General features: G+C 40.2%; 4 protein-coding genes and 1 long non-coding RNA gene across 6 annotated transcripts; 2 read left to right on the forward strand and 3 right to left on the reverse strand.

The window, feature by feature from the left end:
- Positions 1-3,881: 3,881 nt before the first annotated feature.
- On the reverse strand, positions 3,882-17,939 carry LOC124863732 (N-alpha-acetyltransferase 60). 2 transcript variants are annotated; one of them, XM_047358190.1, is made up of 8 exons: positions 17,717-17,939; positions 14,362-14,477; positions 11,830-11,959; positions 10,677-10,773; positions 7,217-7,451; positions 4,894-5,046; positions 4,684-4,792; positions 3,882-4,461 (listed from the first exon to the last, which is right to left on the reverse strand). In XM_047358190.1, the coding sequence occupies exons 2-7, from the start codon at positions 14,469-14,471 to the stop codon at positions 4,729-4,731; spliced, it is 789 nt and encodes a 262-aa protein (XP_047214146.1). In that variant the 5' UTR covers positions 14,472-14,477; positions 17,717-17,939; the 3' UTR covers positions 3,882-4,461; positions 4,684-4,728. The 2 variants fall into 2 exon arrangements, with proteins under 2 accessions (XP_047214146.1, XP_047214147.1); XM_047358191.1 differs by having other exon boundaries at positions 3,882-5,046.
- Positions 17,940-23,194: 5,255 nt separating this feature from the next.
- Positions 23,195-40,029, forward strand: dnase1 (deoxyribonuclease I). Its single transcript, XM_047359532.1, has 9 exons — positions 23,195-23,321; positions 24,783-24,921; positions 26,811-26,899; positions 27,028-27,108; positions 37,197-37,312; positions 38,472-38,584; positions 38,686-38,840; positions 38,929-39,022; positions 39,880-40,029. The coding sequence occupies exons 2-9, from the start codon at positions 24,784-24,786 to the stop codon at positions 39,928-39,930; spliced, it is 837 nt and encodes a 278-aa protein (XP_047215488.1). The 5' UTR covers positions 23,195-23,321; position 24,783; the 3' UTR covers positions 39,931-40,029.
- Positions 33,449-34,480, reverse strand: LOC124864668. The gene is made up of 5 exons (XR_007037339.1): positions 34,272-34,480; positions 34,082-34,183; positions 33,844-33,984; positions 33,694-33,771; positions 33,449-33,584 (listed from the first exon to the last, which is right to left on the reverse strand). It is a non-coding gene; the product is annotated as an uncharacterized LOC124864668 (long non-coding RNA).
- A 2,004-nt stretch (positions 40,030-42,033) lies between the features above and the next one.
- On the reverse strand, positions 42,034-49,882 carry LOC124863715 (enoyl-CoA delta isomerase 1, mitochondrial-like). Its single transcript, XM_047358166.1, has 7 exons — positions 49,757-49,882; positions 49,158-49,268; positions 46,169-46,296; positions 45,933-46,079; positions 44,840-44,961; positions 44,587-44,765; positions 42,034-42,674 (listed from the first exon to the last, which is right to left on the reverse strand). The coding sequence occupies exons 1-7, from the start codon at positions 49,797-49,799 to the stop codon at positions 42,508-42,510; spliced, it is 897 nt and encodes a 298-aa protein (XP_047214122.1). The 5' UTR covers positions 49,800-49,882; the 3' UTR covers positions 42,034-42,507.
- Positions 49,883-55,545: 5,663 nt separating this feature from the next.
- Positions 55,546-92,401, forward strand: LOC124864899 (growth hormone secretagogue receptor type 1-like). The gene is made up of 6 exons (XM_047359859.1): positions 55,546-55,666; positions 57,743-57,918; positions 67,504-67,993; positions 68,042-68,362; positions 74,590-74,813; positions 92,306-92,401. The coding sequence occupies exons 1-6, from the start codon at positions 55,546-55,548 to the stop codon at positions 92,399-92,401; spliced, it is 1,428 nt and encodes a 475-aa protein (XP_047215815.1).
- Positions 92,402-127,010: the final 34,609 nt, after the last annotated feature.

Below are 127,010 nucleotides of genomic sequence, written 5' to 3' on the forward strand. Positions count from 1 at the left end.
TTTTCGTCAATGGAAACATATACAATGGTCAACATTTTATTTGGTGCTATGTTAATTCAATGAAGTCAGATCAAATTTCTGTGTGAAGTTTTTGTTTTGAGTATTGAGGGATTTTTATTCAAATGCTTTTGCTGCTGCCTTTACAAGTACTGTCAATTCAGATGAGTCCTCTGAACAGCACGTCTGATTAGCTACTAAAACTGAAATCTGAAACTTACTCAATTATAGAGTGACTTTTATTGTTAAAATGTTATTATAATACAGTCTAATTATTGCATAAATTTAAATGACCAAAAATCCCCAAAGGAAATAGAAATTTGTGAATATGGATTACATTTGGTGCTTTAAAAAAAAACCTTTCCTTAACAATACACTAAATACATAACCTGTGGCATGCTATTCACGACCCTGGCACATTTAGATTGAAAGGTATTTCTACAAGACTTTCTCTGCTAATTGAATTAGTTTCCAGATGGTTTCCAGACAATTTCAAACACATTTATAATGCAGCAAGCTAAAATGTAGATAAAAATTTTAGGAATAAAGCAAGTTACAGCCATTATCATGTAGAATGCCGTGCAAAAGTATTCACACCACTTTTCACATTATTCAATTTATTTAATTGGAATTTTATGAGATGGACGAACACAAAGTAGTGAAAAATTAAAGTTGAATGGAACATGAAACATGGTTTTCACAGTTATTTAGAAAGAAAATCTAAAAAACATGGTTTATATTTAGACCCCAAAGTTAGTTTGTAGAATCGGCTCTGTTTGCAGCTTCGAGTCAGGTATGTCTCTACCAGCTTTGTATATCAGGACCATTGCATTTTACCATCTGTCTATGAAAACACAGATTCTCAGCGGGATTTTGGTCTGGACTTTGACTGGACCATTCTGACATGAATATGCAAGATCTAAACCATTTGTAAACTACAAAACTAAGAGTTGTCAAATCAAAAGATTGTCCCACCTGAGCTGTGGATCTCTGCAGCTCCTCCAGTTACTATGGGCTCCGTGGCTGCATCTCTCTGCCTGCCCAGCCGATGGACAGCCATGTCTCTGTAGGTTTTCTGTTGTATTATACTTATTATTCAGATGTTGGTTTTAACAGTCCTCTGTAAGAGGTTCACAATTCTAAAGCAATGCTGAAACTATTGAATATTATAAAAATCAAATAATATATAGAATTCCTTGCACAAAATAAATGTATCATTCCTTGCTGCTACCTGTTCATCAGAACTGAGTTTTCTCACATGCACAGGCATATCCCAACCTACCATTTACATTTAGTTCAATAATCTGTAAACGTATTTACCTGTTTTTAGCATTTTAAAATGCTCTGATAGGCACCTTGTTTCAGCCTTTCTTTTAGTTCAGCTACATGCTTCTAATTATTCCATCTGCTCAGTTTGATGCCTGTTGTTTTGAAGAGTTGAGTTCTATCATAAATTATATTTTATATTGCGGAGCCTGTTAGATTGCATTTGAGACGTCAAAACGTAGATGGCGCTGAACTGTTTGAGCTTTAATGAAAGCAAAACAGAGGTTATTTTATTGGGGCACAACAGTGCCTAATGCAGCCCGCCTATTAAATTTGGTTCCCTTGAGTCGTTTTTTAGACAGAACATAACAAACTTGGGAATCATTATGGACTCCGATTTTAAATTTGATTAACAAATCAGATCTGTTTTGCAAAATCCTTTTTTTCAATTAGGCAAGTAGCAAAGTTCAAGCCAGTTTCGTCAAGGAATGACCTGAAGAAAATTATACATGATTTTATTTTAACTCATCTTGACTACTGTAATGCACTTCATGCTGGTGCCACTCAAGCATCTCTATCACATCTTCAGCTTGTTCAAAATGCTGTTGCCCATCTTCTTACTGGCATGCAGAGATATTAACACATCTCACCTGTCCTGGCCTCTCTTCATTGGCTCCCTGTGCATTACAGAAACAGAATATAAAATTTTGTTAGCCTATAAATATCTGAATGGTCTTGCTTGTCTGTACCTCTCAGATCTACTCCAGCCTCATCTTCCTTCGCCGGCACTTATTCAGCTTTCCAGCTGCTTTTAGTTTTCCCAGAAACTAGGCAGAAATTTAGAGGATGGTAAATGGCCTGAACTTGTATAGCGCTTTATCAAGTCCCCAGAGACCCCAAAGCGATTTACGCTACATTCAGTCATCCACCCCTTCATACACACATTCACAAACTGACAATGGATAGCTAGTGTAGCCACAGCTGTCCTGGGGCAGACTGACAGAAGAGAGGCTGCCATACAATCGGTGCCACCGAGCCCTCTGACCATCATCAGCAATGGAGATCAAGCCTTTTCGGTTATGGCTCGCAAACTTTGGAACGCACCGCCTTTCAACATCAGACATCTTCACTTCCTATTTTTAAGTTGCTTTTAAAAACGCTTCATTTCTTAATAGCATTTGACTATTTGATTGTATTTTAAGTGTTTTAGATTTCTGTTGGATGTCTTGCTTAATCTTTCATGTATTTATTTTAGCAAGAACAGCACTTTTAGAGCTGGATTTAGAGCTGGTGATACGGGCAAAAAACGTTTTTTTCTGTATTGATCGCATTCAATACTTTTCATTATACATTCTGAAATTAAGTCTATTTTATAAGAATGTTTTTCTTTAATACAAACTAAAAAAAAAAACTTAAAACAGATTTGACAGATTTTGTTTTTTCAAAAATTGCTATAAGCTAAACAATAAGCTCTTTTAAGAACAGGACCTAATGGACTACTAATGGCACTTTCTAAACTAGCAATATGTTGATGTACCATCCCATCTGCAGTACAAGCAGAAAATAATGCAAATCAAGTTCAAAGTACTGTTTGCAAACTAAATGGTGACCCCTTATACTACATGTATTGTCTGTCTTGTCCAATGTTAAAGCTTACCTTGATCATTGTTGTTGACATGTTCTGTTTCTCAATAAAATATTTAAACTTTTTTTATTGCCCAGCATTATTATATTGTATGATGGTTTAAACAGGTCACTCTTTAAAATGAGAACATGTGTTTAACTGGGTCTAACCTGTATTAGAAAATTTATAAATGAAGTAATAAAATGTAATATTTATATATCATATGAAGGAAGAATAATCCTGTCAATATGCAACGTGTTCAATTATAATCCCAAACCTTTTATGTGTTCTTAAAAAAATATTTTTGACAATAAAACCATTACAGACAAGCTCCTAGAAATTCTAAGCTCATAGTTTCAATTTATTTTCCTCTCCAAGGTGGTTTAAAAACTGTGCTTAAATACACGCCAACTGTTCCTTCTGAGGAGCTCAACATTACAGCTCATCATGTTAAGCTTTTCTTACTCACATCTGAACTCGAGTTTGTCCATGATCCTTCAGGATGATCTGGCGGCCTGTGGCTCCAACAATGTCAGGGTAAAAAAAATAAAAAAACATCGCCCAACAAAGTCTCTCTCAGAAATTCTTTTGACATTTGAAGACAGGAGTTGATTTACCTGAGAGATTTCTACAGCATATGACCTGCTTATCACCTTTTAATAGAACCATAGGGTCAGATATTATAACACATCTCTTAAAATTTTAGCCACATTGATCCAAGATCCAAATTCTGACTTCTGGGACAAATGGAAGGCAGCATAATAACAAATCCAGCGCTCATAAATGAACACGCACAAAAACACACACTTGCATGTGTGCAGGCAGATGAAGTGGATGTTTTTTGGTTTTGAAAATCTAAACTGGTTTTGAAAATCTGCACAAATAGAAACATCTTCATATTAGCAGCAATGTTAGAACAATAGAGAGCAAAGAAAAAAAAACAGACTGCACTCAGTTAGCTTCTAAAATAAGGACTCCTTGTGGACGACTGGGGTTAAAATGGAAACAGCTTAGAGACTTTATTGTTATATGGAGTTATGAGCATTTTCCTTAACAGCACTGCATTCCCACTAAGTGGACAGAATGTCCAGTAAAATAATACGGTTTCTCTATGCTAATAAAAACCGATTTCAATGAGTGTTTGTAGGGAAGAATTACAGATAAGATTAAATGACTAGCCCGCTTAAAATCTTTCAAGAAACTACTTTCTTTAATCAAATTCATTTCAACCAAGTTACCTATAACCTCATTAATAAAATCTGCTTTGTTTATTTTCAGTGTCAATTTTATAAAACTGCAATTGATTCAGACTTAAATCTACACTAAAAAAAAGGGACAAGGATGGGTCATCGTCCAACTAAACCCATTAATAACATACAGTAGAATCCACATACATATTAAGATAAATTTATATATTAGCTAAATATAATATATACAAATAGAATACATAGTATCTGACAGTAGTTGACAAGATGAAAGGAGATATGATGTGCAGCTCTCTATGGTTCCTGGTGGGTGCGCCATCCTTGAACTCCTACTGTACAATCTCTGCTGGCCATTCTGGATTGGCTGGACTGTGGAATAACGTAGTAAACGCAGGTTACAGGTAGGATAACCTAAGGAACCCAGTGTTATAGGTATCTATATCCAAGTACAAGAACTAGTAAAGCTGTGGGTTTTTCTCCAAAACCACCTGCAACCACTGTACAAATACACATCTTTATCTGAAGGTTTAGGACCAAATATGTTTTAAATCAATGTTAAGAATCTGGCACAGGAATGAAGAAATGTTTAACCTGAGTCCTTTGTCATGCAGACAGGAAGAGGGAAGCCATAAGAAATTAAGAATGTTGTGAACTTGGTCTGCACAAGGGAAGACTGACGGGGATCGAGACAGCTGAGCTCCTAAAAAAATACCAGATAAAAAGGGAGATGATGAGATCCGGTAGATGCTGCAAAGACGGTGAAGGTGTAGCTCCCGTTGTGAATGGCCTCCACTACGTCACATGGTTCTGCTGTACTGTATGCCGGTTTTTGAGGCGATGTTGGACCAGGGGAGCAGAGAGCGCAGCAGCGACTGGGCCTGGCGGTACAACCTCTGAGGGATAGAGCAGGGGCTCAAGCTGGCCAGAGTTGAACCGATGTGCTGGATATAGTCAGTGGAGCAGGTGGTTAAGAAAAATCTAACTATTACAAGGAGCTTTATTTATATACAGTGCCTTTAAAATGTAATCAAACATCTTGAACATTTTTGCCACATTACAAAGAGAAACTTTAATGTATTTTATGGATTTTATGTGATAGATCAATGCTAAGTAGTGCCTAACTATGAAGTAGAAAGAACGTAATGTTTTTTTTTAAACACTTTTTTTATGTTCCTACCAGCTTTGCACATCTAGAGAGTAAAACAAAAGTTACGTATGTAACTATGGTTCTATGAATCCCAGATGATCGCCAGAGATTCTCTGTCACTCAGAATCCTTGCTTCCCTGAGAAGATCCTGTGGGAACAGAGCCTGGGATGACGTAGGCATATATAGCCTCTGTGGTCATTGGGTGAGTCACAGGTGTGTCTCTGTTGGTACAATTACTCGAACTGCGCATGCGCCAAGAGAACATTCAGTGCTTTCAGCACCGCCCTCTGGTGGTCATTAGGGAGGAAATAGAACTTTTACCGTTCTTTACAAAACAAGCTGAAGATCGGTGAAAGTTAATGGAGAGCATCTGTGAACAGTAATTTTCAAGTCCTTCCACACATTCTCAATTGGATATAGGTTTACACACTGACCGTAACATTCTGACAGATTCATTTTCTTTGATCTAAAACATTTTATGGTAGCTCTGGCTCTATGTTGACAGCTGTTGTCCTGGAAGATGAACATCGGCTCCAGTCTAAAAAAACCAGCTCTCTAACTGGTTTCCTTCCAGGACTGCCTGACCCTCAGCTGTGTCCATCTTCTCACCACCTCTGATCAATTACTATCTGTCTGTGAAGATAAGCATCGCCGTAGCATGATGGTGCCACTACAATGTTGGGATGGTGTGTTTGGGGCTATGGGCCATGTAAGTTTCCCCATCACACAGCCATAAAAGCCAGGCTTGTGGAGAACACGAATAATAGTTGTCCTGTTGACAGATTCTAACCACCTGAGCTGTGAAACTCTGCAGCGCCTCCAGAGTAACCTTCTCTGATTAATACTCTCCTTGCCCAGCCTGTCAGTTTAGGTGGATGGCCATGGCTTGGTAGGTTTGCAGTCAGACCATTTCTATTATTTAAAGATGGATTTAAAATGAACTTTTATAGACAGGATTTCTAGCTGCAGCCAATGGCCGGAGGGGGCCTGGTTTAGGGACCAGTGAATGTCGTCTCTCCTTTTTGCAGAAGACGGGTTTCCGCTGGGTCCCTCTAGCCAAGACCTACAGAATGCACTTGGGCGGTTCGCACCCCAGGGCGAAGCGGCATGGATGAGGATCAGCTCCTCCAGGGCCAACCTGAAAAAGGGTGGCTTGCTCTCTCCAGGTTGGAGAAGATCTCCTGCCTCAAGTGGAGGAGTTCTCACGGTCTTGATCACGGGTGAGGGGAGAAAGAAGTGGGAGATTAACATATGGATCGGTGTGGCTGGCGCAGTACTGAGGAAGCTGTGCTGGTACTTTGTGGTGAAGAGAGAACTGAGCAAAAAGGCGAAGATCTTGATTTACCAGTGGGTCTATGTTCCTATCCTCACCTATGAGCATGAACTTTCATGAATTAAAAGCAAGAGATCCCGGATACAAGCAGCTGAAATGAGGTTCCTCCGCAGGGTGGCCTGGCACTCCCTTAGAGATGGGGTGAGGAGCTCAGCCATCGGGGAGGAGCTCAGTGGGAAGTCAATTGAAGTGGCTCGGGCATCTGTATCGGACACCTCCTCAACGCCTCCCTCAGGAGGTGTTCCTGGAACGTCCCACTGGGACAAGGTCCAAGGCACGCTGGAGGACTATGTCTCTTGAGTAGCCTGGAAATGCTTAAGGTTTCCCCCAGAGGAGCAGGAGGAGATATCCGGGGAAGTCTGGGACTGCTTCCCCCGTGACCCGGTCCTGGATGACGAGTAAAATTATGTATTTTTTCCTTCCACTTCACAATTGACAGAAGTTTTTTTTGTGTGACCTAAAATCCAAATAAAATACATTTAATTTGTGATTTTAATGTGACTGAATGTAAAAAGAAAAAAGTACAAGGGGTATGAATACTTTTGCATGGTACTGTAACCAATGAGATTAGCCAACTCATGTTATAACCAAAATGTTATAAAATGCACTATGCCTCTTTTTTTTTGCTATAACAAAAGGATATAATATTGTCCAGGGTGGATGGCCCCCATTAATGTAGAGCACATAGGTGAATCCGTCTTTTAGGACGCCACGTATGGAGTAGTAGTAGGGAAGGTAGTGGTGCTGCCTGAAGTCCCTGTTCTCATAGAAGTGGATGGCAGTGTTGTTGGTGGTGAGGACGTGCAGGTAGATGGCCTTGCAGTGGTCCTGAGCGGTCGTTGAGATGTGCTCCTTCAGACTGTCCAGCAGCAAGGAGCCTGGATGGTTAGAAGGGGACAAGGAAGCCACAGAGTTCCATCAATGAAATGACCGCCCTATAGGAAGTGTGCTGGGTGATCAGAATTTCTCAGGAAATGTTTAATCTGAACTTAAGAATGAAAAAAACACAATGAAAATCATCCCAATATGATTCACTGTAGGTTTATAAACACATACAAAAAAAGTGGGTTACAATTTTCATTGTGAAGGCAAATAAATAAGAGATATTTTAAGCATATTATATTAAATAGTCAGCAGCTACAGTCACGTTGCCATGGATGAGTTCAACTTCACAACAAACACCCAACAACCATGGACCCATACCTGCACTTTTACCTGGGGTTTGGCATTCTGACCATATTAGATCGAGAAGGAGAAGAACATGAGGCCAAAGCAGAGATATCATCTATAAGCCACATTCTGTCCATTGTGGTTCTATGCTCCTGACTTCTTTGTTGTATTTACCTCCTTTTATGTAGCAATAGTTCACTTTACTCGTGGGGCTTCGTCACAGTTCACGTCACATTAAATAATGTTTGAGTCAAAGCCTGTAGATACTTAACCAGAACTGAGAAACCTGGTCTTTAACTTGAGGTGGCACGAACATGAACAACATTCTTTTTGGCCAGGATGTTTTATTTTTCATTGGAACTCAAGAGCAAAACTGGAAAGTCCTTATAGGTCCCTCCGACTGCAGCATTTGTCAGAGTAGTAACGATGCCCACTTCCAATGTCTGATTAATCATACAATATGTGTCAGACACCACACAAGAAAAAAGTTCTGCCCCAAATATATATAAGAACATTCAAAACAGGACTGCAAGAACAGAAGACTTGGGACTCTGGGGACTTGATAAATCGCTATACAAGAGCAGATAATTTACTATTTGCTAACATTACATTCAGGCTTAAATATTGTAGCTGTTTATGATAAACTACAAACTCTTCAAACATATACTCTCAAAACAAAAGAACACTGCGAATCTCTGAAAAGAATTAAAATATCAAGGGAGGCAAACCTTGTAATAAATTATTTGACAGACATGTTTGTCTTTTTTATGGTTAATATTTATTGGCCAATTTCTAACCTGCAATCGTTGCAAGTTATGTCGAGCAACACAACTAAAAAGCTATGTGTGATCCTATGGTGCAGATGCAGCACCGACCAGCTGCCCCATGTGTACACCGATGGCGGATGGTGTGGGCTACTCTGGACATAGCTCTGCCCTCCTGCACAATGGCAGTTATACATCATTCTGATTAAAGGCGACGAAGCAGGATGTTTGCCTCACTGGGTCCGTCCAAACCCCAAACATAGAGCATCTGCTTGCAGAACAACTTCAAACTCAGCCTTCTGCATGCGTAATTACATACTCAGAAGCGCCCAGGCTGAGATGAGAAACCTGCTGCTGTGAATAACAAGAAAGGTTAACACACGCAATTTCCTCATTTAAATTGGGCGGTCTGCACCTCTTTTGCACCACTTGTTGCACGTGAAATTGTTTTTGCGCAAGCAATTTAGCGCTCCCTATTTGAGATCTTTGAAGACCAGGGTCTAAGTCTTATGTATTAAACACTGATAGTGCATGACACAAGCCAGTCAAATAATAAGGATAATTCAGCTAATAATGTGACTACTATAAGGAACGCAGAGTGCATTTTAAGCCCAGGATGGTCAGGTCATTTAATGTGGCAAGGAATTCAATTCAATTCAAATTCAAAAATACTTTATTAATCCCAAAGGGAAATTAAATGAAGAATTCATTCATGAATGAAATTCATGAAGAATGAAGAAGTGGATGTTTTAAGATGCCATAAAGCTGTTCAGGTAAAGGCTCTGGATTAAGATTGTTTGTGGACAGTTATTTCTTTTTCACATCACAACAAATGCAGCATGAAGCTCCCTTTAATAACTGCAGGTGAATGCCATGGAAAATGTAGCTACAACATCACAGGTAAGAGTTAATCAGCGCAGCAAGGTTCTGAATTCTGTATCAACCCAAAACCAAACACGGTGTCTTTTACAGAGCAGACAGATATGTCAACATACATGTCAGACTGAAACACCACAGGACTGTAGCCTTATTCTGATAATAAAACAGGGCAGATCCTGTTGCAGCTTTATGTAAAGTAAAAGCAAAGATTTGAACCCTTCCTAAAACTGAGGTAAAACGCCACCTATCACTCTTAAGGCAACTCTGTTTTTAGTAAGCGAAATGATGTATGGGAAGAAACCCGTGCCATCAGAAACTGAATTTGAATTGCTCAGACTGAATCTGTATTTGTGTATTTTGAAATCAAGTGCATTGGTTTGAAAATGAATTTCGCTTAACCGAAACTGAATTTAATGATTTAAAACTGAACCTTTTTGCTTTGAAAACTGCTTTGTTTTGTATTGAAAATTAAGTTTGATTACTTTCACTTTTGGGTCTGTAATTCAATTTCAGTTCCAAAATTCATTTTTTTGTGTCCTACATCCGGGTTCTTGAAGCCAGAGATTCATCAAACACAGATTTACTGATACACGGATGTCATTCACTATCGCTGTGTCCAAATTCAGGACGGCATCCTTTGAAGGACGCATTTGTAGGCCGATAACGTCCTGGATGAGGCGACGAATGCTGTCAAAAGGTGGGAGACTTGTCTTGAAAGCTAATACTGTCCATCTTTCGTTTGGCCATTTTTGTGGAAGGTGTCATTAACTTGCCCGATGTGACTGTAGCGTGGTTGTTAATGACTGTCAACAGAGAATGAGTTTCACATATGTGTAATAGTTGGCATCTATAATAAACAATAACGAGCTGGCGCCCAAATTGGAAAACTTTATAGTATACAGTTTCATTACATAGAAATAGATTATAAATGACATTAGGAGAGCATGCAACTGCAACATTATTTCTGAATATTGTGATGATGATGTTAGTTATAATTAACCCACACCTTCCTCTACCTTTACCATCCTCATGGTGTCCCTCACATATCTTTGAGCTTTAACATATTAGTCATTAAAAGCCTTATCTGCAGTGGACATGAAGGCAAGTTCATTTGATAAAATCCTGTCAAATACTACATCCAAAAATTTGGATTATGAATTTGAACACATTGATATTGCAATGATATTGTCTACTATAGATAATACAAGAGTCTAACCTCAGCTAATATGTGCAATAAAACATCCAGAAACTGCTACTTTCATTTGAAAACATTTGTGGAAGCAGTTTTACCAATGCCATGTTTCCTGAACTCTTTGACCACTCCTAGGCTGAGGATGTAAGCGACCTGCGTGTCCACAGGAAAACTGGAGGCCAGGATGTCTCCATCCTAACAAGAGCAGAAGACAGAAAAGGCCATAAAAATTAAACATTCTCCCTGAGCATAAAACAGATTTTATTGTTCAGCATTTGTGTCTTAGCACGTTCTGAGTTTTCTCCATGATTATTACACGGGTCGTATCTGTGGCTATGCAAACTAGCTACAGGGAAGGCAAATTTTAAAAATGCAAATAGCTCCAAATGGAAATTAGACGGCCTGCATTTTGGAGCAAAGCACTTGCCCTAAGTGAGTGTAACAGATTTCCAAAACAGCAGAAATAATTTGATTCCAGGATATCACAGATGTACATCTGGCAGTAATTTTGTTAGTGTTCTTTGCAAAACGTTGGCGGTATATTCTGACACTTTTTGTTTTTAGGTCTGTACCTGAGTCAGTTTTATTCTCATCATGCAACTCCATTTCAGGCTAAAGACTCTGACTCTCAGTCAGAGGGATTGGGTTGGTCTAATCAACGCACTAAAAACAAGCCTTACTTAAGGGCAGAACCTAGTTGGGCATATTTGGCTCTGTGGACGTACGAGAGACATATCCGCGCAAAGCTCAATTTTCAAGGCTGCATACGTGGTGTCACACAATAAACTGCTCAGCAGGAAAAGGTCTCCACACCGAACTGTTTATATGTGACACTCTGCACTGAGCAGCACGTCGCAATCCACTCAGTGTCACTGCCACTCTGCACACCACTCTGACAGGTTTATTCCACTACTACGTCCCTAGTCTGGTTTAATGGCGTTATAAACCACCTTCTTTTCTTTATGTTTTTCCAAAGCAACATGGTAAATTAGCTCTTCCTCCTTGTCAAATGACGTCATGGCAGTGTGGGAAATGTAAAAAGATATGCCCGACTATGAAACCTCAAACGTCGGCAGACAGTGCGCACGGAGTCCGCGCTGCTCACAGTACACCCGACTATGTTCTGGCCATGGCTGACTTTTCAAACTGGCAGCCAACAGAGTGACACCTGTTCACAAAATTACCACAAAGAACAAGTTCTAACTGTTCATTTCAGCCTCGTGTCCCTCCGTGCAATGCTGCACAACTGACCTCCTTGTGTACTTTGGTCCGGCTTTTGATCTCGGCCACGATCATTCCCACGATGTTTCCTCTGAAGGTGGCAGCGAGGGAGAAGAATTTCTTGTTGGAGGTGATATCTTGATACCATGAGTCTGGGTACCTAGAGTCAAATGTTGGACAGAACGTCAGTTGAGAGAAAGAAAAACTAGAGTTTTGAAGCCTTTTCCCAATTTGGGATTTTATGTAATAGACCAACACAAAACGGTGCTTAATTGTGAAATAGAAGAAACAGAATGTATGGGATACACTGCACCAAAAGGCAGGTAGGGGACACCAGAAACATGGAAGAACATTAGGGTTGTCAAAATGATCGATATTTCGATATATTTAATAATAAAAAAATGTATTATTCAAAGAAGGCCATTTGCATCAAAATTGATTGCGTCAAAACTGACCAAATTTGCCCAAATTGTTGCACTTCTGGCAGCAGTCCATCCCTCTCTGCAGCCTCACCTGATAAAACCAATGACCTGCTGCTGGAAGTTTTAAACTCTGCTAACATGACAAATACAGCCACAAAGCAACACTTATCAGCTGACAAGGCAAACACACAACAGTTGTTTGGAGCTACTAGATGGACTAAGAAAAAAAAAACTAAATGCTGAAGGATACCACATGCTAGCTGCGCTAACCCTACAAGCTAATACCACGACACTGATGTTTGAGAAAAACTTTAAAAAGTTGGTAAAGTTCCCGTGTCCTAAACAGTTAAATATAAACCTCCTGGATTAGTGATGTGTCAGTTGCAAACCAAACGGGTCTCTTTGAAGCGATGGGTCCTGATTGGGTGCCATTTTTCCTACGTTGCTCTTTTTCACCTGTTTTCCCTTTAAACCGCACATAACTGGTCAATATTTGTATTGTTTTCTCTGTCTGCACGGTGGTGGCAGGTGTATACAATGGCCGACTATGAAGCAATGAAACCAACCAGGATACCCCTTCCATTACTTCTCCATTTAGTTGTAAAGGCACTCAATAATAATGCGGCTGATAATGACAGTTATTTTGGAGCCAGACTGAAGATGGCAATTAGGGCAGAAAAAAGCGGAAACCCAGAGCTACCTACCCTGCTGTAGATGATTACTGAAGAAAATATTCAGAAAAATTAGCAGAAAGACAGAAACTGTACAGGGCTGCTGCTGAACACATTTGCATTGACCAGGTCCTTGTTTATACTAATTAAGAAAGTTTAAATATTTTCATATTGTAATTAATCATTTGTTTTGCTCTTAACTTTAAAGATCTCTTGGCCTTCAAAACATGTTGCCACAGTTGCCACCTCCTATTCACTATCTACATGCTCCCCCTAACTCAGATTTGAATAAACAGCAACATAAGTTATCATAACTATGCAGACGACACACAGCTATACGTTATGATGTCACCAGGTGACCATGAACCCATTCAAGCGCTGGGTAAATGCTTAGAAGAAATCAATGCATGGATGTGTCAAAAGTTTCCTCAATCAAAACAAAAGTGAAGCAACAATATTTGGACCAAAGGAAGAGCGTTTAAAAGTTAGCACACAGCTTCGTTTAATACAGCTGGAAACCACCAATCAGGGCTAAAATCTGGGTGTAGTGATGGACTCAGACCTGAACCTTCAGAGGCACATAAAGACAATAACAAGGTCGGCCTTCTATCACCTGAAGAACATCTCCAGGATTAAAGGACTAATGTTTCAGCAGGACCTTGAAAAACTAATTCATCTTTAATGGAATTGATTACTGCAACGGTGTCTTCACAGGTCTGCCTAAAAAGTCGATCAGACAGCTACTATAATCAAGATTAAAAACTTATTTGTTTAGAGTGGCCTTTGACTGTGTTATCTAAACATTATTAGTTAAGTTTTCAGTCCAATTTTCCTTTCGTTTTCTTATCCATCATTCTATTCTCTTTATTTTTTAAATTACCTCTGTTGTTTGATTTTCTGTATCATTGTAATGTTTTTTCTTATGTAAAGCGCCTTGAGGATCTTGTTGCCAAAATCCGCTATATAAATAAACTTGACTTGACTGTATCAGAAATGATATTGAGTATTGAGGGTTTTTGGTATCAGAATCGAGTTTGAAATTTTGGCATCTTGACAACCCAACTGCACGTCATTAAACTCTGCGAACGTCATGTGACATAATGTGATAATGATCAAGGGGTATAAATCCTTTTGCAAGACACTACACTAATGATCACAAGAAAGTCTACAGAATAACATATTCGACAGATAGATATTACTAAATGAATAAAATCACACATATGCAACATCCCTGTTTAACATAACACGAAATGAAGGAAAAAGCTGAGAAAATCGTGTTTATAGATAAGCCTTTAGCCATGTTGTCTTTCTTATCACCAATGCAACACTTCAGAATACTAAGCAAACAACTCCTTACATGCAAGGCAAAAGGTAAAATATCTCTGCATACATTCAGATCAAGGTAAAAATACCAGATTCAATGTTTCTTCGGTGTGATATTAGAGATTTTAGAACTTAAGAAAGCTTACTCAATAGGGAACCAGTCACCACAGAGCAGTTTGACATTCTCTATGTCATCGTGACAAAGGAAGCGGAGCTGGACTTCACTGAGAGCTGTGGGAGGCACCACGTCACTCATTCACACCTGCAGAGATCAACACAAATCAAAGGAAGGTTTAGTCTGTCTGCAAACATACCAGTGGGTTACAGGTTAAACATCCATCAGTTTTAAGTCTAGGTCATTTTGAAATATTAACTTTTTGAATTTGGAAACATGTGGGACAGAGTGAGTATTTTGTAGACCAGGACCAACCCGAAGGAGAAGGACCCTAAAACACACACATCAGTGTTGTGTTTTAAAAGTGCTCTGTGTGAACAGGTGAGTAAAACACTATTCTAGACAAATGTCATGAACTTTTAAGGATATTCCTATGATTGAATGAGTCTGCAACCTAACCAAAAGGAAGCATAATATGTGGATCAAATCTGTAATTACAAAAAGTTTTTTTTTATTTAATATTAAAGATAACAGGAACTTACTTCCATTTTCACCCACCTGTGTAACCAGAAATATTGTCAGCATAGCTCAGAGATCATCCCACAAGTCTACGTCATGCAGTGAGTTTCTTATATTATTTTGCAACTGATCCCATGAATGGAGAGCTTCATAATCGCAGTCATGCTAAAATAGGCAAATCCTTAGTCAAATCTTAAAGCAAATTGAAACAAAAACCAGACATGCGATGGTTCAGCTAAATATTCATACCCCGGGAACTTTTTCACATTTTATTAACAAGGAAAATGATATGTAGTTACTAAAGATTCTTTTGCAAATATAAGTTTGAAAAGTATGACTTACATTTGCAATTAGACTCCTTGAGTTATTACGATGTAGATCTCTCTTTAACTGCAATTACAGCAGCAGGTCTTTTGAGGTACTGTATATATTTACCAGCTTTGCACATCTAGAGACTGAGTTTTGCCTCATTATTCAATAGCTAACGCTCACTCAGTTTTTGTCCTTGCCATATATTCTTTTGTGTATATGGATCTCGTCTTTGACTGGATCATTCTAATGTATTAATATTCTTAGATCTTAACATTTCCATTGTAAATACAGTAGTAGATACAGGTGTTGGACAATGAAACTGAAACACCTGGTTTTAGACCACAATAATTTATTAGTATGGTGTAGGGCCTCCTTTTGCGGCCAATACAGCATCAATTTGTTTTGGGAATGACATATACAAGTCCTGCACAGTGGTCAGAGGGATTTTAAGCCATTCTTCTTGCAGGATAGTGGCCAGGTCACTACGTGATACTGGTGGAGGAAAACGTTTCCTGACTCGCTCCTCCAAAACACCCCAAAGTGGCTCAATAATATTTAGATCTGGTGACTGTGCAGGCCATGGGAGATGTTCAACTTCACTTTCATGGTCATCAAACCAATCTTTCACCAGTCTTGCTGTGTGTATTGGTGCATTGTCATCCTGATACATGGCACCACCACCGACTCATCAGAGAACAATACATGTTTCACATTGTCCACAGCCCAAGATTTGCGCTCCTTGCACCATTGAAACCGACGTTTGGCATTGGCATGAGTGACCAAAGGTTTGGCTATAGCAGCCCGGCCGTGTATATTGACCCTGTGGAGCTCCCGACGGACAGTTCTGGTGGAAACAGGAGAGTTGAGGTGCACATTTAATTCTGCAGTGATTTGGGCAGCCGTGGTTTTATGTTTTTTGGATACAATCCGGGTTAGAACCCGAACATCCCTTTCAGACAGCTTCCTCTTGCGTCCACAGTTAATCCTGTTGGATGTGGTTCGTCCTTCTTGGTGGTATGCTGACATTATCCTGGATACCGTGGCTCTCGATACATCACAAAGACTTGCTGTCTTGGTCACAGATGCGCCAGCAAGACGTGCACCAACAATTTGTCCTCTTTTGAACTCTGGTATGTCACCCATAATGTTGTGTGCATTTCAATATTTTGAGCAAAACTGTGCTCTTACCCTGCAAATTAAACCTTCACACTCTGCTCTTACTGGTGCAATGTGCAATCAATGAAGACTGGCTACCAGGCTGGTCCAATTTAGCCATGAAACCTCCCACACTAAAATGACAGGTGTTTCAGTTTCATTGTCCAACCCCTGTATAGTGTCATTGCCCTGCTGGAAGGTAAATCTCCAGTCCAGTCCGCAAAATATATTTTTGCAGATTATAACAAGTATTTTACCAGAATGGCCATGTATCTAGCTCCATCCATTTACTCATCAGCTGTGACAAATGTCCTTGTTCCTGCTGAAGAAAGGTATCCCAACAGCATGAGGCTACATGGATGATGTGTTCAGGCCATGTGCAGAGTTAGTTTTGTGTCTCATTTTGTGTTTCTCCTGTTGATCAAAATGCTAAATGTTGGTCTCATCTGGCCTGAGCACCTTTTGTTTGTTTGTTGTGTCGCCTTCATTGCTTGTGGTTAAATGCAAACAATGGCTTTATTTATACCAGTCTTCCACAAAGACCACAACTTTCTTGCCATTTTAGGATGATGCATTGCCCAGTTGTCTGTAAGATGTTAAAATCTGGGGATATTGTTTTATAACCTAACCTTGCTTTAACCCTGACCTGTCTGCTGTGCTCCTTGGTCATCATGATGCTGTTTGTTTAATAATACTCTTATAAACCTCTAAGGCCTTCACAGAACAAGCTGGATTTATAAAAGAGATTAAATCATACAGCTTATAAACTGATACTGACTACTCACTATTTTACTAATATAAACAATGTAAAAATGCTAGAATGTATGTTTGTCTCTAGCATACATTTAGATTTGTATTGTAAAAAAGAAATGAAAACCAAGCATCCATTTCCTTTTATTTCTCAAAATTTGAAAAAGTCCAAGTGGTATGAATACTTCTACAAAGCCCTGGATCTCCTGATGGCTGTTTAAAGAGTATATATATATATATATACACACAAAGTAGCAGCGGATAGACGGAGTGGGAAACAACGTTTCCTTTTCTCTTCTGAACCACAAATATAACTTACAGATTTAAAGTGCTACACTTTGTGGACAGACCGGGTCAAACAATCATCAACCTCCAACTAAAGTCAAGCAATGGTGTGTTTGTTAATAACCCTCAGACTGTACCCTTGATGGATTTATATGAAGAGAGAGGCTCATACTGAGCCATGGACAGGTGGTACATGAAAGGCTGAAGAGTTTTAATGTGGCAGGAAAATAAATCATTAGATAAAATTACAAAATGCATATAAGCTAAAAGACAATGTGACGACTCGTTACTAGTGAAGCCAAAATCTCTGCCTGGTACCACACAGGCTAACCCCAAGCTAACGCTCCGTTGCTAAGCTAACTTACCTCGTTTCAACAGTCGGACCGGAGGAAAGTGGATCAGCACTGAATTCTTGTGCTAATAGTCGGTTCTGTCTCTACTCCGGACAAACCATGATAACTCCACGGCTGGTTCCGATTCTCAAAGCCGCCTCATTACTGAGCTACTCCAACGCAGGCTGCTACACCAGTCCCTGACTCGGATAACAACTGGATGTTTTCTTCCTGTTTCTAACCTGACAGTAAATGTTTCTTCTTCTACTGCTCATTTAGAATGGGTCACTAAGCTGTTGGCGCTTCACTGCCACACATGGCCTGAAGTGTAGTCCTGTGCATTTTACTGTACTTTTTAATAAATACAGTGCTTGCTACATTGTTCATTCCCCTTGAACCTCTTTCACAATTAGTAACGTTGCCATATCTCTTTGTTTCCTCAACATAAAGATAGTCCTGGACCAGTGCTTCTGTCTCCTTTCTGTCCTCTCATCCACCAGTCCATGATTGCAGGTGGCCCCTCATCTTGAGCCTGGCTCTGGTTCTGCAGGAGGTGTCTTTAGCAACCCGCAGATTAATCTCTGAATGAAATTCTATGATTATATGGCTTATTTGAAAATAATGCATCATTACACATGGTGTCCTTGTGCTTTATATTCCTCATGTGCCTACAACTGTCAGCTTTCACCATAGAAAGACCAAATCAACAAAGTACAACTATTTTATAGGTTCTCCATGTGCTTTTGGCATGAAATGAGGTGGGTGAGTGGGCAGTAGCCATTAGGCACCTATCACAATTTATTTAGAAAATGTCTAGTTGGTACCATCCTACCAAGACCACAGATAATGACAACCTGGGCAAAGAGAGCGTTAATAAGAGAAGAAACCAAGAGGTCCATTTTAACTCCCAAGGAACTTTAGAGAACCACAGCTCAGATGGGGAAGTCTGTCAACAGGACAACTATTATTTGTGCACTCCACAAACCTGATCTTTAATGAAATGTGGAAAGGAGAAAGCCATTGATGAGGGTAAGCCATAAAATGGTCATGTTCACAGTTTACAGTAAACCATTTGGGGGACACAGCACGCAGGTGAAAGATGGTGCTCTGGTCATAGGAGACCTACAGCTGGGAGAACAGGTTTTTGATTCATTGTAGGTTTTCCTACTTGCAAAGCATGTCTTAAATTTCTATCATAGGTGCTCTTCAACTGTGAGTGACGGAATCCAAATCATAAATCCAGAAAATCCCATTGTGTGATTTTTAAGTAATTAATTAGCATTTTATTGCATGACATAAGTATTTGATCACCTAACAACCAGTAAGAATCCTGGCTCTCACAGGCCTGTTAGTTCTTCTTCTTTTAGAAGACCTCCTGTTCTCCACTCATCACCTGTATTAACTGCCCCTGTTTGAACTCGTTATCTGTATAAAAAACAACCGTCCGCACAGTCAGCCAAACAAACTCCAACCTCTCCACACTGGCCAAGACCAGAGAGCTGTGGAAGGACATCAAGGACAAAATAGTAAACCTGCACAAGGCTGTGATGGGCTACAGGAAAATAGCCAAGCAGCTTGGTGAGAAGGCAACAAGTGTTGGTGCAATTATAAGAAAATGGAGGAAGTTCAAGATGATGGTCAATCTCCCTCGGTCTGAGGCTCCATGCAAGATCTCACCTCATGGAGTTTCAATGATCATGAGGAAGGTGAGGGATCAGCTAAGAACTACATGGCAGGAAGGACTTAGTCAATGACCTGAAGACAGCTGGGACCACAGTCTCAAAGACGACCATTAGTAACACACAACGCCGCCATGGTTTAAATCCTAGAGCACACACAAGGTCCCCTGCTGAAGCCAGCGTGTGTCCAGGCCTGTCTGAAGTTGCCAATGACCATCTAGATGATCCAGAGGAGGAATTGGAGAAGGTCATGTGGTCTAATGAGACAAAAATCAAGCTTTCTGGTCTAAACTCCACTCGCTGTGTTTGGAGGAAGAATGATGAGTACAACCCCAAGAACACCATCCCTACCGTGACACATGGATGTGGAAACATCATTCTTTGGGGATGCTTTTCTGCAAAGGGGACAGGACGACTGCTCTGTATTGAGGGGAGGATGGATGAGACCATGTATCAGGAGATCTTAGCCAACAACATCCTTCCCTCAGTAAGGGTATTGAAGATGGGTCGTGGCTGGGTCTTCCAGCATGACAACGACCTGAAGCACACAGCCGGGGCAACTGAGGAGTGGTTCTGTAAGGAAGCATCTCAAGGTCCTGGAGGGGCCTAGCCAGTCTCCAGACCTGAACCCAATCAAAAATCTTTAGAGGGAGCTGAAAGTCCTTATTGCCCAGCGACAGCCCTGAAACCTGAAGGATCTGGAGAAGATCTATATGGAGGAGTGGTCCAAAATCCAAGCTGCAGTGTGTGTAAACTTCGTGAAGAACTACAGGAAACGTCTGAGATCTGTAATTGCAAACAAAGGTTTCTATACCAAATGCTAAATTTTGTTTTTCTGTTGTATCAAATACTTATGTCATGCAATAAGATGCATTTTATTACTTAAATCACACTATTTGATTTTTGGGAGTTTTGTTTTAGATTCTGTCACTCACAGTTAAAGTGTACCTATGATAAAAATTAAGGACTTCTACATGCTTTGCCAGTGGTAAAACCTGCAAAATCGGCAGTGTATCAAATACTTGTTCTCCCCATTGAACATGCAAAATCCCGGAAATCACCCCTGTACATCACCCTTAACAAACCATCCCCTTGGTGAAGCATAGCTGTGACAGCATCATGCTGTGGGGATGCCTTTCAACTGCAGGGGCAGAGAACCTGATTTATTCAGAAGATGGATGAAGCTCATTAAAGGCTAAAAATACTTGAGACTGGGGTGGGGGCTTCATTCAATCCGACTGAGTAAAGTATTTTGCCCTGAAGAATAGGCAAAATCTTTACTCTCTAGATGCTCAAAGTTATTGAGACACAGCTGTAAATGCTGCAAAATTTGATTCTGCAAAGTATTGACTCATGGGGACTGAACATAAATACATGTAACACTTTAAAGATGTTTTGTTAAAATGTTTAAGACAAAGTTCAAAGGTCATCAATGTTTTTGCAAAACAAAATGCAGCTTAAAATCTTATAAGTATGTGAGACAGTTTAATCATGCAGCTTGTTTCCCCCTCCTTTCCAAAACGTAAAATAAAGTTTTGCAAAGAAAATACTTTTGTTTATGTGAACATTGTGTCTACTATTATGTTCTTTGAGCTAGAAATAATTTAACTGTAACTCTGCAAAACCAAACTGTTAAATGGGAGGAGTGTTGATTTTGGCAGGAAAATTATGAAACTGTGAGGGAAGGTAACAGAAACTTTCCATCATACACAACCCCAACTAAACTCTGTTTATCACATACGGGCACCATCTGCTGTTTTCCCAATTTCCACTTTGAACCAAAGACATATTTACACATGGACATATTTAGAATATATAAAATGATAGGAAATTTTAAACACATTCAAATATTTCATCAAAGCTACTGAAAGTGTTGCAAAAATATTCTTTTAAACAAAAGTTTAAAATGCCAATTTCCAGGTCAATGACTGGATGAATACTGTAGATGTTAAAGCTGATGTAAAAACCCAAAAGTAATTGAATACATTAACAATTGCCTTAATAATGTATTTGGTCCCTTTATGTCACAGTTGCTATAGTAGATTTAAAGTTTGGTGACAGCAGTATAACTTTTATACTACTGTGTGGTTCTATAACCCAAAAGAAATTTGATCATTTTAAAGTTTTGCTCCTGGAAAACAAATAAAGCAAAAATAAGCCAGGTTTATTTGAAATAAATAGGTTGCAAATGGTTTTAAAGACATCTTAATTTGTTATTATTGTAATATATTGGAGACTGGTGGCTAAAATCATTCGTCTCATTAATCTATAACTAGTTTAGCAGTCAATGCAAAATATAAGAGTACACCAAAAAGGGAAAGAAGTGTTGGATTCCTTTTCTTCAGCAGGGATCAAAAAGCTGCACAGAGGTGATGGGAAGATGCATGGAGCCAAATTTCAGGCCAATTCTGGAAGAAAACCTGGTTGATGTTGCAGAAGACTAGACACTAGAGTGGAGGTTCACCTTCCAGCAGGACAATGACACATACAGTCAGCGCTACAAAGTGGTTTAGATCAACGCAAATAGATCGAAGGGAATGTGTGTTAGAATGGCCGAGTCAAAGTCCAGACCTCAATTCAAATGAAAGTTTTTGACAAGGATGCTCTTCATGCAATCTAATTGGGCTTATGCTATTTAGCAAACAACAATGGCCAAAAGGTTTTGTCTCTAGATGCTCAAAGCCAGTAAAGAGATACCCCACAATGCTTTCCCTGGATTTTATTAATGGAATCAAAGCAAATGGGTTTAATACAAACGTACCCCACAATTTTCAGATTTTTATTTGCAAAGAATTTAGGAAACCCTAAATCTCTTTATTTGCACTTCACAAATATGTGTTACTTTGTGTTGGACTATACTTAACACATTTAAAACACAGTGATGTCTGCTGATATTGTGAAACGTAAAAAAGGTTCAAGGGAGAGAAATACTTTTGCAAGGCACTATTGTTGGTACCCACAGCCATTGAGAAATGGTCATCCAGAAGGTTGATTTCATTCAGCCGATCATTATTTAAAACATTATTTTATTAAAATAATATTTTATCTGATCTTGCATGGTGAAGGGTTGTCTAAGTTAGTTCAAGACTAATTTAATTTCACTTCCAGATTATTCAAGATAATCCTTGGTTCTCAAACATAAACATTGCATGGTAATGTTGCATCACTCTTTTTGGTCATGATTTCCAATCATCATTAACTTGTTTATATTGTACATAGCCTATTAGTCTTCGTTATTCTTTAATTCTGCTTGGTAGTTTAGTTGGATTGTTTTAGCAAAGTAAAGAGTTTGTTGATTGAAATATGTTTGACTTTAGTTGACTTACTTTTGTTAATAAATTCTTGTATTTTAAGAAATTGTGTGAATTCATTTCATATATATGCAGAGTTTATGCTGTTCAATAATGTCAGAGCTCGTCTCACACCTTTCTATTTTGTCCTAATACCATCGCCTTACTGGGCTGGTATTCACAGGACAACCCTTAACAGACCGTAATATTATTTGATAAAATATTAATATTAAATATTAAATAACATTTTCAGATTAATAATCACAACACTATAAAGTAGATGCATTTCTAATGCTGCTGTTATGGCCAGTCTAAGGCTGTGAAAATATTACTATTAAAACAGAACTAGCATGCTTGGATTATGAGCTTAGTTGTTTTAGAACCAAATCAATCCAAGGCCATGTTATACAGTGATGTGTTTGTAGTAATCCTCTGTGGCAGTTTAGCCAGAATACGTAAAAAAAAAAAAAAAGAGCTGTAATGCATTCATAACAAACCTTTCAGCTCTCCTCCCAGCATGCTGTCATCACATGGGGCTGCAGGTAAATAAAAACCCTAAAACGGGATGTTATCAGTGGCTCGGCTCTGAGTTTTTATAAAAGCTCTGGGGACGGATACAAGCAAGGCTTTGTGTTAACAGAAGGCTTTACTCTTCCCTCTGCTGCACAGGTATGCACGTCTTGGCTCTTTTCTATTTACAATTTGACTTGTGTTATATTGTTGCTCTTCATGAGGTTATCTGAAAATCTTTTGTCCACGGTCACTTGCTGCAGTTGGTATATGTAATCAGGGTGACAAGAAAACATATTATCCTACTGGCTTAATATGTTTACTTTTTAAATGACAAAAGGCAGCATAATAGATACAATGTTCCAGTCTCACAGTCATTTAGACGCAGAGAAACAGGCAGCATGCTATGCCGTGAGTGGTGGAGCAGGTGTTCTGTCTGTTTCAGACTCCCACACTGAGGCAGGAGATGATAGACTGGTCCAACAACTGTATAGACTCAGTGATCTGTAACACCAGTTCATTCACTGCAATATAATTGAGGGTGTAGATGAGAGCTGGTACCCTCATAATGTATAAATCTTTGTTGAAGCATAATCCCACCCTGGAAAATTTAGAAACCGATATTTACTTTGAGTACATTTATTCAGTGAGGAAAAACTTTTTCAACATTCCATCACTGTATATGGTTAACCTGTTCTGTGTTGATTTGTTTTTCTGAAAGCTCCATTGACAACCCATTTTCAGTTCACTGGTCCACCAGAGTTGTGTTTAAAATCTCCAGCAATTCAAAGAGGTTTTTTTGGATTGCTCTAGGTTCCCATTGCTTTAAAAAGAAAAACCCAAGCATCACAGATCCTCCAACCTTACTTTACAGTGGGCTGCTTTTCCAATACCCAAACCCACCTGGAGGGTTTGTTCCTAAAAGGTTCAACCACACTTCCCTATGACCAAACCCATGGTCCCAGTTATGGTAAATGGACTGAACTTATATAGTGCTTTTCCAGTCATACAGACCAGTCAAAGCACTTTACACAAGAGCCACAATCACCCAATAACACTCACTAAGTCATACACCAATACACAGATCAGTAGGCAAGTTGAGGTTAAGTGCCTTGCACAGGGTCACATCAACATATGGCAGAAGGAAACTGGAATCGAACCCACAACTACACTTCCTACTGAGCCACAAGGTTTAGCAACATCAACATGTCTACGTTGGTGATGGCAGGAAAGAAAAGACTCCTAAAATACCAGTCTTTGACTGGGACTGTGAGCTTTGGACTTATTAGACTAAGGTTGAGCTTTTCAGCAACAAATACTAAAGGTGGGTTTTAGGTAAAACAAGGGAAAAAGCACCTAATGTCCACTGTTGAGCACGGTGAAAGATCTATGATCCTGGCCCTTTAAACTTTTTCCAATGGTCATGATAGTCTCTGGACCTAAACCCTATATAAAATGTGTGATTTGCTGAGGAGAAGAGAACATAAAAGAAAACCAAAGATTTCGAGACTGTTCATCAAGCTTTCTCAATGTATCACTGCAGCTTTCAATCTGAGAACCAAACTGTTGATGATGTATTTTGAACAACTGGTGACTGAGTTCCATTTGCTTCAACCTAAGGATGCGCCTGCTGTGCTCTGTTGGGCTCTTTGTAGGCCTGTTGCATCTGTCCTCCTCGCTACTGCTGGGAGCTTTCAACATCAAGGCATTTGGGGACACAAAAGCCTCCAACACAACTCTGTTGGACATCATTGGCACGGTTTGGAACTCCATTGTTCTACAGTTTTTCTGTCTTTGAAATCGTTGATGCTGTTGTTCTTTCTTAAATGAAACCATTGAAGTAAAAATACAGTCCTGCAGAAAACAGACCCGAAAATGCTTCCAAAGTCAGAGTGCATTTTTGTTTTCTTATGATTATTTCAACTCTTCTAATAATTCGACTTTTTCCAATGAAAGTTGTGTGTGTATAATATTTGCACAAAAGTGTTCATACATTTTGAAACTTTTCATATTTTTTCAGATTACAACCTCAAACTTTCATGTGTTACATAGGGATTTTTGGCACACTATATAGCAAAAATAAGAAAATCGTGGTGTGCATTTGTCTTCAGCCAACCTGAGCCTATACTTTGTAGAACAACCTGTTGTGTTTTGTCTCTTCCATTTAATCACTTCTAGACTGGATTTTCTGCACCTTCTTCTTTGCAAAATAACTGAAGCTCAGCCAGATAGAGAGCATTGATAAACAGCAATTTTCAATTATTGCCAAATATTCTAAATTGGATTTAAGTTTAAATTTGATATGGGCCGTTCAAACACAAAACTATACATTGTTTTGGAACCTTTTTTTGTGCCTCTGGCTGTATGTCTAGGGTCTTTGTCCTGTTGGAAGGTGAACCTCTGCCCCAGCTTAAAGTGTCTTACAGTGTTTGACAGGTTTTCTTCCAGGTCTGTCCTTTATTTAGCTCCATCCATCTTTCATCCATCCTTATCATGTGCCCAAACTTACCTGAGTTCTTTCAATGCAGAGGAGCAGCAGATTTACTCCAAGCTACTCTTGGCTAACATAACTCCTCACTATGCAAAGGAAGGTCCTGTTAGCCGGCGCTTATATTTGGTAACTTGACATTTTGGTAATGATCCATATCTGAAGACCACAGGTAAGGACTGGAATGTAGACAGACCAGTAAATTAAGAGATTAGCTTTTTGGCTTAACCCTTTCTTCACGTTGACAGATTGGAGTAGCACTATTTTTTTCTGCAGCCATCTTTGCAAACATTTCCCGCTCAATCATTGCACCCATAATGACTAACAAGATAGTTGTACTCCTCCACCCATTACAGATACTGAGCCCGGACCTGAAGGGAGCAGTCCCTTTTTCCTGATCAATAACCAAGTTACCAAGTTCTCGGATTAGAAGTTTACCATCATCCCAGCCACTTCATGCTCGGGTGCAAATAACTCCAGTGCAAACAGGACTTCCTAAAGCTTTCTTTGAACAATAGATTTTTTTTTTCTTGCCATTCTTCCATTAAAAACAGATTTGTGGAAAATGACTGATAGTTGCCATGTCAACGGATTCTCCAACTTGAGCTTTAAATCCCTGCAGCTCCTCCCGTGTTCACCATAGCCCTCTTGGCTGCTTATGTGACAAATGCTCTCACAGCCTGGCCTAGCCGACCATGTTGGTTAGTTTTTGTATTTTTGGATGATTGATGTCCTCAGTAACTGCTGACTAAATGGCCATTTGTGGGGTAGTGGCATCCCAAACATTTAGTCTCAGGTGAGCCAAACCCAGTGCTTCTTTGTATCCTGCTCTAAAAATTATCTGAAAAGATCAGATTAAAGAGATCCTCTGTGCTGTATCTCTATGAGACTTTTACCATATGGCGTAGAAAGTGTTTTTTTAAACTCAATGCTTTGAAAAAATTGCACAAAATATTTCCCTTTTAGCTGTCTTGCACATCACATCATAACTAACCTAAATTGTCTAACTTAGATACATGAAACCAGCACAATGCTCTATCTCAATAAAACAGTGATAACAATATGCAATTTTAACTGCAAATAACCATCAAAGAAGGGCCAACGCATGTACAATGAAAAGTATAATGCTATAATTTGAGTTGTACTGTGTGTTTTCGAAGGTTGTCCATCGCTATGACATCATTCTGATCCAGGAGGTCAGAGACAGCGACCTGTCAGCAACCAAAAAACTCATGGACCATGTCAACAAGTTAGATTTACCTACTAAACTGAGCATACACTGCACTTCATGCTTGTTTGGTTGTATGTTTTCTAGAGCTACATGTAAAAGAGGAGCAACATATATTGGTTCCGATGTTTATCTGTTTGTTTCCCCAGAGGTTCCTCTACATACAGCTACATTGTCAGTGAGCCCCTGGGTCGCAGCACCTACACAGAGAGATACCTCTTCCTGTACAGGTACATAGGGGCAATTACATACAATTTATATGCTGAAAATAAAAGATATAGATTTAATGTTGCATTAGACAATTTGTTCCAAAGTTACTAAACTTTTTGCAAAGAAAGGTTGAAATGCTGCAAAGTCCGTATTCATGAAATGTTTCACCAGCAAAGACCAAGCCATGATAATGGGAGTTTTCTGGTTTAATTAAAGTGAAGGGAGAGAAAATGAGAGTGAAGATGGTTTAGAACAGTGGCATTCAAACCTTTTGCACCATGGGCCAAAATGGGCAAGATAAACTAAGGCCATTATTTTTTCTTTCCAATTAAAAGCATTTTTTAAATTGTGAATTATTTTCTTTTTACCTGCTCAGCAATTAATTAAACATGTGTTGTCCATATAGAATGTTCAAGTTATGTAATATTTATTTAAACAATATTCAGACTGTCAAGTATTGTCCTGGGAATACCAGCCCAATATGGAGGTGGAATTAGGACAATAGATAAACAGAAAACTCACTCACATGTGGAATAAATTCACAACAACTTCTCTCCAGAATGTAAGAATTCATTAACAAAATAATGCTGTCTTTCAAGAGCAGCAAATGGCCTACTATGTGTGCAGCACTTTGGACACCCCTGGTTCAGAAGGTCGAGAGAGACTAAAGTACACCCTTCAATCAAACTTTTTGACAAGTGACCTTTGACCTTAAGGGGGGTCATGGCGCCATGGGGGCGGGGAGGTCATGGGGTCAACAGGGGGTGTGTCCGAGGGGCGTAACCGTGGATGCTGATTGGTTGTCGTCATTAGGGGCGATACCTTAAATGAGCCAATTAAAAATAGAGGGGGTGTGTTTGTAAGCCTCGTTAAACCTTGAATAACCCAATGAAAACAATGGGGCGTGCTTTAGTGTTTACTTTAAATACAGAGATAAAACTCTGCACTTTACATGCATCATTCGTTGGAAAAGAACACCCGTTCAGCAATGGCTAGAGTTAAGAGAGTTAATCGTCAAGCGGAGGAGAAACGCAACGCGTGCCAAGATGATGATGAACAAGCAACTGCATCATATACTTCCTCAACTGAGATATCTATCGGAATTCCCGTCATGACATACTCTACCGATGATGAGGATCCAACATCAACTTCAACAACCACGGTTGAAAATCAGACCTCGGATCGGCCAAGAGGTATGTCAGTTCTGTGCGAAACCCCAGTGACCGTCTACCAGCATTCATCCGGTGAATTGAATGCTCCTAAGAAATCAACATACTACATGTGCAGGGTACAAAGACCTCCGTTCGACACTCTGCAGGAAGAATGGTTTTTGGAGCCATATGGCCTGGTTGGCAGCTGGGGTTATATTTTCATGTATGAAATAGGAGAGCTTTGCCTGTATCAATTGGATCAAGACAAGGTATTTAATGGATCACTGGCTCTGTGTACTCTCACCCACAGCGACTGGGCTGTGTTAAGGCTTGCAATCCCGCACCTTAATGATACCCCTGAAACAGTATCAATGCAGGAGAGGGAGGAAGAAGAAAATGAAGAAAATGAACTGTCTCCTCGACTTGCAAAACGAACAAGAATGTTTCATATACCATCCGATGTTGAAATAGCTGAGAGAGAACCTCTCTTTAGCGCAGTGTGGGGGTCAAAAACCACAGCAAATGGTCGCTGGTCTTTTCGGGCAAGCAGACGCAGGAACAACCGGACGAGTCCCTCAGATGTGTTTGTGTTGGAGGCTTTCAATCAGGACTGCGGCGTATTCAAGACAATGCTGGCTCTGCCGTTTGAAGCTTGGGCAGAGAAGATGAGTGAAATTGGACAGCATCTTTCCGACCTTTTCCACAACTCACGCAGTTGGATCGATGTCATGTCAGTGAAAAAAACGCTGACGTTTCCTGTTTTACGTCTAGAACAAACCCTCTTCTGAGGACCCTCCCCCTTCCTATGATATATATACGGGGAGATAACGGCAAGCTCACAGACACTGAGAATCGTATCATGAGAATGAGTGAGCCAACACCATACAGGGATCTCTACAACCACCGAGCAGAGATCCACTTCTCTCCTGAGCACGATGAAAGCTTCAACATTGGACCATATCATCCGCCTTCCCCGGACCTCTTCTCACCATCCACCTCAACGTCCTCATTCTCAGAGACCCACTTCAGTCCTGCATCACCTAAAGGATACAATATGAAAATGTATCAACCACTTTCTCCAGACCTCTGCTCACCATCGCCGCTATTTATGGCCGAGTCTGTAGACGCGAATGTCCTGCCTGAAGACATGAAGGTGGTCGTGGAGGAGGAGGTAGCCACCGGCTACTCACCCTCTACCGAAGCCCCTACACAAACCCTGGAACCGATGGAGGACCCTCAGCCTTCAGCGGAGGATGAGAGTAACCAGGGGGACGAAATTGACGGTTGGTTCTCAACCACCCTCATCAATACGGTGAAAACAGCGATACTTCATTTATTCAACATAACCTCTTTGAACTATCTCAGAGAAACCTGCTATGGATGTATAACGAACCACCCGAGCCAGCGTCAGCACCAATGCCTGGAGGTATTGGGGGAGGATTATTACCAAGTCAACTTTCAACGCATCGTACGACGACTCGTAACCCCCAAACTCGTTCCTGCTATTCAGAATCTTCTGGTACTTCGACGCATACGCAGCGGATGACTTCAGAGTGAAGACGATTGCCAAGACGGTTTTATATGAACTGAAATCGGTACAAGGCATCCACAGTGCAATAGCGCACGTTTATGATTGCATGGTCGATGAGAAACATCTCAAACAACTTAACTCTGTTTCAGAGTGCTATGGACTGACAAACTGATCTCACATGTTTGATGACTTGTTGTATCATTTTTAGTATTCCAGTACTTTAATTAATTTGCATTAAATGATTTTTCTTTTTACTATTAAATACAATTAAAGTAGGAACATATTAACCTTCCCAAAAGTGTTGTTTAAAACCTAGTAGTGTTTGAATTCATCTGCATTAATCTGCATTTTATCTGATTTTTGTTTACTATTACATACAAAAATAAAAAAAGGGATAAATCTACCCTCCGGTGTGTTTTTTTCTCATTATTTAACAAGTAATCGTCAGAGTGAGCATAAGGCAGAGATGGCAGGAAGACGGCTGATGAAGAAAGTATATTATAGCCCTTCAAATCCGGGAAGTTTTGGGGGTGTAGATAGGCTGAGGAGGGTTATGCAAGATGAAACGGGAAAGAAGGTTGCGGTTGAAAAAGTTAAAGATTTTTTTATCAGGAGAAGATACCTATACTCTACATAAACCTGCAAGAATAAAGTTCCCGAGAAACAGAGTTTTTGTCACCAGACCATTGAGGCAGTTCCAGGCTGATCTCTGTGACATGCAAGCTCTGGCCATGGAAAATGATGGTTATAATTATTTATTAACAGTCATTGACATCTTTTCAAAAAGGGCTTATGTACGAGTTTTGAAGAGGAAAACAGCCGCTGAGGTGGTAAAGGCATTTGAATCAGTTTTTAAAGAAAGTCAGATCCCCAAAAAATGTCAGACTGATGCCGGTAAATAATGTTTTAACAAGAAATTTAAGGTTTTAATGGAGAAACACGGTATTGAACATTTCGCGACAGCGAGTGAAGCAAAAGGTTCAGTGGTCGAGAGATTTAACCACACATTAAAAACAAGGATGTGGAGATATTTTACAGCTAACAACACCCGGCGGTACGTCGATGTACTGCAAAACCTAGCTAGAAGCTACAACCACAGCTACCACTCCAGCATTAAAATGAGCCCTATGGAAGTGACCTCAGAAAATGCCTTTCAAGTGTTTCAGAATCTGTATGATGTCAAGTCCAACAGATATTGCAAGGACTCAGTGACAACGTTTAAACAAGGGGATCTTGTCAGAATATCCAAGGTCCGTGGAGTGTTTGACAAAAAATACGAACAGAGTTTTACGGATGAAGTGTTTACAGTGTATGAGCGGATACCCCGTTCTCCTCCTGTATACAAACTCAAAGATTTGGATGGAGAACCTATCGAGGGTTCCTTTTACGCAGAGGAACTTCAAAAAGTAAAAATATTTAACGACAAGATGTATCAAATGGAAAAAATATTAAAACGACGTACGGTCAAGGGAGTCAAACAGGTTTTTGTAAGCTGGAAAAACTGGCCTGAGAAATTCAACAGTTGGATCAGGTTTGATGAACTACAAAACGTATAAAAAGGTTTGCCCTAAACCTCACAGTTGACACAGCATCATGAACCGTCAGGTAGAGGATGATGGCTTTTACGTTACCCTTCCCTCTAACGCTAGCATGGAAAAACCCTTGCTTTGATCGGTAAAGCCTAACGCTTTCGGCATGGCACTCAACTTCATACACATGAAGGACAGGCTATCAGTGTATTTTAACCTGTAATCAGGGTCGGTTAAACAGAGAACTTTACTTCCTAGCATGACGAGATGAGGTTTAATACCTAACTGCAGCATAGCTGTGAGAATCAGGTAGCTGTCATACCCACGCGCGTTATGAGCTATTAAAGTGAATCCTCTGTACATTGGCCTCCTGTAGAAGAAATGTTTGGGTGCAGTCTAACCCATAAGCGTACCATTCATCACCTTTCAACGTTTTAGCACAGACCAGAAAGGGCGTATGCACGCCGCTCTCATTGATGAGGCATTCAAAAGCATAAAAATCAGTTTATCATCAAGCTGATTAATTGCACTGCAAGGCAGAATGTAACACTTATGATTATCGCATGTCATGTCTAGGCTGGGAGGTACATTTTCACCGCAAATACTGCATTTTACATTACACACGTGTGGTTTATTCGGTTTACTGATTGGAATAACGTATATCCTTTTGCATACTTTACACAGTTTTACCAACTCACAGTCACTCATAGGCCTGTCAGCATTATTTCTGTTGCGTGGTTCCCTGTGTCTGCTGAAACATGAAGAATTACGACAGATTCTTTGACAGCCTGCACAGCTTACAGGATTGCTAATTTCTTGCATACATTTATATGTTTGACATATTGCACAGTAACCTTCACAATGATGTGTGTGTGTGTTATCATACCCGCTGTAACAGTATCCACAGATATATCTGCACCCTATAAAACCTTTGAGATTTTTTATTCCATAGTAATGACCTTGAAATAACAGCAAAAACAGAGGGTTTGAACGATCGGGGAAACTGGTCTCAAATTTACACAGAGCAGTAGAGCCCGTGGTTCTGTGAAACACTACAATTTTTCTCTTCAGAATGTTTTCAACTTTACCAATATCACTAAAAGTAACTGCTGTTTGCTCATCGAGGCCTGCCTGATGCTGCCATCTCCTCCCCAGTTCTACAGCACGGTGATCCGTGAGCTCAGGATCAGAGACGTGTGCGAGGCTGATTGCAAAACATAACTGATTACCGGTATTATCTACAACATACAGGTGACACATTTTCTTATTAATCAGTTCACAGTCTAACGTTCCTGTAGCCTTACGTTTAGACCCTCCTGCTGGGTCATTAACTACCTGAAGAACAAATTCCAGGTTATTATCTACACGTACATCAGCATTCGATTGTACTAAGTCGTCCAAAAAGTTCTCAAAAGCAGGCAGGATCATATTTCCATCATCTGTAACAGTAAATGTGACGTGACGATTGAGATTTTCACCCACTAACTCCAGCTGCACAACGTCGTTACGTCTGGTTAAAGATCTTGCGGCGTCGGCTAATTCAATGATAATACGCATGATGTTTGTATAGAATGCAGCTAAATCTGGAACGTTCCCCGGACAGGGCGGCAGGATGGTAAAAGGTCTCCTTATTTCATGGTTATTAAAACGTTCACGTTCAACAACCGCTGGAGGATCTCGCCCTATTTGATCAGAACTGACCGCTACCTCTGGATTGAAATTACCGCCATGCTGCCCAGTATGATCAGCGGCGTGTGACGTTGAAGGAATTTGTAAGTCAGCTGATTCATTTTGCTGAATGCTGGGTGGAGACGGTGCTCTATTTAAATCTTCAACAGCCTGTTCTAATGAGCTTAAAAAGTCATCGTGCAGATTTTGATTTATTACATTTTCACTGTTAGCAGGAGATGCATTTAACCCGATGTTATCTGCTACTTCAGCATTAACAGGAATTTCACTAAGTTGAGCAACAACATTCCTTATTTCATCCAGGGCAAGTCTGATCTGGCTATCTGTTTATATGAGCATAAGAAAAATCAGACAAACCTACAGAGAAAAAACCAACCGAAAAGAAAACAAAAAACAAAAAAACAAAACACAGTGATCAGTTCAGTTTAAAATCACCTTGATGTCACCAAACTGCTTCTGTAACAGAATCTGACATGCTGCCAGACGCGTTAAGGATGAGGCTTTATTTTGACGGTTCCGTGCTGCTTGCGAGGCCTTCTTTCTGCGACGTTGCTGTCCGGGTCTGGAACCAATCTGTCCAACCATTAACGTTACCTCTGTAAAAGAGAATGAACAACAAAACAAATATATATATTGAAATAAACAAATTAAAGCTGAAAAAAGGGGGAATTCAAATTAATTCAGTAGGTATGAATTAAAACGTACCGCTCATTAAATCTCTCACGAGGGTCGCCCTGGTATGCAGACCAGAGAGTCACTGTCTTTTGGCTGGGGTTAAATATTCTGTAAAAACAAAATAAAACAAAGTTACCTTACGCTTTTATACCTTACGAATTTTGAAATACTATAACTTACTCCGGGGACGGGTCTGTGCGATAAAACCTCCAGATTTCACTTCTTGTTGTACTGGACTGATGCGTTTCTGTTGAACGCTGTCTTGATCTTTGAAAACTGACCTTCTGGTAGGGGGCTTCAGTGTCGCATCTTTGGATGCATCTGTAAAGAGATTTATATGATATTTTATTGAACAATGCTTAAAATACATATATATATATATATATATATATTGTTGTTTTTATTTATTTTTACCCACCTTGCTGCTCCACCGCTGATGGCTGTATTCCAAGTTCGGCTTTAGTTTGATTGATCAAATCAGCTGGTGCTGCTGTGTCTTCCAGAGCGTTCTCTGTCAAATCTGTAAACAGTTTGTAACTGAGGATTAAAACAAGTCTCTAATAATACACATTCACTCTCAAAGAAAACAAATAGTTTTTAGGGCTTACTTTCTGGCCCGGGAGCAGCTGGTAACTTATCCGGTGTGTTTTCAGGGGAAATTATGATAATTTGCGGAGGCGTATTTAAAGATTCAGCTTTAATTTCTTTGTTAGAAGAAAGTTCAGATGTTGTTGTTGTTGGTATTTCTTTTTTGGAAATAATTTGCCTTCTCAACTTTGACTGTCGATTCCAGCCGCTGAATCCTCCAACTTGATCATTCGGGTTTACCTCTCTCATCAAATCTATAAATTGAAACATTGTCAAGGGTTAACTATAAAATATTGTTGCACTTAACATTTACTTACCATATTCTGATTGTGTCAAGATGAAATCCTCAAGGTCATCAGTGGTGGGTTCTATGACAAAGAAACAATATATATATATAAAACAATATTAGAGAACATTCACATGCATTTAATGATTTCTTAAAGATGAATACTTACTTACTTACTTTTAAAGATGTCATTGTTCTTCTGTGAATCATTAGAAGCAGATGCTACAATTTCTTTGTTTCCTGAAATATGTACCAACATATTTTTCTTGTCAGTACTGGTATTTTCAGTGTAACAAGTTTAAATCTTTCTTAGCTGTACCAGACTTGACGCTTGACGTTGTACACAGCTCTGATGTCTCTGCTCTGACTACTGTGAAACTAAACCTGTTTTTATTGCCAGCACACTGAAATGCAAAAAAGAGGTCCAATTACCATATTGGCTATTCATTGCACTGTTTCTTGTGGACATAAGTCAGTGATGTCTGACATGGGAAGCGGTCTCTATAAACTTTACCAAAATCAAAAAACAAAAATTTCCTTTCCTTTTAGAAGCACGTATTAGCAATGAGAAACCAGCAAACTTTGATATTCATCAGGCCCAGGGGGTCTCACCTGTTCATGAACCTATGTATTGACTCTTTTGGAGGGACTGAGAAAGTTCTAATTACTTTATTGCCCTGTGTCACACACTTGGTCAGGAAATTGAGTCAGAAGGCTGAGGTTGATGTTGACTGGGAGTTCAGTTACAGAATAACTGTTTCAGTAAGTCTCTCAATAACCTTTGCTCTAAGATGAATAAAAAAAATGTTTTAGAAAAGCTACAGGTAACTAAAACTATCATTCCTTTTTCCTAAAATGGAGTCTCTCATGATTCAAAACAAACACATCATCGCTAGAGTCAATTTATAACTTGGAAACAGTATACTGAGGGTTCGTAAAGTTTTTCTGTTAATTTCATTTTTTGTCTTACCTCTTTCTCCTGCTTTCCAGTCTGTTGACGCAGAAGTGGAAGGTTTGCTCGTTCTACCGATGTAGGGAAGCACAATCTTTATTTACTTTTAGGTCTTTTCTATTTTGAACTGATTTAGACTGACTCATATATTCAGCAAATAAGTCCTGCTGTAAAGCAAAATTAACTTACAATTCTGTCAGGTTACACAGTTTATTTATTAGGATTTCACGTGACAGGTCAACATTAAGTTTATTATACCTTTAAAATATAAAAGGATGCATGTCTTTTTTTTTTAGATGTATTAATGCCTGAAAAACATACAGATTATTAATAGCACCATTAAACACACCCCTGTGTTTTAATTGGCTCATTTAAGGTATCGCCCCTAATGACGACAACCAATCAGCATCCATGGTTACGCCCCTCGGACACACCCCCTGTTGACCCCATGACCTCCCCGCCCCCATGGCGCCGTGACCCACCTTAAGGTCAAAGGTCACCTGTCAAAACGTTTGATTGAAGGGTGTACTTTAGTCTCTCTGTCTAGCTTCATGACAAGTCACATTATTAGTAGTTAAAGAAGATGCTTCAAATTGGAGATTCAGTCTCAATGGCCAGCTTGAGACCTTCTAGATGATACTTTTGGTAAAAGGAAGATACATGTTTTTTGATATGAAACTCATCATTTACTAAAGGTGACTAAAGGTGACAACATGCATGCAGTTAGAGTACTCACGGTACACAGTGCATTAAACAGGTAGTCTTACTGTGAATTAATACACTATAATTAAGCTAAAACTGACCAGAATAAAGTTAAATAAATGTGAGGATGGAATTGTGAAGAGAGATCAGGGGCTTGAGTTGGACAAAGAGTTGGGGGCGAAGGGTGGCAACGGTGGTAGGGATTCGTCATGTAACCAGTGGGCAAGACGCTTCACCTGCCTTGCCTGCTGATGGTGGTCAGAGGGTTCGGTGGTGCTGATTGTATGGCAGCCCCACCTCTGTCAGTCTGCACCAGGGCAGCTGTGGCTACAATGTAGCTTACCTCTGTCAGTGTGTCAATAGGTGGATGGCTGATTGTAGTGTAAAATGCTCTGGGGGAAATGATAAAGTGCTATACAAGTGCAGGACATTTACCATTTACCAAAGAGGGGTGAAAATGTTACTTTGAATGAAGATGGTTAATGAAGAGGAGTTATTAGGATCAAAGTAAATTAATTAGACTGTTTGCACATTTAGTTACTTCTGCCAAGTCCTGTAGAGAAGGCCTTTGTCATGGCTATATTTTGAGCTAAAATCATCTTTTACTCCACATATTATGTGAGGGATTACATTTGAGGTAAATGTTATTGAGCGTTTTGGAACTTTCACTTTCTGAAATGTAACAACAGGGTTTAAAAAAAACGGTATACAACCCTATGATTTCTTCTTAAATGCTGTCTAATGGGAAGAGCTTTTCCAAATTCCTCTGTCTGATGAACAGCTTTTCTGCTGAACTCTCAGAGAGAAGCAGAACCAGAACAAGGAATGGAACCGAGTGAAAGGAAAGCCTGATCCAATGTACCCAATGTATTTATATGAATCTACCTATGTAGACCTTTAAATACTATATTATATGATAATATTAAGGAAATTCTGCATTGCAAGGTACTTTAACACATTAGCTCAGAAAAACAGATGTAATGCGTTTTAACTCTTTCTCTGCAGGCAGGCGAGTGTATCTGTGGTTGAAAGCTACCACTTTGACGATGGCTGTGAATCCTGTGGGACAGATACTTTTATGAGAGAACCTTTTGTCGTCATGTTCTCATCCAGATATACCGGTATGCTTTACAAAAGCTGTGGGAGGTTTCTACAGTTTTAGGGTATCTTTTGCTAAAGTATTAAACCATTGCAATGTCTTAGACTTTGTTATCCTCTTTTAAAGTGGTATCAATGTCTTATTATTATGGTTGCTTTTTTCCATACTTGATATTTTCCTACTTTAAAACAGTGTTTGCATCAGACTGTTTTTATTACACTTCTTAACTTGTTAAGCCAAGCCAAACAAACAGATAAACACTTATGAAACACTTGCAACAAAATATATATTTTTTCCCATGGCAAATGGCCAACAGGGCCTGGTTCTGCTGGAGGTTTCTTTCTGTTAAAGGGGAGTTTTCCTTTCCCCTGTCACTACATACATGCTCGGTATGAGGGTTTGCAGCAAGTCACTGACTCGATGAACTGAGTTGAATTATTTTGTCACCAACAAGCTGAGCTCCAAAAAGCTACAGATGCCAAACAAATTGGTGTATCTCAGCATGGCGTATGTGTCAGGAAAAAAAGAGGATGCAAAGATGCAAATCTAAAAGAAGTAACAAGCATCACTAAAAGACTACCTTGAAAGGTCGCGGTGCATGGTGTAGTGGTAGAGCATGCAACCCAAATACAGAGGCTTCAGTCCTTGATGCAGCTGTCTCAGGTTTGAGTCCCCGCAGGCCTGTGCTGTATGTCTTCCCCCTCTCTTTAAACCGCTTTCTGTCTGCCCACTTTCAGAAAAAAAACTTATTTGCACATTTGTTACAAAAATAACCATAGCAATCAATTTTTCACATTTTGTCAGGTTGCAATCAGCAACAATAATGTATTTATCTTGGATTGTGTTAAGTAGTTCATGCTATGGTCCCTACTATTCAATTGTAACTCTGGCTGTCTCTGTACCTGGCTGTTTAGGGTTGTTGTCATGCTGGAAAGTGATTCTCCTCCCCAGTCTCATCTTGTGGCAAGTAATTTTTCTAAGGTGTCAGGTATTTAGCTCCACCCAACCCTGACCAGCTGCCATGTCTCCGCAGAAAAAAGCATTCCCACAGCATGATGCTGACACCATGTTTCACCTTGGGAATGATTTTGATCAGGCTGAATTGCAGTGGCACCTGGCAGCATGTCTAATTATTGCTCTCTTTGCTCAGCTCTTTAACAAGCACTCTCTTTGTTTTACAGCCTTGAGCAGCTTCACTCTGATCCCCCAGCATACCTCTCCGGAACTCGCTGTGGAGGAGATAAATGCTCTTTACGACGTGGTGACCGATGTCCGCACTCGCTGGAACACCAATGTAAATAAACTATATGTGAAAACATGTTGTGAAAATGCATAAAAATATAAAGTGGGAGGGGGCAGCTGAGGCAAAGTTAACTCTTCACCCTCTCCGTGCAGAACATTGTGCTGCTGGGGGACTTTAACTCAGGCTGTAGTTACGTGACGGCCTCTGATTGGCAAAAGATCCGCCTCTTCACAGACAAGAGCTTCCACTGGTTGATCCCAGACTCGGCTGACACCACCGTCACTCCCACCAACTGCCCTTATGACAGGTAGCTCCACACTCACGAAGATACACAAACACATACACACACAGCCTCCAGGATCCACTCTTTCCACTCACCCTTGTGTTTCTTGCAGGGTTGTGGTCACAGCTGACATGTTGAAGGGAGTGGTGCACGGCAGCGCACAGGTTTTTGACTTCGTGGCTGACCTGAACCTCAGTCAGAGCATGGTAAAAGCTAGTCCACTTGAGGTCTCGAATAACAATGTAGCAAAATACAACCACAATTTTCTTGACCTTAACGTGTTGAGTTGGTCAAAAATGCAACATTGATATGATGAGTGGCTGCAGAGTGTTTGATGTATTTACAGATGAAATATTCCATTACCCCTATTACTCTACTGAACTACACACACTTATCCAATACACTTTTACAATATCCAAATTATTGCAGTTTAGTTTATAAATATCATAAAGAACCAACAAAAATGTTCACTTGTTAAGTGCCAGGTTTTTGTGATGTAAAACAATCTCACCATAGTAAACAATTTCACATTTTTGTCCCCTTTATTCTGCAAAGTTTTTTACCTTTAGCTAAGGCCACAGTTTGCAGAGAGGTTGCAAAGGATAAGGATAATGTCACTGTACAAAGGTATCAACCAGGAGAGAGGCAAAACAATTTCCACAGCATAATTTCAGAAATTACATAACAAGTAATGTCAAAAACTATACCTTTTTAACTACTGAAAATTCAAGTCGGAAATTGGTCAAAAAGACGGTCAAGAGGCCACAGTAACACTGAAGGAGTCATGAGAATACTGGTTGGGTTCTCTGCAATGGACTGGCATCCTGTCCAGGGTGTACGCAGTCTCTCGCCCGTCACATTAAAGGTGGTAAAAGTTATGAAATGATTCATCATGGTCTCATTTTTCTAAATCATTAAACCCCAGCATTTTAATCACACAACACTTCAGAGTCACTGCATCTGGATGGTTTTAGTTGACTTTTACACAGTTAAATGTTCTGTAAAAACATTTCTCCTGAAAATGATGTGGAACCTGGACCAATGTTTGCTCTGTCTCCTTCAGGGACTGGCCGTTAGTGACCATTTTCCGGTGGAGGTGAAGCTGACGAGCTAAATTGCTGCCTGAATCATGACTCTCCCAACTGAAAAGTCTCACCGATCAGGGATTCAGGAAATACAAGACCTTAATAAATCCAAATAATTCTTCATGAAATCACAGACTTTCCTGTTTCTGAAAAAATTTGAAGTGTTTAAATTGTCGTGTTTTCTGTTTTGCAAAGTAATGCTAAGGGATGGGAAATTTGAACTGAACCTCTGGTCATCCTAAAAGAAATCCCTTTGTATATTACTGTAGTTTTTCCATCAAGACCTGGAAATTAAATAATAGGGCCTAAACCTGGGAGCTTTAATAAGAAGCATGTTCACCATAATCTGGTAGCAACACACCTGGTACCTGTAGGGTACCTACAGGTCACTTCCACAGGATCTGCTGCATACATAAATACAGGATACCTCTGGGTACCTTCATTGTACTTACATGGATTACTCACAAGGTAACTACAATGCTACTAAGAGGGGCTACATAGAGGGTACCTATGGCAACCAGGCTATATTTTAGAGGGACCACTTACCCTGTACAGAGTACTTAAGGGTTCTTAAAGGGACCAGATTGTTTTGTGAAAGGACTTGTTACCTGTACTCAGTCATCTACATGGTACTTATGGGGTTACCTGGAGGGTTTCTATGGGAACCAGGCTCTATTGTGAGAGGTATTCTTACACTGGAGTTACCAACCAAATACTTCCCAGGTACCTAGAGGGACCTGGCTGTAATATGAGGTGTGTCATTTATACCTGGACTTGTATATCTTTGGAGATGCAGAATATGATTAGAAACGTTTCCAGCATTTTAGAATCATCCACCACCTTTAATACTGTTACTTCCTCAAATTCATCTGGAAGCTGGAATTTACTTGAAATGTAAAAAATGAGGGCTGCACAGTTGGTAGCACTGTTGCCTTTCAGCAAGAAGGTCCTGGGTTTGACTCCTGGCCAGGGGTCTCTCTGCGTGGAGTTTGCATCTTCTACCCGAGCATGTGTGGGTTCTCTCTGGGTACTCTGGCTTCCTCCAACAGTCCAAAAACATGACTGTTAGGTTAACTGGTTTCTCTAAATTACCCTTAGGTATGAATGAGTGTGTGCATGGTTGTTTGTCCTGTGTCTGTGCTGCCCTGCGATGGACTGGCGACCTGTCCAGAGTGTACCCTGCCTCTCGCCCACAGACTGCTGGAGATAGGCACCAGCTTCCCAGCGACCCACTATGGAAGAACTGGTATAAAATGACTGACTGTATAAAATGAACCTAAAACATCAGGACATTCACATTATAACTTAGAATAGTGCTGATGGCAGTTTTAATAAAACGTTTTCTACATCCTTGATAACACAGGAAGTACAGAATAACATTTCACACCTCATAGTAGGTACCCTGTAAGATCTGGGCCATGTGATTTTATATTATTTTCATAAAGAGTAGTCCTCTGATGTGGACATCAGCTGCTTGACATGAAAACACACACAGACACATATGTAGCGTTTTGATAACCTTCTAGGGACCTTCCACTCATTGCTATAACCTAGCCCAGACCCTGACTCCAATCCTAACCTAAACTCAATTCATACCTTAGTCCTAAACCCAACCATTAATCCACATAACCCATTTATCCTTGTGTGGACCAGGTAAAATGTCCACAGTGTTGGGGTCCTGTCAGGGATTGATCCACACAATGTTACACATACATGCGCATAAACACCCACTACTTCATAGCACAAAGACAGATCACATTTAGAGTATGTTGAGTAAGATCCCCTGACCTGACAAAGAATCTGGGTAGAAACAGTGAATGCAGTTAATAGGCTTATGAATGCCACTACTGAGTTATTAATAATGTGCAAGTAAATCTGATAATTTATCAGTGTGTTGTGAAGCTGCAACACAGGTTTTGTCACATTTTATTTGAGAGAGACTTGAGATCTTATTCCTTTAGGTTGAATCTTAATACTACTAAAAGCTAAAGTGTCAGACCAGGTTGGGTGCTCCTTTGAATAAAGACCAAAAAAAAAAAATGACATTACAGGACTTTTTAATCTGGGCTGTAATGTGCCTCCAAAAACATATTAAAGTGCTTAAACATACTGGCTGTGTAAGTAAAACACCATACAAATCCAAAGATTTATTGAGAAATTTCACTTGACTAAATGGACAGAAATACTGTGCAAAAAACCCCAAGACTCTTACGAGACAGCCACAGCTTTGCTTCAGTTAACTATTTAAATGTAGTGAAGGTTACAGTGGCTGTTAGGGTTCTTGTAAGTACAGTAAAGACAGGCACATACAGGTCAAAGGCTTGTCTGTAACAAGAAAAAACTATGTTTAGGTATCAGAACTTGGCAGGCTAGCCTATCATTCTTTGCTCACCCAGTTATTTACTTTTTAACCATTTAAACTCAACTTTAGGGTCTTAATAGTATAGTTTTTTAGCCAGAAGATACAAAAATCAATGATAGTGTATTTCATCTCAACTGAAACCTTCAGAGCTCTGTTGTATTTAATACGTAGGTCATTCCAGTGTGAACACACAAAGATGAGCTGCATGCTGTTCCTCTGGTGTGTGACTGTGTCCCCTTTAACTCTAGGCCTTCCTCTGTTTCAGCATTTCCATATACATGCGCAGCGACTTCTGGATGGATTCTTTGGTGATGAAGCTGACAAAGTTTTGGATGTCAGCCTCTCTGTTGGTCCTTAGTTTGTCAATCGTTGGGTTCCTCATCATGGACTTGGTGATCTGTCTGGCGTGTTCTGCAGGTGAACAGAAGAACAGTTAGTTTCTTCTATCATGTGGAAATAAATTATTAATTTACTTTTACAAAGTTATAACTTAAATTTAATTTCCAAACCACTGAAAAAAGGTGACGTCTAACCAGTCTCCATTCATGGGGAACATTTTTTAATTACGGCAGCTGGAAGTACGTCAAAAATGTTGTTTTTAGGAGAAAAACAAGTAGAGTACCACAGCTGGATAATAATCAAGGACAAATTTTGCTCAGCTATAGCCACTAAAACCTTTTAGGTCATCACACAAAATATTTAATCAAAAGTATGAATTTTTTAGAGATTAACCCAAAATGAAAAACATGCAAAAAAATAGAGCAGACCTCAATAACAAAGCAAAACATAAAATCCTATAAAAAGGGGACATATTCTATTTTTCATGACTGTAGGTTATAGTAAAGGCAATAAAGTTTGTCTATGCAAGAATATTTTGATTTCCATCCTTAGAAAAACAGTACAACTTCGCACATATAGTCTTTGCTTTTTCTTTTAAATTCACTGTAATTGTGTACAACGGTCTTTGATTGCAGTGAAAATACGATAAATGTTCACTGAAAACAGCAGGAGCACACATTATTGGCACCAATGGTAAAGATAAAACCCTTTCAAATAAAACAATCAAACTTTTAATTATAATACATTTATTCAGTGGGGAAAAAGTGAATAAACATTTTTTTTAATTATATAAAGCTTGTATTTACACTGTAGTTTTTTTTTTTTATGAATTGTAGAGAATAGTTTCTATGAATTTTCAATTAAGGATCGATACAATAATATAAGTGACATTTCTTTTAGTTGTTGGCCACCAGGCTGGACCCATATTTATTTTTAGACACCATCTACATGCCAAACTCAAATTTAAACACGTGAAGTCTCATAAACTCCAACCGAACTTTAATTGTCCTGTAGCTCTTAGATGCATCTCTCCTCCAACACCCTGAATCAAATAGCTCAACTACCTTCGCATCATGCAGTCAGTTTTTACAGAGTCTGCTAATGACCTTATTATTTATCCAGGGTTGCCTCTGCAGAGACTTCTAAATGTTGCAGGACACCAGCCCTCGAGGACTGGAGATGGAGGACCCTGTTCTACAGAGAGACAGACAGAGAGCAAACAGTAATGGTCTCACATCCCTCTGTCTGTATGCTATATGTGCTCCAACCTTGCGAAAGTTTAGAGAAGACAATGAGCTGTGTGGCAGGTGTGGCAATAACTGTGGCACAGATGATTTTGGGGAAAACAACCATTTCTCACAATGTGAGATTATCACAGTGAATTAATTCACTCAAATTAAAGTATGCATTTTCCACATATTTTCAACGTGAGATAATGCTGCTCTACAAGATGAATTCATATTATGGCCGGAAGTATTCTTTATACCAACAGACTCTGTTTTTATTTTTTGGTTTAGGGATGGAAACTGAATGACACAAACCTGACTACTGTACATGACTACAGTGTAAATAATAGGCAGCTTTTAAACAGACACCTGGCAATAATGTCCTGTGGACACCACAAGGGGGTGGTAATGTGCCAAACCTGTTTCGTGAATGTGTAGGCTGTGCAGGGAGGTGGTGTTGAGAGGGTGGAGGTGTTTCATATTCAGAAAAAAAATCAAAGTGACACAAAGTTCAGTCATTTGTTTAAAAGGAAGTTCTTCATTTTCCATTAGACCTAACAGTTTTTTTGACTTAGTAAATTGATCTAGTCTTGTTAGATCCTAAATATGTTGCTTGTGTCTAAATTTCTTTTTTATGTTCCTTTAAGAGAATGTTACCAAGATAAACTGTCTCTGAATCTATACCAAGTTAAAGCACCACAGTTGAAAAGAAAACAAGAGGTTCAGAGTTGATTTTGTGGTGATAACAGACACATTACCTGGAATAGTCAACCACTTGGTCATGGTCTGTGTGGCAACAGTGAAGACCTGATCTTCCGGCACCAACTGGTCCACCAGTCCTATTTTCAGGGCCTCTGCAGGCTTGTACAGCAGACCCAACTGCAGCGCCACCTCTGTGTTCCGGTGTCCCACTGTGTTGACCATAGTTTCTTTAAACCTGCAATGACACACATTGAATTGAGCAAGTTTTTCTTATATTCTCAGTGCACTAACATAGTCAGAACCCCTTACCAGAAAGGTGCTATTATGCCGAGCTGGGTCTCGTTCAGACCGATGGTGTAACGAGGGTTGTCCGCCATGATCCTGTAGTCACACGTCAGAGACAGCAGACAGCCTCCTGCTGGACTGGAGCCCTGTGGAGGACAACAGGACAGAGGCTGCAATAAAAATGTGGTTCTACAAAGTACCGACGCAGAAGGGCTGAATACAAATCAACTTCACAATTTGACATTTTTACTTGTAGTCTTCTGCTTATCCAGGACCGGGTGACGGGGGCAGCAGACTATGCTGAGATGCCCAGACTTCCCTTTCACAAGCTCCTCTAAGGTGGAGCCCAAGGCGTTCCCAGCACACTCGAGAGACAGTAGTCCCTCCAGCGTGTCCTGGGCCTCCTCCTGGTGGGACGTGCCTGGAACACCTCCAAAGGGAGGTGTCCAGAAGGCATGCAAAACAGATGCCCAAGCCACCTCAACTGTCTCCTCTCAATGTGGAGGAGCAGCTGCTCCTCCCAGATGGTTGAGCTCCTCACCCTATCTCTAAGGGAGTGCCTGGCCACCCTGCGGAGGAAGCTCATTTCAGCCGCTTGTATACAGGCTCTTCTTCTTTTGGTCATGACTCAAAGTTCATGCCCATAGGTGAGGGTAGGAACATCAGCCGACCACAAAGGACCGGCACAGCGTCCTCATTACCGCGGCGATCGCTACATTCTCCCCTCATTCATGAACAAGACCCCGAGATACTTGAACTCCTCCACTTGAGGTAGGAACTCCCCTCCAACCTGGAGAGAAAATGCTACCCTTTTCCGGTCGAGAACCTCATCCCAGCTACTTTACCATCCAGTGGACCCCAAACCAAACCCTCTCCAACCTTTGGCTGCACCTAGAAATCCTGTCCATGAAAGTTAGGAACTTTGGCATCTTTATTCCTCAAAAAGAAATTCCAAAGCAATGTATCATTTTTATTTAAATGTATAACTTTGTACAACTTTCTATTGACCCATCACATAAAATCCCCCAAAACCCATTTAAGTTTGAGGTTTTAACGTAAAGAAATGTGAAACACTTTAGCAATGCAACACAAGGACAATGGATTGGTTCATACTTACACCGATTGCTGCAATCGTGACCATGTTGGAGCCATAAAGTTTCAGCCACATCTCCTGCACGACCTTCCAGAACTCGCCGCAGTGCTCAGGGCTCTTCCCGTACATCTCTAAGATATCCAGGCCAGCAGAGAACACCTTGGGCTGGTTCTGGATTGGAGCAAGCCACAAACATGGGCAGGTTCATGGTAAGCTGTCAACATTTACAACAACACAGATCTGTACGGTACAGACAGTACCGAGGTGATGATGAGGCCTCGGCAGCCCTTATCCATCTCGAGCTTCTCCAAACTAATGCAGAGCTCGGTGAGGAAATCCAGGCTGAGGCTGTTGACTGGAGGACTCTGCATGTGCATCACTGCCACACCTGTAGACAGAGAAGAGTTGCTGATCTTTGGTATAAACACTGCAAACATGGAGTCCATGTTTTAATTCAATCATACCTTCCTATTTATAGATTTTTTCCAAAAAGCTGGTAGAACCGGTGTAATGATAACATGGAGAATTGCCTTTTCTTTTTACATAGTAGGGTCCTGACTGTAAATCACAGTCGGTGTCTTTCTATTCTTGCTGTGTAGGGATAAATATACCCAGGTACCCCGGCCTCCATCCACATCCCAAAACCATGCATGCTAGGTTTAATGGCAACTCTAAATTATCCTTATGTAATTTGTGACTGTGGTTGCATGTTTTGCTTATTTCCTGCATGTCTCTGTGATGGTTGTCTGTTCTGTTCCCCAACTTTGTTTTAGGTTTTGGGAAAGGCTCACCAATCAAACGTTCCAAGAATATAGAGTATACTTTTTTTTTAAACATTAATTTAGCTGTTTGATTGGAAGATTGAGGGAGCTAAATACAATGACATCCCGGAAGAAATCCTGTTAAGAGGTTGCAGAAGATTTGAGGGGCAGAGGTTCCCCTTCCAGCAGGCTAAGCATACAGACAACACTATAAGGTAATGGTTTAGATCAAATCATGGCCAAGTCAAAGTACAGACCTCCATCCCTTTGAGAATATGTGGCAGGACTTGAAGATTGCTCTTTACTGGAGGGATGTACAGGTCCTTCTCAAAATATTAGCATATTGTGATAAAGTTCATTATTTTCCATAATGTCATGATGAAAATTTTACATTCATATATTTTAGATTCATTGCACACTAACTGAAATATTTCAGGTCTTTTATTGTCTTAATACGGATGATTTTGGCATACAGCTCATGAAAACCCAAAATTCCTATCTCACAAAATTAGCATATCATTAAAAGGGTCTCTAAACGAGCTATGAACCTAATCATCTGAATCAACGAGTTAACTCTAAACACCTGCAAAAGATTCCTGAGGCCTTTAAAACTCCCATCCTGGTTCATCACTCAAAACCCCAATCATGGGTAAGACTGCCGACCTGACTGCTGTCCAGAAGGCCACTATTGACACCCTCAAGCAAGAGGGTAAGACACAGAAATACATTTCTGAACGAATAGGCTGTTCCCAGAGTGCTGTATCAAGGCACCTCAGTGGGAAGTCTGTGGGAAGGAAAAAGTTTGGCAGAAAACGCTGCACAACGAGAAGAGGTGACCGGACCCTGAGGAAGATTGTGGAGAAGGGCCGATTCCAGACCTTGGGGGACCTGCGGAAGCAGTGGACTGAGTCTGGAGTAGAAACATCCAGAGCCACCGTGCACAGGCATGTGCAGGAAATGGGCTACAGGTGCCGCATTCCCCAGACCTGGGCTACAGAGAAGCAGCACTGGACTGTTGCTCAGTGGTCCAAAGTACTTTTTTCGGATGAACGCAAATTCTGCATGTCATTCGGAAATCAAGGTGCCAGAGTCTGGAGGAAGACTGGGGAGAAGGAAATGCTAAAATGCCAGAAGTCCAGTGTCAAGTACCCACAGTCAGTGATGGTCTGGGGTGCCGTGTCAGCTGCTGGTGTTGGTCCACTGTGTTTTATCAAGGGCAGGGTCAATGCAGCTAGCTATCAGGAGATTTTGGAGCACTTCATGCTTCCATCTGCTTAAAAGCTTTATGGAGATGAAGATTTCATTTTTCAGCACGACCTGGCACCTGCTCACAGTGCCAAAACCACTGGTAAATGGTTTACTGACCATGGTATCACTGTGCTCAATTGGCCTGCCAACTCTCCTGACCTGAACCCCATAGAGAATCTGTGGGATATTGTGAAGAGAACGTTGAGAGACTCAAGACCCAACACTCTGGATGAGCTAAAGGCCGCTATCGAAGCATCCTGGGCCTCCATAAGACCTCAGCAGTGCCACAGGCTGATTGCCTCCATGCCACGCCGCATTGAAGCAGTCATTTCTGCCAAAGGATTCCCGACCAAGTATTGAGTGCATAACTGTACATGATTATTTGAAGGTTGACGTTTTTTGTATTAAAAACACTTTTCTTTTATTCGTCGGATGAAATATGCTAATTTTGTGAGATAGGAATTTTGGGTTTTCATGAGCTGTATGCCAAAATCATCCGTATTAAGACAATAAAAGACCTGAAATATTTCAGTTAGTGTGCAATGAATCTAAAATATATGAATGTTAAATTTTCATCATGACATTATGGAAAATAATTAACTTTATCACAATATGCTAATATTTTGAGAAGGACCTGTATATGGACTTAAAATACTGCTCTAAAAATTAAACAGCCATTTTCAAATAAGTTATTTCAGTAGCCAGTTATGCAGCTGTACTGCTAGACAGCAAATAATGTTATCATATGATCCTGTTTGTGTTGGTCTATGAGATAAAATGTGAATAGAACAAAAGGAAGTTTGTGACGGTGAAATGGCAAAATATGCTGAACATCATGGACCATAAGCTCATCAGGAGAGGTTCATGTTTAAAATCTCAGTCATCTTCAACCGCTTCTTCCATAGTGGGTCGCGGGGAAGCTGGTGCCTATCTCCAGCAGTCTATGGGCGGGAGGCGGGGTACATCCTGGACAGGTCACCAGTCCATCACAGGGCAACACACATACAACCATACACACACTCATTCACATACCTAATGGCAATTTAGAAAGACCAATACAGCCCAAACAGGGCTCTGGGAGGAAGCTGGAGTACCCGGAGAGAACCCAGGCATGATCAGGGAGAACATGCAAACTCCATGCAGAAAGACCTCCCGCCGAGAGTCGAACCCAGGACCTTCTTGCTGCAAGGCAAGAGTGCTAAAAAAAAACAAAAAAAACGATTTTACCCACAAAACTCACCTGTAGTTTGGTCATAATCCACCTTGATCTTGGGTGAGGTGGAGTTGTTCCTTTGAGTGATGAAGGTGGGAGATGCACACAATCTTCCATGACTGCTGCAGGAGAGAAGACCTTGAGAAAAAAACAAAACACAAAGACGAGCTGTCTCACCGTCTTTAAGGACATGTCGCATATTATTGTAAATGTGGAATACATTTCATTTACCATGAAAAATATTTCTACTCATAAAGTCAATGAAAATGTAAAAAAGGAAATGTCATTGTTTTCGCGTAAACATCTAAATAATGAAGCTCATAGGAATTGAATGAGCCCAATGAAAATACTCTATTTACAAGTTAACAATGTGGACTCCTATTAGCCGCTAACTTAGAATGATAGATAATAACCGCAGGAAAACTAAGCGAACTCTAGAGATCCGGGGGGTTGGAGGTAAAAGCGACGGTTTGCTGTGACCTTTGCTCCACTTTCTGTCTCTGACAGGCAGCAAAGCTGCAGCTGCTAGCAAACATGTCACATAAACCAAGAGGTAAAGAAATGACCAACCATGCATGTAGTAAAACTACATTTATAATTGCACGCAACCGGTGCCGTGGGCCAACCTGGTATAACAGCCTTGCTTCTCAGAGCAGCTCTCCAAGCCATTTTGCGTTGCAGGTAAGTCTTCTTCTTCGGTCCCGGTGTTGTGCGAAATTCTGTTCCCCTGAAATATTCTGTTCCCCCCCTGTGTCGGGAGCGCGCACTGCAGCCAGAGAGGCGGTTCCGACCGTCTTCACAGCTTTTCTGATCAATTTGTCGGTAAAACGACGAAACGTATTCATGTCAATGTGGTTACCTAATTTTTAATCAACAGCTCCTAGAAAAAATAAATAAATAAATATAAATTGAACCTGGTCTTGTGAGGTTGTTTTTGCACAGTTTCTTGTTGTTTGTCTTTTCCAACTTGTGTCATGTTCACTTTAACCTGACGGTCATCAGTCAGCCACCAAACACTGTCTTCCAACACGTCGTGTTTATTTCTACTTTTTTATTACTGATATAAAACAATGGATGCTCACTCTGTTGGCTTCCTGAAGAGATGAGAGTGTAGCTTATTTTTCTGGTAAATCGCGTTCTAATGTAAAATATGACAAAATACTGGATTTATAAAAGACATTTTACTGCTTTGATAATGGTACTGTCTGATGTTATTTTGTTTAAAATAATCTGCTCTAGTATTATTTAAGTATTTTACATATTCCTATATTAAACATACTGTCCCTGTCATGTATGAGAACATATTTCCTCTCTTTTAAAAAGAGGGGAAAATATTTATAGGAACATCATAGAGGAACACAGTATTCCAGCCTGACGCTCACACCTCGTAATGTTTTGTTGCCCCATGGGACAGGGATTAACCAATCACCTTATATTTTGAGTGGGTCATTCCTCACATCATACACAACTATTCTTGTTAATGTGGACACATTTACTCTTTATTTGCCTGAATTACAGGGGGGAACAGAATATTTCAAACAGCTGAAATAATTAGTTCCCCCCCTATAACATGGGAACAAATTATATTTTCAACAAGTCCTTCACTGTGTTTATTCCTCTCATCATGGACAACAACTCCTGTGAATTTGGAAACATTTGCTCTTTATAGGCCTGAGATACTTTGGAGGAAATGTGCAGTTATATTGTTTTAAATTTCAAAGTTGTTACAGTATTTTGCTAATCTTTGGTCTTACATTTGCAGTCTGTTAATACATTTATTGCTATAATCGTGAAGGATTACAACATCCAGAATACAGGTCTGGCTTCTTTTATTGATTCATTTGCAATGACAGCAAGTAAAAGGTATATCTCATGCATTCTATGTGTTTATGTGTGAGTTTTCCATGTGGTGATAACAGTTTTGAATCAATGATAAGATAATATGTTATTGGTTGTGATATTTATTCTTGAATATATATTACCAGATTTTGCTGTAGCACTTAGAACAAATTCTAATCTTGGTACGTTGTTTGTATTACTAAACATACATTTTTGGTTGGTGACATCAAAACATGTTTACAGCTTTTTTAAAACCACAGATGAACCCAATGGATTATGAAGTAATTCTGGGAATTAATAATCATCACAACCACTGGACATTAGTGGTAAGAATTTGTTTTTATATTTTAAAGATATCTTATAGAATAGTTATGTCATAAGCAAAAGCCACATGAAGACTGTTGATTGCACACTTATTAGGTGATCTACCCACAAGACAAAATATCTTTGTTCTTGGATCCACTGGGGGAGTCAAAGCAAGACATCCAGAAATGTTTGCAAAGCTCAAGGTATGGGTAGATATGAAACGTTAACTTAAGCATTAAATTCAGATGACGGTTCTTCTTATTAATATACCTATATTAACAGGACATTTATGAGGAAGAAGGGATGCAGTGTGTCAAGGTGGACATGTGATACTGTCAAACAGCCCAAACAAGAGGAAAGTACATCATGTGGAGTATTTGCATTGAAGGTCCATTCAAATTTTCACACAATGTATGATTATGATGTGTATTTTGAAACATTTAAACTTTCTTATTAATTTAAAGCCATTAAATAAAGCTTTATATGTCAGTTTGCAGAAAGACTCCTTGCAAAAGAGGCTGTGGATTTCCCTGTTTCCACAGAGGCGGTTAACAGCCTCAGGTTTGACATTGCTGTCAGACATCTCCTTAACAGTGGTGAGAAATCTAACATTGTTCTACCAAAATATTCTTATTTTAAAGTTTGCAATAATTGTTATCATGATTACAATTGTTTGCACTTGTTGGTACAAAGATAGGAGTACTTAGCCAAAAATAACTACATTGACAATAGGGTCTGCAATAACATTTGTTTAAGAAAATTTTTCCTTTGTCCACAAATAAATAAATACAACCATTATATTTTCTGTTGTTATTAAACTTCATAATGCTACTTTGATCACTAATTATGTCCAAACGTGGTACATTCTCATAGACAGCTCCTAAATAAATTGTGTTTGTGTTTACCACATCCTGTTTAAGTTACCAGATAGTAACCAGATTTGCATCTTGAAGCAAGTCACTGAGCTCCACAGACAAACAAACTATGAATCTCAAAAGATTTGCAGAGTGAATATGCAAAAACAAAAAAACTGTATGTATAGGTATATTTTTATACTTAACAAAATTATAGAATTATTCAAACATGTATTGTTAGGAGGTTAAATGGAGAGGACCTAAACTGTAATTTTAACTTGCATAAGCAAGCTCTGATAGGATCCTGCCGTCCTGCGGACCGAAGTTGGAATAAGAAGGAATAGAAAATGAATGGATGTTATAATTGTAAACAGATGTTTTTGCTGAAAATGCCTTATATTATTTGTCCTTTTTCTAGATCCAACGTGAGATGTGCCTGAGGTGGTTTCATCAGGCATGTGTGGAAAGCCCACAAACAGAAAACACATTTAAGTGCTTTGCATGTTCTTTTTAGGTTTGTGTGTCTGCTGTGGTGTGCTTGTTTGTTTAGACTTTCTCTAAAAGTCAATAAATTACATTTTGAAAAATAAGCGTGATATTTTTCTTCACAAAACTTTTGTATAAGGTAACTATGGGAAGAAAAGACCCAAAGTCTCAAAATGCACTAAATGTAACATCCATGAATCCTGTAAGTTATTTTGTTCCCATGTTATAGAGGGGGAACTGATTATTTCAGCTGTCTGTAATATTCTGTTCCCCCCCTGTAACTCTGGCATATAAAGTGTGGCTTGGAAAAGACAAACAACAAGAAACTGTGCAAAAACAACCTCACAAGACCAGGTTCAATTTATATTTATTTATTTATTTTTTCTAGGAGCTGTTGAGTAAAAATTAAGTAACAACATTGACATGAATACGTTTCGTCGTTTTACCGACAAATTGATCAGAAAAGCTGTGAAGACGGTCGGATCCGCATCTCTGGCTGCAGTGCGCGCTCCCGACACAGGGGGGAACAGAATATTTCAGGGGAACAGAATTTCGCACAACACCTGTTTTGTGTTTTGTTGAAACAGCGCCCTCGTATGCCCGGTCAGAATTTGGCAACAAAATGACTTCGAAAGCCGTAGTTAGTCTTAAAAACATGACAAAATTTGAATTTACGGAAAAAAAAAAAATCCTCACAAATTTCTCATAAAAAATCTCCCTAATCCAAAACCTGGTCAAAACTGAACATACCAACTCAATATTTGGCGAAATGTCTCTTAGCAAGCCATAGAGAAACCACACACTGTGTCACTGTTAACAATTCTGGATGAATATTTGATTACTCTTCTTGTTTATTTAAAACATTTATTTTACAAATTTTTTTCTATATACGATTTTATTAGTAAATACCTCAAATATATGAGAAGAACCCGACTACACACATGGATTGGATCAGGATGGTGCTTACCTGTTTGTCTTTGTGCAGATGTTTTTCTAGAAGAGCTAAGCAATCAGGAGAAGGTTTTGTCTAAAAAAAAGAGAAACTTTACAAGAGTCCCATACCATCTATTTTGTACATATTGCAGAATTTTACTGTCTAGTCAAGCCTGTATGTAGTATCCTGCTAGCTTTTTTAACAGCTGAAACTTATTTAACCCTTCCACGCATAATAGGCACTACAGTGGACAGCTGCCTTCTATGCAAACACCTTGCATAAGTTTGGTTGTGGCATACTTGCATATGGATCAAAATATGCTGATGCCACACTACTGGTGGAGGTCCAAGGAATAATATATAAAAGAACATTTTCATGAGTAATAAATGAGTACAAAGCAGTAGAAGGCTGATTATTTAGTCTGTTGACATTGGGATGTTTATTTTCAAGCTTTGTTCAGCTGTGACAAAAAATGTCCTCTATCAACCATTTTTTTTCTGCAGTCGGTTTGCACCTCCAAAAAGCTAAAATACTTCCCAAAAGAGCAGGTTCCTAGATGAGTATTCTGATCCATAAGCCACTTCTTTGGACTCTTTGAAATCTATACACTGGCACATATTGGACAGTAGATGTAAGTTCATAAAAAATTTATTTGAATGCATATGGCCATCAGTTAGCCAGAAACATTATATAAATATTGCAGTCAAAAGTTTGAAGTAGTGATTATCTGTTGTGAGTAAATTGCAATTAATCATGTGTTCATTGAAGTCATGGACATCATGCATCACTGGCTGTATTCCCCTGAAAGCTTTACTATTGCTGTATTCAAATCTTTCTTGCAAATACTTCAATGGCAGTCGATGCTCATGCAGTAAAACATTTTTTGCGGATTAGTGAAATTGCATGAGCTAAAATTAATGCATTCATCTTTATAATACTGAAGTGCAGTGCATGACATAAAAGTCTTCGGGTATGGCAGTTGAGTATAACATCTTAGTCAAATATGTATGCTCCTAGTAACGCTGCCAAAGGCTAATCGGTCTCATCTAATTACCTTTCAGAATTGTGCCACCAACCTGCTTTCTTCTTCATGTGGATCAGCAAATCTGCTTTGTGGTGTTTAGATTGTCTTGTGACCCCTGAGATTTTTCAAGTAAGATGACCAAACCACGACAAGAGCCCATGATTAAAGCTAAATAAACACAAATCACACCAAAAATGATTGACCCTCATGTTTTATTAAAATGTAAACAACAATAAAATATAATTGTAGTACATGTTCTTATTTTTAAGACTTCTAAGATGCTTTAAAAGATAAAAAATAGTTGGTATGCGCATCATGAACTGTACAAGAAAACACTGATCACAAGATATGAAAGGGAGGTGTAAGAGGAGAGAGAGTGTTTATAAGTGTGTAAGTAGCAGCCTTTGCAGAAGACATACTGTACACCAGGCATTGACACTCCTCTCAGTCAGTGAGTATATCATATTTAAGTTTAAAATATGTGTAGTTGTAAACATTAATTTGCAGTTTTTGGTTAAATTTGATTTAAGTCATTTTTAAGAATTAATTAACAGACTTTGGTTGTTTTTGTTTTGCCAGTTACTACCAATGAACTTCAGTGAAAAACCATATTGTACCAGTGAGTGGTGAGGTTCATCTAAAATATTGATGAGCATCTGTTTTCCTTGATATGCAATATTAAGTCGTGTTTAAAGTGGACATGTACACATACAATATCCTAGACATGTTTGTTTATTTCATGTTTTGAAGGCATTACAGTACGTGATATGAAATAAGTGTTGTTGTGTTCTTTTTCTCCCTGTCTTAGATCCAGAAAACACTCCCCCTTCATTGCTGGTGTTCATCGAGTGTAATAGGAAATCCATTGGTGTGCGTCACCTCTGCTGCCGGTATCCTGGGGGATACACTGCTCCCCTCTGCCTTCTTCTGCTAATCTAACCCCATCTGGGCATCAGCATGGATCTGACAGACATGGAATACATGAGCAGTGGCTGTGAAGGAAAAAACTGCAGCTTAGCATCAGGCTTCCAGGAAGACTGCTCAAACCAAGACTGCTACTGGGAGGAACCTATGTTTGGACTGATTGGGTTAGGTGGGTAGAAAACATAAATTTTAAGTATTTTAGAAGGTTAAAGCAACGTTAAGGACTACCTTAAATATTAGTGCCAAATCAAGATGGCCTACTGACTGTCTTCCTGATCCTCAGTCAAAATGGACACAAAATGAATATTATTGGAAGAAATGTATGTTGCGTGAATATAAAGAAACACATTTAAATTATTTGCACTATTGGGCACAATTACAATGGATTACAGAATGTTAAACTTGGATATTGTTATACTTTGATAAGTTTGAATGCTTCTTTTGAATCTGTCCCCAAAGAAAGAACTGGGGCAAAAATAACTGCTCTGTCATTGTTGTTCCATTTTACAGTATTATTAGAAAACTGAGAAACTGATTGCTATTTTCAGAGGAAATATTGTCTACTTTTAATGTAAGATTTTCAGTAACTAAACAATTTAGACAATCCACTGTCATTTCATTCATTGTTAAGTCTTCTGTTTGTAGGTGTAATGGCTTATAAAGCCCAAAAAACAGAACGATTCCCGAAAACGAAAAACGATTTGAACAAACTTTTGGGGAAACCAATACTCCCCTTTTGTTTTTGTTTTTTAATTTTCAGAGTGAATTCAGTTTTATCCAGTTTATTTAAAAAGCGCCAAAACAATGCTGTCTCAAGGCAATTTACAAAGTAATTTCAATCGAATCATACAGATGAAGATTTATCTAATCGTGAAACAGTATTTGAAAGAATCTGTAATCTGTGCACGATTTAACTAGACCAGGTATTGTCGTTTCCATAGTTGCCTCAAACTATGATTGTCCTAATGTTTAAAAAGTATTGAAAATGCTCTTTTGTTTTTTTACAATAAGATGTTTCACAAATATAAAACTGTGTTTCAGAGTCCCTGTTCATTGTAGAATAATCCAGTTCATGTTTGGTTTACGTATTTTAGATTCTAATCTAGAGGCCATTGAATGTAGTCCAAACTCATTAAAAACAGGGAAATAGCCCTTTAGTTTAGAGCAAATAGCTTGAAGCAGATGGCAGCTTTAGCAATGTTAGCAGTTAATGGTTAGCCAGCCACTGTATTCTCCCAGTGTTCTTCCCTGACAAATTACCCCTAGTTTGTAACTCTGTTGCATTTTCTTTTCCACCAAAACCCTCCCACATAAATAATTTAAAAGTGGTTGCAAAAGGCAACAACTCACTTACTAGGCTACTTTTCTTAAATTTTTTTATGTTAGAATATGAACAAGAGATAATCAAATGTCGTCCAGACTCACTTTGCAAATGCACCTTTTTTATTAGATATGTGTATATTGTACATTGTAAATTGTAAATTTGTATATTCTGTAATGCAAAAAGAGAACAAAAGAGCAAAGTGTACCGGAGTCAAATTCCTTGTTTGTATGCACGAACTTGGCAATAAAGCTGATTCTGATTCTGATTCTGATTAAAAAACTGTGAAATAGCCTCTAAATTTAGTCCTAATATGAAACGTTGCAGCAGAAACAACGGTCAGCATTTTTAGTTTTAACCGTTAGCCAGTTGCAACATTTTCACATTGTTTACAAATGGTTTGTCAAAGTTTCTTTTATCTACTGGGTCCTTAAAATGTCAGACAGCCCAAAGAGAAGACTTTACCAGTCAACTGTCCACACAACTACGTACCTCATTAACTAGTTCCTTCCTTACTTTACAAAAGAAGTCTTACTGCTGTAAAAATGTATCAAGGGACATTTGTCCAGATTTTTAATTGTATGGAGGTGCATGATTAATCAGATGGACTGGAAAAACCCTCTCCATCCTGCCCCTCATTTTTGTCTTAAACAAATAGTTCAGAAACTTGGAAGAGAGGTTTTGTGAGAACTTTAAAGGAGGGATGGCAATCAGTCTAGTTTTAAAGTCAATGAAATGATACTGTTGTTTTTAGGATTTAAAATTCCACCTGGTGTAATACCATAACTTACAGGTTGTTAGCAAATAATTTATCAGTTTATTAGGATTTTTCCTGGCTAAAGGAATATATTTAAATTCACAAATTCAGAAATAAAAAAAACATGCTGGTTGTTTAAAACACTTCAATCCACTTTCTTGTTTCAGTTTGTGTGACAGTGATTTATGTTCAACTGATGTTACTTGGCCTTCTTGGGAACATATTAACCATACTGGTGGTCTGCCTCCGTCCACACATGAGAAGCTCTACTTACCTGTACCTGAGCAGCATGGCCGTCAGTGATCTGTTGATTCTCCTTCTACTTCCGCTGGATCTCTATAAGGTACAATCAGGGTACACTCTTGTTTGCATGCTTGTTCTGTCTGCATGCAGCCAGGATCTTGTTACAAAATGTTTTTCTGAAGGAGCATCTTTCCTGTTTGAAAGAAAGTAACAACGTACCACATCCAACTCATGTTGGAAATTGTGGTCTTACCAGTGATGGTTGTTTAAACTAGTTATTGTTGCTGTCCCCTCAGGGAGAATCCCTCAAAATTAGGTTTTGCTGCTCTCAAATGTTCAGTTATACTCAAAGTGGTTTTGAATCATTTTATCGTTTCCTCTGTACAACTACAATTACAGTCCATGGCAAAGGTTTTCATACCCTTTAAATGTAGGTTTTAAGGGTATGAAAATAAGTATTGGGGTTTAAATTGAAATCGATTTTGCTGATAGTCATTGTGAAGAAAAATGATACAGGTCTTTAAGAAATTTTCACAAATAAAAAGCTGAAAAGCCTTGCATTTATTGCATTCAGCTCCCCTGAGTCAATACTTGGTAGAACGACTTTTGCTGCAATTACAGCTGCAGGTCTACAATTATATACCTGCAGCTGTAATTAAAGATGCTCTCTATCCAATTCTACAGTTAGATTGGATAGAGAGCATGTGTAAACGTCAATTTTCAATACTTGCCACTGGTGGTTGCCACTGGTTTTAAGTCTTGGCTTTGACTGGGCCATTTTAACCCATGAATAATCTTTGATCTAAAACATTCCAGTGTGGATCTGGCTGTATATTTAAGGTTGGTGTTTTTCAGCAAGGTGAACTCCAGTACAGTCTTTGTTTTTAAAACATCTTGTCCTACATTTTTGGACTAGGAATCTGTGTCCAGAGGACAGGAGCTGAAACTCTTTGTGAAGGGGATGGGAGGTGTCAATTAAAAGGAAATACGCTGTACCTGCCTGCTGTACAGAGATGAGACTGATTGTTGGGACTCTCAGTCAGTCTGGACAACACATTAACTATCTGCAAAAAGGAAATTTCTCTTTCAAAGCTGTATGACCAAACCATGACACCAAAGAAAAGGATAAAACAGATTTGATAAAAGAGAGCCAATTTGGTCTCTATTAAAATGGTAGAACTTTTTAGACACAATAGACGCTGATGAGCCTTTTTGCACACAGCCTCACAGGTACCGTCAAAGTCCAATTTATCATCTACAACAGTCCCAATATATTTGTAGGAATGCACACTCTCGATGGCATGACCTTTAATTAAAGTTTGTGATTGTGAAGTTTCCTTTTAAAAGTAAGGGTCATGTCTTTGGTCTTATCTGCGTTCAGTTGGAGGCTACACTCTTCACACCATTGAACAAGGTCATTAGTCACTGGACAGTGTGTGCTTTCATTCTCCTGAAGAATACTGCTCCTTTCCATTCATTGTTCCAGCACTGCTCCACTCCTCTCTACCTCGCTCTGCTGTGTCACGGTGTGACATTTTGGACTTTGGTTTTGTTGGTTTTGGTCTCTTGTGATGGTTTATTTTGTCTAGATGTTTCTATTTTGGTTTTTGTATCATGTTTATTAGTTTGTTTTCCTCTACTGCCTCCTAGTGTTGTTGGTTTCCTCTCACCCTTGTTCCTTTAGTGTTGCCTTACTTAGAATAGTTTCATGATTATTGTGATTTTCATAGTTCTGTATCTTCCTTGGATTCTCTGTGTTTATTTATGTTAGGTCAGCTTTAGATTTTGGTTACATCTTTGCTTGTCCTCACGTTCCCTGCTTGGTTCTAGTTTATTTAGTCAGTGTGGTTTTAGGTTTGTTTACTTTTGTATCAGGATTCCTCCAGTTTTTTCTGTTTCCTTTAGTTCTTGGTTTTTTCTTGATTTTTTATGCTTTGATTCTGTTTTATCTTTGTCTATAGTTTCCGTGTAGGTCTGTTTCACTGTTTGTTAATTAGTCCTTTTCCTCATGTCTTAGTCTTATTAGGTTCACCTGCTCCCTCTGTCTCCCTGCGTCCACGTCACACCTGTTCCCAGTTTCTTTGATTATCTGCCCTTTGTTCCCCCCTCATGTCTCTCTGTATTTTAATTGGTCTGTGCTCTGTGTTCCCTGCTGGTTCCTTGTGTTCGTCACACCTCGTTCTCGTCTATGATTATGCTTAGTTTTGCTACGCCTTGCCTTGGGAAACCTGCAGTGATGTTTGTAAGCTTTTGTATCTGGACTCTGGCTCATTCCTGCAGTGTTTTTGCTACGTTTTTTTGACCTTATAAATAAACCTATGAATTACAAAGATGATCCTGCCAAGCTCTTGTCTGCACTTTGGTCCGATCCAAAACCACAACGTGACATGCTGGGCACGAAGCCTGTTGTGTTACCATTGACAGCTGGAGGTGTGGCTTCAAGCTGTCAGCTGACCACACACAAGGCCAATCAGTGAACCGCAGTTTGTTCACATCAAATGTATTTACATATATTATTATTATTATTATATTATATTTATTTACATATTATTCCATATCATTTACCCAGAGAGTTCACCAGTGTTATTTTGGCAACAGTTTACGTTCCACCTTCCACTGTTGCTGACACTACATGTGATGCCATCAGCTCAGTTGTTGCTGAGCTACAGACACAAAACCCCAATGCTTTTGTGGCAATTTCTGGTGATTTTAACCATGCATCACTCTCTGCTACATTTCCAACGTATTAACAGTTTGTCAGCTGCTCTACCAGAGAAAACAAAACATTGGATTGTTTTATGCAAATGTCAGGGACTCATACATCTCTACAGCAAGACCTCCTCTAGGCAAATCAGATCACAATCTTGTTTTTCTCCACTCGAAATATAAGCCCCTTGTTCAGAGGCAACCTGTAATAAAGAGGACTGTGAGAAAATGGTCACAGGAAGCTGAAGAAGTTCTGCAAGGTTGCTTTGAGGCTACAGACTGGGACGCACTGTGCCAGCCACATGGAGAGGACATCAATGCCATGACTGAGTGTGTAACCGACTATATAAACTTCTGTGTGGATCACATCATCCCCACCAGAACAGTAAGATGCTTCCCCAATAACAAACCCTGGATCACCAGTGACCTGAAGGGCCTGTTTAACAAGAAAAAAAGAGCCTTCAGAGAGGGAGACAGAGAATTATTAAGGAGTTTACAGAAGCAACTTAAAGTCAATTCAATTCAATTCAATTCAAAAATACTTTATTAATCCCAAAGGGAAATTAAATGTTGTTATAGCTCATATTATGAAGGTTTGCTCAAAGAGTCGTTGTAGATGCTGATGGCTGTGGGCAGGAAGGATCTCCTGTAGCGCTCCGTCTTACAGCAGATCTGAAGAAGCCTCTGACTGAAGACACTCTGTTGTTGTAGGACAGTCTCATGAAGAGGATTCTCAGGGTTCTCCATAATGTTCTTCATTTTATGAAGAATCCGTCTTTCCACAATGATCTCCAGAGGTTCCAGAGGAGTCCCCAGAACAGAGCCAGCCTTCTTTATCAGCTTGTTGAGCTTTTTTAAGTCCCTGGCTCTGATGCTGCTTCCCCAGCAGATGATGGTAGAAGAGATCACACTTTCCACAACAGACTTATAGAAGATATGCAGCATCTTGCTGCAAACACCAAAGGACCTAAGCTTCCTCAAGAAGTACAGTCTGCTCTGTCCCTTCTTCTGGATGACTTCACAGTAGCATCTCCACTCCAGTCTGTTGTCCAGGTGAACACCGCGGTATTTATACTCCTCCACCACCTCCACCTCTTCTCCCATGATGGAAATAGTTTTTGACCTATTGCTGTTTCTCTTAAAATCTACAATCATCTCCTTTGTTTTAGTCACGTTCAAGATGAGATGATTGTTTCCACACCATGCCACAAAGCGGTCCACCACCTTCCTGTACTCAGCTTCTTGTCCATCTCTGATCCACCCCATGACTGCAGAATCATCCGAGTATTTCTGCAGATGACAGGAGTCTGTCTTGTACTGGAAGTCTGAGGTGTACAGAGTGAAAAGGAATGGTGAGAGTACAGTCCCCTGTGGTGCTCCTGTGCTGCTGACCACCTGGTTAGACTCATAACCCTTCAGTCTCACAAACTGTGGTCTGTTTGTCAGGTAGTCTTTGATCCAGGAGATTGTTGAGGCCTCCACCTGAGTCTTCTGGAGTTTCTGACAAGGCAAATCAGGTTGGATTGTATTAAATGCACTGGAGAAATCAAAGAACATGATCCTCACAGTGCTGCTGGCTTTGTCCAGATGACAGTGGGTTTGTTGAAGCAGGTGTATGATGGCATCTTCAACTCCAACTCCACAGCGATAAGCAAACTGAAGGGGTGAGCCAACAGGAGTCTCTCTAGGACCTTCATGATGTGAGATGTCAGGGCAACAGGTCTATAGTCATTGAGGACTGATGGGTGAGTTTTCTTTGGTACCGGAACAAGACAGGTGGTCTTCCTCAACACCGGAACCTTCTTCTGGTAAGATAAGATAAGAGACAACAAGGAGGTGTACAAGAAGATGCTGGAGAACAAGCTCCAGCAAAATAATATCAGAGATGTGTGGACAGGGATGAAGAAGATCACAGGCTTCAAGCAGAAGGATGATCAGACCGATGGAGGTCTGGACAGAGCCAATGAACTGAACACATTCTTCAATAGGTTCAGTTCAGAAACAAGCTTCGCATCCTCCTCTCCTGCTCACAGCCAAACAGACATCCCACCCTCCTTTGACCCACAGCTGTCCAGTAACATCTCAAATTTTTTATCTTCCACCTCAGCCATAGACCCTTCTGCTTCTACATGTTTGCCTTCAACCATATCAGAAGATGCTGATGCTTCCTTTGCTTCCCCCTTCCACCTGTGTGTCTCAAGAAGTCAGGTGAAGAGACAACTGGAGAGACTGAATCGGAATAAGGCTGCAGGTCCACACCATGTCAGCCCTAGAGTCCTGAAGGTCTGTGCAGAGCAGCTCTGTGGGATTCTGCAGCACCTCTTCAACCTTAGCCTGGCCCAGAAGAAGGTTCCAGTGTTGTGGAAGACCTCCTATCTTGTTCCGGTACCAAAGAAAACTCACCCATCAGTCCTCAGTGACTATAGACCTGTTGTCCTGACAACCCACATCATGAAGGTCCTAGAGAGACTCCTGTTGGCCCACCTGATTAAGCAAACAGTAAACCATCAGGACCCCCTTCAGTTTGCTTATCGCTGTGGAGTTGGAGTTGAAGATGCCATCATACACCTGCTTCAACAAACCCACTGTCATCTGGACAAAGCCAGCAGCACTGTGAGGATCATGTTCTTTGATTTCTCCAGTGCATTTAATACAATCCAACCTGATTTGCTTTGTCAGAAACCCCAGAAGACTCAGGTGGAGGCCTCAACAATCTTCTGGATCAAAGACTACCTGACAAACAGACCACAGTTTGTGAGACTGAAGGGTTGTGAGTCTAACCAGGTAGTCAGCAGCACAGGAGCACCACAGGGGACTGTACTCTCACCATTCCTTTTCACTCTGTACACCTCAGACTTCCAGTACCAGACAGACTCCAATCATCTGCAGAAATACTCGGATGATTCTGCAGTCGTGGGGTGGATCAGAGATGGACAAGAAGCTGAGTACAGGAAGGTGGTGGACCGCTTTGTGGCATGGTGTGGAAACAATCATCTCATCTTGAACGTGACTAAAACAAAGGAGATGATTGTAGATTTTAAGAGAAACAGCAATAGGTCAAAAACTATTTCCATCATGGGAGAAGAGGTGGAGGTGGTGGAGGAGTATAAATACCTCGGTGTTCACCTGGACAACAGACTGGAGTGGAGATGCTACTGTGAAGTCATCCAGAAGAAGGGACAGAGCAGACTGTACTTCTTGAGGAAGCTTAGGTCCTTTGGTGTTTGCAGCAAGATGCTGCATATCTTCTATAAGTCTGTTGTGGAGAGTGTGATCTCTTCTACCATCATCTGCTGGGGAAGCAGCATCAGAGCCAGGGACTTAAAAAAGCTCAACAAGCTGAAAGCTGGCTCTGTTCTGGGGACTCCTCTGGAACCTCTGGAGATCATTATGGAAAGATGGATTCTTCATAAAATGAAGAACATTATGGAGAACCCTGAGCATCCTCTTCATGAGACTGTCCTACAACAACAGAGTGTCTTCAGTCAGAGGCTTCTTCAGATCTGCTGTAAGACGGAGCGCTACAGGAGATCCTTCCTGCCCACAGCCATCAGCATCTACAACGACTCTTTGAGCAAACCTTCATAATATGAGCTATAACAACATTTAATTTCCCTTTGGGATTAATAAAGTATTTTTGAATTTGAATTGAATTTCATCCCTACTCACCCCCGATGGGACAACCTGACAAGCAAGGAACAAGAAAGCCAACACTGGGGTAGAAAGCCAGTAATGGAAACGGGTTGAGCGGAGCAGGCCAAAGTATAGCCCTTGGAAAAGGGGTATGACAACAACAGAATCATCTGAATATTTTATTATGAACCTGTTCTCATGGCTGCTCTGGCACATGTTAGTATATGGAATAAAAAGCAAATGTGACAGCACACAGCCCTGAGATGATCCAGTGGAAATATATTTGAAATCTGAGAGAGAGTTGTTAACTCTCACTCTCTGTGTCCTGTTCATTAAAAAATCTAGAATCCAACCCAGCAGATTGTTACTTAAATTAAACTGTTCAGGGAACCTTTGAATTAAAATCTGCCGTTAAATTGTATTGAAACCAGAGCGAATGATACGCTGCAGCCTGCCCTTGTCCCTGATGGTGGCAGCAGCGTACCAGATGGTGATGGAAGAGGTGAGCATGGACTCAATGATGGTGGAGTAGAAGTGCACCATCACTGTCTTTGGCAGGCTGAACTTCTTCAGCTGCTGCAGAAAGTAGGTTCTCCACTGAGCCTTCTTGGTGAGGGAGGTGATGTTCAGCTCCAACCTGAGATCATGATGGTGCCCAGGAAACAAAAGAAGTCCACAATGGTGACTGGAGAGTCACACAAGTTGATGGGGGTGGGTCGGGCTGTGCTCTTTCTGAAGTCCTTGATCATGTCTATTGTTTTCAGAGCGTTGAGCTCCAGACTGTTCTGGCTGCACAAGCTCACCATATGGTCAATCTCCCTCCTGTAGGCTGACTCATCTCCCCCAGAGATGAGCCCATTGAGGGTGATGTCATCTGCAAACTTCAGGAGCTTGAGCGACTGGTGACTGAAGGTGCAGCTGTTGGTGTACAGGGAGAAGAGCAGAGGGGGAAGAACACAGCCTTGAGGAGAACTGGAGCTGATGGTCCTGGGATCAGAGACATGTTTTCCCAGCTTCACGTGCTGCTTCCTGTCAGGAAGTTCGTGTTTGTCCTGGCATAGGTTCCTGAGGAGGCCAGGTACTGCAGAATGTAGTGAAGGGCCATGTTTATTGTATCATCCACAGACTTGTTGTCTCTGTAGGCAAACTGCAGGGGATCCAGAAATGGTTCTGTGATGGATTTAAGATGGGTCAACACAAGGTGCTCAAAGGACTTCATTACCTCTGAGGTCAGGGCAACAGCTCTGAAGTTTTTTAGTCCTTGTTTTTTTGGGACAGGGATGATGATGGAGGGTTTGAAGCAGGCTGGCACCTGGCATGTCCCCAGTGAGGTGTTAAAAATGTCTGTGAACACCGAAGACAGCGGATCAGCTCAGTGCTTCAGGGTGGATGGGGAGACACGGTCCAGTCCAACTGCTTTGAGGGGTTTCTGCCACTTAAACAGTCTATTGACTTCCTTCTCTGAAATGTAGAGGGGTCGGGGTGGAGTGGGTGGAGCTGGCCAACCCTGAGGAGAGAGGGGAGGAAATGCTGACCCGGGGTTGAGGCTGAGTGGAGGAGTCACGGGGGATGGTGACCAATTGACTCTCAAAGCAACAGCAGAACTGGTTTAGCGCATTTGCAAGGCGAGAGTCATTGATGGAGTGGGGGGCTTTGGGTTTATAGTTACCGCCAGATAATTTCCCCTGTCGAGGTCAGCAGCTCCCCATCCCCACAGTAAGCTGCTTCTTTCTCCTGCGGCACAAGGTTTGCCAGAATCGTTTTGAGAATTACTTCTCCATGGCTTCTCTGAACTCCTAGGTTGTCCTGGTGCCAAGTGCACTGATGATAACCCTTAAGCCTGAACATGGCATCATTACATCACTATGAACAATCTGTGACTGACACAGAAGTCCAGCAACAAAACACTTTGCTGGTTCAGATTGTGGAGGCCATTTATTTCATTCACACCCCACCAGGTGTCACTGTCGTTACCCACATGGGCGTTGAAGTCCTCCAGTAGAAATACAGAGTACTTGAGAAGGGGACAGTCAAGGACATGGACATGGTCCGAGCACCAAAGTATAAACCAACAAGGAGCAATGAGAAATGGGATAAATAGCAGGGGAAACAGGTGAGAAGCATGACTCTGAAGAGCAGGTAGCAGATGGACTGCTTGAGCTTTATTGCAGGGTGGCTGAGAGAGACTAATAAACCTGAGTGAAACTGCATGGAAGTAAAAGAAACCCCAAAGGAAACATCTAATACAGAGCTAACAGAAGAAACACAAAATAAACAGAGAACATAAAATGACTAGGAAATAAAAGAATAATCTAAAAATGAAAACTCTAAGCAATATTGAACAGTGGGAACTGAAGTAATGAATAAAGAAAGCAATATTTAAAGACCACATTAACTGGCAGGGAAAAAGTCCAAATAAACACACAAAAAGAAAATCAAAAACTCAAAACCCTCCAAATCATGATAAAAACTACTGGTACTACTATTATAACTGAAACCTGCTTTAAGATAATTGTCTTAAACCTCTCCACAACTTTCTCTCTGCTGTCTGATATGTTCCTTGGACTTTACAGGTCCTTCTCAAACAATTAGCATATTGTGATAAAGTTCATTTTTTTCCATAATGTAATGATGAAAATTTAACATTCATATATTTCAGTTAGTGTGCAATGAATATAAAATATATGAATGTTAAATTTTCATCATTACATTATGGAAAATAATGAACTTTATCACAATATGCTAATTTTTTGAGAAGGACCTGTATAATGCTGTTTACTCAGAATTGTTCTCTAACAAACATCTAAGGCCTTCACAGTACAAGAATAAATTACACACAGTTGGACACTATTTACTGTTACCTCTGAAAGTAACTTTAGTTTTCCTTTCCGTTGTCGCTACATGTATGCTCCGTATAAATGATTGCAAAGTGAACATAACCTAACAGTCCACTGTTGCTACATGCTGGTCCAGAAGGAAAAATTGCTGCAAGTCACTGACTCAATGCAATCTGCTGGATTTCTTAATTAATTTGAGTAGTAAATTGAACTAGAATCAAACTGGAATATAGGTAATTGATGTGGAATCTGTCTATATGATTGGATTGAACTGACTTCTTTGGTAAAGTGCCTTGAGACAACATCTGTTGTGAATTGGTGCTATATAAATAAATAAACTGAATGGAACTGTGTTGTATCAAAGTAAACTGGTTGGAATACAAATGTATGCCATACCTTTTTGATTTTTATTTGTAAAAAAATCGGTCCTTTTCTTTTCACTTTTCCTTTCACTTCCACTTATTAATTATTGGGTTAGCTAATCAGACGTATCCTTTTGTGTCCCCCAGCTCTGGAGACCCAGACCATGGCCCCTGGGTGACCTCGCCTGTAAGCTGACTATGTTCCTCTCAGAGTGCTGCACCTTCTGCACCATCCTTCACATCACCTTCCTCTCCTTGGAGAGGTACCTGGCTGTGTGCTGGCCGATTACAGCTAAGACAGTGGTAACACGCCGCAGAACCAGGGTCATTATTGGCTGCCTGTGGCTAGGCGCGGCTGTCAGTGCTTCACCTGTTTTAGTTATGGTCGGAGTGGAGGACGTTGGGGGAGAGGAGTTTGGACTCAGTCAGTGGAGGGAGGAAGGAGGATGGGTGGGCAGAGAGGGAGAACAAGGAGGAATAATGAAGAGTGGAGGGGAAAGAGAAGGTGCACTCATGGCTTTGCTGGATCCACGATTAGAGGAAAAAAACCTGGAAGAGAAAGAGAAAGAAGGATGGGGTGAAGATGCCACAACGTTTAAATGGTTTGAAGACAAAAACAGCAGATCAAAAGAAGAAAGTGAATGGCAACGAGGAAATATAACCAAAATGAAAGATGAAAAAGAAGCTGAGGAAGCCAATGAGGAGGAAAGGAAGATTGAATTTGAGAAAGATCAGCAAAACAAAAAAAAAGAAGATGAGGGAGGAGGAGAAGAAGAAAGAGCAGATGGAAGCCGTGGCGGAGAGATTGACAGGAGAGAATGTCGCTGTACACAATACGCCAAATCCTCAGGTCTCTTTTCAGCCATGATGATTCTCTCCAACTTGTACTTCCTGGTTCCCCTTTGCATCCTTGGCCTGGTGTATACCCTAATTGGACGGACACTGTGGCTCCGTCCAAAGAGCAGCAGAAGAGATCAGAGTCACCGAAGCACTGTGAAGATGTTAGGTGAGAAAACACCATAGACTGTACATTACAGACTTACTGATTTGAGACCAATTTTTGTTAAGCTTTGACCTACTGGTTTAGGCAATTCCAATTCCTCTTTAAGAAGTAAAATTAACATTATTCAAAACATTACCCACCACATCCCACTATGTGTATCTGAGCTCAGTAATTGTTAACCAGGCTTTTACTAATTTAGAACAAGGACAACATGGTTCAGAGCTAAAATTTTAAACCGGGGAACCAATTAGGCGTCAGTTCCACTACTCTCATTGAAGAAATATTAAATATAAATATTTAAGAAGAAAAACAATTTATTTTTGTAACTATGTATATACAGTGGTTTTACAAAAGGGAAAGACGTGGTTGAATTGGTGCAAATATGCATGGTATTGATCTGAGCACACTAACTGTTAATTGTTCATCTGAGTCACAATCTGGGGAAAGAAACTGTCTCTGTGGCAGCTGGTTTTTTCAAAAAGCGCTCTGTAGCACCGACCTCAGGGTACAAGTCAATATGTTTTGTGTTCAGGATGTGTGAGGTCTGCAGAGATCTTAACTACCCTCTTCCTGATCCTAGACATGTACAAGTCCTAGATGGAGGGAAAGTCAGCTGCGATAATCCTCTCTACAGACCTAACTGTTCATAGTTTGGACCTATCCTGTTTTTCTGGATAAGCCAAACCGAACAGTAATGGACAAACACAGGAAAGATTGAATAATGAAGGTATAGAAGATGACCAGCACTTCATGTGGAAGGTTGTACTTCTTGAGTTGTCCCAGGAAGTAGTCTTTGCCTTCTTTGAAGCAGTGTCCATGTGTGAGGACTCAAAAACAATAAAACTCACTCAAACAGGTTTAATAATCTTCCAAAGAGAGGACACACGTCACAGCATAAGTCTGAACAGGATGTTGTGCCACAGTAGGGCAGTCAGCAGTCTTTATAGCACACTCTTATGGGCTGGCATCTCTCCACACTCATTTGGTGACCGTAGACAAGCCCATTTGGCAGGTGTTTACTACAATTTAGGCATGGGGGAATAACATATACTGCCCATTCTGTGTTATCTTCTGCAGGTCAAATTCTTCCTTGAGACAGAAGTTGTAAAACTGAGCTGAGTGTTTTTCCAATAAGACCAATAATTTAATTCACTATGTTGCATAAGCATGGGGGGTGTTCTCCAAACGTCCAACCTCGCTTGGTTTAAAGTACAGTACAGACCAAAAGTTTGGACACACCTTCTCATTCAAAGAGTTTTCTTTATTTTCATGACTATGAATATTGTAGCTTCACACTGAAAGCATCAAAACTATGAATTAACACATGTGGAATTACATACTGAACAAAAAAGTGTAAAACAACTGAAAATATGTCTTATATTCTAGGTTCTTCAAAGTAGCCACCTTTTGCTTTGATTACTGCTCCGCACACTCTTGACATTCTGTTGATGAGCTTCAAGACGTAGTCACCTGAAATGGTTTTCCAACAATCATGAAGGAGTTCCCAGAGATGCTTAGCACTTGTTGGCCCTTTTGCCTTCACTCTGCGATCCAGCTCACCCCAAACCATCTCGATTGGGTTCAGGTCCGGTGACTGTGGAGGCCAGGTCATCTGGCGCAGCACCCCATCACTCTCCTTCTTGGTCAAATAGCCCTTACACAGCCTGGAGGTGTGTTTGGGGTCATTGTCCTGTTGAAAAATAAATGATGGTCCAACTAAACGCAAACCGGATGGAATAGCATGCCGCTGCAAGATGCTGTGGTAGCCATGCTGGTTCAGTATGCCTTCAATTTTGAATAAATCCCCAACAGTGTCACCAGCAAAGCACCCCCACACCATCACACCTCCTCCTCCATGCTTCACGATGGGAACCAGGCATGTAGAGTCCATCCGTTCACCTCTTCTGCGCCGCACAAAGACACGGTGGTTGGACCAAAGATCTCAAACTTGGACTCATCTGACCGAAGCACAGATTTCCACTGGTCTAATGTCCATTCCTTGTGTTCTTTAGCCCAAACAAGTCTCTTCTGCTTGTTGCCTGTCCTCAGCAGTGGTTTCCTAGCAGCTATTTTACCATGAAGGCCTGATTCACACAGTCTCCTCTTAACAGTTGTTCTAGAGATGTGTCTGCTGCTAGAACTCTGTGCGGCATTGACCTGTTCTCTAATCTGAGCTGCTGTTAACCTGCGATTTCTGAGGCTGGTGACTATGATGAACTTATCGTCCACAGCAGAGGTGACTCTTGGTCTTCCTTTCCTGGGGCGGTCCTTATGTGAGCCAGTTTCTCTGTAGCGCTTGATGGTTTTTGCGACTGCACTTGGGGACACTTTCAAAGTTTTCCCAATTGTTTGGACTGACTGACCTTCATTTCTTAAAGTAATGATGGCCACTCGTTTTTCTTTACTTAGCTGCTTTTTTCTTGCCATAATACAAATTCTAACAGTCTATTCAGTAGGACTATCATCTGTGTACTGTATCCACCTCCTGCACAACACAACTGATGGTCCCAACCCCATTTATAAGGCTTGAAATCCCACTTATTAAACCTGACAGAGCACACCTGTGAAGTGAAAACCATTTCAGGTGACTACCTCTTGAAGCTCATCAACAGAATGCCAAGAGTGTGCGGAGCAGTAATCAAAGCAAAAGGTGGCTACTTTGAAGAACCTAGAATATAAGACATATTTTCAGTTGTTTCACACTTTTTTGTTCAGTATATAATTCTACATGTGTTAATTCATAGTTTTGATGCCTTCAGTGTGAAGCTACAATATTCATAGTCATGAAAATAAAGACAACTCTTTGAATGAGAAGGTGTGTCCAAACTTTTGGTCTGTACTGTATTTAAAAAATGACTCCAGGTGAGGGATCCATGTCTTCTGTAATACAGTGACATAAGAATACCAACCTACGTTTATGAACAAGCAGATTCCGTATCTCCTCTCTTTTTCCCAGAGAACTCAGTGCAGCGGTCCCCCCGAAACAACTGAAGCTCAGCATCTGTAGTCTGGGGTTCCGGTGAAAAAGAGCGACAGATCTGCAGGTGTCTGAGTTTTTAAAGTTGAGAAGCAGCAGTTCGTCCATTTTATTAGCCAGGTGGCATGAGGGCAAGGGTGTATGGAGACCCTGTTCCTGAGGTTTCAAGAGTGCACCTGCCAGTTTACCTGATCTGCAACTCTCGGAAATCCCATAGAGATCCAGTGCGATGCCAACCAAGATCTTAGTCAATGTTAAATAGGCAAAAATGCCTGGACAGGGATGATTGATGTTAAGGAGTTCCTCTCTAGTCAAAGTGACCACAGAATAGTGACAGATAGCCGCCACGTAAATCACATTATTAGGTCCTTAGTAGACATTGATTGCATGCAGAGGAGGGAATTCAGCCATTTGGTTTAGGTTTGTTGGACCAGGAACACATCTAAACGTTTCAGGATGCTGTGTTTTGAGAACTGGAGAAAGCTCTGTTTAAAACTGTCTTTTGCATCTTACATTTGTAATTGCCACGATTAGCACATTTATCATTTCTGTCATTACTGTCATCCCTTACCTTAATTATCTTAAAATGATACAGAGTAAATGCTCAAACAAATAGGTCAGAGCAACTTTCTGTAACATGTTTAGCCTTTAGCTGTCTACTGAAGTCGTTTCTGTGTCAGTTTGCTCATTTGTCAATTTGATGACAGGTCCCCAAGACGTGTATAAATTGACATCCTCTAGGACAAAACTCCTTTTGGCGCCCATAAAATGACCAAAACGGTGTACAGTATGTAACCTGTATACATAATACAGAAAGAGCAAAATGACCAGCATCCACTGAGTCTTGCTCTTTCATAGCAACCTTAATGAACTGCCAATATAGCTCCGTAGAAACTGTTTCCTTTTAAAAAGCTTCTTACATCTCTCTTCTTCCTCTGACTTTGTAAACATCTAACTGATACTGAAAATATCTATGATGTGATGAAGGTTATGTTTATGCGTTTAGAAAACTATTGAATTTGTTTTCTCCGAGCACACGGTCAAGTTGTAAATCAACTGATTCTGGTTACCAGCCTTTTGGTGAATCTCAGCAGCATATGAATATTTACAGCATGGATGTGACCAGTGTGTAAAACAACCTGACTAACTGTACGGAGCTTTTGTATTAGCTAAATCCAAAATGATAGCTTTTATTGTTGGAATGGGTGAGATAAATTTGTGCATATAGAACCATCTTTAAGTTATGCACTGAGCAAGAAGAGTGAGGAGTGGAGTCAAATTGTCTTCAGTTAGCATAACACTGTGGTCTTTGGGCTAAGAGAACTGCATCATAATGAAAACTTTGTTCATGAGGTTGATTTGGCAGTCAGTAGTCATTCAATGTGAAAGGCTCACCGACAGTTGATTTGGCCCTTTCATGACCAAAGACAACATGCAACATTCTGCATTGGCAGAACGTTTTCTGGGAAATTCTTGTAGTGTGACTGCTGCTGTGACCAATAACTCTCTAGTTATCTAATTATCCTCTTTTACCCAATCAAGCATCCTGATCCTCTTCATCGTCAATTTATAATCCAAATGTAATGATAAGCGGATTTAAACCAGAACTGGTTATCTAGTTGTTTGCACCATTATTCTACTCCTTTAAGTCAGCTGCAAATAGAAATTTCAAGAAGATAAACTTTAAAAGTAATTTTGAGAATGCCATATGGAATAGTCTACATTTCATAAAGACCAGAAGACTTGGTCTTTTGGATTTTAGTCTTTTTACTAAAGATCAGAAGGCACACACAAAAATACTTAAGGACAGTTATTATCCACAAGCTGTCAGACTACTGAACTCTGGACAATAATACTGCACTAAACCACATTTGTGACACTTTATTAGCTTATTGCTGCTACACTATGTATACTTTTTTATCGTATGCTATTATTACTTTTTGTTTTTATAGCGAGTTGATTGTTTCTTCTTATCTCAAGCATTTCATTGTATACTTAACCTGCATATGACAAATAAACCATTAAAGAAAGAATAAAGAAAGAAAACATGCCAGCTTTTGAAAACTGCACAGAATATATCTCCTTCCTAGAAATTATGACCACATAAGGCTAAAATTTTAAATATTGCCTCAGCAACCAAATAATCAAGAGATTGAGGCTGAATATATGTTATTTTTTAAAATTACCTTCTTTGTATAGGTCTGTGCAGAATTTTCCAGTTCAGATTTGATCAGTCTAACTATTTAGGATTGTGAACTCACTCATTAAGACTGTAAAACAACCCTGCAGATTAGCACACTGTGAAACTCCAAAGTAGATGCTAACTTTAGTGTTGCTAGCAGCTAATGGTCAGACAGCAACTGTAATATTACAGTGCTTGAGAATGTTTTGAATCCTGTCTATCATTCTGTCATTGTTGCTTTTTAAACTGATTTCCTCAAATGCTGCCACATATGATTTAACATTGGTAAAATCTTTAATGATTTTGTAACTGAGTGTTACTGGGCAGCCTGATGATAAATATGTATTAGTCTGCGTCAACATAACTGTGTAACAACTCAAGAACTATGGAGGACCGACTTCCACTCTTACTTTCACATCTTATTGTATTTTGAAGTACAGATGATCAAATCCAATGCATTAAAACTGATAATGGCTTTCTCGTTTTGGTTACACACAACCATCGGAAGGAGATGTTAATTACAGGTTAGCCAGTGTCACAAAATGTACTAATTGTTTATATCTTATTTGTCACAGTTTATTTGTTTCCCCTGAGTTCCCAAAATGCAGCCGAACTATAGATTTAATTGTGGTGGAGGCTTCTTCAGTGTCTTTGTAATTGTGTGTTCTTGGCTCAAGAGCTTTTTCATCTTTTAGCTCAAAATAATCAGTTCAAACAGATACAGGGTATGACGCTCAAAGCGCTCCCCTTTATATTTGGGACTCATAATAAAATCTTACACTTACACCAGATAAAGTTGCAATGCTGATGGACAAGAAATATTGTGGCATTTTATTACCACCAAGAAAACCCACAAACAGATTTGTTTGCAGTAAGCAGGTTATGCAAATATTTATAGAGACATTGAAATCTAAATTAGATGTCAAGGACCAAAAGATAATTTTTTTATTTTTAAAAAATGATCTGTAGCTGCTGCAATTTACCTAAAAAGTTTTAATAATTAGTATGTGTATTTTTTACTTTTAGATCACAGCAGTCTCTCAAATTCTTTTTCCTTTCCATCTTCACCAGGAGTGATCGTCTTGGCATTTGTGCTCTGCTGGCTTCCCTACCACGTTGGTCGGACCATATTATCTCTTTCTCTTGGCTCTGGTGCTGAGAGACAAGACATGGACACTACACCCCACTTTGCCACCAATGGCAGCGCCAGCAGCAAAGACATTTATATGGATCCGGAACACTTTGGCCACTCAGACTCTGATGCACATTTTGAGTCCCTCTCTAGCACTGAAAAGGTGGACGCTCTTCCAGAGTTACATAAAATTTTCTGTGACATGTGTGCCAAAGGCTCATTTCTAGAAAAAATTAAGTCAAAAGGTAAATTTCACAACAGTACTACATATAAAATGCCAAACAGGACAGCAGTTACTCTAAGCCCCCAAAATGTCAAACCAAGTCCCAAACCTGTGACTACCTCCACAAACACATACACTGTGACACCCTCTGATCTGTACATTTATACTCCACACAATGACACCCTCTTAAACAACACACACTCTCACCCTGACACTCGCATGTACTTTCTTTACTATCTGTCTCAGTATTTTAACCTTGTGTCGTCTGTCCTCCTTTACCTCAGCCCTGCTGTTAATCCGTTACTTTACAACCTGATGTCTGCCAGGTATAGACTGGCTGTTCAGAGCCTCATATACAAACACTCTCACACTCACCCTCACCGCCTGCGCACACTCACAGCTCGGCACTCTACAACCACTTTGTAATGTAACAGCAATGTTGCATTTACTCTTCTCTCCAGCACACCCCACAGGTTTAGGGTTTAAGTCTGTGGACTGGGATGGCATGGAAAAAGGATATTTTTATGTCTGGTGATTCATTTTTGTGTACATTTGGCCAAATGTTTTAGACGACCTATTTTCAGGTTTCTGGCAGAGGCTACCAGTTAGTTTGTTCTTTTTTTCCCTAAGGAAATACGTGAAGTGTGTAGGTGAAATAAAAACATAAATATAATAGTTCTGACCCCAGCTAACTTGAAATTACAAATCTCTAAACTCAAACTGAGACATGGAGAGTGAAGTTTAAGAAATGAACCAGGACAAAGAAAACATTATAATCAAAAGATCAAACAACAGTAAGAACTAACAAATATATTAAACTGGTTTTTAAAATTACCTGATAAGTTAAAAGGAAAAAAAAAAAAAAAAAAAAATCAAATATAACCCAAAATGGAAACAATCCTTACAATTACAATGATTCATTTAAAAGATTTTATGTGTCTTCAAATTTTTTAAGAAAGATGGAATATATTGGAATTTGGATATAATCAATTCATAATTTAATTCTCTTTAATGACGTTTCTGTGCCTTTTGGAGGACAAACCATCACAGATCCCCCGACACACTTTACAAATGACATGGTGTCCTTTTCAACATATTAATCCTTTGTTTCATACTAAATCCACCTTTTTATTGTTGAAAAGTTCCATCTTGGTCGCATCTGACCAAAGCACAGAGTACCAGTTAAATTCCCAGGATCGTTTCGCAAACCTTTATGTTTGTGATGGTAGGACAGAAAATACTTTTTTCTGGTATTATTCTCACATTAGCAGTTAGTAGGCAGACTGGGTGTAATGCTGTTTATGGTAACATGGTGATATCAGTATAACACCTGTTGCATTTCTTATTGAGCTTTGGCCATTTTGAAAGAGTGTGAAGGAGAACAATGAAGTAAAATTAGTGGCCATATGATGTGAACACAGAGGACATTATATGTTGAAACTGTAATGTACTGTAAATACAATTTACTTTGAGCTTATCTTTTTGCGGAAGTTGACTGGAGAGTTTGGGAGATTATTATTGAGAAATGCAAAGGGGGCATGCCCATTACCAGGGCGATCATCCGGCTGAAATCTTTGGACATTGCCAAGGAGTTAAACATACCCGCCACCGAGTTTAAAGCCATCATCGTTGTGGCTTTGCATTGCGGCGCAAAACCAGCCTTGCCCAGCACCTACTTGGGGGTGCAAACCCCTGTGTAAAAAAACACAGGGGTTTGCTAACCAAACTGTGTTTTTTTACATGCCTATATCTGTGACCCTGCACGAAAAAGCGTGAAGTCTGTTATTGTGAAGTCAACTGGAAATGAAAAGAGGCAGGTCACTGTCATGTTGGCTTGCCTGCCAGACAGGACAAAGCTGCCAACATATGTGGTTTTCAAACTCAAAACAGTCCCGAAAGCAGCGATACCAGCTGGCATCGTTGTACGTGCCCACGAAAAGGGCTGGATGGAGAGTTAACTTGTGGTAGACTGGCTGAAAGTGGTGGGGGGAACAAGGCACAGGACTCTCAGAAAAATGAGAAACATGACCCCCTTTCTGTATGAGGATGGGAATCGTTGGGGACTGTGTTCGGGGCGGGGATTCAGGGTAAGGGCCGGGGTCACCGGCTTCGGGCAGAGCCGGCTCTAGTCTGGGCTGGTTACTGGGGCGGTCTGCCTGTCTCCACCCCCGGAGGGAAGGGGACCACCTCCTAGGTCTAGGGACTGGTTGCCCCTGTGGGGTTTTGGCACCTGGACCTGGGAAAGTATGCATAGAGTATGTATGTGGAGTGTGAGTGAGTGTACGAAGTCCATTGTTGTTTGTCTTTACGTTAGGTGTGTGGGTGTGAATGTTTTTATGTGTACACATGAGGATGGGTATGTGTGATTGTGACTGTGTGCGCCTGTTTTTTGTGTCAGGTTAGGTCTTGGACTGCTCCCTGTCCTGGATCAGTTTCCTCCCTGCCACACTCCCTGCTGGTGGTTGGTGTCTCTGCCCACTGGTGTACTCGTGGTTCTTCCTGTCCGGGGCTGGGTGCTTTGGTGTGTGTCGGCTCACTCCCAGTGGCTGCTTGCCAGGATCTGGACCCATGGGCTCTGTCGGGCCTCTGCTTGGAGAGTGATATGTCCCGGGATCTTGGGTCTCTGGGTCCATGGCTGGATCTGCTCTGGCATAGACAGCTGCCAGCAGGGCCTGTGGGCTTGTCATTGCAGCCCTCTGGGACTCTCCCCTGCTCATCTCTGGAGGGATAGCTGTAGTCTCGGCAATGATTCTCTTGGGTTTCCTGTGCTCTGGGGGACCTTTGGATGTCTATGGCTCAGATCTCCTCTGTGTCTGTCCCGGGTCCAGGGGGGCAGGTCTGTGGCTCCTCACACTCACTATTGCATAATTATTTGGAGAAACCTATACACAAGCGCGCTCACACTCAGACTCACAGGTGTTTAGATTCTGGTGTTAACAGATACACGAATGTTTTATATTGAGCCGCATTTACCACCAATTACATCTTGCATTCATAAGTACCGTGCACTTTTCGGTAAAAAGGCTGTTATTATGTATGCTTCTGCAGGTTTAGAAGCAAGCCGGGTGTTATCTTGTAATCTCTTCATTCTTCTTTCTCTCCTCCATTCTTTTTTCCTTCTCTCCCTTTTTCCTTTTTGCCCCACCTCTCTCTCTCTTTCACGCTTCTTATTTTTTCCTTTTCATTTCTGTCTCTGTGTCCGTAACAATCGAAATAAAAGCAGTTTCTAACAAAGTTTCTTTTATAAATATTAAGCAGAGCATTTAAGAGTTAACTGTAATGCTCCACTTGTGAAAGTAAATCTGTTGGGCTTCTTCTTGGCACTCAGACAACAATTCTGAGCGCTTCTCTGTTGGACAGGATACGGTAAAAAAAAAAAAGAGAAACATGCTCATTATGAATGCCTTCCTCGGACACCTGATTGATGTGGTGAAAACTCAGGTGAGGAAGATGAACAGCGACTTAGTCATCATACCAAAAGGGATGACAAGCCAACCATAGGTGCTGGATGTGGTGGTTAACAAGCCTTTGAAGGATGACCTGGGCAAGAAGGACGCTCCTGTCCAGCCATCACATGCTCACACCTTCTGGAAAAATTCAGAAGCCAGCTGTACGTACGCTTTGTGAATGAATCCTCCAAACATGGGGTGAAGTGACACCAGAGAGCATAATTCGTGGATTTAAAAAGGGCTGCATATCAAATGCATTGGATGGTAGCGAGGACGAGGACGTTTAACAGAATAAACCTCATACAGACTGTTGAGACATTTAACGGGCAAAGTTCCCACAATTTGCATTGAAAGACTTAGATTAAATGTTTTATTACAGTTGTGTTTTGGCTACTGTTCAATATTGTTTAATTGCACAGATCTTTAATGCAATATTGTGTTGTTTTGTTTCTGTCATCTGCTTGACAAATAGATCTCATTGTTATGGAAGTTGTTGGTAATTCATTTTTTTCTTATTAGTAATTCATGGTATTTTATGTTATGGTTAATGATTTACTAGTAATTCACTAACCATTAATGAATTAGTGGTTAATGTATCAAATTCTAATCTGCTAAGTACGTGTTTTTTTTACATAGGTATTGCATATGCAATAAAGATCTAAGTGACTGCCTTTATAACCAAAATGAAAGCAGTCTGTAATTGTTTAAATGATTTTCCTCAGAATTTTAAGAAAAGAAATGTGAGAGCCTGCGCCGGCCAACTGGCACATATCTTCACTTAAATCTTCAACAAGTCACTGGACTGGAGCTGTGAGAGGTTCCCTCCTGCTTCTAATGCTTCACCATCATCCCAGTACCCAAGAAACTACACTTTGGACTACACTTCATCCTGCAACACCTTGACCACCCAGGGATGTACGCCAGGATCCTGTTTGTGAACTTAAGCTCGGCCTTCAGCACTATCAACCCAGACATCCTCCACCAGAAGCTCATCCAGCTCAAAGTCCTGGCTTCCACCTGTCAGTGGATCACTAGCTTCCTGAAGGACCAGCAGCAGCAGGTGAGGCTGGGGAGCATCTTCTCCTGCACAAGAACCATCAGCACAGGCGCCCCCCAGGGGTGTGTTCTCTCCCCACTCCTCTTCTCTCTCTACACAAATGACCGCACCTCTGCAGACCTGTCTGTGAAACTCCTGAAGTTTGCAGATGACACCACGGTTATTGAACTGATCCAGGACAATGATGAGTCAAAAAACAGACAGGAGGTGGATCGGCTGGTACACTACTGTGGTCAGAACCACCTGGAACTTAATCCACTCAAGACTGTGTAGATAAGGGTGGACTATTGGAGAACATCACCCCACATACAGTACAGACCAAAAGTTTGGACACACCTCATTCAAAGAGTTTTCTTTATTTTCATGACTATGAATATTGTAGCTTCACACTGAAGGCATCAAAACTATGAATTAACACATGTTGAATTATATACTGAACAAAAAGTGTGAAACAACTGAAAATATGTCTTATATGCTAGGTTCTTCAAAGTAGCCACCTTTTGCTTTGATTACTGCTCCACACACTCTTGGCATTCTGTTGTTGAGCTTCAAGAGGTAGTCACCTGAAATGGTTTTCACTTCACAGGTGTGCCATGTCAGGTTTAATAAGTGGGATTTCAAGCCTTATAAATGGGTTTGGGACCATCTGTTGTGTTGTGCAGGAGGTGGATACAGTACACAGCTGATAGTCCTACTGAATAGACTATTAGAATTTTTATTATGGCAAGAAAAATCAGAATCAGAATCAGCTTTATTGCCAAGTTTGTACATACAAACATACAAACAAGGAATTTGGTACACTTTGCTCTTTGGTTTTGTTTTTGTATTACAGAATATACATACTACCTATTGTACAATGTACAATATACACATATATAAATAAAAAGGTGCATTTGCAACATCTGTATGCTGTTGTTTTGTACTTTATTGAATGTTCAACAGAGAAACAGCCTGGGGGAAGAAACTGTCTCTGTGGCGGCTGGTTTTAGTGAACAGTACTCTGTAGCGGAATCACCATTTCTTGAAACCTGAGATGGTCTTCACACATAGATAATGTTCAGAAGAAGGCCCAGCAGAGACTGTACTTCCTGAGGCAACTAGAAGCAAAACCTTCCACTGGAGCTGCTGGTCATCTTCTACACTGCCATCATCCAGTCTGTCCTGTCTTCGTCCATCTCAGAGTGGTTTGGCTCATCCACAAAACAGGACAGGTCCAGACTGCAACGATCAATCAGGTCTGCAGAGAGAATCATCAGGGCGGACCTTCCCTCTATCCAGGACGTATACAAGTCTAGAGTCAGGAATATGGCAGCTAAAATCTCTGCAGACCCCACACACCTTGCACACAAACTGTTTAGGCTTTTACCTTCAGGTGGCGCTACAGAGAGCTGTTTGTGAAAACCAGCCAACACAACGACAGATTCTTCCCCCAGGCTGTTTCTCTGATGGTGTCAGGGTTTGGACATTTTGGATTTTGTTTTTGGTTTTGTTTACTGTTAGCTAGAGGTTTCTTGTTAATGGTTTTGTATTCATGGTTAATTGTTTTCTGTTTCTCCTACAGTTCTGGTTTTCTTCTGCCTCCCAGTGTGTTCTCCTCTCGTCATTAGTTTTCCTCTTTTAGTTGATTATTGCTCGGTTTTAGTTCCCTTTATTCTCCAGTCCTTAGTTTTGTTCCTCCAGTTCATCTTTATTCTCCAGTCCCTCCTTTTAGAGGTTAGCTTAAGTTATTGTTTACTTTTATTCTAGTCCTCCTTTTCCTCCGCTTCATTCTCAGTTTGTTCTATCGGTGTTGGTTTAGGTTTGTTTACTTTTATAGTCAGGGTTTCTTTATGGTTTCTATTATGCTAAGTTCTTAGGTTGTTTTGTTACCCCCCAGTTTCTCAGTTTACTTTAGTTCATGGTTATTCTAGTTTCTTATGCTTTATTTGATTATATATCTTGTCTATAGGTTTGCTTGGTCTGTGTGTCTCTTTATTTGTTAGTTAGTTCTTTCGGCATGTGTTAGTCTTGTTATTAGGTTCACCTGCTCCCTCTGCCTCCCTGCCTCCTTGTCTCACCTGTTCTCAGTTCCTTTGATTACCTGCCTTTGTTCTCCCTCAGTACATCAGTTGGTTTTGTTTCATTGTTCTTTGCTGGTTCCTTCATTCACACTTCGTTCACTACCCTTGTCCATGCCTTGACTTCCGCATGTTCCTGCAGTGTCTCTGTAAGTTGTGGATCGCTACTCTGGTCAGTACCTGCAGTGTTTTTTGTTACGCTTTGAACCCTTTTTGAATAAAGCTGAAGACTGCTCAGAATGCTGCTGCCTAGCTCTTGTCTGCGCTTCAGTCCACCCCAAAACCACACCGTGACAGATGGACACTTGACAGTCAGAGATCCAGAACCACACCATGCATACATGGACTGATCTCACATTATATTTTATTGTAAATGTACATAAACAAAAAATTCTTTCAGCTATAAAAATTTCACAGCTATTATACACACAAAATAAATCTTCACTGAGAGCAAAGTGTAACAGAGTCAAATTCCTTGTTTAACAGTACTAACTTAGCAATAACGCTGATTCTGATTCTGATTCTGAACGAAGGGGTCCAGCTCACAACCGGGGTTGTGGTATAGTCTGATTAATACCGTAAAGTCAAAATTACAATATACTTCAGTTACATTTCTATTTCCTGGGTTCTAATAAGTGTGGCATCAGTGGTTGAATGAAAAAAAAACTAACAAAAAAACAGATTTATTCCCTAAGTCAAATATTTTTTAATTCTAATGCTAGAATAGTAAAATTTTATTTCTTTAAGGTAATCTTTATTAGTGTTACTATTACTTTATTTACACACACTAAGATTAGAATGCTTATTCACAATTTGGGAAAACCCAGAAAATGATGCCATGGCTTTGTAAGCTTCTGTTAATTTACAACATTTGAGTTTAAGGGCCTTGGGAACAATGTTTACAGGTTTTTGCAGGTTTAAACATCAGGGGAATATCCAGCCACCATATTGTTCAAGATGGAGACGAGTTCTGTGTCCAAGTTTGAATATGTTAAGGAAGGGGGAAGCTTGCAAGCCTGAGAAGAAAATTTCCAATGGGTAAAAAATATAACCTGGATGTTTTAAATGACTATATAAATAACAAGTTTAAGAATATATGTATTTAAATCTGTTTAAACCACATTTGTTAGAATATGCATATTTACATCTGTAAACATACAGACAAACAGACAAATGAGGCAGGGCTATTACATTGATTCATGTAGTTTCATACAGCTTGATGTGTTTTATGTAACATACATCAAATTATGTGCACTGACATGACAGATACAGCTACAAATGCCTTTATTCGACAGCAGTTACAGTTGTATATCTTGCTTTAAGGACATTTCCTCTTATGCAGGCCTGTCTGTCAGCAGGTAACGATCGAGAATGGATTTCTTGAAGTGCAGTGGACACACAAGCCTCGGGCCAAGGGACAATTGATTAGATTGTATTTGTAATCAACCCTATTCTTGCTAGGTGTTCAAGATTTTCTTCTTTTCTAAGAACCAGGTTCTTAGAAAAATAGTCTTGATATGTTGATTTGAAATAGACTTGAAACTCTCCTCTATGGGCAGCTTGTTAGGAGAATGATGAATCTCTCTCATTGCTGACTGCCAGTGTATTGACAGTGTTGCAGTTAATGCACGACTGGTATAATGCACACTTTGGCTGTAAATCAAAGGTGGATGCTCAATGTGTTTATGTCCTGATCGCATTTGATATGTTAAAATTAAAATAAGCTGTAAAATGGTTGACTTTTTTGGTTTGTTTGTTTGTTTTTTGTTCACATTAATTTATTAAAGACTGGTTACAGTGGTAATGGTGGCTAATGTTCTTAAAAAAGAAATTGCCATTCCCTGTTTCTGTTGTTTTTGAAGTCTAGGGTTCCTCCAAATCAGATGCCTGAACTAACTCAGCTGTTTTCTTTCTAAGGCAGTGTAAATATTTCACTTAACCGTAGTGGCATGAATGCAAAGACCTGTGAATATACGGAACATTCTTGCCCATTATTAGTTTTGGAAGTTTAGTATAGCAGCAACAGAAATCATACTCAGACAGCTAGGCCTTAACGAGGTGACTCCTATTTAATCACAACCTTTAACAGTTACCAGGCACAACCATAGGAGGGCGCTGCATGAACACTGTATTGACTTACTCGCTACCATTAGATGATTTAAATTAATAAACCAGTATGCCCTTGTAGGCCTTTTGTGCTATAGTGCTGTAAATAGGAAGGTCTAAAATTATCATGAATGATTGCCAGTATGGGTGTTGCTATATTTGTTGTGCATATTATGGACATTTGGCTTTGACTTGGCTTTATGGAAATGTCCTTAACAGACCCACTGACCTCTTGATGGGGATCAACGTATGTTGCTGATGTGACTTTTTACGCTTTCTGGAGTCCATGTCAGTAATGTCATTTAAACCAATGCATTGATCTGTAGGTTTGACTTTACTGTCTTGAGTGATTGTTCCATCCATCAGTAAAAAATGTTTTGCTCCATGGATGTCACTCACGTGTTAATCTATGTGCATGCTCATATTGGCTGCTATGATGTATAACACGAACTCCCATTTTGTGCACAGACCTCTTAACAGCTTGTTAATCTTCATGATCAGGACGTTCTTGCTTTAGATGGACCATTGTGGATGGGTCGCATACATTGACAGTTGACGTATTTATGCTGCTAGAGCAGTGGTTCTTAACCTTTTTTGAGGTTCTGAACCCACCAGTTTCATACGTGCATTCACTGAACCCTTCTTTAGTGATAAATAAAATATGATTTTTTTTCAAATTTAAGACATAGGTATATGTTTTACTGGTGCACAAAATGAACCGTGCATTAACATCACCGTGTTCAAAGAACAAAACCAACACAATCCATGAACTCACAACAAATTACGGTATTACCTTATTCTGGCCCCCAAAAAATATGTTGGCCCAATAAAAGAATTTCAGCCCAAAAAAATATTTTTTTACTATTTTACTAATTAAAAATAAATTTGGATTTTTTTTAAAGAATTTAACATTTTTTAATAACTTGCTTTTTTTATTTTAAAGTTAATTTGTTTTTTGTTGTTTTGAATCCACAAAATACTTTTTTGGGGCCAGAATAAAGCATTGCACAAATTGCATACCTGCAAATCAGTGTGACTTCTGCTGTTGTTTTGGGAGACAAGTTTAGATATGCGTTTAGATATGCAAGTGCTCCTCTCATGTCATCTTCACAGCAAAGTCTGTTCCTTTTCTTCGTTTTTATGTCCAGCATCCTCAAAAAGGATTGCTCACAAAGATATGTTGTACCAAATGGTATAAAAAAATTCCAGGGCTTTCTTAGCAATAACTGGGTATTTTTCCATTTGTCGACACCAAAACGTTGAGAGTGTTGTTGTTCTGAAGAGCTGTAGTTGAACCTGGCTCTGCTGAATTTCAATGATTTCGTCGAGGTATTCATCATTGACATCCGCTGTCTCAACAGTAAACGTAAATGGCTGTCTCACCCATGCTGGATATGATTCTCCATGATATTGTCTCCAACACCCTGCATCTGCTGCTTGAGATGATTAAGAGCTGTGAATATATCAGCCCTGTATGCTAAAATTACAATGAATTCAGGATTTTTGAAGCAATCTGCATGACAATGTTGCTGCTCTTGCAAAAACAAGGCTAATTCAACACGCATGGCAGAAACAGCACCTGTCCCCGGGATAGCCACTGAGCATTAGAATGGTACAGGAGTACTTCGAATTCAGAGCCCATTTCTTTACACAGCTCACTGAAGATGTGGTGCCTCTGAGCACTATTTCGCACATAGTTCACACATTCCACCACAGTTTTTAATACTTCTGCCATTTTTGGAGGCAAGGTTTTAGTTGCCAACGCATGCCTGTGCAGAATACAATGCGTAACAATGATGTGTGGTGCATCGGCTTTTACTAACGCACCAAAACCAGACTTTCTTCCCAGCATGACTGGAGCTCCGTCCGTACAAACTGCAGAAACCATATCCCATGAAAGATTGTTGTCTCTGAAGAAGTCATTGTTATGGAAATTTTTTGTGCCTTGCTTGATTTGCTCCTTGATACTGAAAAGTGGGGCGTGCAATATTATTCGGTCCCTTTACTTTCAGTGCAGCAAACTCACTCCAGAAGTTCAGTGAGGATCTCTGAATGATCCAATGTTGTCCCAAATGACTGATGATGACAAATAGAATCCACCTGTGTGTAATCAAGTCTCCGTATTGTTATGGAAATTTTTACTGCCTTGCTTGATTTGCTCCTTGATACTCTACCGGAACTGACAAAAGTATTAGAACCCCTCAGTGTTGTTCCATTCTTCTCTTATTTAGTCTTAGAGTAATGGTTTCTCAGCCTTCTGCTTGCAGCTGTGTGAGATAATATGTAAGCCACACTGTTAAGATTATGTCTAGGACAACAGGTTTCACCTCGTCTCTCTGGGTCTCATGAGAGTCACCTTGAAAACTGTTGTAGCTTATAGAACTTTTGCTTTGTCTGGTCAGAACAATTTGGCAGCACTACTGAGCGCATCTCCAATGCTGTAAAAAATCCTTCTCTCTTGCAAGATTATAATAAAGCTGATTCTGAATGACAATCATCGGTTTCTGTCTTGATAAAAACAAATTTTTGAACATCATCCACAAGCTTCTTTACATCGGCTGCCTTAGTTGTTGTTGTAAGAGGCTTACAAAATAAAAAATCTTCTTTTATCACGTCTTCTTTCACATAGCGCACAAAAACAGCAAGATTAGAAACGTCTGTGGTCTCGTCAAGTTGAAGGCTGAATTTTGCCGGACTTGAAATTAGATCTGCAACTATTTGAGCCAAGATGTCTTTACTCATGTTTTCTGTTCTGACGCTGATGGTGTCATTTGAAAGAGGAATTTGGGATAATTTACCTTCGGCCGCTGTTCCAAATATCAGATTCGCCATCGCTGGTTTTATGAGTGTTTCACGGATGGTGTGTGGCTTACCCTGCTTTGCAATCAAGTAAGCAACTTTGTACGATGCTGTGAGGATCGGTTTGTTAATGGGTACAAATCCAAGAGCAGGCAAAGTGGCCCTTTCATCGAATCTGGCTTGTTTCACCTTGTATTCCCCATCTCCATGCAACTTCAAGAAGTTTTGCCGGTGCGAGACTAGAGTTGCTCAACTTGGCATTGCATATCATGCAGATTGGACGCTGACTCCCATCCCATCCCGTTCCGTGATACACGTGAATACATGTTGTACATATTCGTCCGACCACTTTCTTTTTTTGCTCGACATATTTAGTATGGATTAAAATATTAAGAAAGAAACCACACGACGTACAACTACGACAGCTGTTGACTACTGCGTGCACTAAATTCCCCGCAGCACTGATTGGCCAAGCAATGTAAGGTGATCCTCTGCAGCAAGTGATGGCCAAGCGAGGCGTGTCATCATTGACTTTACACAAGTGTGTCTTTACCTCATTGGCAGAGGCTCCGCCGAACCTCTGAGACTGACTCACCGAACCCCTAGGGTTCGATCGAACCCAGGTTAAGAACCACTGTGCTAGAGGTTCACTAAGAACAGTTCTTTAAGCAATAAATATTCCAGTCTGAAGCAGCACAGCTCTACACAGTTTTTTTTTGTCTTCCAGTGTAATTGTCAATAATTCACTGTGGTAAGCTCTTAGATCAATAGCCAAAAGAGCATCGGTGACATGTGACACCTATTTGTCCAGTCTGGCTCTTAGTGCTGTTTCGTCTCAGCTTTATGGATCTATTATAACATTACTACCACCAAGTCTACACAGCATGGATTAGCTGTCAAATCTCTGCTTATGTTTGTCAATCTTTAGCACCTCAGATATATTATTGGGTGCATTAGGAAGTGAAGAGAACTTTTCTTATTATTTACAAGCTGTCTAGCAGTAAGCATTGAAGAGACAATTTCAAAGCACTTTTAGTGTTTACTTTGTAGTCATTCTTTAGGATCATTCCTGCTGTGCATTTGACAGACATTTCAACAAGAGACTTCTATAAATACGAAAGAAACGGTTTTAAAATGTCCAATTTTTTCAGATTTTTTTCTTTTGGATTTAATTCTGGCCACTTTCATCTGAAAAGGCTTTTCCTTAGGTACAACCATGCAGAGACGAAGTAATGCTGCTCTCTGCGGGCTTTAAACATAACTGTACTATAGTAGTACTATAGTAGTGTACTATAAATCCAACACTCCCATGGAATCATGAGTCCAAAAAACATGTCATGTCTAAAAGTAAGGTTAAGGCCAGCAGATTGTAAACATCAAGAAATGGTGCTGTATAAGCACATCAGTGCTATAAACTGAATCTTTTTTAATGACTTCATATGTATTTATTAAAGGCTTTAAACAACAAACACTCCTAGTCCATATTGTAACTGGTTCTCAGAAATCATTAGCATGCTGTTTACTGCCAAACATTTACATTAACTCATACAACTCCTCTAAGAAGTGAGAGAACTTCATCCAAGGTGGCGTCTTTAAGGAAACTGTGGTACCCTAATGCCCCAATGCGAATGAAGTCGGGACATTGTTGTTCCACCTATATGCAGTTGAACACACCATAAAGACAAGATATTTGATGTTGGAGCTGATAATCTTTATTCTTTTGTGCAAATATTCACTCATTTTGAATTTGATTCTTGCTGGTGTAAAATGTTGTCTACCATCAGAGGGTGGTGTGCTACGAAATTGTGAGAAATCCACTCACTTATGTGTCAAACCTGTGGTAATGTTTTGATTTCCTAGATATATGTTTAGAATGACCAAGTCACAGTCCAGATCTAAATCCAACTGAGAATATGTGTAAATACATTTATGTTGAGCGACACCTGACTGAGATTGAGCTAATTTATGGAATAATGGTCAAAAATTTCAGTCTCTGGATGTGCAAAGCTTGCAGAGACATACCACAGAAGATTTAAAGATGTTACTGCAATAACAAAAGTACTACAAAGTACTGACTAAGGTAGGCTGAATACAATTGCACACCACACTATTCAGATCTTTATTTGTAAAGCTTGTGGTTGTTTGTGGCACTAAATATTGAGGAACAAACTGAGGAAAAAACTCTTTCAAAATGTTTTTGTTAATATGCCAGATGCACAATATGCTGCTCACAAAGTTAAACTTTAGAAACCTGGAAAGAAGAATGCAAGTAATTATCTGTTTACTTGGCCTCTGCCTCTTTCTCACTTTAAGAGCGCTTTTTCTTTTTCCCCATCAGGGGTCTAAACATAGATTTACAAGCTTCATTAAAAAACAGAAAAGCACGCATACCAAGCCAAGAGACTTTACTGATCAAATTTATATCCTAAACACACACACAAGCTGACATTACACTGGTAAGTAGTGCTGGAGGTAAGCCCCCAGCACAACTAGAAGCTATGCACCGAATGATTGAAGAATCTAATAATAAAATGTGGAGAAACTTTCAGTCAGGCTTACAAACAGCATTCAATACTAGTGGCTGTGTTGTCTCAGAGGGAGGGATTTCAGCAGAGACCTCTAAGGTATGGAGCACATGGATGTGTTATTGATTCTAGGTAACAAAAATTATGACAATCACTGCTTTTCCTGCTATGAAGCCTGAGAGTCTGGCTTTGTGACTCTGCAGAAAAAGTATTAACACCCTTACAGATTTCTTCAGTTTTTACTTACTTAATTGTTTTAGATTATAAAACAAATTTTAATATTAGACAGTTCAATTTCACTAGGCACACTCAGGGCTGATTATTGCCTAAAATGAAACTACTGGACAGCATAAAACAGGCCAAAAGATCTTAAACAGCAACATATCATGTTCTTAGTAAAGCAAATTCAAGAGCATCTTGAGATGTATTTGCTGATTCCCAGCACAGTGCTTATTTGGAGTTTCATCTATGCTGTCTTCTGTTTACACTTACAAAGAAAGCGGACAAACGTGGATGAGGTCAAGTCAGAAAAAAAGACAGGTGAGGCGAGTCTTACTAATAAATAAAAGCTGATTGAATCTGCAGCTGGCAACACGATAAAAGGCTGCTGCTTGTCACGTCCTATTCTGGACCTCTGCACTCATTTCATTACTCCACAATGTCATACAAGATATTGTGTGCCTTTTTTCAGACCAGGATTACACAGTGTGATCTGAAACATGGCTGAGGATCTGCAAACATATGGGCACCATGCAAAAATACACGACCAACTACAGTGCCTTAAAACATATTCATATCCCTTAAACATTTTCACGTTTTCTCACATTACAACCTCACACTTCATTGTATCTTATGAGGATTTTATGAGACAGAAACAGAAAGTAGAGAGTGATTCTTATGTAAAAGTACAATAATTCATGTTTTTGATTAATTTTCACAAGTAAAAACTTTTTTAATAAGCCCACTTTACTTTGAAAAAAGTTGTGGAGAAATTTCACTTAGGGCTAGGTTATAATAATACCCCTAACAAATGAACTGTCACGTTGTGGTTTTGGATCGGACCAAAGTGCAGACAAGAGCTCGGCAGGATCATCTTTGTAATTCAAAGATTTATTCATAAGGTCAAAAAACTTAGCAAAATCACTGCAGGTTTTCCAAGGCAAGGTGTGGCAAAAATCAAAGCATAATCATGGACGAGAACGAGGAGTGACGAACACAAGGAACCAGCAACGAACAAAGACACAAAACCAACTAATATACTGAGAGATAACAAAGGGCGGTAATCAGAGAAAACAGGGAACAGGTGTGACAAGGAGGCAGGGAAGCAGAAGGAACAGGTGAAACAAATACAAAGGATGAGGATGGGCAAAATAACTAATAAACAATAAACAGAAACACAGACCAAGCAAACCTATAGACAAAGATAAATAATCAAATAGGGAATAAGAAAACTAGAATAATCATGACTAAAGTAAACAGAGAAACTAGAGGGAACATAGGAACAACAATAACAACCTAAGAACAAACAAAGAACCTATAAAAAAAACCTGAATACAAAAGTAAACAAACCTAAGAACACTGACTGAATTAACTGGAAAGGAAACAGAAAATAAACTAGTAAACAAGAAGAGTGCAAAGGAACAAATAAAACACAATTAACCACAAAGATACTAAAGAGAAATAAAACTAGAGAATCCAGGGAAGATCAAGAACTATAATAATTACAATAATAATAATAATAAACCATACCAAGTAATAAGAAAACAACCATAAATTCTTCCATATCACATCAAATCAGCAGCAAGATGTCGGAAGGTTGGTCATAGCTGTGTGTTCTAACAGGACAATGATCCAAAACAAACATCAAAACTGGTTTTCAAATGAACTTCTGCAGCTTCTGAAATGCCTACAACCTCAAACGTGTTGAAAATATAAGGTCTATGAAAAAAAGTCCTCTCTGCTCCATGAAACCATATCTATCATTAAAAGTCTAAAATTAATGTCACATTCATAATAATGCTGCGAGTATCTAAACTTCTGACCATAACTGTAGCTGCAATTTGCGTTGATTCCTCAAACTTAACATCATTGCTGATTTTCTTTTGTACCAACCTTGAACCTAAACAGCAACTTTAGGAAAGCTGCACCAAATTGGAGTCTTCATGTTTTATTCACAGCTCAGATTGCTCATTAGATCTTGGAGTAGACAGCCACAAATCCAGACGCTAACACTTTAATGATAGTTAATTATAACTGTAGGATCTTTATGCTTTTACTCTTCACTGCACTGCTCTGTATTTTTTGCATCACATCCTCTCAAATAATGCATATAGCAATATGTATTGGTTAAGAATCACTGTAGGGTTTGGATCATTGCCCATTTAAACCTCATTGTGACAAAAGTCTGAACAGTCCCTGTGAGAAAAGCCTCTGTTCTTTGGTCTGTAATAGCAAAGCAGCAGCTGAAAGAAGATGTCATGGTGACCGTTTGCTAAGCAGTCACTCCAGGGAAACTTTCCCTTTTTAGGGATATTCTGTGTGTTAAACTGAAAGGAACGGAGTCTTTTTCTCAGGAAGCAATTTCAGCCTGCAGCAAGGTTCCTGCTAAATTGAGCAGCTTTTTCTTTGGCCTCTTTTAGGACAGGTCTTAGAAAACAGAACATTAATTCATTTAACAGTTTTACTTCACTGTTGCATTTTTCTGTTTTGTAGAGTTCCAAGGAGCTAATCTTCTTCAGATTTCATGCCTAGGCAGCAGAGGAAGTGGCTGAAGAAGTCATTGTAACTCCTTGGTCCCCTGACCACCAGTCTCCCCACCAGTCTGCATTCAGTCTGTGTTTATCAACTGTTGTTCTGGCCAAGGGGTAGTGGTAGCTTCCACTGCTTTCATTGCTTCATCACGTTTTAAATCCTTGTGAACTATTGCCACAAATTTGGCTCAAACTGCTTCTGCTCTAAATGTTGCCATGGTAGCGTAACTGTCATATCAATGCTCGTTGATACATTTTCCAGATATGATGGATAGATTTGGAGAAACTTTGCTGACATCTAGTGGTCAGGGTTCTGCCCAATTCTGAGGAATTGAGCAAAATTTGCACCAAGTCCCTAAATTTAGAAGTATGTTCACACCTGCCACGCTTGGTCCGCTTTAAACGGACCAGGAGTTGTTTAACCCCCGTGGTCCAGACCTTTCATTCAGGTGGGAGAATAATCAAGCAAGCCCTGATTCAGACCAAACAACTTGACCGATACCCACTTGTTGAGGTGGTCTTGGTCCGCTTTTAAACGGACTCTGGTGCAGTTCGCTTCTGGTGTGAATATCCGATCTGACCCAACCACAGGCAAGATATACTTTTTTTGAACTTAACAAGCCACTGTAGCAAATGTTGTTAATGAATGCTGTGCTAAAATCATTCATGATGTGCTGTCTTTTGCTTAGCGACGTTGCTACCAGCATGCTGTGAGTAAGGGCGTGCAGAGCACATCGTCTCCCTCAGCTTCCAGGAAGCATTTGCAGACGCTGTTCTACAATTAGACATAGAACGATGCAAAACCTGTGTTGAATGAGCTGCTCTTGACACCCGTAATGATTTTGTTTATTTGTGCAGTAATAATTGCACAAATATGCAAAACAGAAATCCAGCAAGCATTACTTCCTTGATAGTTTTCCTCCATTTCCCGGTCTGTGCTCTGTTCCGCCCTAGTCATTTCTGTGCAATGGGAGCAGCAATCATCGCGTGTGGCTTTGTTAAAAAGTTGTAGTTCACTTGCAAAAAGTACAAGCGAACTGCACCAAATAACAAACACACCCAATTCAATTCAGTTTATTTATATAGCGCCAATTCACAACACATTTTGTCTCAAGGCACGTCACAACAGTCAGGTACATACATTCAAAATAATCCTAACCATTGAACAGTGCAGTCAGAGTTAGTTATTTATTTAAATTGGATAAAAAGTTTTTCTGTCTAAGGAAACCCAGCAGATTGCATCGGGTCAGTGACTTGCAGCATTCCCTCCTCCTGGATGAGCATGTAGACAGTTGACAGTCACTGGCATTGACTTTGCAGCAATCCCTCATACTGAGCATGCATGTAGTGACAATGGAGAGGCAAAACTCCCTTTTAACAGGAAGAAACCCCCAGCAGAACCAGGCTCAGTGTGAGCGGCCATCTGCCACGACCGACTAGGGGTTTGAGAGAACAGAGCAGAGACACAAAGAGAACAAAGAAGCACTGATCCAGCAGTACTTTCTATGGGAAGGAAAAGTAAATGTTAATGGATGTAGCTCCTTTAGTCGTTTCACCTAGAAAGAAAGAACAGATACACTCTGAGCCAGTTTTCAAGGTCAGAGTCTGAAAGAGAGCACATATAGTTAGTTACAGTAAAGCTCAGTCAATCGCCATGTCTAGGAGAGAGAAAGGGTTAAACACTGAAAGACAGGGCCACGTGGATCATCGGTAGAGGGTGAGCATTAAGTTGTTGCCAGCAGAAGCTTGGACGATTCCCCTCTCCAGAAAGGTGTCACAGGTAGACACAGAGTCAGGCCAGGTGACGCTTCTAGGAAGAGAAAAGAGAGAACAAGGTTAAAAGCTGAAATAACAGCAAATAATGCAAAATTGGAGAGTAGTGTGAGAATGTAGCGAAGAGGGTGAATGTGGTCATTATGTCCTCCAGCAGCCTAAGCCTATAGCAGCATAACTACACAGATAGTTTCAGCTCAGATTATTTAGTTAAACGGTGCTTATTTACAACAATGTCGTCTCAAGGCACCCCACAAAGGGTCCCACTGATGGTCATTGTTATACTAAAAACCACAAGGATTGGGATACCTCCCTCTGTCAGACTGATTATAACCATTGGAAAAGAGAAGGGGTCATACAGGTAGCAGAAATGGAGGGTGTGTTTGGACCTCAATCTTAACTGAGCCGGTTTAGGCTAAACCTGACTCCCCCTTACTCCAACCAACAGGGAGGGAGGAAGGCTCCTTCCCTGATAAACTAAGCCACTTTAACTATAAGCTTTATCAAAAAGGAAAGTTTTAAGCCTAGCCTTAAAAGTAGACAGGGTGTCTGCCTCACGGACTAAAACTGGGAGCTGGTTCCACAGGAGAGGAGCCTGATAACTAAAGGATCTGCCTCCCATTCTACTTCTAGAGACTCTAGGAACCACCAGTAAACCTGCAGTCTGAGAACGAAGTGCTCTGTTAGGAACATATGGAACCATCAGATCTCTGATGTATGATGGAGCTAGATCATTAAGGGCTTTATATGTGAGGAGGAGAATTTTTAATTCTATTCTGTATTTAACAGGGAGCCAATGAAGGGAAGCTAAAATAGGAGAAATTTGATCTCTCTTTTTAATTTTCATCAGAACTCTTGCTGCAGCATTTTGAATGAGCTGAAGGCTTTTAACTGCATTTTGTGGACATCCTGATAATAAAGAATTACAATAGTCCAGCCTTGAAGTATCAAATGCATGGACTAGTTTTTCAGCGTCACTCCTGGATAGGATATTTCTAATTTTGGCAATGTTCCAGAGGTGAAAGAAGGAAATCCTAGAAACCTGTTTAATATGGGATTTAAATGACATGTCCTGGTCACAAATAACACCAAGGTTTTTTACTGGAGGTCAATTTAATGCCATCCAGTTTCTTTTTTAAAGACTCCGGTCCAAAGACGACAACTTCTGTCTTGTCTGAATTTAGAAGCAAAAAATGTAAAGTCATCCAAGTTTTTATATCTTCAAGACATGCTTGTAGTCTATCTAACTGGTTGGGCTCATCAGGATTTATGGATAAGTAAAGCTGAGTATCATCAGCGTAACAGTGAAAATTTATCCTATGCTGCCTGATAATTTGACCTATTGGAAGCATATATATAGTAAAGAGAATTGGCCCAAGTACTGAACCCTGTGGTACTCCACAATTACCGCGGAGTTTAAAGATGATTTATCATTTACATGAACAAACTGGAATCTGTCAGACAGATAAGATTTAAACCAGCCTAGCGCTGTTCCCCTGATCCCTACAGCATATTCCAGCCTTTTTAAGAGAATATTGTGATCGACTGTATCAAATGCAGCACTGAGATCTAACAGAACCAGTACAGACACAAGTCCATTATCTGAGGCCATAAGAATATCATTAGTGACTTTCAGCAGAGCTGTTTCAGTGCTATGATGAGCTCTGAAGCCTGACTGAAACTCTTCAAACAGGTCATTGCTGTGTAAATGCTCACACATTTGATTAGCAACTATTTTCTCAAGAATTTTAGATAAGAATGGAAGATTGGATATAGGTCTGTAATTTTTCAAGTCATCTCAATCAAGCGAAGGTTTCTTAAGTAAAGGTTTAATTACAGCTACCTTAAAAGCCTGTGGTTCATATCCATTTACTAAAGATAGATTAATCATATCTAAAATGGGGCTGGTAATCAGAGGGAACACTACCTTAAATAATTTGGTTGGGATTGGGTCTAACATACAAGTTGAAGGTTTAGATGAAGCTAATATTTCTGATAACTCAGGAAGCTTCACAGGATCAAAACAGTCCAAACACAAATCAAGTTCTACAGTTATTTCCAATGTTATCTCACTTGCTGATTATAAAGTAATCATCTTCGGAAGTATCTCAAAGATTTTCTTTTTAATAGAATCAATTTTATTTAAGAAGAATCCCATAAAGTCATAATTGCTAAGAGCTAAGGGAATGGATGGCTCAACAGAGCTATGACTCTGTATAAGTTTAACAACTGTACTAAAGAGAAACCTAGGATTATTCTTGTTCTCTTCTATTAATGATGAGAAATAAGCTGTTCTAGCTTGGTGAAGTGTCTTTTTATACAACAGTAGGCTATTTTTCCAGATTAAGTAGGAATCCTCTAGGTGTGTAGAGCGACATTTTCTCTCCAATTTTCTAACATTGTGCTTTAAAGTATGCAGTTCTGAATTAAACCAAGGAGCCTGCATCCTATGAATGATTACCTTCTTTTTCAAGGGGGCAGCATTGTCAAATGCATCACCCAATGATGAAGAAACACTATGAACAAAAGAATCAATTTGTGAAGGGGAAGAAACAGAATTATTGCCCACCACTGTGTTTTTCTGTGATAATGAGGAAATTGAAAGTGGAACAGATTCTTTAAAGGTTGTTACAGCATCGCCTGAAAATGATCTACTATAATGAAATTTTCTTTCAGGTGTGGAGTTCTCGGTTAAATTAAACTCAAAGGTTATTAAGAAATGGTCAGACAGGACAGGGTTATGAGAAAATATTGTTATGTCTTTACACTCAATGCCATATGTCAGCACAATGTCCAGAGAATGAAGACAAAGGTGGGTAGGTTTGTTAATGTTTTGAGCAAAGTCAATTGAGTCTAAGATAGCATTAAACGCTATATTTAGGCTATCACTTTCAGTGTCAACATGAATGTTAAAATCCCCCATTATAATAACTTTATCTGTATTTAACACTAAATCTAAATTCTAAAAGGTCTGAAAACTAATCTAAAAATTGAGAGTAAGGGCCTGGTGGATGGTACATTTACACCCAAGATCTACTGCATGTGCTACAAGTAAAAGAATTAACTTCATAATTAATTAATTAGCATTTAAAAAATAGATTCCTTGGGGCTCAGCGGTGGCACAGGGGTAAAGCGTGCGATCCATGTACATCGGTCACATTACAAAATATAAAAATAATACACAAATATATATATATATATATATATATATATATATATATATATATATATATATATAGTCAGTCATTTTCTACCGCTTATTCCATAGTGGGTCACGGGGGAGCTGGTGCCTATCTCCAGCAGTCTATGGGCAGGAGGCGGGGTACACTCTGGACAGATTGCCAGTCCATTGCAGGGCAACACACAAACAACCACACACACACTCATTCATACACCTAAGGGCAATTTAGAGTGCCCAATTAACCTAACAGGCATGTCTTTGGACTGTGGGAGGAAGCCGGAGTGCCCGGTGAGAACCCACGCATGCAAAGGGAGAACATGCAAACTCCATGCAGAAAATATATATATATATATATATATATATATATATTGCTTTGATTACTGCTCCACACACTCTTGGCATTCTGTTTATAAACACTTATTGGTGAAGAGTTTGGGGGTTATCGCCTATCCCAAGCTGTCATTGGACCAGGTGCAGGGTACAACTGGCATAGTTCAGCCATGCATCACAGGGCTACACAGGGACACATGTCAAACCACCATGCACACACACTTATAGACATAACGGAAATTTTTAGTAAATGTTTTTGGACTGTAGTTTTGACTCACATATTTCAAAATACTGAAGATCCTGGAGTTTTCTATAAATTTGTGTGAAATCTAAGGAGTATTTTGCATTGGTTCATAGATGAATTGACTCCTTTAAATTAAATCAGGTGGTGTACCTAATTCTGTGCACAAACAGACACTCTAAAAACAGCATTACACACAGCAGTATATTAGTTACATGTCTGAGAGGTTTTTCTATGGATCCCACAAACAATAATGAATATGTGAAGTACTCAGCTTTAGAGGCTTCAAGAGGGGTTTAATCAGCCCAAACTTGAAAATGCGTAATCACATTTGGAAAATTTAACATCACAGTCAAAACTTGAGAAAAAGCAGCATTTTCAAAACCTAATTGTTTGCAAATTGTTGTGTCCAAGGAAGATCCTTTTGTTTATCAAGAGGACCACAATTACTGCTTCTACACGGATCACCATAAGATCAGCTGAAAAGCACTGAAAAACCTTTACTAACTTATCATTCTTCAAAAATAGATTAGCAAAGATTGTAAAGTCAAAAACGTTGCCGGACATCCATTTGGGGTGAGGGATATTGGCCTAATAAGTGGTCACTGTGCTGTTCTAAAATGATTACATACATGGTAAGAAGTCCACAACATTTGGCTACAAAAATGCTCCTCATAAAGTCAATTATACATTCTGAGTATAATGCTGATTGCTGTTGCCGAAAAAATTGACCTGAAGTAAGCTGTGCAGAAAAAAAAAACACCTGCAAACCTTGATAAACTAAAGCAACATAGTAAAAAAGGGTGAGCCAAACTTCTTCCACAACAATGTGAACTACAGAAGACACTTACCTCAATTTATTCTTGTTAGTGCTATTATGATATGATGTGTCACATTCTAATACTTTGTTTAGCTAGTTTTAGGACACAGTAAAAAGCTGAAATTTCTGTTTGATTGATTCTGATATATTAAACTTTAAGTTGCTGTTATTTTTCCATTGGTTTACACGACCACAAAAAAAAAATGCTCCTTCTGACTCTCAAGAGAACCTGATTGAAAAGAGACTAATTGCATACGGTACTGCTGGAGCCTTAATTAAAACAGTGTGATTCAGAGAGTTAAACCACTGTCATCAGAATAACTCGTCAGCCACGAAATAGTATGAAGAAAAATGAGGGTCAGCCTCTGACCCCAGATGGAGGTGAGGATGAGCAAACCACAGATTTTGAGAAAAGTTTAACCCATTTTGACATGAGGTTTTATTTTTTATTAAAATAAAATTTGAAATAATTCACCACACAAAAGAGAATATCAGAAATTATTTAAATCCACACCTGTTTCATTCATGAAATAAACAGTGGTATGTCATATTTTCACATCTTACGTTTAGCCAAAATGTTTGGCTGTGATAAAACAACTTGTGTTGTAAAAGTGAATCTTTTTATGTGGCTGATGAATTCAGTGTCCTTGTGGCCTTTGTGAGGGTCATCATTTTACTTGTTACAACATTAAAAGTGTGCTGTCCAAAATAATAGGCTTCCTTGAAATTAATTAAAAAAATTTAAATATCCCATCAGGAAAAATATGTGAGGCGAGCTTGAATACCTAGAATATAACGGTAAAACATCCAAGGTTGTTGAAGAAAAACAGAGCCAGTGGAATGGTGACAAAATGCAAACAAAGATAAGTGTCAGAGTCTGAGTGTGTGTGTGCGTGTGTGTTTTGTGTACTTGTCTTAATGATCATTCAGTGTTCCAGTTGGTGCTGGAGCTCTCAGGTGCGCCGGATGACAGGTGTTTCCTATCTGCTGATTGCTTGGAGGAGTACTTAAGTGGGAGGCTGCCAGCATTTCGATGCCAGAGTGCCTTAGTGGTAACAAGCTCAGCCACTACTAATTTTGTGCTTCGTTTTTTAACTCAAGTAATCTTGCCTTTTTGTTCCCTCCCAGGTTACTAACTGAGGCTTTGTTTACCTTGCTGAGTTCCAGCTTCGTTTCCAGAGTATCTCTGAGTATCTGGATCATGAACTACTGAGTTAAGGAACTACCTTCTTGTGGATTTCTCTCACTTCCGTCTGAACCTTTTGGACACGGACCAAGCTGGCTGCTTCCCGTTTCCTTTGACTCCAGGACCCAGGCATCACACATCCTGCTTCTTCCTCCTTCTCGAACATCGGCACCTGAGCTCCCTTTTGCTGTCACCAAGCTCACAACAGAAAAGACAACTGGACCATCCTCCTTTGCAAGTTAAGACTGAATCTCTCTACCCCTGGCGGTTCTTGCAACAACAATTTAGTAAGCTATTTCTGAAGAAATTTAGACGGGACCTGCCTCTTGGTGCATGCTTCTCGTACCAGAGCTTGCTAGTTATCTATGCTATTATCAACTTAAAAAATTACTAGTAACTCTGGAAGACTGAGGCTTTTATTTTGAAGTTTTCAGTAAGCCTTATTTTGAAAGGGCCAACATAGTCCCATTTCCAACACTTGATGAGCTCCAAAAATAGCGTGAAGCCTAGTCTTGCAAGATCTACAGTTTAAAATGTAAAGGCTTTTATTTTGTAGAGCAGGTTTCGTCTTATTTTGAAAATCCAGCATGGTTGTCTTTCAGATCTGGGTTACTTCCATTAATTATATAGAACCTGCTTGCTCTTCTGAAATCATAGTGTATGCTATTATCAGCTTTCCAAAATCATGAGTAACCATGGAAGGTGTGGAAATATAAATGCCTTATCATTAGTAGCTAAAGCTAAGATATATTTGGGATTTGCTGCTTATAGATTGATTATTATTAGTAGTTTTTAGTTATGCTTTTGAGAGTTAGAAAAATCCTTAAACAGTAGCTTCTAGTATGGTCACACAATGAGTGTTTATTATTCAAGGTTAAAGCTTGCAGGTGTTTTCTGTCTGTATCGTGAGAAGCCGGCAGTGTATTAGGGAGGCATGGTACTCCTCTCCCTGAAGATTCCTGAAGATGTGTGGGAAACTGACCTTCAGCAAAATGTGTGAGAAAACTGAGAAGGGCTGCACAACAAATGTAAAATGTATATTTCCTGTAGTATGTGTGTGTTCAATAAAAGAACGGTGCAGGGGAGAGAAAAACAGAAGTGTTCCTGACTACACAGAGACAGCACCTCTCTTGCCCGGCCGGGTGAATCAGCTTCAACCTCTAGTCCATGTTTTGCTTTCTTAGACATTTAAGTTTAGTTTTTCTCGAGCAGAATTAAGATGCTTTGACCAAATAAACGAACACGCAGGAGTTTAGAAGGACAACTCCAACAAAGGTTGATGAAAGAAATGGCCCTTTAGGGTTAATCACTGTTGTCTGGGTTTTGGAACAGCAGTAGATGCACAAAATGGCCGCCATGTAGTTGCCTCCCATGAAGATGGTCAAAGGGTTAGGGGTCGGGTCAGGTTTAAGCCATAGAAATGAATGGAAGTCAATGCAAAGTCCTCAAAAAGATAGTAATCCATGGATGTGTGTGTGGGTGTGTGTCTGAGTGTGAGACACAGAGCGGCAGAAAGAAAGACAGAATCACATCCAGACATATACAGTAGGAGATACACAGAGCTATAAATAGAACAGTGAGGAATGAATCAGCCAATCAGCAAAGAGCGTCAGTGTAACTTGACACCTGCTGTTTCTCACTCACGCAGCACCTCTCTCTCTGTCTCCCTTGGTCTAGGCTTTATAACATGGAGGCGCATGCTCCCGAACAACTGGCCATAACTCTGAAACCGTAGGGGCGATCGATGTCATTCTTGGACCGATTTTATCAGAAAGGACAGGGGAACATTAATATTCATCCTTTTTTGTTGAAAATATAATAATAAAGACACAACACTAGGTGAAAAGAGAAGGAAAATGGAGAAAAAGACAAATGCCTGAACATGTCCCTGAACAAAGTCTAATATCTCGGAAACCGTACATGGTATTTGAAACATTTTTGAGCTGTGGGCGACAGCTATCCCTCGTCCCCAAACATGGAGATTTTCATAGCTCTATGTCATTCACAGTATAAAATATTATGATGGAAATAAATGATGTCACTCATGGATTACTAGTCAAACTCTCATTGAAAATACATGGGAGAAGGCCTACAGAATTCGTCTGACTCTTGTCAATCGAGGGGGGTTTGACAGAAAACTCTGAGACCTAGAACAATTTTAAAGATATTGTGTGAAAGCTGAGGCCCGGTCCTACAAACTGACAGAAAATGGTAACTTTAGAGCGAAATTTGTGGCCGTGATGCGAGTTAAAAATCAGTACGAGTACTTTGTGGTGCTTGAAGTCTAATTTTAGAGAAACAGTTATCAACAAACTGTTTTCACATCTGAAAAATCAGCGTATTTCTCTACAAACTGAACGTTAAACTGTGTTTGTAGGTGAAAGTATGGTGATTGTTGGAAAATATTCATGCTATGCTTATAGGATCTGTATTGCTATGCTCAAGTATGTTTAATAATGTGTGAAATAAAATGTATTGTGTAACTTAGAGGCCTGCTAACAGGCTTCTCTGTGTATATGTCTGCAAGATTTCTGCCTCACAAGAAGATATTTCTGTATGTACGATTTCTGCCTTGCAACAAGAAGATATTTGTGTATATGTCTGTAGATAAAGGTCAAAAGTGGAAAAACAGGAAGTGCCAGACAGCTCCGGATAGGAAATCAGACATACATTTGTATGTTTTATTTTTGTAATGTACACGCCATGCTTTTGAATAAAAACTGCTGTTCTGGGAGTAGTATTCAAAAGTTTTCAGAAGTATTCGGACGAGCTTCTCCCTGTACAGGCATCTAAAAGCTGCGCAGTCTCCGTGTTCTTTTATTACGTTGTTTTTATTAGTAACAGTATAGGATGTCTTAGCTTTACCAAACAAACGAGCACGCAGTAGTTTAGGGAACAACAACTCCATCATCTTGGTGACCATCCCGACGTGATTTGGGAAAAGCGAGGACTTTCGGCTAAATCAGAACTTCACCAAAAGACTCTGACACCGGGTACCCCCGCACTTTCAACAGAAGGTAAGGCAGAACCTGTTTAAACGAACTCTGCACTTTTGGCATTGTCGATAGGCCTAAATTCTTGCTGTCAGATGTCTGAGTAAATGAAATGTTCTGCTAAATTTGACACGTGTAAAGTAATGCATTAAGGTACTGTAAAAGAGGTCACAAAAAGCAAAATGAGAAGTGTTTTTTGAACTAAAGGGTTAGAGGCCCGTGTGGAATTTGGGGTTAGAGTCCCCCTGAATAGGATTTGAGGCCCGTGTGTTTCCTGATTTTGGGGTTAGAGTCCCCCTGAATAGGGTTTGAGGCCCGTGTGTTTCCTGAGTTTGGGGTTAGAGTCCCCCTGAATAGGGTTTGAGGCCCATGTGTTTCCTGAGTTTGGGGTTAGAGTCCCCCTGAATAGGATTTGAGGCCCGTGTGTTTCCTGAGTTTGGGGTTAGTGTCCCCCTGAATAGGGTTTGAGGCCCATGTGTTTCCTGAGTTTGGGGTTAGAGTCCCCCTGAATAGGGTTTGAGGCCCATGTGTTTCCTGAGTTTGGGGTTAGAGTCCCCCTGAATAGGATTTGAGGCCCGTGTGTTTCCTGAGTTTGGGGTTAGTGTCCCCCTGAATAGGGTTTGAGGCCCGTGTGTTTCCTGAGTTTGGGCTTAGGGTCCCCCTGAATAGGGTTTGAGGCCCATGTGTGTTTCCTGAGTTTGGCAACTTCACATGTTTTCTGACGAGAATTCATGATTTTGCTGGGTTGAAGTCCCGGAGGGTGGGGACCTCCGAAGTGTAAACAGTTTCTTAAGGTTTGAGTCCTTAAAATAGGGTTAGAGTCCCTAGGAAGGATTAGAGTCCCTAGGAAGGCTGTTCATTGTATTCTGGAGTCAGAAAGCTAAGACCGGGCAAAAACACAAAGGTTTGAATGCTGTGTTTTATTTGAGTTCTGTCTCAATAAAGCCAGATTACAGATGTGGTAAACCTTAAAACACATAGTCAAAAGTCTCGTGAAGCTATGAGCTGGCTGAATAAGTCTGTAAGATTAGTAAGAGTTAGAGTGTGAATGTGAGTTATATATATAATAGTGAGAATAGAACAGATTAAGAGGAACTATGAGCTGAATAGGATAATTCAGCTAGAATAAACAGAAACGAGAGTGTATTTAGTGCAGTCCAATAATAGATCAAAAGTGCATAAACACACAAACACATAAAATCGATGAGCTGTTCACAGAAGGGATAATCTGTGAGACAGACTTGTTAGGGGACTGTGTGTGAAAATACAGTGTAAGTGGGGAGAGGCGCAGCGGTTCGCCAGACTCTCATTGCAGGTGAATGATTGCAGCATTCCTGTATGGAAACCTAACTGGTGTCAACAATGACAGAGTGCTGATAAGCTGTTTGGTTTGGGGGAAAATTGAGGTGTCTTGAGACATGTGTATGCCACTCTCAAAATAGTCCAGATACCAGGGACATAGCGTGCCACATTTTCTGGACGGCCTCAGTTGACCAGCGCATGAATAAAGTGAAAGGAAGGGTGTGAATGTTCACGTGATAAGCAAGTATTAAGGTGTAAAGACTTTGTGGGATGTTTATAGCCTGGTGAGGCAGTTTTACGGTCCAGTAAGATGGACGGAGAGTTTCAAAAGGAGATTGATGACTCAGGTTTGGGTGTAGAGGCACCAGTGTGGAAAACATTTAAGGAACAGGTGTATGTTGTGAGACAGTTGGTGCAGCAGACACAGGAAGAAAAACAGGCAGAAAAGTTGATTAAGAAAATTAATCAGAAAATACAGGAAGAGGTACAGAGAGATGGAACTGATGAAAAGAGCAGAAAGAACATTGGCAGATGGTTTTGGCTGAATATGAGGAAGGTTAAGAAAGAAAGAGAGTTGGCTGAGGAAAAATGTAAAGATAGTGGATGGTTTAAAGGCAAGTAGAAGGATGTAAAAGATAAGGCAGCAAAAGATGAGACATTTTGGTCTCAGATGGTTTTAATATGGCAGGGCGGTAAATATGCAATGTTTGATAAACCTGACACCACACATACAGAACCAAACACTGACAGAAATAAGGAAGTAACAGACAAGCCACCACCCTATGCACCTCCTCCCTCTAGCTCTGCTCAGTCTCCTTCCCCTCCTACATCTCCTCCCACAGGGCTGTACCCTGTACTTGACGTCAAAAAAGGGCACGTAACTGTTCGTAGGTTGTCCAGCCCACAGGCTGCTCTCACCTACTGTACCGCCCCTACAGCTCCACAAGAAGAACAAAAGGACCTATTTTTTCTGAATCACAAGACTCTCTGTGTGTGACTGATCCAGCTTGTTCTGAAGCACTTTCTGTTGGCTCTTATACTCAAGTAAGCCCAGATGGGTTTAAGCTTAGAAAAATGCGAGAAATCCTTATGTTGCTCTCACTAATCTTAATCCTGAACATGCATGGTTTACATGCATTGACCTGGCAAATGCTTTATTTTGCCTGCCTTTAGCTGAAGAATGCAGGGATATTTTTGCTTTCACCTATGGATCACATAAGTACCGATACACTCGTTTGCCACAGGGTTTTGCTCTATCCCCAGGAATCTTTAACCAAGTTCTTAAAGACTCCTTACAGGACTGCCCACTTCCACCGCATACTACACTCATCCAGTATGTTGATTACATTCTTTTGGCCACACCTACTATAACTGAATGTTTGGAGGCCACTGCTGTTGTTCTTTCACATTTAGCCAAGACAGACTATAAAGTCAGTAAAGCTAAACTTCAAATCTGCAGAAGACAGGTGGACTTCCTGGGCCATGTGGTCTCCCAGCCAGGAACTGGTATGTCACCTGCACACCAATCTGCAGTACTTTCTCATCCCAAACCACTCTTTGTGAAAGACATGTTGTCATTTCTGGGCCTTACAGGTTACAGCAGATCATTTGTCCCTGGCTACACTGATCTCACAGCTCCCCTTAGAGACCTAGTGAAAAAACAGGGCATGAGAAATCTCACTGCCCCCTTGGAATGGACCAGAGAAGCTGAAGAAACTTTTATCACTCTCAAAACAAGCTTATCCCAAGCTGCACACTTGGCACACCCCGACTACACGTTGCCATTTTATTTGGATGTTCCTGTAAGAGCACACACAGCCAATAGCTTGCTGTTTCAGAAAAAAGGAGGAATAAGAACAGTGCTTATGTACATAAGTGTTATACTTGACAACATGGAACAAAGACATCATGAATGCACCAGACATGCAGCAGGGATGGCTAAAATAATCCAGAAAACAGCCCATGTAGTTATGGGACACTCCCTCCACATTCTCACATCACATGGAGTGGTGGCTTTTGTGAATTCAAAGACATTCACACTATCACCACTGAGACAACAGAGACTGAGCAGGGTGCTGGAAGCTCCTAACATCACATACACACATGAAGGCATAAACATGGCAGACAGAATGACATCAGGAGAGCCACATGTCTGTGCAAAAAAAGTGGAGTTTAATTAAAAAATCAGACCAGATTAACAAAGCACATCCTTAACAGAGGCAAGAAACCTGTATACAGATGGTTGCTGTTTCAGACATGACACAGAAGGACTGAAAGCAGCGTATGCAGTTGTGGAGGACACAGGGACAGACTTTGTAACAGTGAAAGCAGAAAGGCTGACAGACACACAATCAGCACAGAAAGCAGAAGTTTTGGCAGTGAATTGGCCCTAGAATTAGGAGAAGGACAGAAAGTAAACATTTACACAGACTCTGCATATGCCACAGGTGCAGTGCATGTTGAACTAAAGCAATGGTTGAGAACAGGGTTTAGAACAGCAGGACAGAAACCCATTAAGCATGAACAGGAAATGAGATTGTTACTACCACAGGAGGTAGCGGTTATTAAATGCAAAGGACACGACAGTAGTAACACCAGAATAGCACAGGGGAACCAGGCGGCCGACCAGGCGGCAAAACAGTGCGTTGGTTACCAACCCAGAAACATATTGTTGTGTTCAGAGGTAGGGTGGACACCGGAACCCACTCTGGAGGAAGTAGTGAAACTACAAAAGGGGGCCTCACCAGAAGAAAGGTCAGTTTGGAAGGCGAGAGGAGGCAGTGAGAACCAAAATGGACTTTGGAGGAGTCCAGACGGATGTCCAATCCTGCCACCAGGGCTCACCACAGCAGCCCTGGAAGAAGCCCATGGCATGGGGCATGTAGGAACCACACAGATGCTGAAAAATCTCGAACACTGGTGGCATCCTTATTTAAAACCAATGGCAGTGCATTGGATAAACTCATGTGAAATTTGCAGACAGTTCAATGCTAAATCTACCCTGAAGCCAGCGCCAGGGAAATTCCCAGTGGATCCTATTGCAGGGAAATAAATCATCATTGACTATAAAGACATGACTGAGAGAGTGAATGGGTTCAGATATCTGTTGGTATGTGTGGATGCTTTCACAGGTTGGCCAGAAGCCTGGGCAACAAAAAAGGAAGACAGTAAGTCTGTGGTAAAATGTTTAATAAATCATTACATTCCAAGACACAGTTTTCCGGCAAAAATCAGATCAGACAATGGCACACACTTTAAAAATGAGGAGCTCAAAGAAGTGGAAAAGTTTTTGGGGCTAAAACATTCTTTTGGGACAGTGTACCATCCACAGTCCCAGGGCAAGGTGGAAAGGATGAATCAGACCCTCAAAACAAAATTGGCTAAAATCTGTGCACAGACCAAAATGAATTGGGCCACAGCCTTGCTGTTAGCCTTGATGTCTGTAAGAAGCTCTGTAAATCAGAGACATGGTCTGACCCCTCACGAACTGCAGACAGGCAGACCATTTCCAGGTCCTCAAACCAGACTACCTTTTCTAAATGAATGTGAAGGTTCTATGTCTCACCGTGATTATTACAGATCTCTCCACAGTTTGGTTGCAGCATTCTCAAAACAGGTTCCAGAGAAACCAACCGAGGGACCCCGGCCAACCACGTCCGACGCTGAGTGGGTCCTGCTGAAGGTAATCAAAAGGAAGTGGTCAGAACCCAGGTGGATCGGTCCATTCCAGGTCACAGAAAGAACCTCACATGCGGTGAGACTCAAGGGTAAAGGCGACACCTGGTACCACTGGAGTCAGTGTACAGCGACAGACGCTCCGCAGAGATCCCTCGCTGAGGTCCAGGAAAACCTGAGAGAGAACACGACAACAGAAGAGCCACCTTCTCACCCTACAGAAGGGGCAGAATAATCCCCTAGGGGTGAGGAGAAGTCATCATACCCATAGGTTAGTCTACACCTTGGGTTCAACAATCTGCAAAAGTATTCATGCTGGAGCTGGAGGAGGTGTCTGGGGAGAGGGACGTCTGGGCGTCTCTGCTGAGTCTGCTGCCCCCATGACCCGGTCCCGGACAAAGCGGAAAACGACGAGTACAAGTAGAACAAAGCTGTGCATGCTCTTATTTTCAGTTGTTTCTATTTTTGCAATGGTTTAAAATACTCAATTAAGCACCTGCAGCTCATCCAAAATACTGCTACCAGAGTCCTGACTACCAGCAGCATATAGGATCATATTACCAGCCCCTAAATGACTGTACTGGCACACTGTTTGTAAAATTGTTACTTTTAATATATAATGCTTTACTTTGCAAAGCACTGAAAGGTGTTAGGTGTAAAAAAAAATCTCAGAAATGCTTTTCATGTATGTCACCATCTAGACCACTCAGGACGTCAAAGACATGTTTTCTTAGTGTTCCAAAGACAAGAACTAAACAAGAAGAGGAACATTTGGCTTCTGTCCCCCTAAGCTCTGGGACTAATTCACTGAAAACCTGAGTTATGCAGAACCAAATCCAAGTACAGTTTTAAAGAATTGGTACTGACCAAAGTCAACACCAGTACCTATTGTTGTTTTCTTGGTCAATGATGTGTCAGCCACACCTCCAGCAAGCTGTTTGGCCCCGATTTTCGTAGCCAAAGACAGTTTTTTTTTTAATCTTGCCCTGTTTTCATTCCACTCGCTGTGCTCAGAATATCCTTAGCAGTAGCTAGGTGGGCAGAGAGCAGCTGAAAAACTAGCTTCTAGAGACTAAAATATCATTTTTGAATGAGGTTTCCTTTAAAGCAGTAGTGTCCAAAGGTTTTGCTCCTCAGGCCAAAATCATCAAGTTGAGAGTAATCAAGGGGCATTTATTTTTTTGTTTTCAATTAAAAATGCTAAATAATTTTACTTTGAATTATTTTCTTTTTACCTGCTCTGCAGTAAATTAAACATGCATTATTATAACAAAATAAAGTAGAAAATAACAAATAATTGTATGAGTGATTTTGAGTAAAAAGTTGCTGGATGAGGCACTGTGGTGCTGTGGGTAGCACTGTTTCCTTGCAGCAATTTTTTTCGTTATGCTGGCCTGGGATTGGGATGGGACAAGACATTTTTCTGTGGGAGCGGGATGGGACAGGAGAGAAAATCCACTCCCGTGTCACCCTCTAATAGGCACCAGCTCCCCTGCGACCCACTATGGAATTAGCGGTAGAAAATGACTGACTGACTGACTGACTGAGATTAAATTACAAACAAGATTACTCTGTTTACTAATTACGTGAAGGTAGTTGGTAAAGCCTAATTGTTTCTAGGTATATCAGAGTAAAGGGGATAAAAATAAGCGTATGCCGCACTTTTTAGAATAAGAATTAGAAAAAAACCTAATTGCCAAGTATTGTTTCACATGTATGAGGGATTTGCTTTGATGGCAGATGCTACACATAAACAAACATACAGCTGACATAAATAAATGTGCAAATATGTAGTTAAACACAAAAAAGGTTGTGTAGGAATGTTATGAGAAAAATAGAGCCCCATGGCAAATATTAAAAATATACAATAACAGTATAGAATTAAATGAAAGAGTATTTACATGTGCTAAGATATTCAAACTATTTGGAAGGGGAAAGTGTCAGTGGGGGACCAGGGTCTTGTTACTGAGGCTAGCTGCAGACGGGAAGAAGCTGTTTTTGGGGCAAGAGATTTTGGTCCTGATGGCCTGCAGCCTCCTGTCAGAGGGGAGAGTCTGAAACAGTTTGTGTCCAGGGTGGGAGGAGTCAGCTGTAATCTTTCCTGCTTGCCTCCGAGTCATGGAGGCATGCAGTACCTGAAGAGAAGGGAGATTGCAGCCAATCACCCTCTCTGCAGAGCGAATGATACGCTGCAGCCTGCCCTTGTCCCTGATGGTGGCAGCAGCGTACCAGATGGTGATGGAGGAGGTGAGGATGGACTCAATGATGGCAGAGTAGAAGTGCACCATCACTGTCTTTGGCAGGCTGAACTTCTTCCGCTGCCGGAGGAAGTAGGTTCTCCACTGAGCCTTCTTGGTGAGGGATGTTCAGCTCCGACATGAGATCCTAAGGTATGATGGTGCCCAGGAAACAAAAGAAGTCCACAATGGCGACTTGACAGTCACACAAGTTGTTGTGCTCTTTCTGAAGTCCTTGATCATGTCTATTGTTTTCAGAGCGTTGAGCTCCAGACTGTTCTGGCTGCACAAGCTCACCATATGGTCAATCTCCCTCCTGTAGGCAGACTCATCTCCCCCAGAGATGAGCCCATTGAGGGTGATGTCATCTGCAAACTTCAGGAGCTTGAGCGACTGGTGACTGAAGGTGCAGCTGTTGGTGTACAGGGAGAAGAGCAGAGGGGAAGAACACAGCCTTGAGGAGAACTGGAGCTGATGGTCCTGGGATCAGATACATGTTTTCCCAGCTTCACGTGCTGTTTCCTGTCTGTCAGGAAGTTTGTGATCCATCTGCAGGTGGAGTCAGGCAGGATCAGCTGGGAGAGCCCGTCCTGCAGCAGGGCCAGGAGGATGGTGTTGAAAGCAGAGCTGAAGTCCACAAACAGGATCTTGGCGTAGGTTCCTGGGGAGGCCAGGTACTGCAGGATGTGGTGAAGGGCCAAGTTTATTGTAAGAAACCACAGACTTCTTGTCGCTGTAGGCAAACTGCAGGGGATCCAGAAATGGGTCTGTGATGGATTTAAGATGGGTCAACACAAGGTGCTCAGAGGACTTCATTTCCACAGAGATCAGGGCGACAGCTCTGAAGTCATTTAGACTTGTGGTCCTTGGTTATTTGGGGACAGGGATGATGATGGATGCTTGAAGCAGGCTGGCACATGGCATGTCTCCATTAAGGTGTTAAAAATGTCTGTGAACACTGAAGACAGCGGATCAGCACATTGCTTCAGGATGGATGGGGAGACATGGTCCAGTCCAGCTGCTTTGTGAGGTTTCTGCCTTTTAAACAGATTTCCTTCTTTGAAATGGAGATTGGAGGGGGTGGAGTGGGTGGAGCTGGCCAACTGAGGAGAGAGGGGAGGAAATGTTGGACTGGGGTTGAGGCTGAGTGGAGGCCGATTGACTGTCAAAGCGAGAGTAGAACTGGTTTAGCTCATTGGCAAGTCGAGCGTTGTTGATGGAGTGGGGGGTCTACGCATTGCTAGTAAACGTTTTAAAATTATACATCATTTGTCGTGTTTGTCTAGGAATCCCAGTAAATTATGTAGAGGTCCTTTTCCAGTCCTTCATAGAAACCTTTTGCTTTTGTACCAAACTATGGAATCATTCACTGACATTATATCTTAATATGCTTTAGCTCACCACGGGCTTTAACCTGCCTGCATGCTGGGTGGGATGAAACCAAACAAAATAAAAAGAAAATCATAAAGCAACTTGAAAGAATGTAAGAAAAGACTGAATAGAAAAGTGACTTTTCTCTTGTTTTACATTTTCTATCCCAAGCTTTACTGAATCATTTACTGTACAGTTAAATGAGGTTCCATATTTTTCCACCCTAGAGGTTTCCATGCTGCAATGTCTTTCATTAGTCAATCAATCCTGCGCACTAAATAAACTTTATCATGTCTTTATACTAGAATTCAAAATCAGCCTCAGTAATTATTAACCTTAATTATTTTAGAATAGTTTCCTGACCCTCTCCAACAGGCTCTGTTCCTCCCACTGGACTGGTTCACTGAGTGGGATGAATGAAATCCCGTCTAAGCTTTGTGAGAAAACAGATACATACAGGTGGATCAAACAGACGTATTTTCTAATACCTCACTCCAAAAAGTAAGACTCTTTCCATGCATATGTCAGGCAGATAATGATGATGGGCTCAGAGGTTTCCTCTTAATCATTTGAGCAAAATAATATTCATGAACAATGATAAACCCTTCAAGAAGGTTAATGTTTTGTTTGCATGCTTAAAATGTAATCTATGGGGCTAAAACCAAAGGACCAATCTTTTGTTCTTATATTCTTATAATTTACTGCATGTAAAGCTGTAAGCTGGTTGTTTGCATCTTGTTTTTCATTAGGATGAAGGCAATACAGCTTTCTGAGGTGGTCAGAAGCTGCTAACAAGATGGGGAGCATAAGCCAAAATGAATCACTGAGAATGAAAAGCACACAGCATGTTTATTATTATAGGATCATTCATACCCAAAGTGACTGATAAGGCTAATATCTAACGTTTTTTCTTTATAAGGCAGCAAGTACTGTAAAAGTTAAAAACGTATGAGAAAATGGGGATTTCATTTAAGAAGCAGGCAGTAAAATGCTAATTTAAGATCTGATCAAATAAACACATTAAATGATCATGTAAGTCTGTTACCTTGTCAATTGTGGCCAGGGGGCCATTTGCAGCCCTTGGAGTAATTTTGTGTGGCCCCCGACCCCAGTTTAAGGATGATACAAATTCGGCCCTACAGCAAAAGGAACTTACAGAGATGACAGTTTTTACATTTAGATCTTCATAAATGGAAAATGGTAACACAAGCAATTTTTCTTTTATAAGTTATGTTTTTTTTAAACCTTCATTTAATAATCGTATGTAGGGCCACAAACATCCAGCAACTTCATTCATTTATTCATCTTCTATATCGCTTATTCCATAGTGGGTCATAGGGGACCTGTTGCCTATCTCCAGCAGTCTACGGGTGAGAGGCAGGGAACACCCTGGACAGGTCGCCAATCCATCGCAGGGCAACACAGAGACATGCAGGACACACAACCACACACACACTCATTCACACTTAAGGCCAATTTAGAGAGACCAGTTACCTAACAGTCATGTTTTTGAAATGTGGGAGGAAGCTGGAGTACCCAGTGAGAACCCACACATGAACGAGGTGAACATGCAAACTCCATGCAGAAAGACCCCTGGCCGGCAGTCGAACCCAGGACCTTCTTGCTGGAAGGAAACAGTGCTACCCACAGCACCACAGTGCCTCATCCAGCAACTTTTTACTCAAAATCACTCATACAATTATTTGTTATTTTCTACTTTATTTTGTTATAATAATGCATGTTTAATTTACTGCAGAGCAGGTAAAAAGAAAATAATTCAAAGTAAAATTATTTAGCATTTTTAATTGAAAACAAAAAAATAAATGCCCCTTGATTACTCTCAACTTGATGATTTTGGCCTGAGGAGCAAAACCTTTGGACACTACTGCTTTAAAGGAAACCTCAATTAAAAATGATATTTTAGTCTCTAGAAGCTAGTTTTTCAGCTGCTCTCTGCCCACCTAGCTACTGCTAAGGATATTCTGAGCACAGCGAGTGGAATGAAAACAGGGCAAGATTAAATAAAAAACTGTCTTTGACTACTAAAATCGGGGCCAAACAGCTTGCTGGAGGTGTGGCTGACATATCATTGACCAAGAAAACAACAATAGGTACTGGTGTTGACTTTGGTCAGTACCAATTCTTTAAAACTGTACTTGGATTTGGTTCTGCATAACTCAGGTTTTCAGTGAATTAGTCCCAGAGCTTAGGGGGACAGAAGCCAAATGTTCCTCTTCTTGTTTAGTTCTTGTCTTTGGAACACTAAGAAAACATGTCTCTGACGTCCTGAGTGGTCTAGTTGGTGACATACATGAAAAGCATTTCTGAGATTTTTTTTTACACCTAACGCCTTTCAGTGCTTTGCAAAGTAAAGCATTATATATTAAAAGTAACAATTTTACAAACAGTGTGCCAGTACAGTCATTTAGGGGCTGGTAATGTGATCCTATATGCTGCTGTTAGTCAGGACTCTGGTAGCAGTCAACCAAACTGTGGAGAGATCTGTAATAATCACGGTGAGACATAGAACCTTCACATTCATTTAGAAAAGGTAGTCTGGTTTGAGGACCTGGAAATGGTCTGCCTGTCTGCAGTTCGTGAGGGGTCAGACCATGTCTCTGATTTACAGAGCTTCTTACAGACATCAAGGCTAACGGCAAGGCTGTGGCCCAATTCATTTTGGTCTGTGCACAGATTTTAGCCAATTTTGTTTTGAGGGTCTGATTCATCCTTTCCACCTTGCCCTGGGACTGTGGATGGTACACTGTCCCAAAAGAATGTTTTAGCCCCAAAAACTTTTCCACTTCTTTTAGCTCCTCATTTTTAAAGTGTGTGCCATTGTCTGATCTGATTTTTGCCGGAAAACCGTGTCTTGGAATGTAATGATTTATTAAACATTTTACCACAGACTTACTGTCTTCCTTTTTTGTTGCCCAGGCTTCTGGCCAACCTGTGAAAGCATCCACACATACCAACAGATATCTGAACCCATTCACTCTCTCAGTCATGTCTTTATAGTCAATGATGATTTATTTCCCTGCAATAGGATCCACTGGGAATTTCCCTGGCGCTGGCTTCAGGGTAGGTTTAGCATTGAACTGTCTGCAAATTTCACGAGTTTATCCAATGCACTGCCATTGGTTTTAAATAAGGATGCCACCAGTGTTCGAGATTTTTCAGCATCTGTGTGGTTCCTACATGCCCCATGCCATGGGCTTCTTCCGGGGCTGCTGTGGTGAGCCCTGGTGGCAGGATTGGACGTCCGTCTGGACTCCTCCGAAGTCCATTTTGGTTCTCACTGCCTCCTCTCGCCTTCCAAACTGACCTTTCTTCTGGTGAGGCCCCCTTTTGTAGTTTCACTACTTCCTCCAGAGTGGGTTCCGGTGTCCACCCTACCTCTGAACACAACAATATGTTTCTGGGTTGGTAACCAACGCACTTTTGCCGCCTGGTCGGCCGCCTGGTTCCCCTGTGCTATTCTGGTGTTACTACTGTCGTGTCCTTTGCATTTAATAACCGCTACCTCCTGTGATAGTAACAATCTCATTTCCTGTTCATGCTTAATGGGTTTCTGTTCTGCTGTTCTAAACCCTGTTCTCAACCATTGCTTTAGTTCAACATGCACTGCACCTGTGGCATATGCAGAGTCTGTGTAAATGTTTACTTTTTGTCCTTCTCCTAATTCTAGGGCCAATTCACCGCCAAACCTTCTGCTTTCTGTGCTGATTGTGTGTCTGTCAGCCTTTCTGCTTTCACTGTTACAAAGTCTGTCCCTGTGTCCTCCACAACTGCATACGCTGCTTTCAGTCCTTCTGTGTCATGTCTGAAACAGCAACCATCTGTATACAGATTTCTTGCCTCTGTGAAGGATGTGCTTTGTTAATCTGGTCTGATTTTTTAATTAAACTCCACTTTTTTTGCACAGACATGTGGCTCTCCTGATGTCATTCTGTCTGCCATGTTTATGCCTTCATGTGTGTATGTGATGTTAGGAGCTTCCAGCACCCTGCTCAGTCTCTGTTGTCTCAGTGGTGATAGTGTGAATGTCTTTGAATTCACAAAAGCCACCGCTCCATGTGATGTGAGAATATGAAGGGAGTGTCCCATAACTACATGGGCTGTTTTCTGGATTATTTTAGCCATCCCTGCTGCATGTCTGGTGCATTCATGATGCCTTTGTTCCATGTTGTCAAGTATAACACTTATGTACATAAGCACTGTTCTTATTCCTCCTTTTTTCTGAAACAGCAAGCCATTGGCTGTGTGTGCTCTTACAGGAACATCCAAATAAAATGGCAACGAGTAGTCGGGGTGTGCCAAGTGTGCAGCTTGGGATAAGCTTGTTTTGAGAGTGATAAAAGTTTCTTCAGCTTCTCTGGTCCATTCCAAGGGGGCAGTGAGATTTCTCATGCCCTGTTTTTTCACTAGGTCTCTAAGGGGAGCTGTGAGATCAGTGTAGCCAGGGACAAATGATCTGCTGTAACCTGTAAGGCCCAGAAATGACAACATGTCTTTCACAAAGAGTGGTTTGGGATGAGAAAGTACTGCAGATTGGCGTGCAGGTGACATACCAGTTCCTGGCTGGGAGACCACACGGCACCAGGAAGTCCACCTGTCTTCTGCAGATTTGAAGTTTAGCTTTACTGACTTTATAGTCTGTCTTGGCTAAATGTGAAAGAACAACAGCAGTGGCCTCCAAACATTCAGTTATAGTAGGTGTGGCCAAAAGAATGTCATCAACATACTGGATGAGTGTAGTATGCGGTGGAAGTGGGCAGTCCTGTAAGGAGTCTTTAAGAACTTGGTTAAAGATTCCACACTCTAACTCTTACTAATCTTACAGACTTATTCAGCCAGCTCATAGCTTCACGAGACTTTTGACTATGTGTTTTAAGGTTTACCACATCTGTAATCTGGTTTTATTGAGACAGAACTCAAATAAAACACAGCATTCAAACCTTTATGTTTTTGCCCGGTCTTAGCTTTCGGACTCCAGAATACAATGAACAGCCTTCCTAGGGACTCTAACCCTTCCTAGGAACTCTAACCCTATTTTAAGGACTCTAACCTTAAGAAACTGTTTACACTTCGGAGGTCCCCACCCTCCGGGACTTCAACACAGCAAAATCATGAATTCTCGTCAGAAAACATGTGAAGTTGCCAAACTCAGGAAACACACACGGGCCTCAAACCCTATTCAGGGGGACCCTAACCCCAAACTCAGGAAACACACACGGGCCTCAAACCCTATTCAGGGGGACCCTAACCCCAAACTCAGGAAACACACGGGCCTCAAACCCTATTCAGGGGGACTCTAACCCCAAACTCAGGAAACACACGGGCCTCAAACCCTATTCAGGGGGACTCTAACCCCAAAATCAGGAAACACACGGGCCTCAAACCCTATTCAGGGGGACTCTAACCCCAAACTCAGGAAACACACGGGCCGAAAAACCCTATTCAGGGGGACCCTAACCCCAAACTCAGGAAACACACGGGCCTCAAATCCTATTCAGGGGGACTCTAACCCCAAACTCAGGAAACACACGGGCCTCAAACCCTATTCAGGGGGACTCTAACCCCAAAATCAGGAAACACACGGGCCTCAAACCCTATTCAGGGGGACTTTAACCCCAAACTCAGGAAACACACGGGCCTCAAATCCTATTCAGGGGGACTCTAACCCCAAATTCCACACGGGCCTCTAACCCTTTAGTTCAAAAAACACTTCTCATTTTGCTTTTTGTGACCTCTTTTACAGTACCTTAATGCATTACTTTACACGTGTCAAATTTAGCAGAACATTTCATTTACTCAGACATCTGACAGCAAGAATTTAGGCCTATCGACAATGCCAAAAGTGCAGAGTTCGTTTAAACAGGTTCTGCCTTACCTTCTGTTGAAAGTGCGGGGGTACCCGGTGTCAGAGTCTTTTGGTGAAGTTCTGATTTAGCTGAAAGTCCTCGCTTTTCCCAAATCACGTCGGGATGGTCACCAAGATGATGGAGTTGTTCCCTAAACTACTGCGTGCTCGTTTGTTTGGTAAAGCTAAGACATCCTATATTGTTACTAATAAAAACAATGTAATAAAAGAACATGGAGACTAGAGGGTGACACGGAAGTGGATTTTCTCTCCTGTCCCATCCCGCTCCCACAGAAAAATGTCTTGTCCCATCCCAATCCCAGGCCAGCATAACAAAAAAAATCCTGTCCCGTCCCACCCCTGGTAAATTGACTCCCACTCCCGTCCCGCTCCCATTCAGAACGACTCCCACTCCTGTGCCACTCCCATTTTTGTTTAATTCATTTAGTCTTTTGGCAATTTCTTTGTTTGAAGGACCAATTAGGTGCCTGTTTTTAGCTGTAGTAAAGGCCAGTTAAAGTAAAAAGAATAATAATGAAGAAATAATAAAATATCAAACAAGGAAACAGACCATGCCTATCTTAGTTGAATAAACAAAATGTACATAGTTGTATTTTACTCCTTTATTAAGTGATTGTTTCCTTTGAACGATGACATCACTTTTATGTTTCAAATTGTTGAAACAAAAGAAAAATGCACCTAGCAAGAGAACTGTACTTGTTGAACAAAAGTGCAAAAAGGCATTACCTTCACAATTTAGAAACTGTACCTCAATGGTTCACAGCCCTGGTCCTCAGGGACCCCTTCCCTGCAAGTTTTAGATGTGTATCTGCTCCAGAACACCTGATTTAAATTCTGACATGACCTCCTATACAGGCATCAAGAATGGAGGGTCAAACTGGACACAATTAATACAATAAAATCATCATTAAATAAATAAATGTTGTGAATGTCCCATAAGTGAAGTAAATGTAACATGAAAGAAATGTAACATTAAATATGCCATTAAATTAAAGGTACCATTTATTTATTTAATACATCATTAGAAACAATAAATGTACCATTATATCATGAAATGGGCTATAATGCAATTAAATATGCCACTGAATAATTAAGTATAATTTTAAAGACGACATGACATAATTAGTGGTACACTTAATATTTAATGATGTATTAAATAAATTGTACATTTAATGGTACATTCAATTTATTTCTATTTCACAACATATTTATTTAATATCTTCCCTTGATGAAGCCTTTCTACGGAGTCCGCGAGGGGACATGGGGAAATTGTTTTCTCTTTCTCCTACTTTGTGGGATAGTTTCCAAACCAGATAACTGCAAAATTGAAACAAACACTACACCCGTTTTGAGATTTATTGAGTTTTATTTTGAAATCAGCATTAAATAAAATTATCTTCAAATCAGACTAAAAGACAGTTTTTATCCACAAGCTGTCAAACAAACTACTGAACTCTGGACCATAAAACTGCACGAAACCACATCTGTGACACTTTATTTCCTTATTACTGCTGCATGATGTGTACTTTTTTTTGTACGCCATTAGTGTTTTTGTTTTTATCGTGATTTGAACGGTTCTTCTTATCCTAAGCATTTTATCGCATTGTTTACTGCGTGTTAACTTGCATATGACAAATAAACCATATCAATCACATATCAGTGTTTGTTTTATGAGCAGTTTGTCATCTGTGCTGCTGTTCCAAAATGCCGAACGCAAAAGTATTGCGTGGAGACGCAAAAGAAATAAATTTCCACATGTCCCCTCACGGGCTTCCGTACATTACCTCTTTTACCTCTTAAATCTTTAGTGCACATGCAGCCATTTTGTTGGTCAGATGAGACTTGACACATGTTGGTACTTTTGGTTTGATGAATGAAGAGATGCAGGACTGATTTAATCCAGAATCTGTTTTACAAGTGTCCCTTAATCACTGGTGAACTTGATTACAACTAAACCCGTTTTACAAGCAGCAGACTGCGTGTTAAAACCACTACATTCAACTCTCCTGAAGTTCGGTCATATTTGCGACTTTCTTGTCAGCTCTATAAGTTTAATAGATAAGTCCTTATTTCTGACTTTACGTTACAAATCCAATTTTACCACATCCAGTTCTCCACCTGCGTTTGTTCCCTCCATTCTGAACGCAGGTGGAAAACATCGATCAGAAGCACTGTTGGCTTGTGGGTCGTGTAGTTCGTTTGACTCAGATTATAGTATAGGCTTCTTGGAAAAAAACTACACAATGGCGGCGTCGATCCAAGTTTTTTTTTCTTAAAGTTTATAACAAAGTCTCAGTTTACATTTCCAAGGACAATTGATCCTAGTTTATTCTCCCTCCTATTGCTTAGCTCCCGCTCCCGTCTGCTCCCGTTCATTTTTTATCCTGTACCGTCCCAATCACGTGATCTTTACTGATGCTGTCTCCCGTCCCGCGGGTTTCCCGTGGGAATCCCGTGACCCGTGGGACTCCCAAAAAAATGTCAGCCTCTAGTGCCTATCTCCAGCAGTCTATGGGCGAGAGGCGGGGTACACCCTGGACAGGTCGCCAGTCCATCACAGGGCAATAATTTAATCTCAGTATAAATAAATTGCTCTGCAAAAGACTCAGAGGTTGGTTAAGGAACATTAAAGAACAAACACCATCATGAAAACCAAGGAACACAGCAGATGGATCAGGTACAAAGTTGTGGAGATGTTTAAAGCAGGATTAGGATATGACATAATATCCAGAGATAACAGAGCTCTGTTCAATCCATCACTGAACGTGGGTGAGAGAAGCAACAATCGGCAAAGCAATTAAAATGACCACAGTAGCTCTGGAGAAGTAAATCATCCTAAACACTGTTAGGAATAACCTTTATTTCACCAAAAGTAGTAGTTGCATTAAATGATAGAGTTGATTTCATTGATGGAATTAAAAGCAATAAAATGCCAGGCAAATTGTACATACCGATTTATGTCAAGTCAAATTTATTTATATAGCGCTTTCCAGCAGCAAGGCACTCAGGGCATAAGGTTGTCATGGAGTGACATTTTGGACTTGTTGGTTTATTTTGTAATTTTGATTCTCCTTATGGCTCTTTGTTTATTTCTTAAGTTATTGTTTCTATGTTCCCCTCTAGTTACTCTGTTTACTTTAGTTCATAGTTATTCTAGTTCTTTATTTCCTTCTCTGATTTATTCTCTTGCTTAGTTTGTGTTTTCTGTTTCAGTCCTTTCACCCATCCTCAGCCTTTGTATTTGTTTCACCTGTTCCTTGTCACACCTGTTCCCTGTTTCTTTGATTACCTGCCTTTTGTTCCCCTCTCTGTGCTCTGTTGTTCTGTTTGTTTAGTTCCTCGCTGGTTCCTTGTTTCTATGTCGTGGATACCTATGCTTCGTTTGGACTATGCTATGCCTTGCTATGAGTACCTGCAGGTTTGTGCAAGTTTTGATCTAGTCCTTGTTTCATCCCTGCAGTGTGTTTTGTTACCTTTTGGACTTTTTTGAATAAACAAGGAAGTAACTATGATGCGGCTACCGAGCTCTTGTCTGCGCTTTGGTCCGACCCACAGTCCTTCCCCGACAAAGGAAGGGCATTGCAGTGATGCAAAATAAAATAATAGGGGTACGAATAGAAGGATGGATCAGAAAATGAAAGGAACGTTGGACTGAAAACTTAACTAATAATGTTTAGATGTCACAGTTATTATTTATGCATGAATAGGTTTATTGTGATAGGCAGAAGTACAAATTAATTTTCAACTTTCACTACTTGATGCTGTAAAATGGTGTCAAGAGGTCAAGTATCAATAGTTTTTGTGTCAGACCACCAGGTGCTACAAAGGTAGGCTATACTTTCCTTTTTCTGAACGAAATGATTCTCTTTATTACTAATCTATTTGCTTTTTATCTTCTTTTACTCCTTAACAAGCTGGTACACAGCAATACTGCAATTTCATTTAATTTTTTCTTCTTTGTGTATAATAATAATGGAAATAACAATGTAAAAATATGATTATGTGTTGTGAAATTAAGATGACAAAAGAAAGAAAAATTGTGATTTTACCACCCAAGTTTGTGATTTCTTGTTTGTGTTAATTTGTTGTACTGGGATGACTGTATGATCAAATTGTTTTCAGGCATTGCCGGTCACAATACTCATGATTTCTGTGGAAAGGCTGATGAAGAGTCGTCCCACTATATTGCCTGATGATGTGAGTGATAAAAGGTGGCTGGGACCAGCCTGACAAATGGGTCCATTGACACATTATTACTTAGAACATTACTTAGAACAACTCTGGGGTTCAGGAACAACAGGAATCCAAAGATTGTGTTTGAGGGTTGAAAACGTGTTTTTGAGAAGAGTGTGACAGGAATGAATGAAGACCCAAGGTATGAATGATGAATGATGCGGGCCACATGAGTGAAAGGTTCATGGATCAAATGGTATGTTTTAGTTTCTTTGAGCTCATTATTTGTTTTGGGTTTTGATTCCTAGTTGTGTTCAGACAACTAATGAACGTTTTAGAGTGAACCAAGTTTTGTTTTTCATTAGTTTTTCTCTAATGTCGGTATTCCTTATATGTGTTCCAATAGTTGGAACAATTTTCTGGGTTTTCGCTTCAGAGGGTGAAAACTTAAATTTCTTATGAATTTTCTTGAGGTGAAATTGGATCTAAATTCTTTTTGGGATGGGAACAGAACCAAATAGAATCTGTCATTCTGCCATAGGGTTCTGGTTGAATAATTTGATGGTAAAAGATTTGGCAGCAAATCTCCCTTGAGAGGGGAGGCTGAAGCCGGCATGTGTTGTGTGTTTTTAGTGTTTGTCTAAATTTCTGTTTCAATGTTTGTCTCAAATGTTTGTCTGACTAACCTTTAGACTTCAGAGAAAACAAAAACAAATAATAATAATCATCATAGGATGGCAAAATAGAAATGAATTTATTGGGGGAAAATGACTGGTTGTATTGATCCAATGTTTAACAGGAATGAATAACTAAATAATGGTATGATTAAGGTTGTACAGAATATGCAAATACTTGTATCTACTATTGGGGGTAGAGGTTATGGGGAAGGACCCTAAAGGTCCAATTTAGGTAGATATAATCAAATTATCAACATGCTTGAAAAGTAGGTTGTCCCAAACACTGGACACCTTCATGGTAAATGATGCGAATACTTTGTTCTGGGGAAGATTAAAAAAATTATTTTGGAAAATAATATCTATACATAAGATTTTTATGAAAACAGGTATTGAAGCATTTCCTGTTCCCAACAAGCCCTAAAGGAAACTGTAAATGATTTTATGGTGCTGACAACAGAGTAAAAGGATGTAGAGATGTGGTTGACACGTTCACCTGGTCGGCTGAGAGAGATAATCACACAATCAAAAAACGATTGGCTAAAGTAATACAAAGATGAAGTGGCTGGATGCGCTGCCCTTGGTGATGTTTTACATCAGATCATCACCCACTGAGTTCATGGGTTTAACTCCCTATCAGCTGCTGACAGGAAGAACCATACCCTGACCTTTCACCTCCTCTCTTCAGTCGGGTTGTGCACCCAGTCTGGATCACAGAGAGAGCAACTGACATGTTCAACGATTCTAATCTGCTGTGAAGTTTTTGTCACATAACACACAGGAGGCTCTAACCAAAGAACCAACAGGAGAAACAAATGGAACTCTGGATGAGGGCAAAACTAAGGTCAGTAGATCATATTGCAGGAAGGGAGAGACGTCCTTCGAAGGAAACCTCAGAAATCAGAAAGCACTTGAGGAAGAACATATGAATAGGTTCGATTGGATATATTTTGACTTAACATTTCATTTCCAGCTAACACATGAAAAATTGTGAAACTAAATTAATTTATTCCAGTAACCATAATGTCAAACCATAAGATTAACTCATCTTTTTGCTTTCAACTAACAAAATGCAATTATGTGGAACCTGTTTCATAAATGTTTGAGTGGGCTGGGTTACTTCAACAGAGGGAACGTGATAAAGAAATAATCAATAAAAATTCTATTTGTTGGGTTAAAGCTTGAAGGAGTATGTCCTGGTAAATTTGAAATAAGGTCACAAAATCAAAAATCACAGAGAGGAGAAGGATTTCTAAGGTAAAACTGTGTGAATAATGAAAAAAACACATTGTTTTTACTTTTGTGAATGTGGGAAATTGTGGAATAAATTGCATGAAGGGTTAAAGGAGCGTTCAACTATTTAATCAATTTAAATTACTTGATGAGTAGAAATTATAACTTCCTATGTGTTTCTGAGTTAGTTATTTATGGATGATGTTTGTAAGTTGCATTGTAAGTTAACTTGAACCTGGCCTTGAACTTTTACTTGCTCCTGAACAGAACTGATTTATGGGGAATAATTGCTTTGGGGGTGACTACCTATTGACTGGACAGGAAAGCTGTGGCCTGGTTTCCCTCTCCATCCAGGATGCCCTGACACCGATTGGCCTACTTCGTCAGGGGGAACCTTTCAGAAAATGTGTTTTTAAATTTGATATGTCTGCTAGAATGCAAACTGCTTCCTGTTAGAACCGATTCTAATCTTTTAAATGACTTCAAGGCAAAACAGGAGAGACAGCTGAAGGCTGTGTAAACAGGATGTTGAAATTATTTATTGTCAAATTAGAACAGCTTTGGATATGATCCTTACAAAAGAAAAATGGTTGATTGATGTTTGTGGAGAGGCTTGTTGTTCTTTTATTCCCACAAATTACAGCACCTGATGGATCTCTAACGAAGGCCCTAAATGACTTGCAATCACTGTCCATTGAATTAAAATCACACTCAGGAATCGATGAACAATTCACAAAAATGTTTGAGACGTGGTTTGGAAAATGGGGAAACCTACTGGTGAGTATATTCACTTCATTGACTGTTGTTGTGGTGATCAAAGTTTATGTATGCTGTTGTGCAACATGTATTCCAGCTCTCATCCTCAGGTGTATTGATTGTGCGATTGGTTCCAGTGATACCAGAGGTTTGAGATTATCAGAATATCAAATTGATGTGGTGCCAGAGCACACACTGATGTTGTCCACTGAATATTTAAGCACAAGTGATGATGTGGATCTCATGGAACCAAACCAAAGAGATGGAGAAATTATGATACTGTGCTAAGAGGAGGAGGACCAGACGACTGCAATAGATAATTGAACAGGGTTTACGATTCAGGGCCTACAATATACTGATACACATTGTGCTGCTCATTTCTGCTGTGCTTCTAGCTTTTTATTATTTTTGTTGTTTTAAATTTTTCAACAGGGCATTATCATCTATTTGCGATGTTTTAATCATTTAAATTTCAGACACACATCAGCATAGGTCTGTTCTATGCGAAACAGAGGGGGTGCAGACACTGAGGGCTGCAGGCAGTTACCAGAGAGATGGCGCTCCGTTTGGGGGGCCGGAGTTATGCGACGGACGGAAGGAACTGCCTCCCATATTCTAGCTTAGGTCCATTTGCACTGGACACATTGATTGATGTGAGGTGGGTTCTTCCCACCTCAACAGGGGGATTGTTATGGATGTATGATTCTGTGTGCTTTTCTAATTATCTCTTTGCTGCCTTAATTAAATATATCTGCCCTTGTTGCTTATCTGCCACACCGCTCACTGCTACAGGTTATACAACATCCTTAGGGGCATGACTACAACCATGGGTTTCATGGACTCAGGGCTTCAAGAAATTACAAACACACAGTTCAAGTTTACAGTTGTGGTTTATTCTTTATGAATACAATAAACTATAACAGTTTGTGAATACGATTTATTTTATTTGAGAATACGAATTTACATCATGGTGTCATGTGATCTCAGGCTCAGAATATAGTGGGTGGAGTTATACAATGATGTACAGTAGGTGGCGGTATGCACGTCTAAATTTGTTGCGCACTGCCAGCAGAAGAAGAGAAGAAGAAGCAGCAGGACTAGCGCCAAGATGACGGACCAAGAAACTACGGTACAAAGCCAGGTAATGTTAAAAAGTTTATATATGTCTTAATGTCGTTAATATATGCCCTTGGTCCGTTCTTTTGGTGCTAGTGCTGCTGCTTCTTTCTTCTTCTCTTCTTCTGCTGGCGGTTCGCAACAAATTCAGAGGTGCATACTGCCACCTACTGTACATCATTGTATAACTCCACCCACTACAGGTCCTTCTCAAAATATTAGCATATTGTGATAAAGTTCATTATTTTCCATGATGACATGATGAAAATTTAACATTCATATATTTTAGATTCATTGCACACTAACTGAAATATTTCAGGTCTTTTATTGTCTTAATACGGATGATTTTGGCATACAGCTCATGAAAACCCAAAATTCCTATCTCACAAAATTAGCATATTATTAAAAGGGTCTCTAAACGAGCTATGAACCTAATCATCTGAATCAACGAGTTAACTCTAAACACCTGCAAAAGATTCCTGAGGCCTTTAAAACTCCCAGCCTGGTTCATCACTCAAAACCCCAATCATGGGTAAGACTGCCGACCTGACTGCTGTCCAGAAGGCCACTATTGACACCCTCAAGCAAGAGGGTAAGACACAGAAAGAAATTTCTGAACGAATAGACTGTTCCCAGAGTGCTGTATCAAGGCACCTCAGTGGGAAGTCTGTGGGAAGGAAGAAGTGTGGCAGAAAACGCTGCACAACGAGAAGAGGTGACTGGACCCTGAGGAAGATTGTGGAGAAGGGCCGATTCCAGACCTTGGGGGACCTGCGGAAGCAGTGGACTGAGTCTGGAGTAGAAACATCCAGAGCCACCGTGCACAGGCGTGTGCAGGAAATGGGCTACAGGTGCCGCATTCCCCACGTCAAGCCACTTTTGAACCAGAAACAGCGGCAGAAGCGCCTGACCTGGGCTACAGAGAAGCAGCACTGGACTGTTGCTCAGTGGTCCAAAGTACTTTTTTCGGATGAAAGCAAATTCTGCATGTCATTCGGAAATCAAGGTGCCAGAGTCTGGAGGAAGACTGGGGAGAAGGAAATGCCAAAATGCCAGAAGTCCAATGTCAAGTACCCACAGTCAGTGATGGTCTGGGGAGCCGTGTCAGCTGCTGGTGTTGGTCCACTGTGTTTTATCAAGGGCAGGGTCAATGCAGCTAGCTATCAGGAGATTTTGAAGCACTTCATGCTTCCATCTGCTGAAAAGCTTTATGGAGATGAAGATTTCATTTTTCAGCACGACCTGGTACCTGCTCACAGTGCCAAAACCACTGATAAATGGTTTACTGACCATGGTATCACTGTGTTCAATTGGCCTGCCAACTCTCCTGACCTGAACCCCATAAAGAATCTGTGGGATATTGTGAAGAGAACGTTGAGAGACTCAAGACCCAACACTCTGGATGAGCTAAAGGCCGCTATCGAAGCATCCTGGGCCTCCATAAGACCTCAGCAGTGCCACAGGCTGATTGCCTCCATGCCACGCCGCATTGAAGCAGTCATTTCTGCAAAAGGATTCCCGACCAAGTATTGAGTGCATAACTGTACATGATTATTTGAAGGTTGACGTTTTTTGTATTAAAAACACTTTTCCTTTATTGGTCGGATGAAATATGCTAATTTTGTGAGATAGGAATTTTGGATTTTCATGAGCTGTATGCCAAAATCATCCGTATTAAGACAATAAAAGACCTGAAATATTTCAGTTAGTGTGCAATGAATCTAAAATATATGAATGTTAAATTTTCATCATTACATTATGGAAAATAATTAACTTTATCACAATATGCTAATATTTTGAGAAGGACCTGTAGTTCTGTGGATGTGGAATTTATGTAATCTAGCACTTAACACCTAGCAGTGTATAGTGAAGTGGAAGGAAAATATATATTCTGAGCCTGAGATCACGTGATACCAAGTCACTGATGTAAATTCGTATTCTCAAAGAAAAGAAATCGTATTCACAAACTGTTATAGCATATTGTATTCATAAAGAATAAACCACAACTGTAAACTTGAACTTTGTGTTTGTAATTTCTTGAAGCTGTAACATTTTATTTTGTATTCTTATAGAGAAAATATACAATACCTCTTTTGGATTTTACTTATGCACAACTGTTGACTAATATGCACACATTTCCGTCTTTACATACACATTGTTTTTGACAGCGTTCTTACCCCATAGGTTCGGGAGTGCCAACCACCTGTCAGATGCAAATAGTTAAGGGGTCGGGCCTCTCAAATCAAGGGTGTGAGAAAGAGGGGGCCGTGATCAGGCTCACTGGATTGACAGAGGATAACCCATAAGTGAAAAGGGGGCCCGCCGTCTGACCCGATATCCATTACAGTGATTTCTGTGACTTAATGAATAATGTTGATATTAAAGGAATCAGAATATTTGATTTAATGGTATGAATGCTGTACAGATAATCAGATAAAGTTAATGACAG

Source organism: Girardinichthys multiradiatus, chromosome Y (assembly GCF_021462225.1).
Source record: "Girardinichthys multiradiatus isolate DD_20200921_A chromosome Y, DD_fGirMul_XY1, whole genome shotgun sequence".
Taxonomy (NCBI): Eukaryota; Metazoa; Chordata; class Actinopteri; order Cyprinodontiformes; family Goodeidae; genus Girardinichthys; species Girardinichthys multiradiatus.

Bases quoted from the DNA above. Each gene is read 5' to 3' on its own strand.
- LOC124863732 (XM_047358190.1), bottom strand. From the start codon at position 14,471: ATGAGTGACGTGGTGCCTCCCACAGCTCTCAGTGAAGTCCAGCTCCGC. The intron at 10,774-11,829 runs GTCAGTTGTGCA...TGCTCTTGTTAG, and splicing joins GGACCAAAGTACACAAGGAG to GATGGAGACATCCTGGCCTC. The intron at 7,452-10,676 runs GTAAAACTGCTT...CTAACCATCCAG, and splicing joins GTTCAGGAAACATGGCATTG to GCTCCTTGCTGCTGGACAGT.
- dnase1 (XM_047359532.1), top strand. From the start codon at position 24,784: ATGCGCCTGCTGTGCTCTGTTGGGCTCTTTGTAGGCCTGTTGCATCTG. The intron at 24,922-26,810 runs GTTTGGAACTCC...GTGTTTTCGAAG, and splicing joins TGTTGGACATCATTGGCACG to GTTGTCCATCGCTATGACAT. The intron at 38,585-38,685 runs GTAAATAAACTA...CTCTCCGTGCAG, and splicing joins GCACTCGCTGGAACACCAAT to AACATTGTGCTGCTGGGGGA.
- LOC124864899 (XM_047359859.1), top strand. From the start codon at position 55,546: ATGGAATACATGAGCAGTGGCTGTGAAGGAAAAAACTGCAGCTTAGCA. The intron at 55,667-57,742 runs GTGGGTAGAAAA...TTCTTGTTTCAG, and splicing joins GTTTGGACTGATTGGGTTAG to TTTGTGTGACAGTGATTTAT. The intron at 67,994-68,041 runs GTGAATGGCAAC...ATGAAAAAGAAG, and splicing joins CAGCAGATCAAAAGAAGAAA to CTGAGGAAGCCAATGAGGAG.
- LOC124863715 (XM_047358166.1), bottom strand. From the start codon at position 49,799: ATGGCTTGGAGAGCTGCTCTGAGAAGCAAGGCTGTTATACCAG. The intron at 49,269-49,756 runs GTTGGCCCACGG...TTTTTTCTCAAG, and splicing joins AAGCAAGGCTGTTATACCAG to GTCTTCTCTCCTGCAGCAGT. The intron at 46,297-49,157 runs GTGAGTTTTGTG...CTCTGTCTACAG, and splicing joins GGATTATGACCAAACTACAG to GTGTGGCAGTGATGCACATG.